This window comes from Marmota monax, unplaced genomic scaffold (assembly GCF_021218885.2).
Source record: "Marmota monax isolate L192 unplaced genomic scaffold, Marmota_monax_Labrador192_F-V1.1 WCK01_AAM20220418_F8-fsc00205, whole genome shotgun sequence".
Taxonomy (NCBI): domain Eukaryota; kingdom Metazoa; phylum Chordata; class Mammalia; order Rodentia; family Sciuridae; genus Marmota; species Marmota monax.
The window spans coordinates 1,876,869-1,999,927 of NW_026692417.1; the positions used below are offsets into that span (position 1 = coordinate 1,876,869).

General features: G+C 47.2%; 7 protein-coding genes and 1 non-coding gene across 14 annotated transcripts; 4 read left to right on the plus strand and 4 right to left on the minus strand.

The window, feature by feature from the left end:
* Nucleotides 1-17,142: 17,142 nt before the first annotated feature.
* C1ql1 (complement C1q like 1) lies at nucleotides 17,143-23,740 on the plus strand. Its single transcript, XM_046442901.2, has 2 exons — nucleotides 17,143-17,826; nucleotides 23,089-23,740. The coding sequence occupies exons 1-2, from the start codon at nucleotides 17,230-17,232 to the stop codon at nucleotides 23,266-23,268; spliced, it is 777 nt and encodes a 258-aa protein (XP_046298857.1). The 5' UTR covers nucleotides 17,143-17,229; the 3' UTR covers nucleotides 23,269-23,740.
* An 8,095-nt stretch (nucleotides 23,741-31,835) lies between these two features.
* Kif18b (kinesin family member 18B) lies at nucleotides 31,836-51,445 on the plus strand. The gene is made up of 16 exons (XM_046442894.2): nucleotides 31,836-31,953; nucleotides 40,515-40,832; nucleotides 41,493-41,650; nucleotides 41,838-41,942; nucleotides 42,145-42,255; nucleotides 42,335-42,532; nucleotides 42,679-42,855; nucleotides 43,525-43,599; nucleotides 43,727-43,827; nucleotides 44,217-44,400; nucleotides 44,682-44,809; nucleotides 47,745-47,950; nucleotides 48,169-48,700; nucleotides 49,647-49,736; nucleotides 50,194-50,279; nucleotides 50,494-51,445. Exons 2-16 carry the CDS (start codon nucleotides 40,523-40,525, stop codon nucleotides 50,598-50,600), a joined length of 2,568 nt encoding a protein of 855 aa, XP_046298850.1. The 5' UTR covers nucleotides 31,836-31,953; nucleotides 40,515-40,522; the 3' UTR covers nucleotides 50,601-51,445.
* Nucleotides 51,446-58,988: 7,543 nt separating this feature from the next.
* Gfap (glial fibrillary acidic protein) lies at nucleotides 58,989-68,625 on the plus strand. 2 transcript variants are annotated; one of them, XM_046442770.2, is made up of 10 exons: nucleotides 58,989-59,656; nucleotides 60,638-60,698; nucleotides 60,884-60,979; nucleotides 62,261-62,422; nucleotides 63,556-63,681; nucleotides 63,855-64,075; nucleotides 64,645-64,688; nucleotides 65,050-65,169; nucleotides 66,349-66,434; nucleotides 67,088-68,625. In XM_046442770.2, the coding sequence occupies exons 1-10, from the start codon at nucleotides 59,202-59,204 to the stop codon at nucleotides 67,127-67,129; spliced, it is 1,413 nt and encodes a 470-aa protein (XP_046298726.1). In that variant the 5' UTR covers nucleotides 58,989-59,201; the 3' UTR covers nucleotides 67,130-68,625. The 2 variants fall into 2 exon arrangements, with proteins under 2 accessions (XP_046298726.1, XP_046298725.1); XM_046442769.2 differs by lacking the exon at nucleotides 65,050-65,169 and having other exon boundaries at nucleotides 59,012-59,656.
* Nucleotides 66,812-71,064, minus strand: Fam187a (family with sequence similarity 187 member A). Its single transcript, XM_046442771.2, has one exon. It carries the CDS (start codon nucleotides 70,609-70,611, stop codon nucleotides 69,367-69,369), a length of 1,245 nt encoding a protein of 414 aa, XP_046298727.1. The 5' UTR covers nucleotides 70,612-71,064; the 3' UTR covers nucleotides 66,812-69,366.
* A 122-nt stretch (nucleotides 71,065-71,186) lies between these two features.
* On the minus strand, nucleotides 71,187-74,888 carry Ccdc103 (coiled-coil domain containing 103). Of its 3 annotated transcripts, none has more exons than XM_046442774.2 (4): nucleotides 74,767-74,888; nucleotides 73,312-73,463; nucleotides 72,789-72,921; nucleotides 71,187-72,105 (listed from the first exon to the last, which is right to left on the minus strand). In XM_046442774.2, the coding sequence occupies exons 2-4, from the start codon at nucleotides 73,452-73,454 to the stop codon at nucleotides 71,653-71,655; spliced, it is 729 nt and encodes a 242-aa protein (XP_046298730.1). In that variant the 5' UTR covers nucleotides 73,455-73,463; nucleotides 74,767-74,888; the 3' UTR covers nucleotides 71,187-71,652. The 3 variants fall into 3 exon arrangements, with proteins under 3 accessions (XP_046298730.1, XP_046298731.1, XP_046298729.1); XM_046442775.2 differs by having other exon boundaries at nucleotides 74,516-74,873; XM_046442773.2 differs by having other exon boundaries at nucleotides 74,009-74,873.
* Nucleotides 74,889-75,034: 146 nt separating this feature from the next.
* On the plus strand, nucleotides 75,035-115,320 carry Eftud2 (elongation factor Tu GTP binding domain containing 2). 2 transcript variants are annotated; one of them, XM_046442767.2, is made up of 28 exons: nucleotides 75,035-75,223; nucleotides 76,572-76,680; nucleotides 84,184-84,349; nucleotides 85,003-85,081; nucleotides 86,803-86,878; nucleotides 87,395-87,460; nucleotides 88,233-88,268; nucleotides 89,889-89,979; nucleotides 91,230-91,312; nucleotides 94,362-94,528; nucleotides 97,376-97,500; nucleotides 101,747-101,810; nucleotides 102,176-102,266; nucleotides 104,338-104,473; nucleotides 106,160-106,287; nucleotides 107,104-107,297; nucleotides 108,397-108,508; nucleotides 109,006-109,146; nucleotides 109,988-110,089; nucleotides 110,920-111,002; nucleotides 111,615-111,701; nucleotides 111,907-112,033; nucleotides 112,237-112,324; nucleotides 113,075-113,193; nucleotides 113,342-113,436; nucleotides 113,864-114,017; nucleotides 114,199-114,306; nucleotides 114,671-115,320. In XM_046442767.2, exons 2-28 carry the CDS (start codon nucleotides 76,576-76,578, stop codon nucleotides 114,764-114,766), a joined length of 2,919 nt encoding a protein of 972 aa, XP_046298723.1. In that variant the 5' UTR covers nucleotides 75,035-75,223; nucleotides 76,572-76,575; the 3' UTR covers nucleotides 114,767-115,320. The 2 variants fall into 2 exon arrangements, with proteins under 2 accessions (XP_046298723.1, XP_046298724.1); XM_046442768.2 differs by having other exon boundaries at nucleotides 75,035-75,208.
* Nucleotides 86,403-86,475, minus strand: Trnav-cac (transfer RNA valine (anticodon CAC)). Its single transcript has one exon. It is a non-coding gene; the product is annotated as a tRNA-Val (tRNA).
* A 431-nt stretch (nucleotides 115,321-115,751) lies between the features above and the next one.
* Nucleotides 115,752-118,461, minus strand: Higd1b (HIG1 hypoxia inducible domain family member 1B). Of its 3 annotated transcripts, none has more exons than XM_046442776.2 (4): nucleotides 118,316-118,461; nucleotides 117,346-117,496; nucleotides 116,504-116,638; nucleotides 115,752-115,891 (listed from the first exon to the last, which is right to left on the minus strand). In XM_046442776.2, the coding sequence occupies exons 2-4, from the start codon at nucleotides 117,443-117,445 to the stop codon at nucleotides 115,827-115,829; spliced, it is 300 nt and encodes a 99-aa protein (XP_046298732.1). In that variant the 5' UTR covers nucleotides 117,446-117,496; nucleotides 118,316-118,461; the 3' UTR covers nucleotides 115,752-115,826. The 3 variants fall into 3 exon arrangements, with proteins under 3 accessions (XP_046298732.1, XP_046298734.1, XP_046298733.1); XM_046442778.2 differs by having other exon boundaries at nucleotides 117,346-117,534; nucleotides 118,316-118,395; XM_046442777.2 differs by lacking the exon at nucleotides 118,316-118,461 and adding an exon at nucleotides 117,577-117,733.
* Nucleotides 118,462-123,059: the final 4,598 nt, after the last annotated feature.

Here is a 123,059-nt window from a genome sequence, read left to right on the forward strand (position 1 = left end):
GCTGGGGAGGCTGAAGCAGGAGAATCTGCGAGTTCAAAGCTATCCTCAGCAACTTATCAAGGTCCTAAGCAATTCAGCAAGACCCTGTCTCTAAATTTAATGTGTATGTGTGTGTGTGTATATAGATATATACAGATATAGATATATATGGGCTGGGGATGTGGCTCAGTGGTTAAGTGCCCCTGGATCCAATCCTCGGCACACACACACAAAAAGCTACGGACAGGTTACTCCACCTGACACAATGCAGAACTGCAGAATGAAGATGGTCAGAGCTGTGAGGGAGCTCAGACACCACCTGGCCCAGCTCTCCCATTTTATGGATTGAGAAACTAAGGCCCAGAGATGAATTTGCTTTTCCCAAAGTCACAGTGAAGGCTGGGAGAAACTGGAGGAACATTCAGGCCCTGACTAATGACCCTAAGCTCTTTCTTCTACATCACCTCCCATCCACCCATCTAGCCATCCATCCATCTGTCCATTCATCTCTCCACTCACCCATCTACCTACCCAATTACTCCAGGGACATGAGCTCTCACTCATCCTGAGCTGGGTGGGCAAGTCAGGTTCCCAGCCTGCAGGAACTCTGATCTGGTAGAAGTGACCCATGTAAATAAGGAAACGAAACATAGGATGGCGAGTCCCACAGAGACACAATTACTTCTTCTCAGCCAATTGGTTAAACATACAATGAACAAGTATCTCCTGTGCGGATCAGGAAGGCTTCAGGAGGAGGTGATATTAATCTGGGACTTAAAGGACAAAGTGGAGAAGCCATTGCCACTGCAGTTTTCCCAGCCAAGCCAGGATAAGAGAGAAGCTGGGGTTCAGAGAGGCTCTGCCCTTCCTCCCCCTCCTCTTCTCTCTGAGTTCTGGGAGGGACGAGGAAGCAGGTGTGAGGGGGTGGTGAGGGCCTTTGGCTCCACCCAGGCTTTTCCCTCCAGAGGTGAGTGGGGAAGGATGGAGCTGGTCCTGGGAACTTGGTGATGATAACGGGGCAGGGCTGGCGGAGGGTGGCCAGGTAGCAGTTGCACTGTGCCTTTCTTCTCGATCCTATCTGCCTCTGGCCTGCTTCTCTCCTCCCCAGCTCAGGTGGGCCAGTCAAAGGAGGGCAGGAGGGGGAGCTGGAGAGCGTTGGGAGGCCGGGCCCAGAGTCCTTTTGCCTGACCTCAGCTTGGCCAAGCACTGAAGCTCACTGTGACCTTCATCGTCCATGCCACTCAGGGGGCCGAGGGAAGCAAGGGGGGACAGGAAGGGGGAAGGGAGACCTGACTCACACTTAGCCCACATCCTTGGCGAGACAGCAAGGAATATTTTTAGGAGCTCATTAAACGGGAAGAAAGAAAGGAAAGGGAAGGAAGGAAGACGGGGATTATGTATTATTTTTCATCCAAGTGACAGCTCTGAGCATCTCCACTGGAACTGTCATGCAAAAGAAATGGCATGTCTAATATTATTATGGAAGGGGTGTGCGTGTGAGTGTGTGTGTGAGCACGTGCCATCCGGGTGCAACTCTGTGGGGTGGGGGCCCACGTGAGCCTGTGTGTGTGACACTGGGCCAGGGTGCTTGAATGTGTAGTGCAGTGACGGTGGCTGCTTGGGGATGAAGGTGGCATGTGCAACTGCATTGGGCACCGGGAGCCAGGGACTGTAACTGTGGGAACAACTCTGCGAGGCTGTGTGTAATGGGGCATGCAGACTGTGTACTACTGTGTAATTGGGTGTGTGTAACTCTGGGTGCGTGAGACATCACTGGAAAGCTACCCCCGGAGCTGGGGGGGGACATAATCACAGGTGAGGGAGCAGCCAGTATGCATGGCTGTGGCTGGGCAAGGGGGACCGTGGGTGCAGAGGTGATTCAGAGGCAGCCCCCAGAAGGCAAGGCACCGGGGAAACAGAGGGTGAAAGGGGCACTGGACCCTCCTGTCCTTGTACTGAAGGGAAAGAGAGCAGTGGCCAGAGGCCCCCTGGCTCACACCCACCCTGTCCCCTTGTCTGTCCCTGCTGACTCAGGCCAGGAGGTCACCGTCTCACCGATGTGAGTGCAAAGTTCTCCTGATGGAGCTGCAGCTACTTGGTAGGCACTTCACAGAAACAATTTTGCTGACTTTCTAGAATACTCTGGCAAGGTGGGTACTGTTATTATTCCCATTTTTGTGAGGGAAGTGGCCCGAGGTACCCCAGACACAGGTAGAGAGCCCCCCTGACACAGAAGCCAATGAGCCAAAGCTGGGATGTGAATGAGTCTCCAGGTGGCTTCTCCGGGTTGGTACAGGTGAGCACAGGGAGGCGAGGGAGGGAGACTCGGGCGTGGGGAGCCTTCCCAGGGCTTCTTTGAGGTTCTGAGAGGGTCTACCTAGATGACAGGTGCCCAGAGTGTGGGGAAGCAGGGATCTGGAGAGAGGAGGGACAGGGGCTGGGCAGCGGGGCAGCAGGGCGGGTGAGCAGCGTCATTCCTGTCAGCGGCTGAGCTGTGGCGCGGGCCCTGCTCGGTAACTAAAGCCAGCCTCGTAAGTGGCTAATTGATTTCTGTTCCCTGATTAAATGTGCAGCACTTTACATGGCAGCAGAAGGAGGTCAGCGCTCCCCGCTTCTCCAGCGCCATGTGCGGAGAGACAAAGAAATTGATTTTCCAATCGATGCTCTGAGCAATGATTAAATGCTCTCTGCACAGCGGGCCTAATGAGTCCCAGAGGGGCGTGCTGGCCCTTTAATTAGAGACTCCCACGGGGGCCCTGGGATGGGCTGTCCTGGAGTGAGGGGTGCAGCCAGGGAGGGGACCATATCCCCAGGGATTGGTGGGCTGAGCCTCTGGTGAAGCACCCTGGCCAGACAGATGCTGTCTAGAGATCGCCGGGCATAGAGACCCCGTGGAGGGGTCCCTGGGCAGCCTCCGTGGAGGGTTCCTCCAGCAGGGAGACCCCATGACGTCTGGGCTGACAGGTCCCCTGGAGGGGGCCCCTGAGCTAAGACCTCCTGGAAAGACCTGGGCTAGAAAGTTTGGAGGCTGAGACCCCACGTAGAATGCACAGACCCATCCAACCAGGCACGAGCCAGGGCCCCCGCCGGTCCTGGGTGCTCAGGACCATGCCACCGCCTGCCTGCCTCTTGTCCCCCAGCACCCAGGTAAACGGCAGTCCTCCCTTTGGTCAGTTCAGCTCCTCCAGTGGCAGCGGCAGAGGCCCAGACAGGAAATGAATCCCCTCTAAGCGGCTGCTGCGTTTTCATTACCCAGCTGCCCCATTGGAGGAGCCGACTAAAGACTTTAGAAATTCAAATGAGGCTCTCGGGGGAGAGCGGGGCTTAAACATTCCCCTGCGCAAGCGGCTTTATTGAAGGAATAAACTATATTTGCAAAGTAAGATATTGAGGCTGTCAGTTTCTCTTAGGGATATAATGAGATCCTGGGAGGGAGGGAGACGGCAGGATGGAGCTCCCAAGGGCGGGAGCCCCAGTCAGGAGCACTGGGGTGAGAGCTGCCCCACGTGGGCCAGTCAGAGCCCTGCCCATTCTGTATCACCATTCACCACCCAGTAAAAGCCAGCCCCTCCCCACATCCACCACCCCACCTCCCCGGTCAGAGCTGAGAAATGAGGGTCTGTATGGAAATAGGCCCCTGGAAACCAGATAGTGAAGCCCCCTGAAGTCCCGCACACACTTACCTGCCAGTCCTCCCCTGATGGATATAGTTCTGCTCAGGAAGCAGAAGTAGAATACAGGAATTGAAACTGGGGTGTGGGGCTATGGCTTTGTCTGGGCTCTGCTAGCTGTTCAACCTTGGGCAAGTTACTGAACCTCTCTGTGCCTCAGCCATCTCCTCTCTAAAATATGAGCACCTACTTGATAAAGTGGTTGTGTTAAATGACCTGTTTTATGAATGACACTCAATAATACATCCTAGCTATTATTAAAAGAGTGGGGGGATGATGGAGAGAAAGGTAGTAACCATTCACTCCCCCTCCCTCCAGGAGGCTCTACTCTGACCATCCAAGAGCTATCATCACCCCTGCTAGCATCATCACATTACCATAACCAATGCCGCCACCTCCATCGCCAGTACCATTACCAGCATCATTGTGACCATCATCATCACTACCCTCAGGACTCAGACTTAGAGTCAGACACATAGCTCTGAGGTAGAGGAGGTTGGAGGGGTGGAACTGGTGGGACGAGTCCCAGAGGGCTTCCTGGGGGAGGAAGCCTGTGGACAATGTGCAGCTGAGACACGATTCTTTCTCTTTTCCCTTCTTTAGTAACCGTTGGCAGGTCAAGGTAAGGTTTTAGTTTTGTTTTTCTTTTGTTTTTTAGCAAGAAACAGGTCCAAGACCAGAAAAGGACCAGGGAGCAAGATGACTAGATCCCCAAGCTTGCCACTTCAGACCTCAGACAGCGAGGAGGGTCCAGGGGTGCCTGCCCCTCCACCTCAGGGCCACTCAGAGCTGCTGTGGCATGGTGTTCAGACCAAGGGAGGCCCGCAGTCCCATCTGGAAGAGGAGGTGTCAAGTTTAATGGGTCAGGCAGCAACTGGGCTGCCTGTCACTCTCATTCTGAGGCTGGAGGGGAGATTGGAGCTGACAGTGCACAGGGTCCGGAGGAAGCAGATACAGAGCCTGCCCCAGGGGCCGGAGGAGGTCTGCGCTGTCAGGGCTGTGAGAGGTAATGTGCTGGTGGTCCCTCCAGTCTTCTCAGTGGGACCCCAAGCCTCTGGTGACAGATGGCTGCTGAGACCTAGAAGTCCAGACAAAATGGCCAGGCCCCGCACTGAACATGAACAGCACGAACTTGGGCAAATCACTACCACTCCCTGTGTCTCCTTTTCCCTCACTCTGCTGTGTGGGTGGCTTCATGACGGCACCAAGGAGGAGCATGGGGTAGGAGACAAAGGACCCAGGGTTTAGACATCGCTCCATCCCTCTAGCAAGTCATCTGACACCTTTACCCTCTGTGTCCTTATCTGCAAAAGGAGACGCTTATTCTCAGGGCACTGTGTGAAAACAAAATGAGTACCGCAGGGCCTGGCACACAGTAGGTCCTCAGGGATTCACTGAAACTGAGCTCTCTTCTAGTTCTCAAAATCTCAGCCTAGCACTCTGAAAGGAGCTCCTGCCACTGTAACCACCTCCATCTCCACCTCTGCCATCACCTCCATCCACACCAGCAACACCACCATTGCTTGGCCACCATCACCACTAACAGCATCATCTCCACTACCACCATCACCTCCATCACTACCACACATACGATATGCTTGCTTTCTTTTTTTTGGTACAAGAGATGGAACCCAGGGGGCGCTTATCTACTGAGCCACATCCCCAGTCCTTTTTTTGTATTTTATTTAGAGATGGGGTCTCGCTAAAAGTTGCTTAGGGCCTAAGTTGCTGAGGCTTACTTTGAATTCATGATCCTCCTGCCTCAGCCTCCTGAGCTGCTGGGATTACCAGTGTGCACCACCATGCCCAGCTACAATATGCTTTTGTAAATATAAGAGACAGACAGTGAGGAACCAGTGGAACACTCTAAAGCATTCAGATGGCCCACCCTCCTTCCCCCAAAAAAAGATGATCCCCTCAGTCAGATAGCCTGGGAGGTTGGCATGAAGCCTAGATTCATGCTTCATGGAGTGCTGGGGTCTCCTGCAATCCCAACACCTCCTAAACTCCCCACCCCCCAGCAAAGAGATATGTAGTGATACCACTGGGGAGTGGCGGAGAAAGGGGGTACTAGCACTAGTGGAGGCACCCTAACTGATACTTTGCATAATTTATCTCCTTTGAGGCTGATGGTACCCTGGTGGTAGGTATTGGTTATGCATTTTACAAGGAAGGAAACTGCAACCTGGAGAGATGGAAGTGATTTGCCTGAGGTCACCTGGCCAGTGAGTGTCCAAGGTGAGATTCAGTTGCACACCCAGGCTCTTTCTCCCATCTTCCCCATTCCTATATGGCCTGACTGTGGGAGGGTCCACCTGAACAGGTGGGGGAAGGATGCCGATCCTAGGATGAGAGAGGGATTCTGGGTCATTTTCCAATATTCAGGTAGAAGAGCAGGATGTCTGGATGCCCAGTCTGGGCACCCTGACATCGCTCCCTAGACCCTGGGGTACCACATTTTGCTGAGCACTTATTCTTCTTTGACCAACTCTAAACACCGGGCAAGCAGTACTTTGTCTAGGGGCCGGGGATATAGCTCAGTGGTAGAGCACTTGCCTAGTATCCACCAGGCCTCGGGTTCCATCCCCAGCACTGCAAAGAAAAGGAATAAACAAGGACCTTACCTGATTTTGTTCACTGGCTCCCAGACGCAGAGCAGCACGGGGCCTGGCACCCAGATGAGTAATGGTGGCTGAGTAAATACATGAATGAACCTGTGAAAGCATGAATCAATCAGGACGTCAAAACCCGGGTGGAAAGCTGCACTGACGATTAAAACCCAGGAAAACAGCAGTCAACGCAACTTTCCCTGCTTTTTATTATTATTCTTTTTTTTTTTGCCTTTCTGATTTTATAGAAATGGTTGTTCTCAGATTGCAGAGCACAAACTGACTGATTGATGCCCCAGAACTAATACCCTGAGACAGACCCGAGGCGGAAAGGACGATTATTTAACACAGCACCCAGGGGCACAGGGTATGGGAACATCATTCTTGTGCAGTGAAAAGCAGATGAAATAAAAAGTTATGCCCAAAACCCATTTGGCTCCTCATGGAGGCCTTCCTCCCCACCCCCTCCTCAAGCTCCTATCTGCTGTCCCAGCTCCTGTGCATGTCTGGTGGGTTCTGGGTGCCTGGGAGCAGAGTCAACCTATGGTGCCTAAGCCCCACTTTGCGTCTAGGTCCCTAGGCAAGGACTGGTTAGCAATGTCTATCTTTTGGGGAGGGGGCCCAGTTGTCTCCCTCAGCTGTGACCCTGCAAGCTAAGGGCAGCTGGCCTATCCCTGGTCTCATCTGGGTCCGTGTGGGTGATGAGATGGGCACTGATGGGTGAGCTGGCAGCCGGGCTGGAGTGGCGCGGCCAGCTGCCCTGGGCACTGTCTTCCCTGCTTGTCACCACTCCCGGCTGCCCAAGCAGCAAAGCAAAGTCACAGTGACAAGATTTGGAGGAGAGAGGCTCCAGCTGGGGGTGGTGCTGGTCTTAAGGCCACTGGAGCAGCAATGTGACAGCTTCTCATCTTGGGGGCCCTCTGTCCTCAGTTCCTGCCCCCTCTGCCTCGACCCTCACCAGTCTCCATTTCTTTGGCCTCCTTTGTCTCTCCCTTGCACTCCAGGCTGACATCAGCTCTGAATGGCCCTTGGTCCACAACTCTTTCCATCTCCTTGTCCTTCTTCTTCATTGCCCCAACCTCAAGGCCTATCCCCTCCTGCTCCTTACACGCACACAGCATCTCAGACAGGAATCGAGATATCCTCCTAGGACCTGTATTAAATAAGACCCATGACAAACGACTGGGATGTGGACTCCCAATGAGTTTGCAAGTGTGAGCTGGTGTATGTGCAAAGGTGCGAATCTATGAGCATGAGTGTGCACATCAGTGAGGGTGTGGAGGCTGTCAGTCCCACACCCTACTTGACCACCCCTTCTTTTCATCCTGGGCTCCCTCAAATCAGGCCAGGGAGTGGGGCAGGCAGGAGTAAGGCTGCTGAGCTCTGGGCAGAGCCCCTGCTCGCTCCTTGGGCCTGTCAGCCACTGATCTGTTCATGTTCCTATAAATATTTACAAATCCCAGCTGCTGAGGAGGCAAGACATCCTCCACCAGCTGGGGCTCCCAGCCTGCAAGCTGGCAGGGAGGGAACTAGCCAGCGAGGACCATGGCAGCAAGAAGGTGGGGCTGCACTGGAGAGGTGGGTGTCTAGGACTCCTGAGTTCATTTCCCAGTTTTGCAAAGCTTAGCCTGGGTGCCCAAGTCTGTCCTCACCAAGAACCTAGAGCCAGAAATATCCCCGAATCCTCTGCCTCAGGAAGCCTGCCCGACCCTACCTGATGAAGAGAGGGTCCACCCTTTACCGTCAACCTTCTGCTTTTTATTCATGTTTCCCAATTAGGGCTACAGGAAAGGGTCTTCCTTCTTTTAAAAAGCAAAGAAAATTCTTCCAGAGTCCCTGGAGGGTACTGTCTATCTGAACTCAAAATCTTTCCCAGGACACCCTGATAAATCCCTCAGGTCTTTCTAGATGGGAGGCTGGCACACATGCAGCTCAGGAGCCCCCCACTTAAGGCCCCGCTTTGCAGCCCCTAAGAGGGAGTAAATCATGTTCAGCTGGAGTCACCTCTACCCCAGCCAGTCCTGTCACTTATGGAGCAGGGCTGGTTGTGAGAACCTGGACAAGGAAGATTTAGAAGGGACCTGTGGGGAGAACTCACAGCTCCAAGGCATTCACATTGTGATAGTGGTGGTCAGACATCCTGGTGAACCAGTCCAAGGGAGATTACAGATTACTGATCTTCTCTACCTTTGCCCAGTACAGTGTCAGGCACACCACAGAACCTCTGGCATTGTGTGGTCTTTGGCCTCAAACCTGGATCTCCAAGTCAAGCTTTCCCAGTGGCACTTGATGGCCAACTCTTGCTCCCAGCGCAGAAGTCATGTAATTGAGGGATGGTACCTCAAGGCCTGAATGTCCTGGGCCTCCTAGTTAAAGCAAGTGCAGCATGTACCCAAGAGCCTTGACACTGAATGAGCAGAGTCTCTTTCCCTCTCTTGGCTATAATTTCAGATTAATTACTGCTGAGCCCTCCTGACCCCCTGTGGAACTCCCCTAGGCTCTGTCCAGGTAATACCTATATCCTGGCCTAGGTTTTTCTAAGCAGCTCAAAACTGGTGGGAGGGAAAAAAATAAAAAGCAGGCAGAAGGGCCCTATGACACTGAGGGGCTCTGGCCACTTATGTGGATACCCAACTGGAAACTAGGCCCAAAAGGGGCATCAAAAGCCGGCAGGCAGGGGCTGCTACTCTGCCTGAATATAGAAGCCAATGCGTGGCTTCCCTTCTTACTCTCTGGCATCTGGGTCAGCTGTTTTTACACCCCCAGAGGGTCCAACTATTCCAACTTTAAAAAGGATCAGTGAGGAGGGGGTCATTGCTCAAATTGGCCACTTTTCTTCTTCTTTTTTTGATAGAGGGATTGAACCCAGGGGTGCTTAACCACTGAGCCACATTCCTGGCCTGTTTATTTATTATTTTGAGACAGGTCTTGCTAAGTTGCATAGGGCCTCACTAAGGTTCTGAGGCTGGCTTTGAACTTGCTGCCTCAGCCTCCTGAGCTGCTGGGATTACAGGTGTGCACCACTGCACCCAGCTCAAATGGGCCACTTTTCTTAGTCCAGAGCCATTATGATGTGGCACAGAACTAGGCAAAGAAGGCAGCTCCAGGGCCTAGAGTTTTCCTTGGCAAAAGTCAACTGGCCCCACCACTGAGAGAACTGTGACCTTCTCAGCTGCCAGGGAAGAGCAGGGGCTGGGGAGAAGCGAGTGAAGAAAGGGACAATCTGGAGCTGCCATGTGCTCTGGAAGAGAGGTCTGGTGATGGCAATGGCATGGGGAGGGTTAAAAATATTCCTAAAATAGCCGAGCCAGAGCCTAAGCCAGCCAGCTAGTGCCTCTCCCTGAGAGCTCGGATCTATAGCGGGAGAAGCCAGGCTGCTCTGCACCCCACTGCCTGCTGCCTGGCATGGCTGTTAATTAAGCCTCCCACCCTCTTCTCTACCAACCCCTCCTGTCCTAGCAGGGGCTGGGGGGCAGTAAGCAGAGGAGCCAAAAGACAAGGAATTATTGCTGGGGCCAAGAGTCCAGTGGCCTGACACTCCCCTGGTCTGGGTACTGGCAGGCCCAGTGCAGGCCTTGTGGAGGAGATGAGGGTGACAGCATAGAGCCAAGTTCTCCCAACACACATAATGAGCCTCTGTAGGGTGGGGGGATCCCAGGAAGCTCATCAGATGCCAGATTCTCCTAGATCCGTGTCACCCTCCACTTGGAGCATCTTGAGGTGATAGTAGTGTAGGTAGGGGTCAGGGGAGCCCCCCAGGAACAAACCACATTTCTGTTACAGGGATAGGACCAGCTACATAATCTGCCGGCTGAAATGAAAATGTGGAGTCTGTTGTTCCAAAATTGGTAAGAGGGCTGGGGTTGTGGCTCAGTGGTAGAGTGCTTGCCTAGCATGTGTGAGGCACTGGGTTCAATTCTCAGCACAACACACAAATAAATGAAAACAAACGTCCATTGACAAATTTTATATATATATATATATATATATATATATATATATATATAGAGAGAGAGAGAGAGAGAGAGAGAGAGAGAGAGAGAGAGAAATTAAAGGCAGTGAGAACAGAGCAGCAGACCAAGATCAAGTTCTTTTAGAAAGCAGGGCCCTTGCTACTGCACAAGTTGCAAGTCCATGAAGCCAACCCTGTTCAGGATTCTGTTTAATGAACATTTACTAAGCTTTCTACGCTTAGCTCTACTATTCCACTGTCTCCACCACTTCAGAGACACCCCACCCCCAGCCAGTGATCCCATCTCCTCAAATCTATGGAGATAAGGTAAGTAAAGAATGTGTCAGAGGGCTGGACCACCCCCAACCCTAGCTGATTCAGGCTTTCCAAGGATACTGCTGTGGCCATAATGCCAGCCCCTACTCTCGGTTGTTGGGCCTCTCTGAGCCCCACACTCCACTATAACCTTCTCAGGGTCTGTGGGGACCACCTGGCACAGAGGCAGGTGATCAGTCTCTTCTCTCCCGGACCTTTGATCTTTCACCAGGTGGGATCCAGACAAGAGCCCCAGGGATTCCCATCCTGGCTCTGCTCAGATTGGCCCTCTGACTTACTGCAAGCTGTTTCCCTTCTCTGGGCTTCTGTTTCCCTGTCAGCGGAGGAGTCTCTAAGACCTCTCCACACCCTAAGGTCTACAGTTTCCTATGGTGGGAGTGAGTGGGAGGTTTTTCCTAGAAGGAACAATGCTTTGGGAGTCTTCCTGAGCCATCCTGGGGAGCAGGAGGCTTTTCCCCCAAAGCTCCCATCCTCAGATCCAGAATCCAGGAAGATGAGCTGCTCCCCACTCACCCCAGGTTCTCCTCTACCCTGTCTTCCTCCATCTTGTCTGAGAGCTGGGGCCAAGGGCTTGGTGGGTCTGGGTGAGTCCAGGCCTGTAGGAGGGGGTGGGGCGCCTGAGGACTGTGCTGGCCAGGCAGGCCTTCTCTGGCTTCTTTGCAGGAGGCTCAGCATAATTGCACTGCCTGTCACTCCTGCGTCCTGCTATCTGTCTCTCCAGCTGACCCTGCGCACTCGCCATTATATTGGTTCCTGTTGGGGCTGCGGAGCCTCATCACTTATACATGCAGCTGGGAGACGCAGGCTGGACTGAGGGAGACAGCCCCTCCCCTTAGGTCTCCCTGGCCTTCAGCTGGGCCCTTTTCAGAGCTGCCTCCCTGGAACTGGATTTGGGATGAGCAGTGGGTGGCTACTCATTAGAGTTTGTGGGGTGATGCCCAGAGCTGGCCAAATTTCTGGAATCTCAGGTATGAGGTCCAGAGTTCCCTAGTGAAAAAGGCATAAGAAAACCTGCCAACATCCTAGAATTTTGACTCCCCACCCCTAACCCCATCCCACTCTCCTCCTCAGAAGATGGGGCAGAGGGAAGGGGCTCCTGAAGGAAGTCCTTCCCAACCTCGGAGAATAGGTCAGTACTGAGTTTTGAGACTCAGCCCATTGAGGTATGTGCTCTGGCTCCTAAACCTAAATCACAATTCAACTTTCACTCTCCGATACTTTATGACCAAAGGTCCCCTCTCCAAATCGGGGCTGAAATTATGGAGGGCCTTCCTGTGAAAGATCTGGATGTGTCTGAATTAAAATGTCATGGTGGAATTTAAAATCTTTTAATGGATGCCACTGGGGAGATGTTTTTCACCTGAGAATCAGACTCTCAGAGCTGTCTGTACAATGGTCCAAACCAGAGAAAGAAATGGAAGCCCTAAAACTTAATGAGTCTTCCCCAAATACACATGGTAGGTTGTTGACCTAACTGGTCTTGAAAGCCAGTTTCTGCCTCCTAGTTCCCAGCTCTGCATCCTGCCCAAGCCATAGTTGTAGAGATCAGAAAACAAAATATACCTTTCATATTCCTGGATTTTGATGCTGAAGTGACCTTCCTTGTCTTTCCCATCAGGTAAATGCCTGCAGGGCTTGGTGGATGGAGGAGGCTCTCCTGAAGTCAAACAGACCTGAGTTCCAATCCTGCCTCCTCCTCTTATCCACTGTGTGATCCCAGGTAAGTTACTTTACCTCACTGAGCCTCAGCATTCTCACCTCCAATGTGGATATGGTACTGCTTATTCTTTAGACTTATTATGGGAATTCAACAGAGTAGCTGCTACATATCGGTGGTGCCCAGAGAACAGCAACAATGTCCATCTATCCTTTATTCCTTTAATGTACATTTTAAGATCCTTCCACAAACTTGGAATTCTCCTGCCCCTCCCATCCCCATCTTCTTCAATCTATCACCAAGTCTGCCAGTTCTGACTCCTGTCTTCCCAAACCAGGCCACTATCAGCTTTCACCTGGCGTACAGCATCTACCTCTTACTTTACTAATCAACACTCTTACTCTATTTTAATCCTTCCTATAGTGGCCAGAGTGATCATTCTAACCTGAAAAATCTGATTGTATCACTCACTCAACATCCTTCAGTAGTTTCTAAATGCCCTTAGGATAAATTATAAACTCCTTGTCACAGCCCTCAAAGGACCTACAAGCTGGGTCCTTAGCACATGCTTTTCCCCCTTCCCTCCCTCCTCAGCCTCTGGCATCATCTGCACCTTGCTGACTTCTTCAGTCGAGGCTTAATCTAAAAATCACCTCATCGGGGCTGGGGATGTGGCTCAAGCGGTAGTGTGCTCGCCTGGCATGCATGGGGCCAAGGTTCGATCCTCAGCACCACATACAAACAAAGATGTTGTGTCCACTGAAAACTAAAGAATTAAAAATTAAAAATAAAAATAAAAATAAAAATCACCTCATCCAGGAAGCTTCTCATGATTCCAGCCTCCAGATGAATTCAAGTGCATTCCATGAACTCCCAAATAAAATGCTTGTCAGGCTTGATAGCAATGGCCTATTTAATTGTCTGGGTTCCAGTAATACACTATAAACTACATGAAGTCAGAAACCTTTTCTTGCTCATCATTATGTCCTGTGACAACAAGAGATGTGTTGAGCACTCAATTAAAAATGGGTTATAGAATGAATGGAGGATGGATGGATGGATGGATAGATGAATGGATGGGCAGACCCATGTAAAATGACTCATCATCTGAAGGTCTGCCTAGATTCCTCTGGATAGGCCGTTCTTCATCTGTGCTTCATAACAACTGGTACAAACCTCCACCCAAGCCTTTAGGTTCCTCAGCCATAAAATGGAGAAAACAATAGTACCTGCCTCTCAGGATTTTTCCTGTTAAATGGCATAAGCCATGTAATAGTTTTAAATTCATGATAATAGACTGTTAAGTTTAAACAAGGTAATCCACATAAAGTGCTTACAATGGAATCTTGCACTTAATAAGTACTCAAAAAAAAAAGTTGGCTACAATAATTACTATAGCATATATAATTTCTTTATACCTGTGTCCCCTGCCAAACAGTAAGATCCTTAGGGACACTAAATAGGTCTGACCTTTTGGACACATCACTACTAGCAACATCCCACAGTGCCTAGTAAATGCAAAAAAATAAAAAAATAAAAAAAATAAAATTAAAAGAATGCAGATTTGATAACTGGTGAATCAAGGCCTAGCACCCCTCTTCACTCACAAACCCAGACACACAGTTTCTTACACATTCACACCCACTCACATTCATTCAAAGAAAGTCAAAATATCAAAAACAGCCATCCAGTTTCCTAAACGCAGCCATGCATAGGTTAAGAGCCTTACTTACCCCTTTCCCTGTACCCTCCCCAAAGCACCCCAGCACCCAGCACCCTATCCCTCCCCTGGAATGAGGGAGCTGTAGGAGGACCTCACACCCCCAGGAGGGAAAGCAAAGCCAGACCTTCAGCCCTAGTCTTGACAGCATCTCAGCTGGCAACAGTGCCACCAGCCCTTCTCTGTGCAGTGGCTCACCCCTTTCCCATCCTAAATATCTGGGTCCCCGGCCTTGTCAGGCTTCCTTCTTCTCCCATCTAGTTCCCTGTTGGAACCTGGAAGTGTAGCCCCATTGTCTTCCCTCTCCTAATGCCAAGCAATCTGCTGAAAAATGGCAGGGAAGAGGAGACCCAAGGACTTAAGTGATTAGAGGGCCTTCTTAACCTTGTGGTAAAATAATTATATTATCTACAGCTTGCTTGCTAGGTGCATAATAAGGGTCAGATACAAAACCCGCCATTTTACATATATCTCACCTAATCCTCACAACCACCTTTTTTCCCAGGGGAGGACACTTAAGACGGTGCAGGTTAAACCGTTTACCTAAAATCACCAGGTTGGAATGGCATGCATGTCTTTAATTCCAGAATCTTCGACAGCCAGGCTTTTAAGAATGGAGGGGAGAGTCTGGGGCAGTCTTCGGGTATTAAGCTGGAGAGACGCCCCTCAAAGCAGCATACGCTCTCCAGTCAGTCAAGTCGGATCTCGGGGGGAAAGGGGCGCTGGGCGCCGGGGATGCAGGGGCCTCTTTCGGGACCCGGGTGGGGGTGGTGGCGGGGCGGGGCCTGGCGAGCCCTGGGGAGGGGCGAGCCGGTGGCCCCGGCTCGCAGGCCAAGATGGCTGTTAATTAAAGTGCTGGCACCAGCTCCTCTCTGCAAAGTTTGAAGCCGTTATTTTCCACTCCAGCGAAGCGGGGAGAATCCGGCTGGGCTGACAGAGACGCCACACCGCGCCAGGGGAGCGGGCGCGCTTTCGGAGCGGGGGGCGGGGCGCCGTGCAGCGGCGAGCGCGCCTCTCGGACGCCTGGGCGAGCGCGGGGGCGGCCGCTCCCGCCCCCTCCTCCGCCCCCGCAGCCAGCCGGTTTCCCCAGCGCATTCGCTAGGGCTGCGGGTGCTGGACCAGGTAGCGGCGTAGCGGAGGAAGGGCTCGTCCTGTGGGGGTGAGGGGTTCTGTACAAATTATACTCCAATGACCGCGCACGTGTCCCTCGGGTCACCAGCCTTGTCGCTCTTCGGGGAGTCACACTGAGGAGACTGCCTCGGGAGACCGGGAGGCTGACAGCTGAAAAAGAGGACCACCCTGCCTAAGCCTGGATGAGCAGGACCTGGCTGCCCTGAGCTTCCTCCCCAAGCAGTTTAGACGATAAACAGTATCTAGAGATTCCAACGCATAGAGATTGGGGAGCCGGGGAGCCCGCTGAGGGTTTGAATCCCGTCTCTGCCACTTATTACTTTTGTGACTTGGGACAAATCTCTTAACTTCGCAGTCTCAGTTCTCCGTGTGCAAAATGAGAGTAATGGTGGGTTTTACCTCTTTGGATCCATGTGAAGATCGAGTGTGATCACATATGTAAAGCATTCTACAAAGGGTCTGACACATGATTCCCTGCTTAAATACTATTTATTAAAAAAAATAATTAGCTCCCTCTTTGGTGATGGGGAGGGTCATTCTCTATACTCTGTGCTTGGAGCCCCCTGCAACCCACCTTGACTCCTCCTGTCCTTCTCCTCCCAGCTCAGGGCCAGGTGTGCACACTCAACCTTGGGCTCGGAACGCCAGAGAATCCTAAGAAACGTGGTAGGTCAAAAGGGAGGGTGTGATCTGGAAAGGGTCTCTCAGGAGAGAAAGAGACTGGAGAGTCATCCTTTAGCAACCGGCCAGAGGCCTCTGAATGGCAGAGCACTCCCTGGTGGACTGGATAAAGGAGGGTGAAGGAGGAGCAGTGGAGCAGCACAAGCTGAGCCTCAAACAATGTGACAAATATTTTGATGGAAGCAGACACATTTCATTTTATGCAACCTAAACACTTTAGTGCACTCGAGGAAGAGGAGAGCTTCATACGACCTGAGGGGAAGAGGAGTTAGGGGACCCCAGAGGGGCTGAGGGTCAGGGACAGAGGAAGAGGGGGGCCACCACCCAGGGACGTACTTGTCCGGGTCGGGTCAACTTGGAGAAATACCATGGGGGTGCTCACCTCAGGATTCCCGTTTTTCCTTGACTAGAAGCAAGGATAAGGGGATTGTCCAGAGAAAACCAAGGAGGCAGACCCCAGGTAAAAGCAGCCTGGCAGGTAGCTCAGTGAGGTCGGGGCAAAGGTTGAAGATCTTGCCCCTCCTGGGAGAGGGCGGGTCCCGTGACAGAGCCAGAAAAATAAAGGAGGAGGCGTTTGCTCTAAGAACCTGGGTTCCGTTGGACACTCTAACAGCATACAACCCCATATCTCCCAGGCCTGGAGGGGAGGCCTGATTGCAGAATGGTCCCCCCTTTTATTCCCTTCCTTACTCTCTTCTTTCCCCTCATAACCCTCTTTCTGGTCCTCCTCTTAATCGTTCTTTGTCCCCTGAAGACCCGGGCGCTACCCCCTCGCTGCCGCCCCCACTGCGGATCACGGTCCCACGCTTTCCCTCTCCCTCGATCCCTCGTGACCAACCCTCGAGGCCTGTCCTCTCCAGATCTTTCTTGGCGCTCTCTAGCTCTCCCTAATGCCCACCCTTGCGTTTGCTCTTTGGTGCCTACCTCCCCTTCCCTGTGGGATCCACTCCTGTTTATCAGACTCTAGCCCCCCTCCCCATTTCTGAGTCTCTGGCTTTCTCAGTCTCAATTCTCTCCTAGAGCCCGCCCCCGTCTCAGAAGCCCCGCCCCTCTCTGCCCCTCCCACCTCAAACCGCCCGCGGCCCAATTAGGCGCAGGCCCCGCCTTCATCCCCACCCCTCGCGCTCTCCGAGCGGCGCAGAGCGGGAGGGGCGGGGCCCAACCGAGGGGGCGGTGGCCGGAGTGCTAGCAAGCGGGAGGAGCTGGGCGCAAGGCGGGAGGCGGCGGCCGCCGGGCTCAGTCAGACCGCGCAGCGGGAGGGAGGCGCGAGGCAGGAGCCGGCTGCTGGGCTCCGCAGCGCAGGCAGCGCAGCGCGGCGCCCGGGGCCTGGCCCCATGCCCGCAGCCCCGCCGGACCGCCCTTGAGCGCGGGCGTCCAGCCCGCGCCCCTCGCCCGCCGGCACCATTGCCCCGACGGCGCGGCCGGGCGGCCCGGCTCTCCCCAGGCTCCGCGCCGGCCGGAAGACGCTGCTGGCGGCCGCCGCGGGCGTGGTGATGCTGCTGGTGCTGGTGGTGCTCATCCCGGTGCTGGTGAGCTCGGGCAGCCCGGACGGCCACTATGAGATGCTGGGCACCTGCCGCATGGTGTGCGACCCCTACCCCGCGCGAGGCCCCGGCGCGGGCGCGCGGCCCGACGGCAGCGACGCCCTGAGTGAGCAGAGCGGCGCTCCCCCGCCCTCCACGCTGGTGCAGGGCCCCCAGGGGAAGCCGGGCCGCACGGGCAAGCCGGGTCCCCCCGGGCCTCCCGGGGACCCTGGTCCTCCGGGTCCGGTGGGGCCGCCCGGGGAGAAAGGTGAGCCAGGCAAGCCGGGCCCTCCAGGGTTGCCGGGCGCAGGGGGCAGCGGCGCCATCAGCACGGCCACCTACACCACAGTGCCACGAGTGGCCTTCTACGCCGGCCTCAAGAATCCTCACGAGGGTTACGAGGTGCTGAAGTTTGACGACGTGGTCACCAACCTAGGCAACAACTACGATGCGGCCAGCGGCAAGTTTACGTGCAACATTCCCGGCACCTACTTTTTCACCTACCATGTCCTCATGCGCGGCGGCGACGGCACCAGTATGTGGGCAGACCTCTGCAAGAACGGTCAGGTGGGCCAGGAAGGGGCTTGGGGCTGGCCTGGGGGCAGGGCATCCAGTGTGCGACCCCTACCCCGGGGCAAATCCGTATCTGATCAGAGTGGACGGGCGCTTCAGGCAGGTGCATGTGGAGACCCCAAAGCGGCCCTCTTAGGCATTACTTGAGGGAATGGTCGGAACCGGGGGCAACCCTGACACCTCGGTTCCTGGATTCCGGTTTTAAGTCAGAAGCTGCTGGGCACCCGCATCATGGAAATGCGGGTGATAAACCCAACTAGTCAGATCACTAGGCTCTCGGACGCGCAGCTTGGCCTTTGGGAAGCCGATTCAGACCGATACCTACTGAGGACTGAGACTCCGGCTGACACCAACGGGAGATAAGGGAAGAGCAAAGACGGGCTCTGGGGCACAGCATAGGGAGAAGCAACCTCCACGCCCGCCAGCGTTTAGGCGCGCAGCTATGCGCACAGGCAGAGAAAGCGGGCTGCCGGAAATGTTCTGGGCACAAAGGCAGAGGGATCTGGCTCTCAGAGCCTTAGCTGCAGTACATTCCCGCCCTCGGGAAGGGACCGTTGGGCTAACCTGACACCCTTTGCAAAATCCTGGATTGCGCGATTCCTTCCCACCTTGCCAGAGGTACCCAACGCAAGAAGACGGCCTCTGGGGAAAGTTTTTCCTCCCGAGGCGGGGCGAGATGGAAACTCCCCTCTTGGTCTCTCAGGTCCAATTCTCTTGGCTCCTAGAATGTGGGAAGGGATCTTCTTGGTTCCCTGCAGTGCCCGGGGAGTCTGGTACCGGGACCATGTGTGCCCAGCTCTCTCCTTGGAGCCACCCAACCTCCGCCCAATCCTGCCCAGGGAGATGACCTTTCCCAGCTCCTAGAACACCACCTCCCTTCCCAGTGCTCCCTGCTCTTGGTGGCTTGAGGCTGGGGGGGGGGCGTGGTTAAGCCAGCATTCTTTAAGAAGAAGGGGACCCTTGGTCTGTACTAAAGCTAAACTAGTAGGAATTAGGAATTTTCTGCAATTGAGACCCAAGATCTTGTTGGAACCGCTCTCAAAGCAGCACTGCTGGCCTTGGGATCTGCAAAGCTTGAGGATCTGGGAAGGGGAGGAAGTCCACCTAAAACCTGTCTGGTGCTTAGAAGGCTGTCCCCTTTTCTCTTTCCCCTGCCTGCCCCTCCTTTCTCTAGTTTCTGCCTCTCCTCTCTCTCTCTCTCTCTCTCTCTCTCTCTCTCTCTCTCTCTGTCTCCTGTCTGTCTCTTTCCTGTGTCTGCCATTCCTCTTTCTGCAGCTTTTTTCCCCTGGGTCTAATCCTCCTCTTGCCTATTGCTTATGTCTCTCCCTCCCATTTGTGTCTATCAGGCTTTCCAGTGTCTCTCCTCTTTGTCCTTGGTTCCTGACCAAATGGGAGGCCCCAGTATCCAGCAAAGGCTCATTCTGCAGACATCCCCATGATTCCCCTTATTAATCACCAATAAGGGATGCAGCAATGTCACCTTCATTGACGGAATTTCTCCCAAAGAAAGTTTGGGCTGTCAGGAAGCTGAAGTTTCAGGAGGCTGGGGGCTTGCCTGGATAGGGAAATAGTCCCTAGGCCACTGCACTACCTAGACCCTGCACCACCTCAGGAGTCATTAATAGAACCCCAGGAAGTGAGAGAAGGCCCAAAAGATAGTGTGGCTTGGAGTAGGACCACTTGCTTCAGTCACTTGGAGGTGGAAACTGTCCCCAAAGCCCCTTCTTTCCCCTCCAGCAGGGGCAGGATATTGGCAGAGCCTCATGATCGGGGCTCACAGTTGGGGAACCACAGGCTACTTACTAGAAAAAAAGAAGGTGACTTTAACTAGGGGTTTCAAACACCTAGTACTTCAATAGCTATCAGACACCCTTCTCTTACAAAACAAGAGAAAACAATGGGACCTACAGCCCCCTCTCCCATGTCCTTCATGACTTTTTCCACTGTGCCCAAGAGGCTCCTTTAATCTCACAGTCTGTTCCACATGTTAGTTTTGAGACTTTACTAGGATCCAGGTTTGGGGCCGGGTATCAGGGGTTTGATCACTTGCACTCTAGGGCCTCATGGCTATGCAGGGGGGCAGTAGTAGTCATAAAATAGCACACCCTAATGATTTCTGTGTTAAAGGTGGGCTGGGAACCCAACTGGTGACTCCTGTTCCCAAATGTGTCCGTTGAGGGGAGTGATTCTGTGATACCTATCCTGTCTCAGACCAACCTGGTAGGGAGAGAGGATAGTGAATCTGGGTTCCCCAGGTAAGGAAACACAACTAGGGAGAAAATAAAAGGTCAAATGCAGGGAGAGGCTGACTCAGAGGTGGATTGGTACATTTAAGTAATCAGAGAAAAGTAATGACAGGGCTACGCAATGGATGACAACAGAAGAAAGGAGCTTGGACCTCCCTCTCTGTCCTCAGGACCAGGGGCTACCCTGAGCTCTATGCTTTTCCTTCCTGGCTTCTTGCCTGAAGAGAAGCTTTCAGAACTTCTTTGGGAAAGCAGAGCCAAATCTGGACTCTGGCCCTTCCCCAGGCAAGATGAGTTGGAGCTAGGAGTGAGGTTGCCACCTTTGTGCCCTTTCCTGGTCCACTGGCCTCTGCTTGACCCGATAGTCATTACAACTTAAGAAACCTGAGGAAAGGACTCTAGGTCAGGAGCAGTGCCCTGCGTGAATGGAGCTGCCTACAGCTGCCTCCCAGCTCCACAGGTCAGACAGGCAGGGAGGACACAAAATTGATAAACTGGGCTAAAATCGGGGGTCTGTATGGAACATGCCAGGCCTGTGGTCAGGGTGATACTCATCCAGGGAAGAGGGCCATGAGCAGGTGAGTATTACAAATGGGCCAGGGCTTGGCTAGCAGAGTCTTCTGAGGTGAAAAGAAGTGGCATATATACACTAAAGGCTGCAGGATAAAGACCAAACTGGAGATCAGCCTCTTATCAGGTGGCAGGAAAGGGCTCCCAACTATCCTCTCTGGTTCTACTATATTTCACAGCACAGGGCACAGTGCCTAGCACAGAAGGAACACAATGTGAAAGGTGCCCCTTATGGCCAGGGTGGCTGCTTGTGGGAGCCACACCTGCACATCCAAGACAGGGACACATTTCCTGGATTACCCTCCTCCCTACCCTGGGTCCCTGGTCAGATCACTGCCTCAGTTTCCTCTCCAGGTAGTCTCCAAGGTAGTCATTCTACAGTGTCCCCTGGTGACAAGGCACAGACTTGCTTTCCTGCTTCCATGGCAATTTCACTTCCCCAGTTCCCCTTGGCCCTGAGGAGGAGCTGGATGCTTTAGCTGTTTTCAGTCTTGGGCAGAGAACCAGGACCCCTGGGTTCCAGTCCAGGATCCCCCACCATCTAAGGATGGAAGGGCATAAATTCTCACTGCCTCCATGGATAATTAGGATAATTACAGCAACAATCATGGTGATGAATAAATAATAAACATAAGCAAAACAGTTCTGATGCCTGTCACATCACCAGGAGATTCCTGATGACAGATGACTGTATTCTAATGGATTTTGCTATTAAGGAGCACACTGTTTTAATGAGTTAAGGCTAAATTAATCTGGGTAATAAAAATAATTGTTATTAGTAGTAATTTATTAGCAAAGATAATGAAATGCATGTGTAATAATAAATACTACCAGGATTAGGGCCCAGGGAACAATACAGAAGTTGGCTGCTTGCTTTCAGCTCTTCCCTAGTAGCTCAAAACCCCATCAAGATTTCATTTTTTCTTTCTTCAGCATCAAAAGGCTTTTTTAAAAGTGGATGTGGTGAGATGGGATCTTCTCATCCATTTTTCCAAACAGAGAAACTGAGCTCCTGGACAGACAGCATCCCCCTTCATTTAATTTTCTCCCACCTTTAGCCAGCCCAGGAATTTTCCCAGCTAAGTGCTCCAAACAGTTCCTTTCCAGATTGGATAAGGGGTTGAGGGCAGAGAAGAAGCTGGAGGGATCTGGGCTTTAAGTGGAGGGTTGCTTGATAGTATGTGGGGCCCTCTTCATCCATTACTGCTGAGTCAGCAGCTCTTATGGCTGACCTACAGTTCTGCCTCCAGCCCAGGAAAGAGGAAAAGACTCTCCCCTAATTTGGATTGTTTCCACCAAGCCATCTGTCCAGGTGGGCAGGAGGGGGAGCTGCCTCTGGAAGGGGCAGGATAGAGAACGGCCCACTTAATGCAGCCTCCCCTACCACAGTCACAATCCAGGAGATGGCTCTTCTCTTCCTGTTCTATACCCAGGGTATCCTGGGAAGGCCCAGATCCTAACACTCCTATTGCCGCAACTGTTGGAGAAGAATGTCTGGAGGTTATTCAGCTGCCACCATATGCCCCCAATATCTTATGCTTATAGTCAGAACTGCCAAAAATGGCAGCAGACTTCAAGCCCAGATGCAGGTACTCTCCTGACCCATTGTCCTATCTGTCCCTCCCCATCCCCCTGCATAATAAGGACCAGCAAGGATATCAGATCAAACTGAGGATTGCAGAGGGATGTAAGGCCCTGGCTTCCTTCTTTCCACTTCCTCTCTAGGGTAAGACAGGAGGAGCTGGAAGTTCTCTTTGGCCAGGGTTATAGTCAAATAGATACAGTGCACCTCCTTGAAGACTGGGGCCTAGGCCCAGTCAAAGCCTTCAGAGGGGAAAGAATTGCCAGCACCTTATTTTACTGCTCCAGTGTGGAAGATTCTGGAATGAGCTTCAGATAAGGAGTCCAAAGACCTGGTTCTGGTTCTGGTTCTGGAATGGTTATTTATTAGCAACCTGTATTGGTCCAGCCACATGACTTATAGGGCCAAGATGCATCCTTTTGTCCATCCATTGATATAAGAGAAGTGGGTGTGATTGAAATGTGAGGTACCATCATTATTAAACCAGAGTGAAAGAAATAATAGGAGAAAGGGAAGTCCCCCTGTTCCTTATGGGTCCAGAACTGCTTTCTCTGCAAGGAAGGATTTCCAGGTTGGAACATCCTAGAAGTACTGAGGTTCTAGGCAGCCCAGATGGTAAGATCTAGATAAGTTAAGGAGGAAGGCACCAAGTTGAGGTCCAGATAAGACCTAATGTAGAATCCAGGGCTCCTCTATTTCCATCTCTCAAAATTGTTATGTATGATTAGAAGGGCGTGGGTGGGGTGACAGGGAGAAGCAGGCCAAACTATAAGGCCCAGTTTTAGGGCCTCCAGATCCTTGCCTTGTGGCTGCCTCACCTCCCTACCCTCTCCTGCCACCCCACCCCCATCCCCACAGGTGAGGGCCAGCGCCATTGCCCAGGATGCAGACCAGAACTATGACTACGCCAGTAACAGCGTGATCCTGCACCTGGACGCGGGTGACGAGGTCTTCATCAAGCTGGATGGAGGCAAAGCGCATGGAGGCAACAGCAACAAATACAGCACTTTCTCCGGCTTCATCATCTACTCTGATTGAGCTCCCAGCATCCCTCTCCATCTTCTGTTCAACCCTTGGGCTTTCCTCCCAGGAGCGGCAGACAAAACCCATTCCCTACCGACCCCTTAGCTGCCTGGCCCAGGCTGCCAACCCTCCCCGGCTGTGATTCCCCCAGCCCACTCTCACCACACCCAGGCCATAGCTAGGCCTTCCCACAGCAGAGCACTCAGTTCTGTCCACAGGAGGCAGATTGACTGGAGGGCCTCAGCCTGCAATGTATATTTGCACAGTAGGACTGTTTACTGCCCACCCTGGCCTTCCAGCCAGTCTCAGCCTGGGAGGAAATTGGCAGAGTTGTTTCCTGTGCTGGAATGAGCTTCCCTCCAGCTCTGGGTTGGCTCTGCCTGGGGGAGGGGCAGGTTTGGGGCTGGATGGTTTCCCAGCACCCCTAAAGCCCTAGCCTGTCTGCACCCAGTCTGACCAAAGCTATAATAAAAACATTTCCACCCCATGAGGGTTTCAGTCTATGCCCTGGGGAGGGCTGCAGGAAAGCACTATGGACCTTGGTCTGGTGGAAGCTTTGGGGAGGATGGACAACCAGAAGCCAGTCAGAGCTGCTGGAGGAGGAGAGGTGTCAAAGGGCCTGATGCCCACCGCAGCCCATGTGGGCCTGGATGGCTGAAATGGGAAGCAGCCCATACATCATCTTCTTCCCTGGTGGATAAGTTCCATTTTGCCTTGTTGATAGTGGCACCAGCATTCCCAAGACACAGGCAGTCTTTAAACTGGGAGACCTAGGTTCTCTTTCCTGTAACACTGTGTATTATCCTGGTCAAGTCACTCCCCTCAGACTCAATTCTGGGTTAGTGACAGCCATGGTTAAGGAATAAGCTTTGCACTAAAGACTGGTTGACCTTGGTCCAAGCAAGTCACTTCTGGGCCTCAGTTTTCTCATCAGTAATATGTAGGTAAGAAGACCTATTCCACTTAATTGAGGATTGAAGAGGTATAACTTATGTGCTTAATAAACAGCTCTTATTATTTATACATCACTTTAACATTTGCAAAATGCTTTTATGTATGTCATTTCACTCAGTTTCCCAAATGGCCAGGAGGTTGGATGGGTAGATTTCCTTCCAGGGAAGTTATAGAGCTTGCTTAATGTGATATAGTTGCTAAGTTCTGTGATTGCACTTGAATCCAAGACTAAGTCTCAGCCTACCACTGCCTCCCTCACCTCTTGTAACTAGGGGATCATGACAGTCACACAATTAGGGCATTCCTAAATAATATAGGTTAATATTTGCAGAGCAACCACTATATGTCAGACTCTATATAAGCACTTTATGTTTTTTCATAGATATGTAGTGGGGGGTAGCAGATTTATGGGAAATGCTCTTATGCTCTTTACCACAATGCTATTTTATTCATTTTAAGAATTTCTATATGCATTTATTTTTTTAATTCTTTTTTAAAAAAAAAACAAAAATATATTTTTTTAGAAGTAGTTGGACACAATACCTCATCCCATTCACTTATTTTTACGTGGTGCTGAGGATCGAACCCAGGGCCTCGCAAGTGCTAGATGAGTGTTCTACCGCTGAGCCACAATCCCAGCCCTCTATATGCATTTATTTTGAGGCATATATTTCTATGTGCATTTATTGCTCTTTGACCCAAATTGGTCTCAAATTCCTGGGCTTAATTGATCCTCCCACATAGCATACCATACTGCATCTGTCTGTTTTATCCATTTTAGATGAGGAAACTGAGGTTCAGAGAGGTTATGTAACTTGCCAAGATCACAGAGCTAGGAGAAGGCAAATGCCAATATTTGAACCACACACTGTCTTACCCAGGATACCAGATTTCATGAAGAGTTGGTATCTCCAAAGCAAAACTGAAGCTAGCATTGCATAACCCCAGCCCTGCCCTTCCATTCCCACCCCAGCCTTGCAGAAACCTGATGCATTTCTAAGCATCTGCCCTGGGAAGCAGCCAGGGGATGTGCCTCTTAGAGAATCCCAAGGCTCTACATTGAGGAAAGGTCCCATCTGGCTTCCCAGTCTGGCTCAGCTGGAGAAACAGGAAGGAGGGGTGGCCTTCCTCCTGGCTAGGCCCCATGTATTGGACCCTTGTCATGGCTGGCAGACTTGAATGACTTACTTTATCCTCTCTTCTCTCCTCTACTTCCCCCTACTGCCAGCTGTGGCCATTTAATAAAATTAGCTTAATGCTTGTCCCTTCCCTGTGGAGTCTGGAGATTGAAATCTGCGGGTCCCCTCAAACCCAATAAAACCCCTGGCAGGTCTGGCTGAAACTAGAGTCTCTGTGGGAAGAGTGATTAGATTAGAAGACTCTCCTCCTACCCCCAGTGCTGCCCACAGCTCCCTGTGATTCTTTATAGCCTCATTGGCCTGGAATTACGCAGCTGTCACACCTGGGAGCCAGCCACCACACCTGGGGGCTCCCCACCCCAGCCACAGAGGCCACAGGGACTGATCCAAGACCTCTGTTATACAATAAAAAGCATGTTAATCATTTCTGTAGTGAGTGCCTGCCTAGCTGGCTGGCTGACTTGCTTTTCTTTCTGGTGACTTGACAATCTTGTCATTTTGAGAGGTAAGACTAAAATCTGCACTTTGCAGATGAGGAAATCATAGTCTGAAGAAAATTTGTGACTTGCCCATGTTCAGGCAGAAAGTTTGTGGCGCAGCTGAGACTGGACTGAAGCCAAGGACTTTATACCTTTCTACAGGGCTCTAGGAGGGTCCTGCAGTGCCAGCTGCCAGCTGCTTGTCACTTGGGCAACATTCCTGCTGCAGAAGAGCCTTCTGGGGGACTGTCTCCCCCATCAAATTGCAACTCCCTAAGGGCAAAGTGTTTTTTCCCTCAGACTTGATATACCTGAGGGCAGGGACTGTCTCCACCATCAGACTGGGAAGCTTTCTGAAGGCAAGACTTGCATCTCCTCCATCAGAGTAGGAGGCCTCAAAGACAAAGACTGTTTTCTCCTCATGTCGTCAGCTCCTCGAGGGTGGGATGTGTGTCTCCCCTGTGGTGGGCAGTGCAGAGGAGTCCACTAATGGCTCCTCTGTTAAATGAGGCCCTTTCTGAGATAAGGAGACAATCTCCACCTTGAAGCCCTCAGGTTCTCTGAAGGAAAGACTGTCTCTTTATCCAACTGGAGATTCTGTGAGAGCAGAAGCTATGTCTCCACCCCAGTCTCAGTCAGGGGCTTTTCTGGCACTGGAATATTCCAGGGGACAGAGCTGAGTGAGTAGTCAGAATGGCAGATTCACAATGGAGGAAGGAAATAAGAAGATTCCCCAGGCTGCTTTCCATTTAGAAAGATGGCTGACTAATTGATGAATAATATCCCTTCCAGGAGGGGTGTGAGGACAGAGGTGTCCCTGGAGCTCACCCACACAAGGAATGGCAGGCCAGCCTGTGCCCAGCCTGCTACCAGCCCTAGGGGCTAGTGCTACCCTGGTTTCTGGGGTTATGGGGACCAGACGGGGCAGTGGGGCCCACCGCTGGGGGCTGCCCTAATTGGATGACTTTGCAGGAAGGCCAGGCAGGTGTGCTCGGCACTCTGCTTCAGCTTCCTACCAACACATCTGCCATGGCAAGGTCTGGGGGTTAATTGGCTCCCGCCTCACTCCTGGTAACCGATATTTCATTTACTGCTCGGAGGGGAGCTGCCCAGAGAATCAATCCTGGACAAGCGTCCAGGAGACAGGGGATCTAGGCAGGCACAAGAGCTGTTTCCAGGAGGAGTTCTGAGCCCCAGAGGAGGAGGCAAGAGGCAAAAACCCGGAGAAGGCAGCCAATTGTTCAAGGCTATTGTGGGCCTCACCAGAGTTCTGCTGACCCTGGCAATAGCTCCAGGACTCCTGAGGACTGGGAGAAAGCCCCACCGGTCCAGTGGCTTTGTTACCCACCTAGATGTGTTGTTTTCCCTGCCCCCATTCCTTCTGCACTTATTTATCTGGGTGCCCCCCTCCCCATAAAGCTGTAACAGGTTAGATGTTGTTAATAAGGTTATTTTCACAAGTGGTGAAGGTATATTTGAAAAGCGGAATTGGAGGTGTGAGTTCCTCACTCCCTTCCAGGTAACAAACCTTACAATCCTACAAATGAAGTGATAATAAAGTGGAAGTGAAAAATCTATACATGTTTGGAACCGAAAGGGAGTGGAAGGGTCCCTGAGTGCTGGCAGCTGGGACTGGAGGAAAGAGACCAAAGAGCTACCCACCTCCCATGCTTTTCATATACTGAGCCCCATTTGCCTCATCTGCCAAAATTGAGAATCAAAGTTATAGGATGGGCAACTCTTATTACACAGCTGGCAAAACTAAGGCCCAGAGAAGAACTCAAGGTTGCTCAGGTTGGCTCAAGGCAGAGCTGGAACTAGAGATAGCAGGATCCAGTCTACCTGCAGGAAGAGGAGACAGAATTGGGTTCAAGTCCTTACCATCAGGACCTCCAAGTCAAGTCCTGTTTCAGGAAAAGATACTTCATTTCTCTGAGCCTCAGTTTCTCCATCTACAAAATGGGGGAGAAAATATAAAATCAAAATACCTATTTGAGGGTTGTCATGAGGGAGTGGATGAGAGCCTGTTTTATAAGTTGTGAAGCAAAATTCAGATGCATTATTATTATTTTAACCCAAGTCTCCTGAGCCCCATGATTTAAAGTTCTTGGTTTGTACTTCAATGCCTGGGATGGAGATGATGATAATGGAAGAAGATAAAGATTCCTGGGTTGTTCTCCTACCCAAAGTGAGTGTGGGTGTGGGGTTCTAGGAGAGGGCTTCATATGGGGTACCCAGGAGGTAGAGCTAAGTATTGGGAATGGAGTGCCCTGGGTCCTCCAATCTCTAGTGTCAATTCTCTCACCTCTTTGCATCATGGGCTCTGATTTGGGGTGAGAGCAGAGGAATACAGCTGAGGCCCTGACTCACCCGTCTGTTCTGTCTCAACTTGCTCTGCTTGTTTCACCAAACATTACTGAATACTTCCTATAGGCAAGGCCCTAGCTTGGTGTCAAGGATCCAGAGATGGATGAGAAGCCACCAAAGAATCAAGATACCCGCAGGGATTGTAAAGATACATCCAAAATATAGTAGCATTCAAGGGCAGGCAATGTTTCACCTACTGGGAACAGAATTACCTCTGAGGGAGCTGGATTAAGTGAGGTTTACATTTTTTACTTGTATAATATTTGGAAAGGTTTTATGACAAGTATGTATTCCTCCAAAATCTACCCACTGCTTGGAGTTGTTGCTGACACTAACCTTTGGGAGAACAGAGTGCTGAGGGGTTTATCTTCTCTTATCCAAGGGCTGGAAGAAAATTGGAGCTGGAGGATCAACATATACATTCATCTCTGTATCAGTAATGTATCACTAGTATATGTATCATGAGCTGCTCTATTTATTTTGCATATATTCATTCATAAATGTAGTGGGGTACAGTGGTGCACAACTGTAGTCCAGCTACTTTGAGGCTGAGGCAGGAGAAAGATTGCAAATCTGATCCTAAATTGCCAGCTTGGATAATTTATTTTCTCAAAATAAAAAATAAAAAGGGCTGGGCGTGTAGTTCAGTGTTAAGTACACATAAATTCAATCCCCAGTACCAAAAAAAAAAAATAAAAAGTATTTTGCATGTATTCATTCATTTAAACTGCACAATAATCTCACAAGGAAGTTAATATCATCAAGTCCAGTTTTGGGGTGAGAAAACTGAGGCACTGGGAGATGAATTAGCTTGCCCAAGATCACATGGCTTACCTTTTCTGAGAACAATTCTCTTAACTGTCCCTATGCTTCCCTCGAGGGGAGAGTCGATTCTTCCTCTCTCCCAGCAGGAGGAGCCTTTCCTCCCCTAAGACATCTGGCACCCTTTCCCTCAATGCTTGCTACCAGGGAAGTCTATGCAGGGGGTGGGGCTCCTGCCTCTTCTCAGCTGGTGACAGGTAAGTTGCAGTGTTCCTCCACAACACCCCAAGGCTTGGGCTCCTTTGCTCCCTTAGTGAGGAGCCCTAGCCTGGACTAAGAAAATTGCTCAGGCCAAGAGTTACAGACTTTCCTCCTGCCCCCGACCACAGGGAGGAATGGGTCTGCAAAAACCTTGACTACAACTGCCTGTAGAACACTTGCTTGTCATTCAAAGTCCAGGTCCACTGCCTGTTCTTCCATGAAGCCTTCCTGGACTCCTTCAGCAGTTAGCTGCCTGCCTACAAGGCTGGACTGAAAGCATCTTCCAAAGAGGACAATGTCTCAGTACATAGCACTGTGCCAGTTGCATAATAACCACACTACCATAATAGCAGCTATTTCTCAGCCTCCTTAAACTTCCACCTTTTCCTCCTGTGATGGGCACTGTATACACTGCCCAGGTCTCCTTTGGGACTGAAGGATCTATTCTACCAGCTGCTGGGAATGCTGCTAGCAGATGGCTCACAGCTACCTTTGGGGATCGCCTCAACTGCCTTGCTCAACGTCTGCCCTCTTCTCAGAGTAGCCTGTCCCCCATGACAGACTGGCATGGAAGTTTAAAGGCCTGGTCCCCTGCATGGTCTCCTACTCCAGACAACTCTGAGTGTCCTCCCAGATTCAGAGCTCTCAGCTCAACCTTCTCCTTTTGTCCCATCCACGTCCTTCCCTTCTCTTCCACGTTGTTATTTTTTTTTTTTAGAGAGAGTGAGAGAGGAGAGGGAGAGAGAGAGAGAGGGGGGGAGAGAGAGAGAGAGAGAGAGAGAGAGAAAGAATTTTAATATTTATTTTTTTTTAGTTATCGGCAGATACAACATCTTTGTTTTGTATGTGGTGCTGAGGATCGAACCCAGGCCGCACGCGTGCCAGGCGAGCACACTACCACTTGAGCCACATCCCCAGCCCCCACGTTGTTAATTTCAACAGCACTCCTCCATATACCTTCCTGTGTACTGATCCTCTTCCAGAGCCTGCTTGGTCTAGCTGGATGTGGTGGCACCTACCTGTAATCCCAGCAACTCTGGAGGCACAGGCAGGAGGATCACAAGTTCAAAGTCAGACTCAGCAACTTAGCAAGACCCTGTCTCAAAATTTAAAAAAATAAAAAAAGGGCTAGGGAGTAGCTCAGTGGTTAAGATCCCCATCCCCTAGGTTCAATCCCTGATACCAAAACAAAGAAAGAAAGACTGCTGGGCAGAGCACTCAAACTGGTACACCTATTACCATTTCATTAAATATCTGCAAGATACTTTGTCTAGATTATATCTAATCTTTGTAACAAAGTAGATTTTACTCCCTATTTTATACTTCAGAATCTGAGGGTTTGAGAGGCTGATCCGCCCATGATTATTCAGCAAGTCCCTTCTCACCGCCCACAGCAGGGTCTGACTCTTCCTCTTGTCTCATTTCACCTCCATTTAATTTTCTGAACCAGAGTAGGACACCGGCAAGATTCAACTTAAAGGACACAAGCAGCACCTGTTCCCTTAGGGTCGGTCTCCTGGGGCCCTAAGCTCTCCACTTCACCCCAAACCTCTTTTAAAATACAAATAAATTTCTGTGAGAGGGGACCCTTAAATGGAAAAACTATTCTTTAACAGTTTTATTTCCCTTGGTAGTAAAAATGTTAAGAGTACCCTGATTTTTTATTTCTTTATAAAGACAACATCTTTGTACACTTTTCTTGTTTTGTCTTCACCAAACTAGCAGAGCTATTCCATTATATAGATGGCAATTGAGATCCAGGAAAGTGAATAAAGAGTTTGGGCCAAGTCAACCAAGAATTAAATAACACTTCTACTAGCCTGATGACCTGCTCACAATCCCAGTGTGGGGACAGACCAGGTTTGCTGAAAGTAAGAGCAACTAACTCCTCTCAGCCTTCACCAGTTTGGTGCTAATCAGTCATAGAAAGCTATCCCCTTAACATATTCTGGGGCTTTGGAGGGTTTCAGAGCCGTACTCTCCTTCATGAATAGGAAGGACAGAATATTCACCCCCCACCCCCCCACCCCCCGCTCTCTTTTTAAACCAGGGATTGAATCCAGGGGCGCTAAACCACCGAGCCGCATCCCCAGCCCTTTTTTAGTTTTATTTTTAGGAAGAGTCTTGCTAAATTGTTGAGGCTGGCTTTGAATTTGAGATCTATCTCAGCCTCCCAGGTCGCTGGGATTGCAGGCACGCGCCACCACGCCCGGCTCAACGCTATCCTAGAAGTTCACTTTGGGAGGGTCCTGGAACGGAAAAGGACGATGGAGAACGACTTGGATAAGAAGATGCCAACTTTGGCCACAGAAAAAGTGGTTTTTTTAAAACCTGTGTAATGTCTAGTTGCTGTAATTGGTAATGAATCAAGCCCCAGGAAAACAAGAGACTGAGCACGTCCCCCTCTGCGTATCCCAACCAGGTGCTGGTTTCTGTCTGCCACTCCGGTTGGTCCAGTCTGGGAGACTGTCTGCAAATCACCAGCCAGCAGGAAGGAAGTGCGCATGCGCATCTCGGATTGTCTTTGTTACTTAGGAAACAGCCAATCAACGGTCTGAGAGTTGACCAATGGGGAAGCGCGGAGGAGTCGACCGGCTAATTTGAACGCGCGGCGCGGGGTGAAGGTTGGACCCGGTAGGGAAGAGTGTGCTGAGCGAGCTCGTGAGTCTGAGCGCTTCGTTTGTAGCGGAGGGATTTCCACGCTAGCGGCAACACCAGCGGCGGGGAGTCCGTCAAAGGTAAGCTTTGTCCACGGTGGAGTAGGCCCTGTGGGATCTTGCGCTGGGTCTCCGACACGTGGACCCAGTTGCTCCGGGACCGGAGCCTGAGCCAGCCCGCTGATGCAGAACGTGAAAGTATAGCGCGATCAGCGAACTCTGCCGTCGCGTCAGCAAGTCCTGGGTGGACCCCTCTGAACCAGGTGGGGAGCTGGGCGCTTCCTTACAACTTGCATACCGGAAATCACTATCCCTCTTGCTCTTCTGTCCAGGACTTAGACTGGGTCCGCACGTCTGCACCTGGCTCTCTGTATGCCGGCTCTGTGAAAGGTCCTCTCGCTCCTGTGTGAGGAAGGATTGGGCCCTCCTGCACACTAGAATGGGAGACCTGGGACCCCCTAAACCATTGTTCTGCTATCTCTACAGAACTGATCGCTGAGTTGTATGTGCCATGGACTGTAACGTAGTTACTGGGGCACTCAATAAATATTAGATTGAATGAAGGAAGGAATGAAAGAACATCTGTAGACAGAAAAACAAGCCTGTTACTGTTCTTAGGATGTTTCTCCTCTTAGCTTTGAACTTTTAGCGAACTGAAGTGATATGAAAAAGAAAAGCCACAGAACTTAGGGCATTTTATTGAAGACATTGGTTCTTTTCTGCATCATGGAGAAATGATATACTGTAGAATTTTAGTAATAATGGCTGTACTTCTTGAGCACTTGCCAGGTTTGAATGAACTTAATCCTTACAGCAAACTTATGGGAGAGATATTAATGTTATTTACATTAACAGGTTTGGAAACTGAGGCACAGAGCAGTTGAGCCTAGCTCAGAGGAGAACACCTACAACATTTTTCAGAATGAGCTTCCCCTCAAGTTAAACTGATTTCTTCAGTCTTCCTATTCTATTTATTTTCCCATGATGAACAACTGCACCCCATGATGAACAACTACATGTATTCAGTTCTTCTTGGCCTGTTTCAGTATTTAATTTCCCCATGGCTCAGAGATTTTAAAGTGTCTCAATTTATTGGTTTTTATGTTATCCAGCCCCAGTTGTATCTTTTTTAAAAAGTGAACAAGTAGCATACTTTTAGACTTTTCTCTACCTGGCCACAAAGCAAATTTAAGCAATTATTAGAGTTTTTGTATAAATCATATTCTCTTTCCACAAGCAATTCAATTATAAATACCAATGAAAAAGAAAATTAAAGCAAATCCTCATTTGGAAATTTGAAAAATACATTTAACTAGTCAAATAGGACATGATGATATAATTAAAAGATACTTTGCGTGGAACAATGAAAAATACTATTTATAAAGCTTGTGGGATGCATTAAAGCAATACTTAGAAGATAATATAGTCATAAATATTTACATTTGGAACATTTAAAAAAAACTAAAGATAAACAGACACAGATAGAACCAAACAACAGAATACATATGTAAAACATAAAAGGAAGAAGACAGCCAGGCACAGTGTTGTGCCCCAGTAATCCCAGTGACTGGAGAGGCTGAGGTAGAAGGATCTGAAGTTTGAGGCCAGCCTGGAAAATGTAATGAGACCCTGTCTTAAAAATAAAAAGGACCAAAGCCAGGTGCAGTAAGTGGTGCCCATCTGTAATCCCAGCAACTTGGGAGGCTGAGACAGAAGGATCTCAAATTCAAGGCCAGCTTCAGTAATTTAGCAAGGCCCTAAGCAACTTAGACCCTGGGTCAAAAATTGGGGAGGGGGGGCTGGGATTGTGACTCAGCTGTAGAGCGCTTGCCTAGCATGGGTGAGGCCTTGGGTTTGATGCTCAGCACCACATAAAAATAAGTAAATAAAATAAAGGCATTGTATCTAATTACACCTAAAAATTAAATAGTAAAAAAAAAGAGGGGAGGGACTATGATTTAGCTCAGTGGTAGAGCACTTGCCTAGCACATGTGAGACACTGGGTTTGAGCCTCAGCACCACATAATAAATAAATAAATAAATAAATAAAGGTATTATGTCCATCTACAACTAAAAAATACATTAAAAAAAAAAAAAAAAAGTCTTGGGATGTACTCAGTGGTAGATCACCCCCTGGATTCAATTCCCAATACATAGACACAAAAGAAGATAAAGAGCAGAAAATAATGAAATAGAATTTTACAATATAAAAGGATTAACTTAGCCAAAAGTTGTATCTCTGAGAAGACTAATAAAAAAAAAACCTTCACAACATTGATGGAAAAACAAAGGAAATAAAAAATAATCTTCTACACAAAAAAAGGGAACATAACTTTAGTTAAGTTACAAAGATTAAAAGAAAGTCTTCAATGGAACACCCTTTTTAAAAATGCTTTTGAAAAATTTCTAGGAAAAAACTTACCAAAACTGGCTCAAGAAGTTATGGAAATTTTTAATAGACCTAACACTACTGAGAAAACTGAATTCATTTTAAATATACCTTCATACACATAAAAAAAAAAAACCACCAAATTCCATCAGGCCATTAGGAAAAATGATTCTATTTTTATATAAACTATCCCTAAAACATTTTCAGAATTTTTTATGATTCTACAGATGAGAAAAAGAAAATTACAAATTAATCTCTTTTATAAATATAGTTGTAGAAAGTCTTAAACAAGCTGGGCACGGTGGCACACTCCTATAATCCCTGCAATAGAAGGGATTACACGTTCAAGGCCAGCTTCGGTGGTTTAGGGAGACCCTCAGCAAATTAGTGAGACCCTGTCTCAAAATAAAAAATAGAAATGACTGGGGGATGTAATTCAGTGGTAAAAATGTCCCTGGGTTAAATCCCCAGTACAAAAAAAAAAAAAACCAAACCCTTAAAATATTAGCAATCAGAAGCCAGCAATGTATTAAAAATAATATGACCATGTTGAACTTATTCAGAAGTGCAAGAATGGTTTAACATTAGAAAATCTATTAACACAGGTATAGTGATATAGCTTAGTGGTAGCTTGTATTCCTAGCATGCTCAAGGTCCTGGGCTTGATATTCCCAGTACCAAAAAAGGAAAAAGGGGCTGGGGATGTGGCTCAAGCGGTAGCGTGCTCGCCTGGCATGCGCCGGCCCAGGTTCGATCCTCAGCACCACATACAAACAAAGATGTTGTGTCTGCCGAAAACTAAATAAAATAAATATTAAAAAAAAAAAAAAAAGGAAAAAGAAAAAGAAAGAAACTCTATTAATACAATTTACAGATTAAAGGAGGAAACATATTGCAATTAGCACAGAAAAAATATTCAATAAAACTTTATACCAATTCATCAGTAAACTAGAAATGGAGATAAATTTCCTTAAACCAACAAAGTATAAAATACTAGGAACATTCCATATAAAATCAGGAAAGAAAAAAGAATGCTCATTCTTATTGCTTTTATTCAATATTGTACTGGAGTTCCTAGTCAGAACCATAGACAAAAAAAAATAAAAATAAAAATAAAAAATAAGATTAGAGCTGGCTCGATGGTGCTCACCTATATCCCAGTGGCTCCTGAGACTAAGGCAGGAGGATCACAAGTTCAAAGCCAGCCTCAGCAATTTAGAGAGACCCTGTCTCAAAATAAAAAAAGAAAAAGGACTGGGAATGTGGCTTAGTGGTTGAGTACCCCTGGGTTCAAACCCTGGCACCATAAAATAAATAAATAAATAGGATTAGAAAGGAATAAACAAAGCTATTGTCAGTTACAGCCTTAGGATAGTCTATTAAAAAAACAAAGCGCTGGGTTCAAACTAGCCTCAGCAACTAAGTGAGCCTTAAGCAATTTAGCAAGGAGACCCTGTCTCGAAATAAAAAAATAAAAAGGGCTGGAGATGTGGCTCAGTGGTTGAGATCTCCTGGGTTCAATCCCAGGTACCAAAAAATAAAATAAAAATAATAAGCAAAACACGGCTCCTTCTTATATCCACCATGCACAGGAAGAACCAGTGGTCCTGGGACACTGTCCTCTGGGTACCAAGGTGAGGAGAGGTGGGAGCTGCCAAAGCCCCATGGCAGGGCAGAACCGCCTAAGGATGGAGTAGTGCCTCTGGTGACAGAAAGAGGTCAGGTTCTGGCCTTGCTTACTACCCTACCTGCTAGATGTGATAAGTTCCTTCCAGTACCTCCAGTTTCCTTGGTAGAATAAGAATGTAACATGGGCTGGGGCTGTAGCTCAGCGGCAGAGCACTTGCCTAGCATGCTTGAGGCATTGGGTTCGGTCCTCAGCACCACATAAAAATAAATAAAATAAAGGTATTTGTCCATCTACAACTACAAAAAAAAAAAAAAGAATCTAACAATTGTATCATACTCACATAATGATATTGTTGTGAAAGTTAAATGAGAGCATTTGTAAAGCACCTAGCATAGAGTACTTAGTGTAGTATCTGATACAGTCTGTAAACCACTCAGTAAATGATAATTATTTTTAGGCTTTCGGATTCAGACTGCTCTTCTCTGGCTCTTATTCATTGATAGAACAAACATTATTCTGCATCTGCTGCATGTTCTCTTGGAGCTTAAGGATATACAAGTATAAAGGGTATAAAGGGTTCTGAAAGAACAATGAAGGGGGGTACAGAAACCCCTATAACAGTAGAATATCTAAGGGCTGGGCTCCTTCCCTGACTTTCCTAACTCCCAGTGTCTGCAGGGGGATCCCCTCAAGTCTTCAATAATTCTCCTTTAGGAGCTTTTAAGGAACTTTTGCTTGTTGGGTCTGTCCCTAAGAGGGTGGAAGAAAAGGCCACCCCCAAAACAACTGAATCTTGGCTTCCCAGCCCTAGCTCAGTAGCACACTAGCCTCTGGGTTTTAATGAGCTGCCCAGGGTTAGAAATAGGACGTGACTGTGGCTGGCTGAGAACCCTGAAGATCTTATTAAAGAATCATCTCCCTTGTACTTTGGGCTGAAATGCTCTTTCCAACCAAGGATCAAAGCAAACTTGACAAACGTTCTCTCATTAATCTCCCCATCCCCCTAGGGTGGGAGCAGATCGGTAGCTTTCTCCCTAGCTCTCAAAGGGGGAAGCTGATGTGACATTGATGCTGGGTGGCTCTTGGAAAGACCTCCCCCTAAGTCAGATACAGAACAGAGACTAGGACCCAGGTGTCTTAGGGGCTCCCATGGTAAGTGTCACCCGCATCCCATACCCTGTGCCCCCAGCACTGTCTCAGGAAGAGGAAAAACATCTCATTAGGCAAACAGACTCGGCCTCGCTGGCCCTCAGGAGGCTGGGAGGAGAGAAACTGTAAAGGTTATGCACACTCCTTTGCCAGTGCCCTTTTTAATTTCCTGCTTGGAATGTTAGGCTGCTCTATGTCTCCTCCTCAGCCAAAACCCTCCCAGTGGGATGTTGGGACTGCCAGGAATGAGCCAGTGTAGACTCGGGCATCCTCTGACTTTATTTCCCACAGTAAAAAAGTGGAGTTTCCTGGGAGTAAGAATTCAAGGGCAAGAAACTCAAGCGCTAAAAATTAGGTTCAATCCACATGTCTACAAGTGTTTACTGAAAACATAATGCTAGTCCCATAAAGGGGATTATGATTATTATACTAACATAAGGGGCTATTACAAAAATGTGATCATCAAAGCATAATATATAATATTATCAGACACTCTGCGGTCAGACTGCCTGGGTTAAAATAGGACTCCATCACTCACTAGCATTGGGACCTTGGGCAAATTGCTTAACCCTCTCTGTCTCAATTTCCTCACTGAAAAATGAGTATAATAATACTATCTTGTGGGATTGCAGTGGAGATAAAAGGAGATGATATGTGTAAGGTGCTTTGAATAGTCCCTGATACAGTGATAACTTAGCTAATATGTTTATTATGACAATCTGATTGCTGGAATAGAAATCAAATTATTCTACATTATTGTTCCTTGATATCTTTCCCTTGTCTGCTATGGGGAAGAAGTTTAGGAATAAGGGGACAAGAATTCCAAATCAGCTCAATTTGGCTCATTCCCCAAGGTAATACCCCACTTTTCTTTGCTGAGTGCACTCAGTAATTGTGACCTATCAGCTATACCTCGCCTTTACTGGGAAAGAGTTCTTTTGTTCATATCCTCCAGTAACAGTCTCCTTCCCCATTTCTTAACTCCTGTTAATATGTCCCTAGAATTGGGCTAAAGTTTTCCAGGAGATCTGTTAAGTTCTACATTCCATAATTCCATCCCTACTCTTGGTAAACTGCCTCAAAGGAGAAATGAAAAGCCAGGGGGTACCAGTGTGTGTGGTGTGACTGCCTGTAATCCTAACAACTCAGAAAGCTAGCAGGAGGATCACAAGTTCAAGGCCAGCCTCAGCAATTTATCAAGGCCCTAAGCAACTTAATGAGACCCTATCTCAAAATAAAAAATAAAAAGGGCTGGGAATGTTACTCAGGGGTTAAACACCTTTTGGTTCAATCCCTGGTGCCCCCCCCCCCAAAAAAAAAAAAAAAAAAAAAGAGAGAGAAAGGCCTGGGGGAGCTATGAGAAGGAAGGGGACTTAAGTGTTTGCCATAATTACCAGGTCAACACTGGGGAATCTGTTGTCACCCCTGGCATAAGAAGATTAAAGGAAAAATACTGAATGATCATTTCAGCAAGCCCCAAAAAGAATTTGATAAAATTCAACACTCATATCTGCACCCCTAATGGGCAGTAGAGGGTGGACAACTAAATAAAGAAAAATAGAACATAAAAATAGAACATAACTGTCATTATTTGCAAACTATATTATCATTTAATTGAAAGGCCTAAGAGAATCAATGGCAATCTATTAGAACTAATAAGGGAGTCCAGCATTGTGACCGGATACCTGATCTGCATACTGATCTGAAGCTTTGCCATATTCTGGTAAAAAGTGAATTTGAAAATGTAATTTTAAAAGGAGCCTATTCACAATATAACAAAGACTGTGTAATAACCAGTAATAAACCTATCAAGAAATATATATTACTCATGTGAGGAAAATTATAAAATTTTTCTGAAAGATTATAAAATTTTAAATAAATAGGAATAGATACCAGGTCCTAGATGGGAAGACTCTATAACATAAAGGATTCTTCTCATATTAATCTACAAATTCAAAATAATCCAAATTAAAATCTTAGCAAGATTTTTCATAGAACTTCAGAACCACCAGTTTGCAGCTACACATGCTTGCAATCCCATCTACTTAGGAGGCCGCAGCAGGAAGATAACAAGTTTGAGGTGAGCCTGGGCAACTTAGTAAGACCCTGCCTCAAAAAGTTCAGTGGCAGAGTAGCCCTAAATTCTATTTCCATAAAAATCTAAATGTAAGAGAAGAAAAAAGCATTAGATTATATGAAAAGTGTTTATTACCTTAGAGAAGGAATGTCTTCTTAAATATGACATAGAAGCCACAAAAGAAAAGACTGGCATATTTGACTATTTAAATATTAAAAGTATCACTTTAGCCCAGGGTAGGGATTTTTTTCCCAGAATATACGGTTGGATTGATATCAGCAATAATATACCACAAGGAGCAAAGACATGTAATGTATTGGTAGATGCCAAAAGGGTATTGAATAAAATTCTAGACTTTCCTAATAATGACTCTATATAAAATAAGAATAAGAGAAATAATTAATATGATAAAGACTCTTTATCCCAAACTCATTTCTAGAGAATGAGGCAATAAGGCCATTTTCTATTAGATCAGAAGCAAAACAGCATGTCTGTTATCATCAGTTATTCAAAATCATTTTTTATAAGTTCTAGAGACTGTAATATATAAGAAATAAAATAGGCATAAATATGGAGAAGAAAAGGTCAAACATTTTTTTTTATTTACTGGCACATAATTGTATACTTGGAGAATAAAAAAAAAAAATCCTAATAAGCAAATTGGAATTAAGAAAGTTTGAGGGTGGCAGATATAAGGTGAATATCTATAAGATCAGTTGTTTCTCCATTTTAGCAATTACCAGCTGGAAATGGGAGAGAGTTTTCCATTCATTAAAGCAAATAAATGTATAAAACACTTAGGAATTATATTTAAAGAATAACAAAATAAATATGTAAATGCAGATGTTTTGTTTTGAGGGGAGAAGGGGATCTGGTTGTGAGCAGAACTGATAAGGTTTTATGTTTAGGGTTTTTGTTTGTTTGTTTGTTTGAGACCAGTCCTTACTAAGTTGCTGAGGCTGGACTTGAACTTTGTGATCCTCTTGCCTTAGTCTCCTGAGTTGGGATTATAAGTGTGCACCATCACTTCTAGCAGTAAAATTTTCTTAAAGACATTAAATACCTGGGAATAGCGAAGAAAATTATGAAAAAGACTTTCAAGGGGCTCATGCCTTACTCAATAAAATCACAGTAAAGTAACATAGTAGGAAGAGTGTGATGTTGGCATGGAGTAGATAAATAGCTCAGTGGAACAAAATAGAAAGTTAATACACCAACGGAAACAGAGTCATTTTTAAATATGGCAAAGGTGTATTTCAAGTGAGAAAGAGATATGTATAAATAATTGACACTGGTGCCAATATGGGAAGGGAGAAGGAGGAGGCCCCTGGATGTTGAAGGGCACCTGGCTAGGTCTGGGTTGGTTTGGTCCTCATCTCCATCATCTCTCTGCTCAGGTGTTGCCATGGTGATGGCTGTGGAGGACAGCATGGTGCAGGTGGTGGTGCGGGTGCGACCCCCCACCCCTCGGGAGTTGGAGAGTCAGCGGTGGCCTGTGGTTCAAGTCCTGGATGAACGGGTGCTGGTGTTTGACCCTGAGGAACCTGATGGGAGCCTCAAATGGGGTGGTATCCATGACGGCCCCAAGAAGAAGGGCAAGGGCCTGACATTTGTCTTTGACCGGGTCTTTGGTGAGAAGGCCACCCAACAGGACGTGTTTCAGCACACCACAAGCAGAATCCTGGACAGCTTCCTCCAGGGCTACAACTGCTCAGGTAAGAACCTGAATCCTGCTTGGTAGCAGCCTTGCTTCCTTCTAAGGGGGGGGGGGGGGGTTCCCCTGTCTCCTGACATAGGTCTGCCTGTCCCTCAGCTGGCATGACCTGTTGAGGGGAGCTCTGGCCTTTTCATCCTGTCTGGAGGGGCCCCATTCATTCACTGTACTGTGTGAGGCACTAAAAATGTATACACCAGAGCCTAGCATACAGTAGGCAGTTAGACAGACGCAGCTCCTGGACTCTTGATGCTGACAGTCTAAAGAGGAGAAGACACTGATCACAAAAACACAGCTGCATTTGTGTTTATGAACCACAGTGAATGCTAGTGAGGGAAACAGTGAGTGGTGGGCCTTCATTGGAGGAAGCTCCCTAGACTGGAGGAGCTGGTGATAACGCCCACCCACAGTGCAGCTCCCTGGAGTCCACAGACTTGTGGGAGCCAGGACAGATGTGTGGAGGACCAAGAGGCTGAGCATGAGTGCTGGGTAGGGTACAAGAGGTAGGAGCAGTGGAACGGCAGACTGGTGGACATGGATGAAAAAGGAAAGGGGCTTGGGAGAAAGGCAGGGCTGAGCTGGGTGGAATATGCTGGTGGCAACCCTGGGGGAGGCGGGCCTGGCCTTGCTGACACCCTTCTCCCCACTCTGTCCTCTGCAGTGTTTGCCTATGGGGCTACTGGGGCTGGGAAGACACACACCATGCTGGGAAAGGAGGGGGACCCTGGCATCATGTACCTGACCACCATGGAACTGTACAAGCGTTTTGAGGCCTTCCAGGAGGAGAAGCAATTCGAGGTGCTCATCAGTTATCTGGAGGTAGGGCTGCTCCCTCTCTCCCACCTCCCAACCCGGGACTCCATCCCTCATTCATCTTCACCCTGCAAAGTGCCTTGTATCTGGTGCCTCAAATACACACCTGTTTCTTGCTTCCCTATACAGCAACTGTGCCCATTCCAGCCTGCACTGAGTAGAGAGTCCTCTCCCTCTTGTCCTTTCTCCTCAGGTGTACAATGAACAGATCCATGACCTCCTGGAGCCCAAGGGACCCCTAATCATCCGCGAGGACCCTGACAAGGGGGTGATGGTGCAAGGACTTTCTTTCCACCAGGTATAGGATTGGGCACAGGTGGGAACAGCAGCCCCACTTGTCCTCCAGGGTTTCCTCATAAGGCAATTTGGGGATATCCTGCATGTTGGGGTAGTGGCAGTAGCAAGAGAGGGGTGACATTGGCTCTGAAGAGCAGCCCTTTCTGTTAGGGGAAAAGCCCTGGTGGGAGACCACAGCCCCCTCCCTGCCATCTCCTCTGCAGCCGACCTCAGCTGAGCAGCTACTGAAGATGCTGACCAGGGGGAACCACAACCGTACCCAGCACCCCACAGATGCCAATGCTACTTCCTCCCGCTCCCATGCCATCTTCCAGGTAAGCAGGGTCATGGACTGAGCATGATACTTGGGCTCCTGGTGCCCACGTCCCCCTCACTCCTGCCCTTCCCCTCCAGATCTTTGTGAAGCAGCAGGACCGAGTCCCAGGACTGACTCAGGCCCTACAGGTGGCCAAGATGAGCCTGATTGACCTGGCTGGCTCAGAGCGAGCATCCAGCACCCATGCCAAGGGGGAGCGCCTGCGGGAGGGTGCCAACATCAACCGTTCTCTGCTGGCCCTCATCAATGTCCTCAATGCCCTGGTGGATGCAAAGGTAAAACAGTGTAGGCCCAGTACCCAGGACAGCAACTGAGGCCTAAACCAGTGGTCCTTGTCTTCAGCCCTGGGCGGGAGGCCACCAGACCCTGACCAGGTTATTCTAATACAGCTGTGTCTCCCCTAATCCACTGACTGCCTCAGGGCCGCAAGTCTCATGTGCCCTACCGAGACAGCAAACTGACCCGCCTGCTGAAGGACTCCATTGGGGGCAACTGCCGCACAGTGATGATTGCTGCCATCAGCCCCTCTAGCCTGTCCTACGAGGACACTTACAACACCCTCAAATATGCTGACCGGGCCAAAGAGATCAGACTCACGGTGTGTACCAGTTAGGGATGGCCAACCTGAGTGTGGAGGGATCTCCTAACCTGGTAGGAGGATGGGACAGGACCAAGACAGCTTCCTCAGATCCCTGTCCAATGTCCCCAAGCAGAGGAAAGAAGTTCCCTGGGCTCTATGATAGGAACAACACTGTCCCTGCCTTTGGGAAGATTCCAGTTGGACCAAGGCAGACAGTCTACTCCGAGGGAGACATGGAGCAGGGGGCCCAGTGGGCCAGTAGCCTGATTCTGACTTGTTTTAAGCAGTAGGATCATAGTTTTAGCAAAATGACATAAACACCCATGTATGTTAACAAAAGGAGAGGTGCTTTGGCCTCCGCCATACTTGCTGGGCCTTCCCTTATGGGCCTCCCCTCCCTGCCTCCTCGGGAGCCCTGGCTCACCTGGAACTGCTGCAGATCAGCCCCCATCTAGCAAGAATGTCTTGTCCAGAGAGTCAAGCATCAGGTTCATAGGCAGGCACTCCTTTGTCCTTTGCTGTGGTCCCAGGCACATTACTGACCTTCTCTGGTCTGTTTTTCTACCTGTAAGAGGGGGCCCTTGGTACTGTAAGTGAGGTTCCTGTGTGATGCCTGGTCACCAGAGGTGGTTGATAACAACTGCTTTGTATGAACAAACCAATCTTTTCCCTGTGTCTCTGACTCAGCTGAAGAGCAACGTGATCAGTCTGGACAGTCACATCAGCCAGTATGTCACCATCTGCCAACAGCTCCAGGCTGAGGTGAGGAGCTTACCTGGGGAACAGACTTGGGGCAAGAAGTGAGAGACAGGAGCTGGGGTGCAGCAGGGCTCTCTGCCCATTCCTCACCTCTTGGGCTCAGCTGAGTTTAAGACTGCTGTCATTGCAGGTGGCCTCCCTAAGGAAGAAGCTTCAAGCGTATGAGGCAGGAGCCCAGGCCCCACAGCAGGGTCTCCCACAGTCCCCCAAGTTGAGCCCTCAACAGCAACAGTGAGTTCTCCTGCCCATATACGTCCCACCCTTCAGCTCAGCTGGGACAGGGAACTGGGCCCCTTCTCTGTCTTTCAGATGTTCCATACCTAGGGTTGGGGATTCCCACCAAGGGCCAGCAACTGATTATCTCCTAGAATGTCTTGTTTTGTCAAATGAGCATATAAGCAAGTGGAATCTACTCATTGAGAGAAAGTGAATTTAGAGTTTGGGTGTTATTGTTTCTTAAAGCAGAAAATCCCTGAAACCTTCTTCTGTCCTTAACCACAGCCCATCTGTCACTCAAGCATTGTTTCTGGGCTCTGCCACCTGGTGCTGCAGAGGTCCCCCTCCCTGCTCACCCTTTCTGCCTCCACATCATATCTTTCAAACTCTTATTTCCCCCTTAGCCTTCCTAGCTCCCCTTTAGTGTCCCGTCCCCGCAGCCAGCCCTGGACCCCAGAACTCCACATGGGATCTGGAGATCTTCAAGAGGGGAGCCTAGGGACAGAGGCCCAGGAACAGAGGGTCATAGAAGAAAGCTCTTCAGACCAGGAGCAGACCCCAGAGGACAAGGACGAAGACCCTACTGAGGTAGGGCTTAGGGGCAGGAGGCCTGGGCCTCCGGGGGGCTTGGGGCTGGTAGAATATTTGAATAAATGTGTCTCTTTAACTCAGCGTCCCTTTAGTCCCAGTTCTCCTCCTGGGTTTCTTACGTCTGTCAGATCCTTGTATGTTTGGAAGTGACTGGGAGAAAGCAAGCTTCTCCCAGGGCATGGCCATTCTTTGGGGAGCTGCCATCCTGCCCCTGCGGGAGGGAAGGGTTTTAGAGTTTTAGGAGGTCATCCTGGCTCCTCTACCCCCTTTTGCTTTAGGTTCCAACCCAGACACTGGAGCAGAACCTCAGACCCCCACTGTCAGAGTCTGTTGGTTTGACCCCGCAGCCTAAGCCGGTGGCCAGCCACCTATCACCACAGAACCTGGATGGGGACCGTTCTAAGCAGTGAGTGTCTTTTGCTTCTACTCTGGCCTCCAGGGTGGGAAGTGAGGGGCTTACCCTCCTGGGGGTGGGACCTGGTTCTAATTAAGAGTCAAGTTTCTTTTCATCGACGTCATCCCTTATCTGCTTTCAACTCCTAGATACGATCACCTAACTATTTACTTAGCATCATCTCTATTTATTCCTCCATGTAACTGGCAGCCCAACAGGCGAGAGAAGTAAAACACCAAATTCCATCAGGACAGCCAGCAAGTGCTGAGCTAGGGCAGGCTGCTAGGGCTAGCACTTGGCCTGGCAATTTGAGGGCAGAGCTGCTGTCAGAGTGAGGAGGGTGCAGCTGGGAGGAGCTGGGTGTCAGGCGGAGGAGGAGTCAACCTTCCTGAGTCAGTTGCTTCTCATGCATCTTCATCAACAGATCGACTGTGGCTTTTTTTTTCTCAGAAATAAATACAAACTTCCAACTTGAGCCAGAGAGGAAGGGTTTGGGGACCTTCCTTCTGTGCTTCACTGAGGGGTGCTGCTGTATTTTTCCCTTGGCCCCAGGTCCATAAATCCCCTGCCGCTTAGTGGTGCTACTGCCAGCCCTGCTCCCCCCTCCCCGGCATGCTTCACACTAGGCAGTGTATTTAAAGCTTCCGGACAGAAGGGCCTGTTTAATTTTATTTCTTGTTGGGGAGTGTCTGTTCCCGACTCAGCAAAAAATGCTGTGGCCTGAATAATCAGCGGCTCATTATCTGTCTCTTGCTGCCAACTCCCTGGGGCCTGGAGAGGCAGGGATGCACGGGTGGGATGTCCCGTTGGCCTCCCAGGGAACAACCACAGGTTCCCACAGATGACTCATGGTCTCTCTGCTTGGTGTCCCCTCTTATGAGGAGAGAGGACCAATGTCCTCATTTCTGCTCTGCCTCTGGTTTTGTGGTTTCCGGCAAGTTCTTTCAATCTTGGCTATGATTTGGGGATCATAATCTTTATTCTCCCTAGTTCTTGGAGAATACTAATGTAATATTAATGAAGTACTAATACAATCCCTAGATTAAGGAGTGGTAGAACATTCTAGATCATTTCCATGTTTGGAAACACTCTGACAAGCAGTTAATCGAAAATCATTTCTATTTGGCTTTCGAATTGAGAATCTTGGGTCATCAGGACATTGAACAGAGCTGAGATTTTCCAGTTCAGTGGTTTCGTAGGATTTTTTTTTTTTCAGCTGCAGAGTCCTCTCTTTACATGGAATCTCACGCTGAGTTCTAATAGATATGACAGACAGCAGAGTTGCTTGCTGTCTAATAGGCATTTGAAACTTAATTTGAAAATTCCTGATTTAGACCAATTCCCCAATTGTTGGCTGGAGAGGGGGTGGGGGCTCAGGCTTCTGTACAGGGCCAGACCTGGGTCATCTGACTTCCAGGCCCATTCATTTCCCTCCAAAACCCACTCTTCTCAGTAGTCTAATAGGCTTCAAAGCTGCTTTACCAAATGAGTGTAAGTTCCCTGAGCACACGTGACCGAGGGCCGTGGGGGTTCAGAGGTGTCTAGACAGGTAGTGTTCCCTGAAGGTAAATCACTTGCTATGAATAATCCTACTGAGGTAATTCTGTTTATTCTTTTATCATAGGTGTGCCTTACAGAAAGAAAATTTGCTTTATGAGAATCTAAATTTACAACATTAATAATCTCAGTACCCTCAGAATTTCCTTTAAATAGTTCCCAGAGCATGTAAAATATGTGTTGATTCACACACACTTTTTCAGGATCCCATACACTAAATAGAGGACACAGACCAAATGCCTTTTTGAGGGTCTTCTCAGAGTCAAGGTCAATTTAACCTATCTTAGTTTGTCTCCTTTTAACCTAATGAGGTAGATGGTATTATTACCATTTTGCATAATATAATAAACTCACAGTGTTTACTATATGTGAGGTATTCTTTAAACATTCTGTAAACAAAATAACTTTTTGTTTTTGGTTCTGGTGATTAAAACCAGGGTACTTTACTGTTGAGCTATATCCCTGGCTCTTTTTTCCTTTTTTTTTTAAATTTTATTTTGAGACAAGAGTCTACTAAGTTGCTTAGGGCCTCTCTAAGTTGTTGAGACTGACTTCAAACTTGGAATCCTCCTGCTTTAGCTTCCTGAATCACTGAGATTATAGGTGTACACCACCATGCTTGGCTAAAATAACTCAATCTCTCCAACAATCCTATGAAGTGGGTGCATTTGTTATCCTTTTCTTAAGTTTATGGACCAGTGCATCCAAGATCACACAGCTGGGAAGGGTTGAGCTGAGAGTTGAGCAGGTATCTGGCAGTCTGACTTGAGCTGGGTTCTTTTTTTTTTTTTTTTTTTTTTGTACCCGGGATTGAACTCAGGGGCACTCAGCCACTGAGCCGCATCCCCAGCCCTATTTTGTATTTTATGTAGAGACAGGGTCTCACTGAGTTACTTAGTGCCTTGCTTTTTGCTGAGGCTGGCTTTGAACTCATGATCCTCCTGCCTCAGCCTCCCAAGCCACTGGGATTACAGAAGTCCACCCAGTTTAAGCTGGGTTCTTAACTGCTACCTTATATCGCCCTCAGGGTAAATGAGCTTATGATCACAATGCTAATAAGTGGCAGGGCTTAGAGGAAACTAAGACCTTCCAAGTCCAAAGTCACTTAGCACGTTTCCCTACTTTCCATGTCACTGTCTTTGTCATGGGGCATGTATAATGGGTGATACTTATTACCCTTGCCTATGGCCATCTTGGCCTTTTGCAAAGATATGACAGAGTTGGAACCCTGGGTGAGAGGCCAGCCAGCTAGTGTGGGGCAAGGCAGGAGAAAACTAGGGGACCAGCTCAGGTATGCTCCTCAACCACAGCGAGTGATGGGGACAATGCCTGGCATAAAGGACCCTGGTCAGGCTGTATCTAAGTAGAGCTCCCTGTCCTTCTATTCCAGGTTGGCCCTGCAGGTGCTGTGCCTGGCCCAGAAGCAGTATTCCCTGCTCCAGGCAGCCAACCTCCTGACCCCTGACATGATTACTGAGTTCGAGACCCTGCGGCAGCTGGTGCAAGAGGAGAAAGCCGAGCCTGGGGACAAGACCTCCAGGACTCCTGGCCTGTCTGGGAGGGCCCCTCTGACCCAGGAGCTGTGTTCAGCCTCAAGTGAGTTTCACCCCTGCTCTGCCTGCCTATGGGTGCCCAGCTGGTTAGGAGGCTGGACCCCAAGGATCGTGTACTTCTGCAAACAAAGAGGCCCCAGGAAACCTGAGGAGTTAAGGGTTCCTTCATGTCTCCAGTGTCTGGCTTCCCAAGTTCTTCACATTCTCTTTCCTCTTGGCTAGTCCCTGGTCTCTCCTCAGCACCCTCCTCTCTCTGCCCAGAATCTCCAGGGTACTGTGGCCCTGTTACCCGAACAATGGCAAGAAGATTGAGTGGCCTCATGCACCCTCTGGGGATCCCATCTGAGCCTGATGGCACCCTAGCCTCAGCATCCCAACAGCCCACAGAGAAGAAGAAGAAGAAGAAGAGAAAGAGCACAAGCCTCACAGAGCCAGACAGTCCCCTAGCCCCAAAGCTGGCGACCAAGCGCCAGCGCCAGTCTTTCCTACCCTGTCTGAGGAGAGGGTCTCTGCCTAAGGCTCAGCCTTCATGTGGGCCCAGCACCCCCAAAGGGGCAAGGGCCTCCTCCCCCTGCCATTCCCCTCGCTTCTGCCCAGCTACAGTCATCAAAAGCCGGGTGCCCCTGGGCCCTTCTGCTATGCAAAACTGCTCCACCCCTCTACCTGCTCGTGACCTGAATACCACTTTTGATCTCTCTGAGGAACCCCCATCAAAACTCAATTTCCATGAATTTGTTGGCTGGGAGAATGTCCCCCAGGAACTGAACGGGCTGGACCAGCCCTTCATTCCCAGGTAAGTCTCCCTCCCAACCTCCCAGCATAGGTCAGGGGTCAGCAAGGGTGCTGCCAACAAGAATGGAAGACATTGGATTTAGGAGACAGGATATTTGCCATCTCTTTCCCTTTGGTCATGGTCAGCTTTGCCACCCAGTCCCAGGAGAGCAGAGTGCACAGAGGACAGGAGGCATGGCTTAATCAGGGGCCGTCCTGTCATATCAGGGCCTTCATGCTCATATCCACCAGCTCTATGCTGGTTTGTGGCTTGCACATGCATAGCTAATAGAACCCCCACTTGGGAAGAGTCAGCAGGGAACCAGGAATTAATGAGCCCAGCCCTGTCTGTTCCTCTGCTTTGCTTGGGCACTATGTCCTGATCTGAGTTTTGTCCCACTGGAATAAAAACTATTTCTGCCACTTTCCCCCCCAGATTTTTCCCCTCCAGCCCAGCATCTGGAATAGAGAAATAAAACTTTCTTCAGTATTTTCCAGTGAGAAGGTCCAGCTGTTACCCTTGCCCTCCACCCACATGGCCAGAGAGAGGAATAACAACCAGCTCAGGACAGTCCAAGGCCAAGAACAAGTGGCAGGCTGACCGGGACCTGTGAGGCAGAGGCCATAGGCTGCCCACCTGCACTCCTGCACCTTCCATAGCCCCTGAACCTGCTCTCAGTAACAAGCTGAGAGCTGGGCAGGTGGAAGGGTGAAATTGTTTGAACTCCAGTTCCCAGAACGCACCAGAAACTGACATCTGGATGTTCTCCCAGAACAGGGCTGTCACTCAGCTGTCAGCCCAGGCCTGGTGAGGCAGGGAGAGAATCCACCTCTTAGCAGGAAGAAACTTCAGGTCATCTTGTCCAACCTCCCCGTCCTCGCAAGCTGGGAGTTAGAGGGAATAAGAGTAGCCACTGTCACTTCTGGTTCCTTCCTTATCTGCTTCTCTCCCTCTGCCTGCTCCCCAGTGAACCTGTGCTCCTGCTCACCATGAAAGGCCCCAAACCAACATCTTCCCTCCCTGGAAACTCAGCCTGCAAGAAGAAGCGCACCATGAGGTAAGGTCTGGAAGCTGTTGAGGTGAGGGCATGGAGAAAGAGCCCTCATTGGGGTGTTAGGCACACCCCACAGACCCCCTTCCTGATGTGTCTCTGGACTCCTTGGAGCAAGCAGCCAAGGTCCTGTGAGCAGAGCCAGCATCTAATTCTCTGATTGGAATTTCTTTGGCCTTTGATTGTTATTATAGGATCATCCCAGAGTGATCATCTAAGGTCCCCTATCCACAGGGAGATATTCAGCATTTATTGGTTAATCCAAATGATTGGACTATCCCCTTCTTTATTCTCCTATGTCCCAAACTCCATAAGCCTCTCCAGCTCCCGCATCTGGCCTTGGAAACTCTTCCTGGTTCTCAGCTCCCCTGCCCTCAAGGCTTAGCGGATAGTGCTGTCTCCCTCCACCTACCCACAGTCAAGGGCATGGCTGTAACCTTCCTTCCTTCCCTTCCTCTCTCAGTTCCTCAGTCTCCCAGGGCCGCAGCCGCATCGCCCGCTTCCCCAGCAGCACCTTGAAGAGGCCAACTGGGCCCCTTGCAATCCCAGGTGACTGAATTGAGGGGAGGGGTGACTGGTCCACAGTGATAGTTGAAAATAGGATGCAGGAGGGGACAGAGTGGGGTTTGGATCCAGGTGAGAGGAGAGCTTAGAATACTTCTTCCAAGCATCTCAGGGACCATGAAGAGGGAGGTGGAAGATGGGACAAGAGGCAGGGGAGCTGTGGGGTAGAATCTCACCTTCTTCCTGTACCCACCTGCAGAGCCATCCTTGAGTCCCCGCTGCCTCAGTGATCAAAGGACCCAGAAGGAACTGATTGGGACTGGAGGTGTGCTGTCAGCTGGAAACTGCATTGCCAAGGTGTCCTGACCTCCAAGCTGTCCAGCTCCTCCAGCCCCTCTAGGCTCAATGCCTTCACTTTGTCCCTGGAGACTCGGACACCAGGAACCCTGACCTTCTTTTCTTACCTTGGAAAAATTTATGCCGACGCACCTTTCCTTTATTTAACACCCGCCCCAACAATTCATTCTGCTACTCGTCCTCTTCATTTTATTTTTGTTTTGTTGAGACAAGAGTCTCACTATGTTGTCCAGGCTGGTCTTGAACTCACAGTCCTGCCTCAGCCCCTGGGCAGCTGGGATTACAGGCATGCGCCACCACGCCCGCCTCCCATCCTCTTTATTAATCTCTATAACACTCAGCTTCTCAGCATGTACATATTCATTTGTGAGTGTTAATGTGTTAATATTTAAAGGTTGCCACCTGTTTCCCCCTCATTTCCAAAGCCCACTATCAGGCCAGGGGCTCTTTTGGGCTCGGTTCACTACCCATGTCTAACACAGAGCTCTGTGCGGGGATAGCTGTTGCCTCGGTGGAGGGATGAGGCCGGTGGGGGTGTTCTAGGGAGTCACATCTTGGCTCTTCATGATGGAGCTAATGATGGTGCCTTGATTTACAGAGGAAGCCAACTTTATTAATCTTTACCCATTATACATAGACACACATGAGTATAAGAAGAAAGGAGAATGAATGCAGCCTTAATGTTACCACCCAGGTATAAATGCTAGTGATTCCAGGGTTTACACCCTCCTGCTTCTTGATTTATGTATATATATGTGTATATATATATATATATTTATGCATATATATGTGTATATATATATATGTATATACACACACACATACCCACATTTACACACATATATGATGTATTTTTTTACTATAATGATTAATAAACCATTTCCATCCTTGGTGTGTGTTTTTCCTCTGTACACCTATGTGGGATGGCAACACTTTCTCTTTCTCACCTTCTCATTCTTCGAAATTTCTGAGTATAGAAAACAACACCCACCCAGCCTCTTGCTGCAGGAGGTCTGGGGCTAGGACTGAGCCCAGCTCCTCACTCCAGTTCCCAATCCTCCTCCCTAATGGGCCTTTATTTCTGGGGGAGCAGGGGTCAAAAAGCAACCTCATCCTGGGGTCTGGTCCATGCTACCACCTCAGGGGTGGGTTGCCTGGAGTCCTGCAGTCAGGGAGAGGTTTTTTTGTTTTTAAAGAGGGAGAGAGAGAGAGAGAATTTTTTTAATATTTTATTTTTTAATTTTCTGTGGACACAACATCTTTGTATGTGGTGCTGAGGATCGAACCTGGGCCGCACGCATGCCAGGCGAGCGCACTTGAGCCACATCCCCAGCCCCAGGGAGAGTTTTTTGTTGTTTTGGTACTAGGAGTTGAATCCACTGAGCCACATCCCCAGCCCTTTTTTATTTTTGAGACAGGGTCCCACTAAGTTGTCCAGGATGGCCTCAGATTTGCAAATCTCCTGCCTCTGCCTCCTGAGTCACTGGGATTTCAGGTACTCTGTGCCACTGTGCCTGACTGGAGAGAATTTTTTTTTAATGGTTCAAGGTCCCACTGATGGAACCCAGTACAAGGGGGCTGGGGGCCTGCCTTCCTTCCCACTCAGTGGATTGTGTGGAACATAGTTATCTCCTCTCCATGAAGACATGGTTGACTGAATGAATTAATAGTGTAAATAAAATTACAGGAATCTGTGTTTAACTTGCTTCTGAAAACAAACATGTTAGGGGTATTTAGCACATTGTGAGTAGTGTGTAAATAACACTGCTAAGTTCAAGGCAGTCCTAGCTGTTCTGGGGGACCAGCCTCCCTGTCTGCTTTGTGTACCCCTCCTGCTCAGTCCCAGTCCCTTTTTGGAGGTGTGGGGAAGAATACTCCTGCAGCTGCTGGGCTTCTTGGAGCTTCACAGCCTTACGAGGTGGATAATGGGAAACGGACCCAAAAAAGGGTTCACCAAACCTGCCCACAGTTAAACAGCATGTGCTTGGGATCCAACCCCGGGGTCTAGTTCTTAACGTTGGGCTGCTTCCCTTTGGAAGTGAAGAGACATCATTTCTTTTCACATGCCTAGGGTTCCCGCCTCTCCAATTAGCCTTAATGAGTTTTTCCCCCTTGTGTACTGTGATTCCCTTGGAATCAGTCAGTTTCACATCTGTAGCCCCTGGCAGCCTGGCATGTTGCCTTGACCTCAGGAGGCCTCACTGAATGTTGGCTGGATTCAAATTGAATAACTTCCCCATTTCCTGGGGCCCTCACATATATTATCTCATTTGATCATCACCGTCACCCTGGAAGGGCAGAGGCAGCAGGCACAGGGCAAGGCGGCTGGTGACTAGGGCCAGGAGGGCAACCTCCAAACAATAGGGTCCTTGCGCGAGGCAGAATTTGCCTGGGTTGGGGGCAGTCCTAGAGTGGGAGAGGTCACACTTGACAAGGATGTCCGGCAGCCAGCCATCCTCTTGGCAAACATTTGTGGCTCTGTGGTGCAAAATATGCTCTCGGGTGACCCATTAAATGCACAAAGACTGTGCTGATGGAGTTAAGCACGTGCAGCTCCTGCCCTCAATCATGGGAGGTCGGGCTGAGAGCGCTCGCTGTGTGGTGTCCCTCATGCCAGAGGCAGCCTGGCTTTGCAGGCAGCGGGCAGGGACTGAGGGGGGCAGCAAGCCCTCAGCTGACCTTAGTGGGCGGTGAGGCTCTGGATTGTTCTCTGGATTGGATTGTTCTTACATAAAGAGAATCGTCCATGAGACATGGCAATCGATGGCTTCCCATTCATTGCAGGCCCAGCTTGGCCTAACACCCCCTCACCTCTGCCTCATTCTAGCCCTCACTCCATTTCCGTGGGTTTAGGAGCCCCTCTCCCCAAGCCCCTCCACTCACCTCCTTTCTCATCCTGAAACTCATGCCTGGCCCTTCCTGGGGTACAAATTTTGCCCAGTTCATAGAACCAGGCTCAGTGCCAAGAGCTGCCAACGCAGAATAAGACATGATCCCGCCATGCAGGGAGTCAGGATGGCACCTGTCCCTGACACTTGAGTGTAAGCCAAATCCTCCAGTGGTGTTGGGACCTGTCAAAGGGAAAGAACAGGGCTTTCTCTTTGAGTCCAGCCTCCACCCAGCTTCAGCTTGGCCCTCACAGGGGACATCACCACCTGGGAAGCCTCCTTGACAGCAGCTAACTCAGGAGTCCTGTCCCAGAGCCCTGCTTGTCAGTCCCCAGATTCCCCCAGGAATGGGCCTCTCCCTCTTGGCTGCATGTAGGGGATCCTGGTTCCCAGCCAGAATCTAGTTTGTAGTTGTCTTCTCCTCCTGCATAGTTCTTCTGTGAAGAGGGGCCCAGGAAGACTTGAGACAAAGGTCATGGGGGGAGAAAGGAACCAGAGTCACCCCAGGGGCTTCTGGCTATGGCTATGCTTTCCAGCACCCCTCCCTCAACTAAGTACTCCCCTCAGCCAGGTGCATCCCTCCTGCCCTGTTCATCTGGTCCATTTGGAGAACTGCTGGTTTGGAAATAAAAGGCTACCCACCCCCCACCCCTCTCCTCCCACCAGGGCCACATCTGGTCCCCCGCCTCTTGCCCTCCCAGAAGGACCTAATCAGGCAGGGACAGGAGGGGAGGGGAGCAGGGAACAGAACAGATCCGAGAAAGCAATTAAAAAGCCTATCTCAGGGTTAGAGGCTGGGAGTGAGGGGCAGGCTGGAGCCAGCCCTGGCTGGGGTGAGGAGAAACAGGGAGAAAGGGCCCCAGCTTATTAACCCTGGGGTCTGTGAAGGTGAGTGAGCTTATGCCTCTAAGAACATGCTGAGAGGGGCCAGTGAAGAGGAGGGGATGGAGTCTGGGGTTCAGCCTTGAACTGTCCTGTAGCCACAGAGGTCATTTCTAAACAGAAAAGCCTGACTGGGCATGGGCTGAGCGGGGGGAGAAGGAATCGTCCCTGCTCTGAGATTGCCCCCTTCAAATGAAGGGGGAGACAAACATTGACTCCAGGAACCATGGGGTTCAGTGGTAGGGAGCTCTGGTCCAAGGTGCCTTAGTCTAGGCAGAGGAAGATTCTACATTCTTAGGCAAACCTGGATTTGAGGGGAAGACATAGGTCCCAGGATCAGGAAGCCCCCATCTGTGGGGGGAGACATGGACCCTGTCCTTGGGAGTCCTCAGGCTGAGGTACAGACAAGACCCACACCCATGAGAAGTGTCAACATATCCAGAGCTTCTGGAACTGGATGGAGTCATGGGCCTCAAGTCTGGGGATGAGGAAAGGCAGATGTCAGGGAGGAGAGAATGCAAGTTAGGAAACAACTCTGCTAACCTCTGCTCCAAGTTTGCAGAGCTGACAGAAGGAACTTGCATGCATTCCCTGGAGAACCTAAAGCCACCAATGACTTTAGGGCAAATTGTGCTGATTCCCTCCCTCTTCACTAGCAGCTGCCCCTCTGCTATCCACACCGCCAGGGTGGTGCCCACATAGTCCCAATGCAGCCAGTAGGACATGGCCACCCCCACTCAGCTCCCACTTCTCCCAGCCAAACCCATCCCAGATGCACTAGCATTAGCATTATTAAACGGAATGATTTGTTAAAGGCACCTGCCCTGTCCAATTTTCACTGATTTTTTGTTTTGTTTTTTGGGTTTTTTTTGGTAACAGAAACTGAACTCAGGGGTACTCCACCTGAGTTCAGTTTCTGTTACCAAAAGAACAGAGCCACATCCCCAGCCCTCTATTGTATTTTATTTAGAGGCAGGGTCTCACTGAGTTGCTTAGTGCCTTGCAGTTGCTGAGGCTGGCTTTGAACTCGCAATTCTCCTGTCTCAGTCTCCCAAACTGCTGGGATTACAGGTGTGCGCCACCGTGCTCGGCTAATTTTCACTGATTTTATCCTCACAATTATCTTGGAGAAATAGGTATGGCAAATCCCCATTTTACAGATGTGGAAATGGAGACTCAGAGAAGGTTCCTCAAGTCATCTGACTTTACAGCTATTGAGGAGCAAAGGCTTTGTGCTGTAGAGGACACAATCATAGCAGTCAGAGGCAAGTATAGAGAATAAAGGGGTTGATCTTTCTTGGTTGATACAAACGTGGGTTTTAGAAAACCCACAGCGGGTTTTAGAAACGTGGGTTTTAGAAAACCAACAGCGACTTTTCCCTTCCTGCGCACTGCTGTGGCCAGAGGTGGGCAGCTGAGCACTGCCATCTAGTGGCACTGGGACTCAGCTCTCTTCCTCTGGTGGGAACTAAGGGGTCAACTAGAGGGACTTTAAGGCTCTTTATCCATCCTACCCAGCTTGTTCATCACATGATGGGCAGGCATTGGGTGAGAGGTGGGGGCACAAGCACAAGCAGAGCCACTAGGAGGCAGTTAAGGGGGAAAATGGTCACTTGAGTAAAAGACTGGCGTATTTGGAAATCATCAGAACCTCATGTTGTGTGGGTTGAGGCCTGAGAGGGGTTGATTGTCTCAGGAGGACTTTGGGCTTTGCCCTGTATGCAGGAGTTCATCTAAAAGATTCTGGTTCAGGGAGAGGAGCACAGAGAGGTCATCTTGTCCCCACATCAGCTTGAGGCAGGGCATAGCTTGGCTGTAGACTCTGTGAAGACACATCTGACACACATCAGGTGTATCTGTGAAGACACACCTGATCCCAGCAGCTCAGGAGCCTGAGGCAGGAGGATCACAAGTTCAACTTAGTAAGGCCCTAAGTAACTCAGCAAGACCCTGTCTTGAAATAAAATATTTAAAAAGGGTTGGGGTTGTGGCTCAGTGGTTAAGCATTTCAGGATTCAGGATTCAATCCCCAATACACGCCCTTCACCAAAAAAACAAACAAACAACAACAACAACAAAAAATATATATATAGAGAGAGATAGATAGATAGATAGATAGATCGATCTCCAGGCATCCATCTACCAGTCGGCTTAGGCTTTGGCCTGAGGCTTTGGATGTTGGGGCCTTCCTGTTGGAGAAGCAGAAGAGGAGGCACCTCAGAGAATGAGCCCTAAGCCAGACTGGGAGGATGGGTGTCCCATTAGAGGCTGGGAGGGCTGAGGGCTGCCTTGCTCCGGTGGCTATGTCTGTCTGGGGCAGATGGGCATGAGGACAGTTTAGGAGAGAGAGAAAGGCAAACGTAACTGTCTAACAACAGGGCTTGGTTAAATGAACACAGATAGTAGAAAACCATGCAACTGTTAAAATGATGATGTAGATAAATATTTATTGATATGGAAAGATGTTCACAACATATTGTTGAGTAAGAAAAGCAAATTACAAAATAATTTGTGCAGCATGAGCCTATTTTGGAAAATTGAGTTTATATGTGTAGAAAAAAGCTGGTATCTATCTCCATGTGGTAAAATTATGGCTAATTAAATTCTTTTGTATTGCTTATCTGTATTTTCCGATTTTTCTACAATAATTGTGTCACAAAAAATAATGGTTATGAAAGTTTGCAAAACAACCATGACTGACTTTTGTCTCTGGTGAGATTCCTGAGAGAGTTTGGGGCTGATTGTGGGAGGGGTCTCAGGATCCTGTGGGAGTTGAGGATGGAACTGGGCTATAACAGGGCACAAGGAGAAGGCCAAGGTTGGGGAGCCTGGGTGACCCCATGTGCTGGTGCTAAAACAAACTCATGTCTGCATGCACAGGAGCAAGTCTCTAAGCTCCAGTGATGAGCAGCTTCTGTTCTTATTGTATCTTTTCCCTCCAGGACCTCTTTGCCCATTTTTCCCTTCAATTTGCCTTAAAGAAGGCAACACCACACACTATTTCCTGTTGGGCAGCTAGGAAGGGTAGGCCACCCCAGAGATGAGGCTGGGGACAAAGTCTCCTGCCTTGTCTTGTTCTTTCTTTACCTTGTCCTTCCCCAGCCACCCAACCCACATCAGGATCGAAGGTCACCAGGACCCCCTCCTCAGGATTTCCCTCATCATGACACTACTCAGGCCAGGGGCAAATGTCATTGGAGCCCAAGGGCTCTCACCTCCCTCTCTGCACTGGGACTCATCGAGGGAAACCTTAGTAGCCAGCTCATCAGATGTCCAATTGAAAAACATGTCCCCCTGGTGTGGAGTTGGGGGTGTTGCTTTTACTGGAGCTTGGGGGCCTGAGCTGGCTTGAGAGTTGGGGCTGGGGCAAGCAGCCAGGCCTTGTCTGCAAGTGGGAGACCTGGCGGTGCTGGGCTGGCTACCCCCAGAGTCTCCTCCTTGTGCCTGCTGAGTGACTCACCTTGGCACAGACACAATAGTCAGGGTGGGCACACAGCCTGCTTCCCGCTGCACCCCAGCCCTCTTCAGATGCTTTCCGAGAAGCCCATTGAACAAGGGGGCTTGCACTGTACCCCAGCCTGACATCCTGGAATCCTCGGATAAAAGTTGTACAGCCCCCTGGGGACTGCCCTTGCTGTATGGCGCCCACGCTGGCGGTGGAGAACAAAGCTCCATTCAGCAAGTGCCCTGGAGTAGAGATCAGAAGCTCAAGCCTGGGCAGAGAGGGCAGAGTACTGGGGGAACAGCACTATCTGGGCACAGAAGGCTTTGGCGCCTGGGTGGGACCAGACTGGACAGAATGGATGGACCTAAAGTCTCAAGGGGCAACAGGACCAAGGACCTATGTTCCCAATTAAACCCAGTGGTTCCTGAATTCCCAAACCCACCCATTCCCAGAGGCCTTTCCCATCTCAGCCTGATGTGTGGGAACTTAAAAGACATAAATCTTCAGGGGGAGAGTGAGGGGTGACCAGGGAAACAGGGTGTAACAGGAACAAAGATTCGAGCCAGCACTGCCAGCTCATTCGTAACTGCTTTGTGGAGCTGTCAGGGACCAGGCTCTGGGAGCCTGTGCAGGGAGGCCAGGCAAGCAGAGGGGAGCCGGCAGGACAAACACAGGGCTAAAGAGAGGCTCAGGGAGAAGGCCTGTCCCTCCTGCCCTATCAGGATCTCCACATCTCTTTCCCATAGCTATGTAGAAACCTTAGTTGCCCCTCTAGACATTCCAGGGAATGGGGAGAAAGCAAAAATTAGGACCTCTGTGCTTAGAGGGCATGACTCTGGATACCTGTTGGAATAGTGCTCAGCAGAAAACTGTAGCATAGGCTGTTCTTTGCAGCATGGCATAGGTTCATTCTTCACCTAATTCCCTGCATTTAGCAGGCACAGGAAGAGGGAATGTGGAGTAAGGGAAGGCCTGGAAGCAGGTCAGAGGTCACCTGGCACAGCTCTTGTGTGCATGTGCGTGCACACATGCATGTATATGTATGGTCCTAAGGATTGAACCCAAGGCCTCCTGCATGCTAGACAGCTCTCTCCGACTGAACTACACCCCCAGCCCAGGCCCAGTCCTTTCTTGACTCCTTCCTAGAGAGAGGGTCTCCTTGCTCATTGATCAGGGCTCCAGCCCCAGCATCCAGCCCTAGGTACCAGGAAGCCCTGCCTCTGGGTATAGTGACCTTGGTGGGGTGAGAGAACTCTCCTGTGGCTGGGCTGCAGCCCAGCCCCACCCCCCTCAGGCTATGCCAGGGGGCGTCGCCAGGGCAGCCCAGGCAAGGCCAGGCTGGTCCACTCTCCCATAAAGCCTTCACATCCCAGGAGTCAGCAGAGGCAAAGCAGGATGGAGCGGCGACGAGTCACTTCTGCTCGTCGGTCCTACACCTCCTCCGAGATGTTGGTTCGGAGCCTGGGTCCCAGCCACCTCCTAGGTCCTGGCTCCCGCTTTACCCTGGCTCGAATGCACCCTCCAATCCCAGCCCGGGTGGACTTCTCCCTGGCTGGGGCACTCAATGCCGGCTTCAAGGAGACCCGGGCCAGTGAGCGGGCAGAGATGATGGAGCTCAATGACCGCTTTGCCAGCTACATCGAGAAGGTTCGCTTCCTGGAACAGCAAAACAAGGCACTGGCTGCTGAGCTGAACCAGCTTCGGGCCAAGGAGCCCACTAAGCTGGCTGATGTCTACCAAGCTGAGCTGCGGGAGCTGCGGCTGCGGCTTGATCAGCTCACTGCCAACAGCGCCCGGCTTGAGGTGGAGAGGGACAATCTGGCACAGGACCTGGGCACCCTGAGGCAGAAGTGAGGAGCGGGGGCAGGGAAAGGGGGCTGGTGAGCAAAGAGGATGGAGCCTCTGAGAGGGCGAGGCTGCAGGGCTGCAGTCTTGGACAAGGGCTCAGCCTCTTTGCTCCCTGGGTTTCCCCACTTCTGGAAAAGTGGGGGCTATCATGCTCCTGGGAGGGACCAGGTAGCAGTCTAAGACCTCAGGAATCTGATTCCCAAAGGACTTCTTCCAGGGAGCCAGACACTCTGGGTACATCCCCACAGGGGAAGGCTATGCCAGGCAGCCAAGGGCCCCACTAGACAGAGGTTTTGCATTTGATTCTCTGGGCATTGAGAATTGTGTGTGTGTGTGTGTGTGTGTGTGTGTGTGTGTGTGTGTGTGTGATGGGAGGGAGTTGTCACCTATTCTGGGTCTGGGTCTATACAAAGGAGGAGTGACAAGAGGAGAAGGTGGGTGTCCACAAAGAGGCTTGGGCTCCAGGCTAAAGGAAGTGGGGGAAAGAGCAGGCAGGTCTGGGTGCAGAACAGAGGTGACTACATATCACTGGCCTCTGATCATATTCAAATCACTTTGACTTGCATGGCTATCAAGCAGAGATCACAGTAAAATTCATCTCAGAAGGTAGTACCTGGTGTCAGAGGAAACCCCAGAGGCATGGTGATTTGCTGAACAGTGGGCATGTACATGCACCCTCCAATGCGGGAGGATGTGTGTCGAGCATGCAGCAGCAAGTGCACACTGGTAGATGCGCCTGTGTGAGCAGAATCAGGTGCACTACCCTGACAAGGCGTCTTAGTGACGAGTTAAGGCAAAAGCCTTTGTCTGCTCATGATCCCAGTCAAGGCTTCTGTCTAGGACCCCTCTCTGACCCTCACTCCTCCTGCTACTGTACTGGTCCTGGGGGGGGGGGTCTCTGTAGTAGCCACCTCCTGGGAGATAGGGGCAAGATCCAAGAATACTACAAGATCCTGGATCCAGGAATTTGTTCCCCATCCCAGGCTCCAGGATGAAACCAACCTGAGGCTGGAGGCTGAAAACAACCTGGCTGCCTATAGACAGGTCAGAAAGGTGGAGGGGAGGGTCAGGGAGGGGGGAAGTATTGATGGCAAACACAGCCCCCAAGCCTAGCCCTTCAGAACAGTGTGCTGCTTCCCAACACCCCAGAAGGAGGGGTAAGACAAGGCTGGGGAATGGAGAGGAGGAGCCTGGAGTCAGAGTGGCCCAATGCCCCATTCCCACTCCAGGAGGCAGATGAAGCCACCCTGGCCCGTCTGGATCTGGAAAGGAAGATTGAGTCATTGGAGGAGGAGATCCGGTTCTTGAGGAAGATCCATGAGGAGGTGAGGCCAGGGAAGAGGGAGGGAAGCCCAACACACAGAGAGATACACACACTGAGAGAGACAGAGACAGAGATACTCTGAGACAGAGGAAGCAGATTGGCAGCAGAAAGAAAATGAGAGAGAGAGACAGAGACAGAAAGTGAAGGCAGAGGGGGCTGGGGATGTGGCTCAAGCAGTAGCGCGCTCGCCTGGCATGCGTGCGGCCCGGGTTCGATCCTCAGCACCACGTACAAAACAAAGATGTTGTGTCCGACGATAACTGAAAAATAAATATTAAAATTCTCTCCCTCTCTCACTCTCTCTTAAAAAAAAAAGAAAGAAAGTGAAGGCAGAGACAGAGAGCATCCCCACCACTTGGTGAAAGGCACAGACATGCCCCCTGAACGGACAAGTGCAAGGCCTTGCTGCCTGGGTTTTTCTTCACATCATCCCTATGAGATAGGAGTTCTTCCAGCTACCTTCTTTTCACAGAGAAAGACACTGAAGTCTATAAAAGTTAAAAAATGTCCTAGCCGGGCATGGTGGCACACGCCCCTGTAATCCCAATGGCTGGAGAGGCTGAGGCAGGAGGATTGCAAGTTCAAAACTAGCCTTAGCAAAAGTGAGGTGCTAAGCAACTCAGTGAGACCCTTTCTCTAAATAAAATACAAAATAGAGCTGGGGACTTGGCTCAGTGGTCAAGTGCCCCCGAGTTCAATCCCCAGCACCAAAAAAAAAAAAAAAAAATGATCTAAGGCTGAGGGAGCTTGGGTAACTTAGTAAGACCCTGTTTCAAAATTTAAAAAAGCTTTTTAAAAGTCCTAAGGTCACATAGTTAATCTCTGATTCCCCACTGCCCTCTGTCTCCACTAAAATGAGAGCCATTCTTTTTCTGTTTTTGTTTTTTGTTTTGCACATGCCAGTTAAATGCTTTACTGCTGAGCTACATCCCCAGCCAAAACAAGAGCCATTCTTTAAAAAGAAAAAAAAAAAACACCCACTAATCTCTGACCTCCAATTCTGGATTCACTATCCCTGGCCCCATGGAACCTGGAAACCCACAGGTGCATGCTCAGCACCTGCCTCCTACCTATCCAGCCCAGGAAGGACAATGACAAACTCTCCCTCCTGCTTCTCTTAGTCTGGGCCATGCCACTTACTCCAACAAGGGCTGTCTCATCTCCCTTTGCCAATGCTCCTGGCCCAGGGGCAGGTAGAAGAGGGTGTGATGCTGTGAGAACCCCAGCTGAAGCCTACACCTGGAGCCCTGACCCCTGGTACCTCTTCTCTCACCCTGGCCAGGAGGTGCGGGAACTCCAGGAACAGCTAGCCCGACAGCAGGTCCACGTGGAGATGGACGTGGCCAAGCCAGACCTCACAGCAGCCCTGAGGGAGATCCGCACGCAGTACGAGGCAGTGGCGTCCAGCAACATGCAGGAGGCAGAGGAGTGGTACCGGTCCAAGGTAGCCTTGCCTGTGGGGCTCCTCAGTCAGCCCTCCTTGCTCCATACAAGAGGACAGGGGAAGGAGAGAGGAGGAAGCTAGAGGAATATCCTCTCAGTGACCAACCTCCCCAGAGAAGTGAGATAACCTGCCCAGGTCACACAGGCACTACTACTTCCAAAAGTACTCATTAATATTATTCCTGCTATTACTACTATTGTGCTACTAACATTGTTGTATGCCAGGCCCTGTGCTTTGAGTTTATTATCTTACCATGAAGCACTATTCTTCAAGAGATGAGAGAACTGAAATCCAGAGAGGTTAACCAACTTGCCCAAAGCCACAAAGCTCCTATGTGGTAAAGCAGGATTTCCAACCCTATCCCATTTCACTTGGGAGCCTGCATTCTTGATGCCTCTGCCAGTCTGCATGCTGGGTTATGGAGCATTTACTGCATGCCAGGTTATTTGCTGGGATACAGAAAGGCATCTGAGCAGGGAGATGTGATAATGGACCTAAATAGGGCTGCATAGAGAAACACCACAGGGCAGTTTATTTGCAGCGTTGGAACTGGGGAAGTCTGGTGGGGGACATTTGAGCTAGAAAGAACAGGTAGGTTACCTATATAAAGAGAAGAGGGACAGCAGAGCCTGTTAGGAGGCCGGGAGGTGAAACACAGAGAGGTAGTACTTGGAGGTGCTGATCCAGGGCGCCAGGGCTGAGGGGTGTGAGCAGCAAAAGCCTGTGACAGTCTGAGTAGGGTCAAGGCATGCTGGAATGCTGAGTGCAAGCTGGGGGAAAGGGCTATTAGCACCCAGGGCTTTGCTGGCCAGGACCTATTATCCAAGGTGGGGACGGGTTTCAGGCCCATAGATAGGGCAGCCAGCACAGAGGTTCAAGATCCTTTGGCACTGGTCATTCATTCGCCGGCTGAACAGGTACTGTGCTAGTGGCTGAGGCACAGCAGTGACTCTGTGCCTCCAATCCAGGGGTCACTGTCACTGGGAATAAACCCTGCCAGGGCCAGTGTCCTGGGGGTGACCTGGGTCATGCCCATCTCCGTGATTTCCCAGCAGTCTCCACCGGCCCACGCGGATCCCCTGAATGTATGTATCGGGGGCCCACCCCTCAGTTAGGGCTCTTTCCCCTTCTAGTTTGCTGACCTCACAGATGCTGCCGCCCGCAACGCCGAGCTGCTCCGCCAGGCCAAGCACGAGGCCAATGACTACCGGCGCCAGCTACAGGCCTTGACCTGCGACCTGGAGTCCTTGCGTGGAACGGTGAGCAGTGGGGGTCACCACCACGTTAGGGATGCTAAAAGAAAAGGGCCTGGGTAGGGACCTGGCAGAGGGCGGGGCTCCGATGTTACTCCGGGCTGGAGGCCGGCCTCGAAGCCTCTCAGAGTCGCGCAGCATGCTGGGGCCCCGAGGGACCGGCCCGCTACATCCCACAGAACGAGTCCCTGGAGAGACAGATGCGCGAGCAGGAGGAGCGCCACGCGCGGGAGGCGGCGAGTTACCAGGAGACCCTGGCCCGTCTGGAGGAAGAGGGACAGAGCCTCAAAGACGAGATGGCCCGCCACCTGCAGGAGTACCAGGACCTGCTTAATGTCAAGCTGGCCCTGGACATCGAGATCGCCACCTATAGGAAGCTACTGGAGGGCGAGGAGAACCGGTGAGCCGAGACCACAGCCCTCGGGAAATTCTCCCTGCTGCCTCCCTCTAGAGTCTGCCTTGCTCCCTTCAGGGCCTGAGAGTGATCCATCCTTGGGTCCAGTTATTCTCCCACCCAGTGCCCAGCACATTGCCTGACCAACACACAGTAGCTATTCAATAGATGTCTGATGAATGGCTCCAACCAATATTGATTAGGTCCCAGGGTGGGGGGTACCTGGGTCACCCTCCAAACTAAGGGTCTCACTCCTCAGCCTCTCAACAAAGACTGGACTTCTGTTCCCCTGACTGATCTCTTCCAATTCTTGGCACTTTCACCATTTTCTCCTCCCTCTCCTCTGCCATACAAGTCTCCATTATCCTTGGTGGAACATGTTCCTTGGCAGATAACATCCAAAACTCTGGCACACTTTTGGAGCTACACAGAGAGCACTGGCTGCTGCAGAAAGCTTGGGAGACTCTCCTGGCATGGCAAATGGCCCTTTGGGTTGTCATGCCAACCCTTGTCCAGAACCTGGCCTGGGATGTCCTAGGGCAGCCTGGTCACCCCATCCCTTTGCTGTCTTTCAGCATCACCATTCCAGTGCAGACCTTCTCCAACCTGCAGATCCGAGGTCAGTAGAGTGGGCCTTGTAGGAAGGGTGTTGGATGCCCACCTCCTCCCCCAAGATCATGGGCTGTTCTGGCCTGGGGCCAGAGACCAGGGGAAAGAGGTCTGGGCTCTCCCTGAGGGTCTTCATGATTCACTGCAGAGCTCCTAGCCAGAACACAGCATCCCTGGGCACTCAACAGGTGGGGCTTGCTGCTGCTCCTGTCCTGCTCTGCCTGTGTCCCTTCCTCCCCTCCCAATACCCCATTCCACAGCAGAACTGGATGAGGTCTCTGCCTCTGCCTGCTCTGCATGCCTTGGGCAAGGTCTGCCCTTTTGAGTGTTTCATATTTTTGTTTTTTTTTTCCAACTGCTTGTCACTACAGGGGGCAAAAGCACCAAAGAAGGGGAAGGTCACAAGGTCACAAGACATCTCAAAAGGCTCACAATACAAGTTATACCAATACAGGCTCACCAGATTGTAAATGGAGCCCCGTCGGCTCTCGGTTAGCTGCCTGCCTCTCAAATGAGTGCTTTTCTCAGCTTGACAGGGAGCAAGCAAGTCTCAGCAAGCCCATTTTCCTGGTCCTCTTGGGCTCGCTCCTCCCAGGAGTCCTAAAGGACCAGAACTGTGTCACTTTCCCAGGAACCTCAGTGCCCAGCACAGGGTAACTGTAGGTTAAACTAGCAGATCTGGCCAGTGTTCAAGGTGGCAAGTCCCTGGGTACTCAGATGAGATGCTCTCAATCAGATGCCAGCCTCTGCCTCACCTCCTCTGTCACTGGGAAGTCCCCTTGGGTCTTGCTGTGCCTGGTGGCCAGGTTCTGTGCTTGATCCATCTGTCCCCAAGGCTCTGTTGCTCTTCTCAGCGCAATGCAGCCCAGAGGATTATTTCCCTCAGGAATGTTACTCTTGTAGTGAATGAAATTTTATGTTCTCTGCTCTTAATTTTAAATAATAGTGTGACATGTTATATTTTTCTCTCTAAGGGGAGACTAAATTACTTTTTTGTTGATATGTGGCCATCAATGATTTGTAGATAAGGAAAGAAAATTCTCTTCTTCTGGGTGAGGATATTTAGGAACACCAGATGTGTTTCCAAGGCTTAATTCAGCATCAGAAAGTTAACCATGCTGACCAGGTAGTGAAAATCTGCTGAGTGCTAGACATTGAGGGATCACATAAGTGACAGACAAGTAAGAAAGGGAAGGGACCTATACGTATCAATCACTAATATGTGCCAGATGCTTTACATACATTATTTTAGTTAATCACCTTCTCACTGCCACCTAGAGACCATCATCCCCATTCTGCAATATGGCTGAGGTCAATTATTTTGTATATATGGCTGGTTAGTGGCTGAGCTAGGGCTCAAGCTCTGGTCCACCAGATTTCAAAGCCCACGTGCTTCTTCTCTGATGCAGTACTGGATTGCCAGAAAGCCAGATAGGGATTTAAATGAAGCCAGGTCAGAGATGGCAGAGCACTGGATCGCAGTGGGATGTGCCCAGCACCATGGGGACTTGGGAGGTCTCTAGCCCTTTTGGAAGAGCAGGGACTCTCCCTGCCTGGATGGATAGGCACTTGTGCTGGTGATTCGTGTGTGTGATGGGGAAGTTGGGTGTAGGAGAGGATGTGTAGTGTCCTGAGGACCCACGGGAGGCCTCTTCTCCCAACACCTGTAGAAACCAGCCTGGACACCAAGTCCGTGTCAGAAGGCCACCTCAAGAGGAACATTGTGGTGAAGACTGTGGAGATGCGTGATGGCGAGGTGAGGAGGGATTCTGGCTGTGTCCAGGGATACTTGGCAAGGCTCTGGAAGAAAGCCTGGGCCAGGCACACAGGAGGTCCTTGGTGACTCCCAAGAGCTCCTGGAGTGCTATGGACTTTGGGGAGGAGCCTGAACATCACTCCTTTCTTCAGTCTCCATGGGCAGTGAAAGGACCTAGGCCACTGGATTGGGTCCCAACTCAGGCTCTCTCCCTTTCTCACCCTCCAGACTCAGGTGCTTCTGGAAACAGGACTGGGAGAGAGAGGAAGGAAAGCTAGTAGCTTTCACTCCCAACTCTGGCTGGGACAGTTGGGAAGAGGGAGTACTTTCAAATTTTATTCAAAGGAATCTGCCAGAAGGACAGGAGAAGGGATTTGGCATGCTGCCCCCTTGGCATTCCCAGTTGGAGTGGCAGCAGCAGTAAGGCTACTCTTATACCATAAGCCCTGTGTGCCAGGCATGGTGCTAAGCACTGTACAAGTTCTCCTTTACTACCCACTCCGACCACTGCACAATGAAAGGCGGTCTTAAGAAAAGAAAGTTCTAGGATGGTTGGGTACTTGCCTTACATAAGTTACATAGCTTAGCATGGGGGACCTGGAGTCAGTGAGCTCCTAAACTGTTGCACTGTGCACCTTCCCTGTCCCCTGCAGGTCATTAAGGAGTCCAAGCAGGAGCACAAGGATGTGATGTGAGGTGGGCCACCAGGTGGCCCCACAGCATGAGGGGCCTGTAGTGGGAGCAGTATAGTTGCTTCTCCTTGGATAGCTCATTTCTCCAGACCTGATTCCTAACTGCTGCTCCCCTCCCTCCTCCATCTCTACACCAGTCTGCTGCCCTAGGCTCAGTCAGCATTCGGCCTGCCAGATGGCACCCACCCAGCACCTAGCAACTTCAACTAACAGGGCACTCACACCAAAGGGGCAGTCTAGAAGTGTGGCCAGCAGCTTGGGTTAAATTTGGGAGCGAAGGAATAAGTTGGATAGGGCAGGGGGCACCTACAAATCACCCTGTTGTTATGGCAACTGTTGCCAAAGCTGGAGGTCTCTGGAGTCTCTGGGAACTGGGCTTTGAGTTTTCTTAGGCTGCTGGAAGAGAAAGTCCTCACAGGCAAGGCAGCCCTGGGCAGAGGCTTGCTCTTCTAGAATGACCCTGACCAATGTAGGAGAAGTCCTGCTACCTAGACTACAGAGAAAGGTCCCAGGGGGCCTCCTGAATGGTAATTCAAATGTCTTAATCCCATTGAGCTGCCATCCAGGGAACCAGTCTATAGGCAGGTAAGAGCTTGGTTCTCAGCTCTCGGGGAATCTACAGTTAAGTGGAGAGGGAAGGAGTGTTAGAAGGGCAATGAGGGGGGCTTCCTGGCCCCTAGGTGTGGATACAGAGAGGTCAAACCCAGGACGACTCCCCCATATGGGGTAGAAGGGACACTGGTAGTAAGGAGGCAGTGGGGATGATGCCAGACATCAGAGTGGGGATTGTGAGTAACAGTTACACTTGGCCTCTGAGTCATGCGAATCCAGAAAATGACTCATCCTTTTGAAGATGCTGAAACAGGGGAGAGAGGGCTGCTTTCCATGGGGGCAGAGTACCACTGTCTCAGTTCTGAAGGCCTCTTATGTGCTGCATAATCTTTGACCACCCAGGCCTCAGAGCCCTGTGACTGCTGCCTCCTGACCACAGTGAGGCCACTACCCTCCACCTAACCTTCTCCACCTGTAATGACTAGCTGCTGCTCCTCCCTACATTAAGGGCCCCTTGTGTCCCCTCTTACCTGCGTATAGAATGTACCCCACCTGTATTTTAGGCAGCACCCTATTTTATAGTTTGGGAAACTGAGGCATGAGCAGAGCAAAGCCTGAAGCAGGGGCACTTGGGCACACTCTTCCACCCCAGAACACCTGTTCTACTCTCCCTGGGCAGGCTGGTGGGCAGGTGGTAGATATTTGTGCCCAGAAATGGGGCTGGAAGGGCCCACTCCATGGTCCTACTCCCCTCTGAGGCCAAGAAGGAAGATGGGGTCCCTCAGGGGATCCCTCCCTCTTCCCAAGACTTGGTGCCCTCTCTTCACTCCTTGCTACCATCTGCTGCTGCTGTTGCTGCTAACCTTCAGGGAAGTGCCACCATCTTTACTCACTGAGGAGAAATAAAGATGCATACCATGGCCTTCCCCAGAGTGTACTCTCATCTCTTCATGGCAGGGATGGGGAAGCCGGGGTCAAGATGTAGCACTGGACAAGACTCAACTTACTCTTTATCTCTTATTGTCTTGGGAGTCCAAGTCCCTATGGCAGTAGCCACATACCAAATCCCATTTCTGACCTGTTCTGCCACAGTAGGCATGGTACCCTGGCCTCTGCTCCCCACTCCATCTTCTCATCCCCAGCCTGAGTGCAGAAAGCCCAGAATTTGATCTCTGCTCCCTTCACCATTCCCCATCCTAGTCTTCATCTTTACTCCCACACCTGCTATTCCTACCTGCCATTCCCAGAATGATGCTGGGGAGAAAGCCAAGGAAGACATATGCTAGCTCCCTTCACTTTTTTCTTCCTTCCTCCTGTGCCACCCACAGCTCAACCAGTGCCCCGTCAGCAATCCTCAAGGGCACCTCAAATGCGATCCAACAGCAACAGGTGATTTGGTGGGTATTAGTTCACTTCCTCCTCTGTCCTAAGTGTGAAGTCAGAAAACATATGCCCCTGCCTACTTCCCTTCTCCTCAGTCCCCAAGCTATCACCTGCTTTAGGTTTCCCCACTTCCCAGATCAGGCCCCATACCTGTTCATGAAATTGGGAAGCAGATTGTAACTAATAGATTTGTCTGCATCTTCTTGCCACATGTCCCAGCCCAGGACGCCTACCCAGAGGCATCTGGTATCATTTAACAAACACATTGAAGCACAACTGGTCTTCAGAGCTTGGGAAGAGAGAGCCTAGGGTGAGAACATGGGACGAAAGCGAAATGAGTAACAGCAGCAACGACAGAGGTGAACGGTGACAAAAATTGCTGTGATGAGAAGATAGCTTATCAGGGTGAGCTCCACAGCAGCACGAGTCTCAGGGTCAGACAGTGAGGCTGGGTAGTGCCCTCGGGATGTCACACTGAGTCGAAACCCAGCAATCTGCACCCCTTGCCGCCAACAATAGTAAATGCCCCGGTCACTTAGCTGAGTGAAGCGAATGTGGAGCTGGTTGCCATGGTCAATGAATACTCTCATGGATCTGTTGACACCTTTTAGGTATTGTGTGCGGTAGAGGTGCTGGTGGTCCTTGTCCCAAGCCACAGCATGCTCTGGCCGGGCCCCAGGACAGGAGATGATGAGTCCATGGCCCAGTCTCTGCTGGTGAAACTGAATGGGCACTTTGGGCACCCAAGGCTTGCTACCCACTTTGGACACGTAGTTGTATATAGCCAGCACGCTCTCCCGGAACCGGTTCTTCTTTTCACAGGGCACCAGGCAGCTCTGAACCAGCAACTCAGGCATGTGGTCCCTGACTGTGGTGCGCAGTCTCCTAGGCACAGCCTGTGAACCACAGGACACCACATCAGACTGTGTCCTCCGGTACCGTGGGGAGAGGTCAGGGCTCTGCAGGTAGCACAGGCCAATGCGCCATTGCTCCCCACGCACCCCACAGCGGTCACAAGGGGTCCACTCCCAGAAGGTGGTGAAGACATGGAGGTTCCCATAGTACTCATCAGCAAAGGGCTTCTGGCCCATGTCCTTGAAGGTCGCCACCATTCCCTCATTGCTCTGGATGTCCACATCGTAGGCATAAAAGTATTCCCCTTTGCGGGTGCCACAGAAGTACAGACCTGAGTCCTCAGGCTGGGCCCGGAAAACCAACAGGCTAAACATGCGGATGCTGAAACGGACTAGCATGTCACTGCCCACACGCACCTGGGCCGCCTCAGTCAGCACACGCCCATCAAAGTCTGTCAGCACTTTGGTGTGGCTGCTACCCACATGCTTTTGATAGTACCAGACTACAGCCGGCACCTCCTCAGGCTTGCAGTGACAGGGAAGCTCAAAGCTCATATCAGCCAAGTAGGCAGCATTGTCAAACATAAGGAAAGCAGGGCAGGGGGTCTTCAGAAAAATGTTCTCCTTCTCCACTATTTCAAAGGCCTGGAGACTGCCCCAGGCACAGAGAAGCACAGTGGTGTGGGCCAGGCTCATATCTACAGGAGGGAGGGACAGAGGGACAGGGAAAAAAAACAAGGCACTGAACACCTATGGGGTTTCTAGAAATCACTGCCAAGAAGAGGCCTCTATATGAGGAAAGAACTAAGCAGCCAGGAAAATAAGCAACAGTCTTCACAGGAAGCAGCCAAATGCAAGGCAATTTATTTCCAACTGATGTACTAGATGTCCTTGGAATGTTCCAGGCCTGATCTCTAGGGAAAATCATTCTAGAACTTGGCCTTCACTCACCTTTCTAGAACACTGGCACTCCCCTGCTCCAAGAATGGGTCAAGGAAAACCAGATGGAGCCATAAGGCCTTTGTCCTTCGCTGATCTAGGCCCTGCCCGACCTGCCCCATATAAAATATCTTCCCTTCCATCAGTCTGGAAGCCTTCCCTCCAATACACCTGGCCATCCAGGACATTGGACCTAAGTTAATGGCTTGGGGCTTCCCCAACCTGCACAAGAACTCAGCCCTTAGAGAAAAATTCTGTACCTGAAATGAAGTAGCATTTGGTCACTGTTAATTAAATGTCCATTCATTGACTTCAAGCTACAAATATTCTGATTAAAGAATTATGAGTTATCAATGTTTATTTAACATGAAAGATGAACAAGTTTGCTTTTTTCTTTTTCTGAGTGGAGGCTGTACCTGGTGTCACCCGTATTTGGTTGGAAACACATCCATCTCTCATGGCCAGTGGGTTAGACTCAAAAAGGATGGGAAGCAAAACTGATTTCAACCTCCTGGACCCTTTTCTGTCCTGTGGATTCACACAGTTCAAAAGATGGATACAGTGACTGGAAAAGTTAGAGAGACTTGATTCAAGTTTTTTCTCTGAAAATTCCAAGCTGAGAAGGGAAGTAGACGTGGGTTTCTCATTATAGTCCTGCAGAAACCCCAAGACAACCACCAAAAAAATGTCTCTGATGATCATTGACGCTCACGTCAGCCGGGGAGGCAGCACTGTCAAACATCAGGAAAGCAGGTCAGGGTGGTCTTCTGAGAGGGACTCTGAGGGCAGCCAGTCCTATCAGTGAATCTGGTACAGCCCTAATAGCTCCTGCAGGAGCCCCTCCTCCTCCTGGAGCCCACCATCTTGCTCCTCCACAGCCTGTTTGTCTGGACAGCCCCCCTCCTGCAAAGATCTGGGGGTAGCCATGGCCTGCAGCTTCTGAAACAACCCTCGGCAACTCTCTTGCTCAGCGTGGCTCAGGAGGCTCAGGTTCAGGGTAAAGCGTCCCGTGCCGGCCAGGCTGCGAAGGACCCCCAGCACTGTCATCCTGTCAGCTGGCCTCACATGATCATCCAGTACCACGAGCAGCTCCCCTAGAAGTCCAAACCCCACATCTGTCTGGAAGAGGTGACCCAGTTTGGGACCTCCAAGCTGCAGCAGGGCCTGGTAGCGCTCTGGTCCACTCTGCAAGTGTCGTCGCCAATCTCGGTAGAATTCTGCTGAGGTCTCAGGCTGGAAGGGGACTTTCTCCTGGGTCACAAAGGAAGCAAAGGGGGGTCCAGAGCTCTTCTGGTTGCTCTGTGACAGTGAGGTTAAGGGGAGCCTGTGGGTTTTCATCTTAACTCTGGGATTGCTCTTTAAGCACTGGGTAGGCTACTGTGCCTGTGGGTCTCATTTTCAAAGGAGGGAACTGGGGATGTGAGAGAGAGGGAGGGCCCAAGGAATCCAGGCCATGATTTGGCCTGGATTCTCACTTATGCTGGGATTTTCCTACTGATGAATGGGACATAGCTCTGGTTTTCAATAGTAGATCAGTATTTGCTCTGAGAAGGGTGAAGGATTTAATGGGAAATCTCAGGAAGAGAGAAAGGAACACAAAGTGAGTGTCAAGGACCTGACAGGCTGGGTCTCTCTCCCCAAACTGCCACAGGATTGTTGTACTATCTATGATCTATCTCAGAAGCTGAGCTATCCAATTCTGATGTAGGAATGAAAGTCAAAAGACTGATGGAAGGAATGCTTTCTGACTCATTCTGCTCAGTTCATCTCAGCACTATCATCTTGTGGTTGCTTTTCTTTCTGTGACTAGAGGCAAAATCCTGTCTCTGTTGTCTTCCATGAGATAAAATGAAGAAGTATGTGTTGTAAGAAGACATGGTTGGAGCTTTAGGACAGAGCATTCTGCTAGTCTAAAGAGGCTGGGCCTTACCTACCTGGGAGATTTCGGTGGCCACATCTTGGGAAGGTTGCCCTTGAGTAGTGTGACAATTCCAGGGCACAGTTCTCTTTCCTCCCATCTTGTCCTTCCGCTCCAGAGGCTTCAGATGTGATGCAAGGACAATACTCCTATAGATAAAGGACAGAGAATGGGTGGTGAACTTAGCTGTGTCTTGGGAGGGAGGCAGCTAGATTTTGCCTGATGTAAGGTTGAACCTGTTGACAGGATAATATTACAATTATGATAGCAGTATAGCTAAAAGTCTTCAAACTCTGCACATGAAGCCAGATACTGTGTTCAGAATCTTATATGCAATAGCTTATTTAATTATAACAAAAGTTATTCTCTTTACAGATGAAAAAATTGAGGCTCAGAGAGATTAAGGAACTTTCAGAAGATTACACTAGTAGTAGAGGTTGAGGCCAGGAGCTCAGAATGATCTGATTCTAGAGTGCTTGCTGTTAACTACTGTAGTCCATCATAGCAGGACGGCCTGAGAAAAACGGCAGTGAGCCAACCTGAACTCCTCATAGGAAGGCACCCTCTGTTCCACTGCCCGTAGCTTGGCAGCATTCTCTCGTTTGTACTTCTCATCAGCAGCGAGCGCATCCTGCAGCTCTTTCTCCAAAGCTTTGAAGTCAATAACATCATTCCTTTCCATGGCCTGTTCCTGGGAAGGAAGGCATAGGGAATGAACATTAATGGAGGGCCAATATCAGGAAAAGGAGGATGCCTCTGGATTATTTTTTAGTATTTATATTTTAGTTGTGGATGGACACAATATCTTTATTTTATTTATTTATTTATTTTTATGTGGTGCTAAGGATTGAAACCAGGGCCTTGCATGTGCTAAATAAGCACTCTACCAATGAGCCACAAACTCAGCCCCACCTCTGGATTCTTTACCAAAACACAAAATGACCCCAAAACATTATGATACTTATCTTAGCAAGCATTACAAAAACCTGGCTTTCTACTTATACAAGTTGAGTTGCACAGGGAGGGCTTATATAAGACTTGTCACTGAAAATACAGAATTCTGACTTTCAATTTGGAGCCCTGTCTTGATTTTGTTCTCTATTCTAAAAATATTTATAGCTCAGTAGTAAAGCACTTTCCTAGCATGTGCAAGGCCCTGGGTTTGATCCCCAGCTCCACAAAAATAATAATTTTGGTGCTTTAGCTGAAGAGGCATTTGGATCTCAGAATTCAGACCATTCATTCTTCCACATAGGATCACTCCATAGCAAGTTGTTCCATTGAGGATATCACACAAAAGCAGGAGTCTTGTTAGCTACCAGAGCCCAGAGATAGCATTGCATCCTTCCTGAAATGTCTTTAATGGGAAAAAATAGTCTTCACCCAAACCAGAAGCAATGAATGAACAGGAAACTGAAGTATCAGAAGAAGGAGCTCAATAATCTCCATCCCCAAATCTCTCTGTCCAACCCAAAGCTGGAGGCACAGATGTCTAAGTACATGAGAAAAGTCTTTAGTTCTGCAGTTGTACTTTTGTAGTCTCAGGGCAGAGTCTAACTGGCCTTTTCTACAAGAGAATCTTCCAGATGGGTTCCAGTCTGGGCTCTGGCATTTACTTGTGAGACCTTCCTGAGCTTCAGATTCCTGGTAAGTTGAGCTAGATTTTGTGATTCACCCAGGAACAGCACTAGAGCAGGAAAGCAGGAGGTCTACAATTAACCCCATGGCCACCCTGACCCCCACCTCGACGTGGAGAAGCTGAATGCTGAGAAGGGAGTTGGGTTGGTCAGCAACTGAATCTAGGTATCCCGTTCCTGTCCAGGTTTTTGTTGCTGTTATTGTTTGTTTTTTATCTTCCTGGTTTAGCCTCCTAAGTAGCTGAGACTATAAGCCCGACACCTTGTGTGGCTTTCTATCCAGTTCTGAGGCCTCTCCTGTCATCGAATGAATAGAACAGCTCTTCCTTTCCCATTACTCAGCCTCCAGTCCCTCACCCTCGCGACCCTGGCGTTGGTCCCCTTGTTTTCTTTGGGGATCCCTGATTTGCTAGGACCGGAAGATAGCTCAGCGCATTCTTCACCCCACAGCGGTGGTTGCCTGGCAACTACGCCAACCGCCTTCCCACGTGACCGGTCCGAAGGCCCCCTTTCAGGGTGGCTCCGAGACGCCTGATCAGATTTCTGCGTCCTCAGACTTCACTTTCTTTGGAGCAGCGCAGGCCTTGATTTGGAGACCCACAAGTCCACTTTACCGGTTCCTGTCTTCGCGGTCAGCAGTCCTTGGAGCAGGTTTGCAGGCAGAGGTCAGTCCTCCGAGAAACGCGATCGTGGCGTCTGCGAGGTCCTTCCTGGCTGCGGGCGCAGACGTTGTCGCGGCGTGGGACGGAAGCGCGGTGTCCAGGGGCCGACTCGGAGCACTTGGCTGAGCTGGCGGGAGGTGAGCTGCCGCGGGGTAAGCGCTCTGGAAGGTTTTTTTTTTTTTTTTTTTTTCGGGTGGAATGGGAAATTAAAGAACGTCATATCTGGAGAGGTGTTGTATACTCTCTGTCTCTTTCTCTTCACAAATGGGTAAATTGAGGCCTGGAGCGGGATCGACACATGCGCACCGGTTCCGGGCTTTCCTTGTTTTCTCAGTGGGTAACGTCCTGTCCCTAGGCAGAAGCTAGGCTCTAACTGTCCAGTCCCCTTTCTTCCTCCTCCATCTATGCCGACTTAATTCCTTCTTTGCCAAGTTCCCACCTTTGAGAGCCTGAAGTCTAGCGGAGAAATGGCAGATTTAGTATACAAGAGATCCGGGTTTGGGGTATCTGTGGGAAAGTCTGTATGTGCAGTGTTGGAGTCATTAATTCACTCAACAGATACTTATTGGGGACAGTTTTGTGCCAGGCACTGTTCAGAGTAAACAAAACAAAGTCCTTGCTTAAATTGTAGTTGGAGAAATGAACAGCAAACAAATTACTATAAATGAGTTACCGGTAAATGTTAACGAGACAGTAGAAGCGAGGTTGGAAAGCATGTATGGAGGACTTCAAAAAGTGACAGAAAAGGTGACGTTTTAATAAAGTAACAAGGTATAAATATCCAAGGGGCAAAAGAGAATGACAAGTGCAATGGTTCTGAAACAGAAATTAACTTGATTTGTTCCATGAACAGCCTTCTAGAAAAGTTTCTGCAGGCACTTAATGGGAGTCTTTTTTTTTTTTTTTTTTTTGTAATCTTCAAAAGTCATGTAAGTCCAGAAAAACTAAGAAATCGTTCTAGATTGAATGAGAAATAAAAACACATCAGCTAAATGCAGACGGTAATCGAGGATGGGATTCTTGGTTGTGCGGGACATTATTGGAACAATTTGTAAAACTTGAATGGAATATGTGTATTAGGTGGTAATTCTGTGCTAGTATACATTTTTCAATTATGGTGGTTGTGTTATGATTATATAGGACAATGTTAGTAGTGTGGTAGAACACTTGCCTCACACTGTGAGGCACTGGGTTCAATCCTCAGTATCACAAAAATAAATAAAGGTATTGTGTCCATCTACAACTAAAAATACATATTTGAAAAAAAAGAAAGAAATGGAGGAGAGAGTATGGAAGTAGGACAATGAGTAGGGCATAGAGGTGGGGAAGGTACTGGGATTTGGAGGGAATTAGTTAGTAGGTTAATCAGTCATTAGTCACATCTGGAAAAGGGGCATGAGAGGTATCTGACCAACCTTAAAAGTAGAAATACAAGTGCTTGCCATGGAGTCTTTGATTATCTTGCCAGAATCTAACTCTTCTCCTCTCTTTGAATTTTAGCATCATGGATACTGACTTGTATGATGAATTTGGAAATTATATTGGGCCAGAACTTGATTCTGATGAAGATGATGATGAATTGGGCAGAGAGACCAAAGATCTTGATGAGGTACAGCGAACATATTGCTTTTTATCATCTCTCTTTTAAAAAGATCAGTAAAGTTCTGAATCCTCTGTATTCCCATAATGCCCTGTGTATATCTCTTAACGTTGCCTTTTTACAGCCTGACTTATACTGCCCCACAAAAACTCAGCTACTAAAGATCCAAAAGGGAATATAAGATAGTTTCACTGATGAGGTGGTTTTTTTTTTTTAAATACCTTTATTTTATTTATTTAGTTTTATGTGGTGTTGAGGATCGAACCTGGGGCCTTATGCGTGCTAGACGAGCGCTCTACTATGAGCCACAACCCCAGCTCGATGAGGTGGTTTATATTCTGAGCTCTGGTTCATCTGAAAGTAGCTTTTCTTCCATTTGCCTGAAGTATCTTTTGACAATCATGTGTAATTCCAGTTTAGAAAAGGTAATCAGCTTTTTTGGGCTGGGGATGTGGCTCAAGCTGTAGTGCGCTCGCCTGGCATGCGTGTGGCCGGGTTCGATCCTCAGCACCACATACAAACAAAGATGTTGTGTCCGCCGAAAACTAAAATAAATAAATTCTCTCTCTCTCTCTCTCTCTCTTTAAAAAAGATTTTAAAAATTTAAAAAAAAGAAAAGGTAATCAGCTTTTCTAAGAACATCTACACTGGGACCTCCCTCACAAGCTCAGGTCTCTCCCCCCCATATTTTTTATTTTTTGTTTTTGGTACTGGAGATTGAACCATGGGACACTCAACCACTGAGCCACATCCCCAGCCTGTTTTTGTATTTTATTTAGAGACAGGGTCTCAGTGAATTGCTTAGGGCCTTGCCAAGTTGCTGAGGCTGGCATTGAACTTACCTAAATCCTCCTACCTCCGCCTCCTGAGCTGCTGGGATTATAAGCATGCACCACCACACACAGCCTCCCCCATATTTTTTAATTGATGCATTATAGTTGTATTTAATGATGGGATTTGTTACATATTCGTACATGCACACAATATAACAATATAATTTACAAGCTTAGGTTTAATATATATATGTGTGTGTGTGTGTGTGTGTGTGTATGTATATATGGTTGTATTTCACTTATTTATTTTTATGTGGTGCTGAGGATCAAACCCAGGGTCTCACATGTGCAAAGTGAGCACTCTACCACTGAGCCACAATCCCAGCCCTACAAGCTTAGGTTTGTAAAAATGCACAAAAACAATAAAAGGGAAAGTATAGACTTCTTTGATTCCCCTTGAGGAAGGCTATGGAAAATGTAGTCCAGATGATCTGAGGCTTGCAAAAGACACCTAAGGAGGCTTTGTGTGTGTGTGTGTGTATGTGTGTGTAGATGTTGTGATATAATATCTTTATTTATATTTTTTTATGTGGTGCTGAGAATCGAACCCATTGCCTCACATGTGCGAGGCGAGCATTCTACCACTGAGCTATGACCCCAGCCCACCTAAGGTGGCTTTTTTGTTTTATAATTATTCAGAACGTAATCTAGAGGTAGAAAGGCCTGTTGTTAACAGTGAATTAGTCTGGATTAGCAGTGCTTAGGGAGCTGTAATAGTCATGGGACAGCAAGAAAATAGAACAGAAATTCTGGCTCCATCTGTCTTTTCAATTGGAAAAAATATTCATCAAACTAGAAAAGGATAGAATAAACTGGAAGAAAAAGAAAAGTTGAAGCCATATAGGTGATGTGACGTAAAAGGAGAACGTTTTGTGTGTGTGTTCAGATCTGTAGGGCCAGGTGATTTATATTTTGGCTGAGGTGTGGGGAAGACCTTGCAGAGATAAGCTCACTGTGGTCATCTTTAAACGTTGGGAGTGACTGAGGTACCAAAAAGTAAATTATACAGCTCATCCCGATTTTTAAAGATGGAGATAACGTGCCACATTTTAGATTAGTAAGTGTGATAGTGTGATATGCATCCATAAAATAAGTAATTCATGAATACATTCTCATTCAATCCCTGCAGATAGAAAAGTCTTCTGTCCTCATTCCATTTTACCCCTTTTCCAAATTAAGCACTGTGGCTCTTGCTGTCCTTGTGAAAAGATTTTGGCTATGTCAGAGTACAGTTAGGGAATGCTGCAGCTGATTGAACAATGGAACCCAAAAAGTATTGCCACCAGAGCTCTTGTGACATGTTTTAGGCATCTGTGCTTGATTTGTCTTTTTCAACCTTATCATTAATGACTTGGGTGAAGATACAAAATGGAAGTTTATAAAACTTATTTGGGACATAAGCTAATATATTTGAATTCAAAGTGATCCCAATAAACCTGAATTCCAGACTAATGCTCAATAAATTCATTTGTTAAATATTTATGAAGCTCTTTACTATGTTCAAGAAATCATGATGCAGAGAGAGCAGAGATACTGCCCCTGCCCACAGGAAACCTTCTACTAACTGGGGGAGATAAAAATACAAAAATATTTATAATACAAAGCAGGGGAAGAGGAGTATGCTGTTTAAGTTATATTAACTTCATGCTGTAGTAATAGTATGTGAGAAATAATTTCTGACTGGGATGACCAAGAAAGATATCTAAAGAAATAACTTTCATACCGGAGCCAAAGAATGGATAGGTGTCTGTAGAGATGGAAAGTGAACAATTAGTGGTAGTCTGGGTTGGGGATGGAATTGGGAGGTAATAACTTAAGAGTATGGAACTCCTTTTTTGGGCTAATTAAAGTGATCTAAAATTGATTGTAGATATGGTTGCACAATTCTGTAAAGACACCAAAACCCATTGAATGATGCACTTAAAATGGATGGATTGTGGGCTGAAGATATGGAGTAGTATAGTGTCTGCCTTGCATGCACAGGGCCCTAGGTTGAATCCCCAGCATAAGAAGAAAAAAAAAAAAAGAGTGAAGGAGTGAATTGCATGTGGAAAGTGGGTCTTATCTCACCAAAGCTATTAATAAAAATATAGAGAAAAAAATGTAGAAATGATGATTGTGATGACTAGTGCATTTTAGGATCCATTCGTTTCTGTGAGTACATTTGGTCTGTGACATCTCCTCAGTTTTTCCTCGTGTGCATCATTCTCTCAGTGATGGACACTCAGGTTACCTGGACCAAGCCTTTCCTCACTACAGATAACACTGCAGTGAACTTTCTTAGTTGTGTCCCTTAATGCATGATGTGAAAATTTTGAGGAGTGTTATATTCCTTTGAACAGAGTTGCTGATTATGGAATTATACAAATTAAATGTGTTTCTAGGGGCTGGGGATGTAGCTCAGTGGTAGAGTGCTTGTCAAGCATTCTTGATGTCCTGAATTCAATCCCCAGTACCACCAAAGGAAAAAAAGAAATGTTTCTACTTAGGTAATATTTTGATACTAAATACTGTCAGATTACTATTCAGAATGGCTGAGCAAGTCTGTACTCTTCCAGCAGAATTAAGGTCTATAGCCTAATCCACATGAGATGCATAGAATTATTTTTAAATTTTTTATTGTGTGTGGGGGCTGGGGTTGTGGCTCAGTGGTAGAGTGCTCGCCTAGCATATGTGGGGCCCTGGGTTCAATCCTCAGCACCACATAAAAATAAATAAGTAAAATAAAGGTATTGTGTCCAACTACAACTAAAAAATAAATGTTAAAAAAAATTTTATTGTGGTATAGAATTGTAAAGAGATACGTAAGATTTTAATAATGTAAATAGGAAAGAAGGGTGTCCATTCTAGAGAGGAGTTCAGTGAGCTCGGGCCCAGGGGTAGGTAGTATATAAAGGCAGGACTACTTCTCCACATCACACATCTCCTGAAGGGCAGCTGTGGATATGAAGCAGAGGACATGAGGCCAGAGGTTGAAGGATTTGAATGGAGAACTGAAAGTGAGAGATGACATGGTTCAAGCAAAATGCTGGACCCTTCTATTATAATTTAGATATTAAGTGTCCCCCTGAAGTTCATGACATGAGCAATGCATGAGAGGTTAGAGGTGAAATGATTGGGTTTTGGAACTCCTAACCTAATCAGTGCATTAATCCCCTGATAGGAATTAACTGGATGGTAACTCTAGGCAGGTAGGGTGTGGCTGGAGGAGGTGAGTTCCTGTAGGGCTTACCTTTGGGGTACGGATTTTGTCCTTGTTGAGCAGAGCTCTCATATCCTGATGCAGTGTTCTCAACTGCTTTCCTCTGTCACCATTCCACCATGATGTTCTACCTTATCTCAGGCCCTGAGGAATGGAATCAGCCCTCTATGGACTGAAACTTCTGAAACCATGAGCCCCCAAATAAACTTTTTCTCCTCCTATTGTTTTTGCCAGGTCTTTTTGATCATAGTAATGAAAAAGCTACTAAAAGACCTTTCTTTACTGAAAGGAGAGTTGGGAGGACTGGAGATTAATCAGGAATTCATCACAACAGTCTCAGCAAGCGCATGAAGTTGTGGAGTTTGGCCATTGTTTGCATGCAAGAAGAGAGAATGAGGGAAACTGGAGTGTCTAGAGGAAAACTGGTTATTAACAGACAAAAGGAAATGATAAAAACATGCTTGTTTATTTTTATTTTAGACTTGTTAAGTTTGAGCTGCTGTCAAGATCTCAGGTAAAAATGATTACAGGCAGTCAGAAATTATTACATAAGATCCTACAGTTAGATTTATAATACATTCAGCAGCATGGAACAGGAGAAAACTGGCTTGACTGCTATTTTGGAGTTATTATCAGTAGGATATATTCTGCTGCCAAAAGAGCTAGGGTAATCTCAGGCTACTTGAGTAGAAGTAGAGTGTGCAGGTGGTAGGAGGTAGCCAGTCAGCTCACCACTGGAGGGTTTTTTGTTCTTTTTAAGAAAGAGGTTGGCATGTAGAATTTGTGTGAAGGAAAACAAGAACCCACCATTATATCTACCTACCTCCCTGGTCTGTACCCATATAGAATGCCTGCCTTTCTTTCTTGTGGATGATTCATTTATGTTTCTCTCTACTAGAAACTAGATCCTGTCCCTTCTCATCACTCAAGACCTTCACTCAGCAATTCTCCCCTGCCTCTCCAGCATCATCAGTTTTCCTTCTCTACTAGATCATTCCTATCAGTATACAGTCATGTTATTTTATCCTAAAATCCTCCCTTGACTCTATAACCCCCTTCAGTTACCTCCCTATTTCTCTGCCTTCCAATACAGCACATTTCAAAAGAATTCTTTTTTTTTTTATTTATCATTTTAGTTGTAGGTGGACACAATACTTTTATTTTATTTAATTTTATATGGTGCTGAGGATGAAATCCAGGGCCTCCCACATGCTAGGCAAGCACTCCACCACTGAGCCACAACTGCAGCCCTCAAAAGAGTTCTTGAGGCTGGGCGGGGTGGCACACGCCTGTAATCCCAATGACTCTGTAGGCTGAGGCAGGAGGATTGCGAGTTCAAAGCCAGCCTCAGCAACAATGAGGCACTTATTAGCAAATCGGTGAGACCCCCTGTCTCTAAATAAAATACAAAATAGGGCTGGGGATGTGGCTCAGTGGTTGAGAGCCCCTGAGTTCAATCCCATACCAAAAAAAAAAAAGAGTTCTTGATACTGGCTGTCTCCAAATTGATTTGTCTTTCCATTTTCTCTCAAGCCCACTTCCTTCCTTTGGCTTCCCTGACTCCTCAGAAACTACTCTTGTTGAGGTTACCAGTGATCTCTATCCTGACAGATTCAAAGGTCAGTTTCTAGTCTTCTTATTTGACAAGCCTGAAGCATCTGATCCAGCCAGCCATTCCCTCCTCCTTAAATACTGTCTTCCATTGGCTTCCAGAGAATCCTCTAGATTTGTTCCTCACTAGCTGTTTCTTATGTCTTTGCTACTTCTTCATGTCCTTGACCTCCACATTTCAGTAGGATATTTCCTGTTCTCTGCATACACTCACTGTCCTGGTGATCTCATCAAGTCTTATCAGGTAGCTTCTGTGCACTGAGAACTCTCAGATTGATATTTCCAAACTGCATCTTTCTCTTGAACCTTTGGTCTATATATCCAACTTCCAACTTGGCTTCTCAACTTAAACTATAAGAGAATCTCAAACTTAGCATATCTAAAACTTAGCTTCTGAGCTTCTGCCCCCAATCTGCTCTTACAGATTTCCTCAGCTTACTAAATACAATGCCATCTCCAGTTGCTCAGGCCTCTTCTCTTTTTTATCACATCTATTTTTATTCATTAGAAAACATTTTTGGGGGGCTGGGGTTGTGGCTCAGCAGTAGAGCGTTTGCCTAGCATGTGCGAGGCCCTGGGTTCAATTCTCAGTGCCACATAAAAATAAATAAATAAAATAAAGGTATTGTGTCCAACTACAACTAAAGGAAAAAAAAAATAGAAAACATTTTTCAGTTTGAGGCCAGCCTAGGTAGCTTAGTGAGACCCTGTCTCAAAATAAATTAAATGGGCTGGGTGGTAGAGGTCAGTGGTAGAGCACCCGAGGGTTCAATCTCTGGTACTAAAAAAATAAACCAGCAAATTTCACAGTTGCTGTGGTCAAAGCCACTACCCCAATCATCTCTCCTAAATTACTGCAGTAATCTCTTAACTAATCGCCTTCTTTATGGTATAAATAAATAAATCTGTAGGGAATGGGGCTGTAGCTCATTTGTAAAGTGCTTGCCTCGAATGTGTGAGGCACTGGATTTGATCCTCAGCACCACATAAATATAAATAAAGATACTGTGTGTTCATCTATAACTCAATAAATATTACCCCCAAAAAAATCTGAGTGAAAATTTTAAAGGTGTGGACTTGTTCTCAATTTCTTTCTCTAGCTCCTCCTGGTTTTTTGTTTTGTTTTGGTTTGCTTTGGTTTGGGTTTTAATATTTTTTTAGTTGTAGATGGACACAATATCTTTGTCTAATTAATTAATTAATTTTAAAATTATTTTGTTGTTGTTGATGGACCTTTATTTTATTTATTTATATGTGGTGCTGAGAATCAAACCTAGTGCCTCACACATGCTAGGCAAGTGTTCTACTACTGAGCCACAACCCCAGTCCTATTTAGTTATTTTTTATGTAGTGCTGAGGATTGAACCCAGTGCCTCATGCATGTGAGGCCAGCGCTCAACCACTGAGCTACAACCCTACCCCTCCTCCTGGTTTTTGCTGGAGAAAGTGGAGTTTTTGGTTTTGTTTGTTTGTTTAAAAAGGTATGCTGTAATGAGCCATTTTTTTTTTCCCTAATCTCAATCCACTTGTGACCATTGGCCCACATTCAGGAAAGGGCAAATTTGAAGCACGAGAGCTGGGCATAACCTTGGCTTATAGTGTTCTCTTTGTGAAAGATCTTGCAGGAGTGGACCCTCCCCACTGGCAAAGAACTTGAAATAAAAAGATGACCAGCATGTGAAGTCAGTACCTTTATTTATGTGATGCAGTCAGTTTTTGTTTTTGTTTCATAGTGTTGTACATCAAATCCAGGGCCTCACACATGCTAGGCAAGAGGTCTACCTCTGAGCTCCATCCCCAACTGTAGTCAGTCATTGAGCAGAAAAGATGTGCCTGTTCAATATATCCTCCTTTCCTCTCTTTCAGATGGATGATGACGAGGATGACGATGATATAGGAGAGCATGATGACGATCACCCTGGGATGGAGGTGGTGTTGCATGAGGATAAGAAGTATTACCCCACCGCAGAGGAGGTGTATGGTCCTGAGGTGGAGACCATCGTTCAGGAAGAGGACACCCAGCCTCTCACAGGTACAGCAGAGGGCGCTGGATGTGAGGGGGACATCCAAACATGAACATTTCATTTTGTAACCTTCAACAGATCTTAAAGTTCAGTGAATGAACTGATCAGTTTTTTTTTTACTACTTTCCGGTACTGTTTCTGGATTAAGATTCAATTAACACTGTTTGAATAGTCATCAAAACTTTTGTCTGATTACTAAGCATAAAAGCTTTATTTTTTTGTCTAATTCCTATTCAGATGCTTAAAGGCCATTATTAAGTTCTCTCTGTGTTCTGATAAGTTCTTCTATCTAAGTAGTCCCAACCCCTTTTACTAATCTTCACAGTGCTTATTTGTCCACTTCTTATAAGTTTTGGAAAGTAATTGCATTTATATCTGTAAGGAGAGATTTTGAACAGATATTAACCTTAATCTGTACCTTTCTCCCCCTCCTCCCACCAAATAGAGTGCAAACTCTTCAGTTCACAATTTGAGATCCTTCACTGTCACGTGCCAAACAGCATTTCCAGAACGTTCTCAACATGAGTGATTCTTAAGAATAAAATAGATGTTCTATATCATACATTCTGAAAGCTCAGTCTGATGAAATAGGGGTCTGTATTTTTGTGATTTATGCCTACTTGCACATCATAACCTTTTTCATTCCCCCCCCCCCCCTTAGAACCCATTATTAAGCCAGTGAAAACCAAGAAGTTCACCCTGATGGAGCAGACATTACCTGTCACGGTGTATGAAATGGAGTAAGTTATAAGATCTTTGAACTTCTCTGTAGAAGCAGTGTGGGTTTGTTTTTTCATGGAGACAGAAAGAAGGTTGTATTTGATTTAAGTAGCTAGTGGATTGTGGCAGCATTTCTTCATAATTTGTCACAGTTTCCCTCAGTTTATTTGGCTACTGGGATATGTAAGCTCAATCTTAACTTTTCTCTTGGCCCTCATCCAAATCTCTGTTTCCCTCTTCCTCCACACCTTTAATTTGTTCTTGGAAGCCAGCCTTTGAAACAGAGAGGGGTATTATAATTATCAGTATTGTGGCCACCAGAGCTAATTTTGACTCAGTAAGACTGCTTAGTATTTTGGGACCAATTGAATGCTTTTTATTTTGAAAGGGAGGGTACAAGACAGTGGAGTGTGTGTAGAAGGGTTTAGCTTTTTGTGTGCACACTGTATTTGGAAACGTTTTGACTGACAAAATGCAATTCTAAGGTCCTCATGTATTGAAGTGCTTGTGACTCACTATTAGGTAATGAAACTATTTTTTATTTGTTTTTAAATAGAATCTCATCCCAAGCACAAAAAACGCGGGGCGGGGGGGGGGTTCTTATACTTCTAAAAAAAAGTAGGGAACCTTCTGAAACAATCAGCTTACCTGCCATCATTCAGACATTTTAAAAACAACCCTTCAGAAGCTTTAAGAACTTGCTTCAGGACTGGGGTTGTGGCTCAGAGGTAGAGCACTTGCCTAGTACTTGTGAGGCACTGGGTTCTATCCTTAGCACCACATATATACATACATACATACATATATACATGAAATTATATGTTTATCAACAACTGAAAATGTTAAAAAAAAACTTGCTTTATATTCCTTTGCATTCTCAGTGGTGATTTTTAAAATCTCTGATCTTTGAGCCACATAAAAAGCTATAGTCAGGGGCTGGGGATGTGGCTCAAGTGGTAGCATGCTCACCTAGCATGTATGAGGCACTGGGTTCGATCCTCAGCACCACATGAAAATAAAATATTGTGTCCACCTAAAACTAAAAAATATTTTTTAAAAAAATGCCATAGTCATCCAAAGGCTACTTGCCATAAGTAATATGGGTGATAAATATGAAAGACAGTGCTGGTTATGACCAGAATGGAAGTCCCCTGGGCTCAACATCAGTAATGACAGGGGTTTTCTTTAATGCTCTGTTAACTGCTCCAACAGCAATTCCAAAAGAAGCTTCCCAAATGATTTTAAGTCCTCCTGGCATCAGTGGGCTATCAGTGTAGCCTAAAGCTTTAGTATTCTTTTTTTAGTTGTAGATGGACACAATATCTTTATTTGTTTATTTTTATGTGATGCTGAGGATCGAACTCAGTGCCTCACGCATGTGAGGCAGGTGCTCTACCACTGAGCTACAGTCACAACCCTAGCCTAAAGCTTTTTAAAGAGACAGTTCTCATGGAGCTGTGTTAGTTCAGGTATTTGGTTTTCTTTTTCCTCTATTTTTTTTTAATCTCATTATTTGACTGTTGAAATCCCCAAGATATTTCATTCCCAGATTGTGTCATCTCATGGATAAATCTGTTTCGTTCACAGAGGCAGAACTATGTAGATGTAGACATTCTGTCTGAGAATTCTCCAGTTGGTTGGAAAGCTGTTTCTGGCCAAAAATACCCGAAACACCTTTGTACTATTCTCCACTTGAAAACTTATGCCAACGCCCCTTTTCTTGTTCTCTTTCTTCTTTCAGTTTCTTGGCAGATCTTATGGATAACTCGGAGCTCATCAGAAATGTGACCCTTTGTGGCCATCTCCACCATGGCAAGGTGGGAGAACTTTCAGCTTAGAACAGGATTTCTTTTTGTATCTGCTCATCTTTTGAGCCCTCGGAGTCACAGAGGTGGAGATTTGAGTTCATAAACCTGGACATCCTGACTTGGGGACCAGGATGGGGGAAGGGGGACAGGGTCAACATGTGCCTCTTATGAAACTGCTATGAAATTCTAGCTTTTCTGAGTAGCAGGTGGAACCTGTTCCTAAGCTACTTGCATGCCTAAGCCTTGTGTCTACATCTGGACAGAAAAAGGGAAATTGAGCCTTACTTTGATTTTTATAAGTTTTCATTTACTGGGGGATGCCTGTCCAGGAAAGATTTCATCTTTCATTTAAAAATAATCCTGTGGCTTCGTGTTAATCATTTGTTGTCCCATAATACTCCTTGTTCCCCTCTTCCTCTCCTTATCCCTAAATTACATGGTGTGTTAGGAGCTCTGGGAGGAGGTCACAGTAGATTTTCATTTTCCTTTGCACTTGGTAGATTATAACTTTCTCTTCCCTTTTAGACATGTTTTGTAGATTGTTTAATAGAGCAGACACACCCGGAAATCAGAAAGCGTTATGACCAGGATGTAAGTAGAACTTCTATTGAGGGTTTAGAATGAATCATTCAAAATACAGAAAGATGTCTCTCCCTCCCCTTCCTCACCCTTCCCACTCTTTATAAATAGTGACACCTACGGAGTACTGCTTTATAATTGTAATCTCTATTAATAGGCTACAAGAAAATGATTTCAATTTTCTCAGGCAAAGAGAATATTAACCTGCAGTATTTTTAGATGATCTGTTCTGCACTTGGGATCCCTCCTCAGTTATGATATATCCTGACTTTTATAGTCTGTTCTTTCCTGTCATAGTATTAATAGGCTGCTCTATAAATATCATACAATTGGACCTTGTTGTTTTCATGGTAAATTTAAATGCCTGTGAATGAGGCCAACTGTGGCAGCAAGTCTCAGTGCAATAAATGTTCAGTCCGCCAGATTGACTGTTTTGACATGTGGGGTTCCTTGAAGGCTGGCATGTGTCTCCCTTTACCACTCTTAAGATAGAAGTGTATTTGATAAAATTTAGCTCTCCAGCCATTCCTGGTCCTCAATGACTCCCTCCCAAAAGGTGGGGGTGGGGTGGGGTGGGGGGAAGGACTCCACACATCAAGGAACATTTTCCAGCTCAGTGGGCACTGGTCTCATTGTCTGGAATGGCTGTGGGGACACCCTACTGTTTTCATCTGTTCTCCTGGGGCAGAAGCCCCAGCTGGGAGGTGCTGAGGAACAGTGATTGATGGTTGGTATGTGGAAGAGGAGTCTGAATTCAGATGGTAATGACCTTCTTTTTTTTCAGTTATGCTATACTGACATCCTCTTCACAGAGCAAGAGGTAAGTGTACCTTGGGAAATCAGATGGTTACCCATATCAGACCCACCAGTAATAGTTTTGTAGAAAATGTAGAGAGGCCTTTATGGCAGCATTTTGGTCCATAGCCCACCTGCCCCTCAGCTCAGACCCACACCTCTTCTCCCTCTGCTCTTCCATGATGAGAACTGGGGAGGCAAATTGGAGGGCAAGATGGGGCCTTCCTGTCCTTGACTGAATTTAATTTGGCCTAATAAAGCAAATACTAAGAGGTGTGTCTGATTTGTGAAGCTCAACATAGTTTTTAAAATGACATCCATATGATGAGTCCATCCATAGGATGATCTCTTCCAAGGAGTAGCTTCTCTCTGAACAGGTTCATGTATCTTTATGCTTCTTTTTATCTTTCCATCTGGATCTTTATCCTTCCCCTCTGACCTCTTCTGTGTTCTTTTTCCTGTATTTCTATTCCTTTTTTCCTAAATGAATACTTGGAAGACTTATATGTTCATAGATATGGCTAACTAAAGGATCCTGGAACAGAGGTAGCATGTGATAAGTAATCAGTGAATGTTAGCCTTTTTTTTTTTTTTTTGTAGTTAGACACAATACCTTTATTTTATTTATTTATGTTTATGTGGTGCTGATGATCGAACCCAGTGCCTCGCATATGTTAGGCAAGCACTCAATCACTGAGTCACAACCCCAGCCTTAATGTTAGCTATTTTTGTTTCTAAATATATTTATAAATTTGTTCGACTGGGCTATTTTTTAAAATATTTATTTCCTATTATAAGTGTTATAAAAACTGTATCTGTGTTTGTTTTAACAACAACAACAACAAAAAAAAAACGAATATGCCCCAGATTATTTCTTTTTTTCCTGCTTTTTGTGGGACTGGGGATTGAACCCCAGAGCATTCTACTCTGAGGTACATTACCAGCCTTCTGTATTTTATTTTGAGACAGGGTCTTGCAAAGTTGCTGAGGCTAGCCTTAAGCTTATGATCTTTCCACCTCAGCCTCCTGAAAAACTGGGATTATAGGTGTGTGCTACTATGTCTTTTTTTTTTTAGTTTTAAAATAGTCTGCTGTTATCTTTGTTCTAGTGTATGAAGAGAAAAGATTCTCTGGGCATGGCAACACACGCCTATAATCCCAGGCAATTCACGAGGCTGAGACAGGAGGATTGCAAGTTCAATGCCAGCCTCAGCCACTTGGCCTGACCCTCAGCAACTTAGTGAGACCCTGTTTCAAAATAAAAAGGAGGGCTGGGATTGTGGCTCAGCGGTAGAGCGCTTGCCTAGCACGGGGTGGGGTCGGGGGGACGACCCTGGTTCGATCCTTAGCACCACATAAAAAAATAAATAAATAAAGGTATTATGTTGTGTCCATCTACACCTACAAATAAATATATTTTAAAAAAATAAAAATAAATAAAAAGGATTGGGGATGTGGCTCAGTGGTAAAGCACCCTGGATTAGATCCCTAGTACCAAAAAATATGTTTCATCTTCAAGGTCAATTTGGTTAGAACCAGAAATAAAAATTATACCCACTATAAAGAGAGACATCATTGTAATTTGCTATACTGCACCCTTCCAGCAAAGCAAGAAGTCCTGACCACTGTCTCTTGTGACTTTCAGAGAGGTGTTGGCATCAAGAGCACTCCTGTGACTGTGGTCCTGCCAGATACCAAAGGAAAATCTTACCTCTTCAATATCATGGACACGCCAGGTGAAATATTCCCTTACTCTGTGTGGTTGAAACTTGTCCTGGTTTGGGCTCTATGCTCCTGCTTCCAGAGCAATGTGAAGTAGCACATTTTTGTTTTTATCTTCCTTTCATACTTTCATTCTTTATTGAGGTAGTTTTCATTTTTCAGAATCTTCTTTGCTTCTTACTAATTAGCAAACACTGTGCTTTATGCTTGTCTTTACTTTCCTCTAGAATACTTTAATTTTAGGGAACCTTATGTATTTATTCACTTCAGCCTATATCAGGCCTCAGGCTTGCCCCTGGAGAAGTAAAGGTTAGTTAGACCTTGTCTCTGGCCTCTGGCATTCTCAGTGTTTTGAAGGAGACCAGTGGACATGGAGATAACTGTGGGAGCAGTGCACCTTGCCTTGCAGCTGACTCTTGTGGAAAGGACTGACTTGTTGCCATCCCTGGTATTGCCAAAAAAGAAGATAGAGAAGAAAGGACTGACTTGGGGCAGAGTATTTTTGGGGCTGGGGATATAGCTTTAAGGCACCTAACATATGCAAGACCCTAAGTTCAATTCTCAGCACTGCAAAAAAGAGGACAAAAATTAGAACTTTACATTTTGGTAGATTTGCTTTCATTACACTATCAGGTACCTAGTGCCCTGATACCCTCAGCTTCTACAGAACACTACCTCTCCCCTCAGCAGCATCTTAACAGGAAACTGACTTCTTGAGCAGCACTCCACATCCCTTTGCCCTTTCTCCCTCCTCCAGATTGTCTTAGGTCCCACAGAACTCTGCTTACAGAGTAAGCTGGTATGTCAGGGTAAGCTCACTATGCCCTCCTAGGTAAAACTGTCTATCTCTTATATATGGGGGCCTCCTGTATAAAATATTAATCCGCCTGGGCATAGTGGCACACACCTACATTATTCCAGCATCTGGTGGTAGGGGGTATTGAGGCAGGAGGATCACGAGTTTGAAACCAGCCTCAGCAACTTACTGAGACCCTGCTCAAAGTAAAAAGGGCTACAGTGTAGTTCAGTGGTACAGTGATCCTGGGTTCAATCCCCAGTACTGCAAAATAAACAAATAAATAAATGATGAATCCAAGGATGTGACTAATGGAAGAAATTTGTACACTGCCCAAGGAGTTGTGAAAAGAAGTGAAAGCAGATGTTTGTGAGTTTATAAGCTTCAAAGTGCTCCTTAGAGCACACAACAAGTTAATTGTGCCTCCTCACTCACCATTTGGTGACTTACTTAATATTTGCTTTTCAGGACATGTGAATTTTTCTGATGAGGTCACAGCTGGCTTGCGCATCTCAGATGGAGTGGTCCTTTTCATCGATGCCGCTGAGGGGGTGAGTCAGGCTCTGCTCTCCTGTTTGCCCCCACACAGTGCCCAGAACATTAGGTGTGCTGGGAGCCAGCAAACATGAAAGTCTGGGATTAAGGCTTAGATTTGCTCTAAAATTAGTGCAGCAAATGAAGTTCAAAATTAATTATCAAGATGGGTCTCTTTGCTCAGTGAAGCTCAAAGTGATAAGACCCATTGTCATTCAAGAAATACAAAGATAATGACAGATATAAATTAAAGGAAGGGAGGAAAGCATATTCATATAAAGGGATTTTTAAAAGTTAATAGGTTTTTCTGAGATTAGAGTTAAAAGGCCAGGGTGTCTTTTATATTTCTAAATTGAAAGATTCGGTACCTTGACTAACCTGCGTTTGTATTGTCAGTGGTGAGATAGCCAGCAGAGGAAGAAGTCTTGACCATTCTTTTTGTGAGTGAGTTTTTAAAGTTGACTTAATTTTGACTGTGAAATAATTTCAAAGTTATTGAGAAGTTGCCTGAGTAGTACAAGGAACTCACCTTTATTTTTATTTGCTCTGGAATTCTCTCTCTGAACACAGATAAACACACATGTATATATATTTTCCCTTTATACCGTTTATTTTATTTATTTATTTTTAATTTTCTAGTGTGTGATGCTGAGGGCCAAACCCAGGATCTCATGCCTCCTAGGCAAGTCCTCTACCACTTGAGCTATACTCCCAGCCCCTTTGAACCATTTAAAAGTACAATATTAGCTGGACACTGTGGCAAAAGCCTGTAATCCCAGCTACTGCAGAGGCTGAGACAGGAGGATTGCAAGTTCAAGTCTGGTCTCAGCAACTTAGGTCCTAAGCAATGTAGTGAGACCCTGTAGCTTAGTGGTAAATAACCCCTGGGTTAAATCTCTGTACCAAAAAAAATAAATAGCGGTAAAATATTTCATGGTTTCTTTTTTGTTTGTTGTTGTATGATTTTTTTGTTTCTTGGTTCTTATTTTTTTGTGGGGCTGGGGATTGAATCTAGGGCCTCATGGATGCTAGGCAAACGTCCTACCACTGAGCTACAACTTCAGAGCTCTTTATTTTATTTTGAAGCACAGTCTTACTAAGTTGCTCAGGCTGGCCTTGAACTTGAGATTTTACTGCCTCAGCCTCCCAAGTAGTTGGCAGAATTTATTTTATAAGGATAAGTACATTCACTTACAGTAACCATTACCAGGAAATTGACATTGATACAACACTATCATAACTGATTTTTTTTTTAAATTTTTTTAATATTTATTTTTTAGTTATCGGCGGACACAACATCTCTGTTTTGTATGTGGTGCTGAGGATCGAACCCGGGCCGCACGCATGCCAGGCGAGCACGCTACCGCTTGAGCCACATCCCCAGCCCATAACTGATATTTTTTGTAGATCTTATTCAATTTCACAAATTGGCCCAGTAATGTCCTTGAATTTTATCCCCTAATACAGAATGGTGCATCTTATTTATGTGTTTAGTTCCTTTTAATTGAAACTGTTCTTTAGCTTTTCTTTGTCTCCTATGACATTGGCATTTTTTTCAAGGGAATAGGGCATTTATTTTGTAGAATTATCTCTCAATTTGGGTTTACTTAATGTTTCCTCATGATTAGTTTCAAGTTACTTTGGGCAAGAGTACTGCATAGTTATGTTCTTATGAGTCCATCACATCAGGAAGTAGATGATGTTACCTTATCCCATAACTGATGATGTTAACTTTGATCACTTGGTTAAAGTAGGTTGGCCAGGTTTCTCTAGTGTAAAGTTACTATTTCCTCCTTTGTAATAAATAATTTATGTGGAGATACTTTGTGTATTCTATTTGTTATCAACCTTTCCCTGATTATTTTATCGTGCATTGATAATTCTTGGCTTTTATTTCTATAATTATTTCAAATGGTGATTTTTTTCTCTTTTATTTCTTCTGTATTTATTGGTTAGAATTGTGTTGTAAGGAAGAACCCTCCCCCAAATTTGCTTATTTATTCAGTGGGTTATAATTCCTTGTTGTTATTAGTATATATACTGATACTGTAGTTGTCCCAGATTTGGCTAGTAAGAGGTCCTTCAAGCTGGCTGTTTCATGCTTATGACCCGTGCATCTATTTTTGAGCACTTCCTTACTCTCTGGCACAAAAAGATGTATGTTCTAGACTCATCTTATACTTTTCCTGAGATCCTGGAATCATCCAGTTCATCAAGGAACTTGGGCTTCTTTTTTGTGTGTGTGATGTTGGGGTTTGAACCCAGGGTCTTTTGCTTGCTAACCAAGCACTCTACCAGTGTGCTACACCCCAAGCCTTTTTTATTTTTTTGAAAAATTGTTCCACTAATTTACCCAAATTGCCCTCTAACTTACAATCCTTCTTTTTTTTTTTTTTTTTTTAATGTTTATTTTTTAGTTCTCGGCGGACACAACATCATTGTTTGTATGTGGTGCTGAGGATCGAACCCGGGCCGCACGCATGCCAGGCGAGCGCGCTACCGCTTGAGCCACATCCCCAGCCCCCTTACAATCCTTCTTGCTAAGCCTCCTAAGCAGCTGGGATTGTAGGCATGTCCCACCAGGCCAGATGAGCTCTGACTTCTTAGAGTAGGAAATAGTATTTAGAAGCAAAGTTCCAGGTGTGCTCGTTGCTCTTGGGATACATCACTTCCTGTCCCTTTCATTGAGCACTGGTAGATAAAATACACCTACATGCGTCTTTAATTATTTCTGTACATGTGTATTGAAACTCATTCATCCTAATACCCACATTCTATTCTAGCACCATAGGTCTTCCTGTCCTTCCTGGTTTCTTCTTTGTGCTGAGAATCCTGGCTCCCAGCATCCTCAGTGTGTTTATTCATATATTTCTCAGATCTACAGAGTGCACTCTTAAAGTTCCTACATCTGCCTTTAGGAAAGTGCATCCTTCCTGGCAATCTTTCCCCTGCCCTTTATTCTTTTGTACTTCTTGTTTTGAAAGTTTGGTACCCTCTCTGACTCTGCTCTAGGCTTTTCTGCCCTCTTTGTTCTTATCAACACTTTCTGGACCCTGTGTTTGTTAGGTGATGTTGAACACTGAGCGGCTCATCAAGCATGCAGTGCAGGAGAGGCTGGCAGTCACCGTGTGTATCAACAAGATTGACCGACTAATCCTGGAGCTGAAGCTGCCTCCAACTGATGCTTACTATAAGCTGCGCCACATTGTGGATGAAGTCAATGGATTAATAAGGTAGTAGATGAAATCAGTGGATTAATAAGGGAGTGGATTTCCTGTCCTTGGAGACTCTGGTTTTTATAAATCTTAATTTTACCCAGAAATACCTCTGGGAGTAACTCATAATTTATTTCTTGGCATGTGTTGATGAGCTAGTTGGGCAGAATTCAAGGCATTTTTCAGGACCCTACAGGGATTGACTCCATAGCCTTGTCTCATTAGCCCTGTGTCTTAACTAGTTGTCCAATTTAAACAGGTAGTATTGGGGTCAGTACCTTGGGCTCTAGAAACAGTCTCATCTTCACGAGATAACTGTGAATTGGACAGATTATTTAAGCTTAATTTTTGCTTCTATATAAAAAAGTAATAATATTTGCCTATCGAAATGTAACAACAAATGAAATAGATATTTGGTATAGTATTCTAAACACAGAGCTTACTTATGCCAACTGAGTGCTGAATAATGTTGGCTGCTATTTTATTAACATAGACTAAGTAAATTAAGGAACTGTTTACTGTATTTCTGTGGATATACTTGCTTCTCAACAAGGTGGATTTAGGGCTCACTTTAATGATTATGAGTGATGGGATAGTATACAGTATCTAAGTGGCATTTTGGTACTTTTTTCTTTCCTTTATTTTGTTTTATTTTGGTCCTAGGGATTGAACCCGGGGACCCTTATTAGTAGTTATAATGGACAGCATGCCTTTATTTTATTTATTTATTTTTTTATGTGGTGCTAGGGATCAGATCCAGTGCCTCACTCATGTTGGACAAGTGCTCTGCCATAGAGCTGCAGCCCCAGCCCCTAGCCCTTTTTGTTCTTTGTTTTGAGACAGATCTCACAAAGGTGATGAGGCTGGCCTTGAACTTGCAATCCTCCTGCTACCTCAACCTCCTGAGTTGCTAGGATTACCAGCATGTGCCACCAAGCCCAGCTCTCAATATATCTTAAAGGCATTCTTATCTGCAGGCTGAAGAATGTACTGTATGACTTCTTACGGCCCCTAAAATAGGCCTGGGAAGAGGCCATCCTATTGAAAGAATGCCTTTCCAGTTGAGGATTGAGGGTTGCCCCTATATATCCAGAGACTGAGTTACCTTTAGGAGACTCCCCAGTTGGTAGCACTAATTCTCAACAGGAATATTTTCTCCCTGTTTCTGGAGAAGCTGAGAAAAAAATAATAAAACCTTTTTTTTTTTTTTTTTTAAGTAGGAGATGAAATTAGCTTAAATCTTGATCTATCAAAATAAAAAGTCAAGAGTTATGCTTTAAACCTATAAATAAGAAAAGTAATAAAATATGTTGCTTAAATACTTACGGATATCAAGGTAAATACTCCAAGAGCAGCAGGCTTTGTTGTTTTGGTTTTTTTTCCCTCCCTTGCTGTACAGAGGATAAAACTCAGGATCTTTTTTTTTTTTTTTTTAATGTTTGTTCTTTTTTTAGAGAGAGAGAGAATTTTTTAATATTTATTTTTTAGTTTTCAGCGGACACAACATCTTTGTTTGTATGTGGTGCTGAGGATCGAACCCGGGCCGCACGCATGCCAGGCTAGTGCGCTACCGCTTGAGCCACATCCCCAGCCCCAAACTCAGGATCTTGAATGCTAGGCAAACGTTCTAACAGTGAGCTGTATTCCAACCCTATGAGCAGTTTTTAAAAAGTCAAAAGCAGTTGCTTCTTGAGAGTATAACTTCAGGGTAGGTGGAAGCAAGTAGGGAATTATTCTAAGCTGATACTTTTATTTCTAAATTAGAAAATTCTGTACCAGTAAGGCTAAAATTGTGGATTTGATTCATGTATACACTGGTTTTCTTATAAATGCAAATGGGCTTGAGGTGGTTATTATGGCTTCTGCATGACTTTTTTTCAGGGGGGTGGGGGGTAGCAGAGATTGAACTTGACCACTGAGCCACACCCTCAGCCCTATTTTGTATTTCATTTAGAGATAGGGTCTCACTGAGTTGCTTAGTGCCTCACTTTTGCTGAATCTGGCTTTGAACTCATTATCCTCCTGCCTCAGCCTCCCAAGCTGCTTGGGATTACAGGTGTGCACCACCATGCCTGGCCTTCTGCATGACTTTTAAGATTGAAAGTTGTACAGGGCATGGTGGTGCACGCTTGAAATTCTGGAGACGTGGGAGGATGAGACAATAGGATTGCAAGTTCAAGGCCAGCCTTAGCAATTTAGTGAGCACTATCTCAAAAAGGGCTGGGGATGTAGCTCAGTGGTAAAGTGTATCCGGGGTTAGATCTACAGTTTAAAAAAATAAATGAATGGGGGAATATAGCTCAGCTATAGAATGCTTACCTGACATACACAATTCCCTGTGTTCAGTCTTCAACACAGCAAAATATAAATAAATAAGTAAAAAATAAAATTTTATCATAAAGTTTTAAAACAAAGCTGAACAAAGAAAAACAAGACAGTAAATTTGGGGAGCAAAGTTGGTCTTTTTCTTTCTTTTCATGAGTGGTACTTGTACGTAAGTCTGTTTGCATTCGTGAAATTGGGAATGCTCTCAAATGTTTCTTCTCTGATCACATTGTATTCATTTCTTGTGTTCCAAGGTCTTTGTCTCTGTCCTCCAGGTTTCCCCTTGTCTGTCCTATGTGGTTAGCTTTTCTAAGATTCTGCAGAATGTTCCTAGCTCGGGAAGTCAGCTTGTTACTGGGAGTTAGGGAATAACTCCATCATGTCACTTTCTTGGACCAGGCTGTTGGCAAACTAAGTCTTATGCAAGCCCCTCCTCAGGGCTGGAGAGTGGCTGTGACACAGAGTTCCTGCCCTTCCCCTTGGCAGTGCATCCGGGCTGCTGCACAGCCTGGCACTGGCTCACCACATTCTCTTTTTCAGCATGTATTCCACCGATGAGAACCTGATCCTTTCCCCGCTCCTGGGCAATGTCTGCTTCTCCAGCTCCCAGTACAGCATCTGCTTCACGTTGGGCTCCTTTGCCAAGATCTATGCTGACACTTTTGGTAAGCTCTGGCTGGCACTGTGTCTCGCCAGCTTCCCCAGAGTCATGTGTGCATTTCCTGCTGAATGGCTCAGACTGGCTTCATGTCACAATACCCTGTTGGAGAGGAAAACAGTTCATCACCTATTATTGTCATATTTGGGGCTCTTTTTGACCTATTGTTTTCTTTAGGTTTAATAGTTTCTAACAAAAGAAAAACAAAAGCAACTGGGAAGTGAGGCAGAGTTTACAAAATAGGAATTACCATGCCTGCAAAGCAATTTCAGACTTCCTTCTTAAAGCTCTGTTAGAGCTTCTGTTTTTCCAGCTGTAACTAAACACATATAAATTTGATAGGTCTAATTGAGAACCCAAATTAGACTGTACAAGCCTCCACTGGCAGACCCAGTTGCATGAGTCTATGGGTGTCCAGAGCATTGACACCAGATCTCTGAGGTCAGCTTCCCTACCTAAGGGGCTCCCCAGCTTTTCCATTTCTGTTGCCTCACCAGTTACCTCCAATTCCAATAGGAACCATGTATTGATAGTCTTATGTGTGTCAGTGAAGTAATTCTTTCATAGGGAGTTGTTACCCTTTTTTCAGGGCTGAAGATACAGGCCCTATGAGAGGTCTCACAACAGAGAGGTAGTGGGGGACCACCATTTCTGTTCTCACAAGTCACACCACCTCATTCTCAGGGTGGATGACTTTGTTCCTTTGAAAAAACAAGCAAAACTTATTTTTTAAGTTTAGCCAGGCCCAGTGATAGATGCCTGTAATTCCAGTGACTTCGGAAGGCTGAGGCAAGAGGATCGTAAGTTCAAAGCCAGCCTCAGCAACTTAACAAAGCCGTAAGCAACTCAGTGAGACTTTGTCTCTAAAAAACTGGGTGGCGGGGGAGTGTTAAGGCAGCTGGGGATGTGGCTCAGTGGTTAAGTGCCCCTAAGTTAATCCCTGTTAACCACCCCCCCCCAAAAAAAAAAAAAAAGTTGGTGTTTTTTGGCTTTGTTTTTTTGTTCTTGTTTTTTTTTTGGTAGTGGTGGCAATGGAGATAGAACCCAGGGCTTCATGGATGCCAGGCATTGCCCTATCAATGAACTAGACCTCCAGCCTATCGTTTTAAAAACACATGTATATTTAATAGGTGTTTATTATAGGAAAGTGGAAAATACAGTAAAATCTGGTCAAGAAATTAAAATATACCCATGACTTCTTTACCCTTGCCACTGTTAACATTTTCTTTTTGGTTCTCTCTTTTCCTGTTTATTATTTTACATGAATGAGATCATATGTATACCTATTTCCTGGGTTTTCACTCATCATTGGATCATTCACCATTAGATGAATATTTGATTTGTTTCCAGACAGTGCTATTTTAAAAAATGGATAGGTGGACAATTAATGAAATTCATTTGGTGGGCTTCCAGTACAAGTTTGTCCTTTGTATCAACTTGTCCATCTCAGTGTCCTTTGTATCAGCATGGAAGCAAAATCAAAGACGCTTTCTCTAATTATAATGTACATATACTTTAGTTTCTCTTTGAAAATGTTCTGAGCTATGGGAAAAAACTGTTACTACTCCTTTGGGCCACTTTTCAGTGTCATCATCATGAAAAGCCGTACATGCACTTCTAGAAGGTCAGCATTGAAGGGAATATCAGAGATATGTAGTCCTTCCTCTTCATTTTTCATATGCAGTACATATTGCACTTTATTTTACATATTCACTTTACACAAGGTCACAGGACTTGGTGGAGTTGGTTCTCTCAAATCATTTGCACCATACTGCCAAATCAATTCTGAGCCCTCTTGCTAGGGATACAGTATAACAGTGCATGATAAATAGTATCTGACTTCTAGGAGTTTCTTCCACTAGTCAAAATCACAGAGTGAGGAATGGCAGTGTAAGGTGATTGCAGGAGCTGAGTGCCAAGTAGCTGGGGTAGGCAGGTAGAGCTCAGGGAATGGCAGGGAACGTCAGCTTCAGTGGCCTAGCAGCACAGTAGGCTGCACAAAGAAAGGCAGGCTTGAGCAAGTAGAGACTAGGGAGCCAGGCATTCCACACTCATAGAATTGGAAGAGGGAGTGTGGAGGCAGGCATTGCCGGTCATGGCCTCTGCAGAAAACAGTGGGCTAAATTGCCAAGGAGAAAGTTCAAATCAAAATTGCTAGTGAGGGGTCTGGGGTTATGGCTCAGTGGTAGAGCACTCGTCTGGCATGTGTGAGGCAGTGGGTTCCATCCTCAGCACCACATGAAACAAATAAATAAAGGTATTATGTCCATCTACAACTTAAAAAAAACTACTAGTGGCTGGTTTCGGACCACATAGAGGAGGATTTGGATTCCAGGTACTTTATCCTGTAGGAAATGAGAAACTATCAGAGATTGGAGTGATATCTGCAAATCTGATGAAAGAGACCAGAAGGAGAATGGAATGCGAGATATTTTGCCAGTGTTCAGATATAGGATTGTGGGTATTCAATTAGCATTACCTGTGAAATTTGAAAAGGAAGAAATGGATTGGAGAAGTGTTCATTCATTCTTTCAGTGATCATTTATGAAACCTCTGTTAAATTTTGGGTACCTTCTTATAGGTATTCAAGAAGTTCAGTACAGCCTAGCACAGTGGCACATGGCTGTACCCCAGCTACTTCAGAGGTTGAAGCAAGAAGATTGCAAGCTCAAGGCCAACAGGCTGCTTAGCTAAATCCTGTCTCAAAATTTAAAAAATGGCTGGGGATGTAGCTCAGCAGTGGAGCACTCCTCGATTCAATCCCCAGTACTAGGAAAAAGAAAAAATACACTCCAAGTCTGGGAGTTCAGTGGTAGAGTATAGTTCAGTGGTAGAGTGCTTGCCTAGCATGCAAGAGGCCCTGGGTTTCATCTCCAGCACTACATAAGAGGAGAAGTAGTTCAGTCCAGTGCTCCAACACAATAAGAGCAACAGTAAGGGGGTCTAAAAGACATTGCAGATCAGAGAAGAATGAACATTTTGGTAACTACTGAAGTGGGACAGAATGGAAGATTTGGTAGTTAACATGGGGAAGAAAAAGATTTGGAACTTATTTGAAATGTTGTGGTGCCCCTCAAAGAGATTGAAAGGTCTGAAGGGGAATGTGACTTTCCTTTGTGCTGCCTCAGGTGAGAAAAAACAGCCTGACATCTGGGAAGAGATATCCAGAAGGTAGTTGTTTTGTCAGTGACCTAATTGAATTTTTTAGGAGGTTTTTATTGTTGTTGCTATTTTTGTGGCGCTAGAGATTGAACCGAGGGTCTCACATGCTAGGCAAGTGCTTTATCACTGAATTCCAACAACACCCCCAGTCCTGTTCATTCATTTATTTGTTTGTTTGTTTGTTTGTTTATTAGAACCAGGGATTAAACCCAAGAGTGCTTAATCACTGAGCCATATTGCAGCCCTTTTTTTTTTTTTTTTTTGAGACAGGGTCTCATTAAGTTACCTAGGCTGCCCTTGAACTTGGAATATTCCTGCCTCATCCTCCCAAGTAATTGGGATTTCAAGCATTTGCCTTTGAACTTGGCTTTTCAGGAGCTCATGACACTTGAATTTCAAGTCAGTTGCTTGGTTCAGTCTGATTAGGTTTAGCAGTTGCAGTCAGCCTAAAACTATTAATTGATAAAAGATGAGACAAAGATTGTTTTTGGTGTTTTCTCTCTGGAGGGCTGAATGATTGCCTATTAGAGTTTTAGGGCTCATTAGAGCCTTATGCAGATGCTTCAGTAATAAGTTGACCCATACTGGAAGCAGAGTAGAGCTTTTAGGTGGATCAAGAAAGATTGAAGGACTGGGGATATGGCTCAGTGGCAGAATGTTTGCCTAGCATGCACATGAGACCCTGAGTTCAACCCCCAGCACTGCATAAAAGAAAGAAGGGAAGAGAAAGGAACCATTAAACTGTGCTTCCTTAGAAAGACCGAGGGTTAGATACAGACAGAAAATGTATATAGGCGGTTGAGCTGTTGTTTCATGCCTTGTCTATAGCTCAGTCCTAGTGCTTGCTGAAAAGGGAGAAAAATACTTGTGTTCTCATTTTGGCTTTAGCGTAGTCTTGTCAACTTTAGGCCAGTCCTGTCCTTCCTGTGCCTGAGTAACTTTGTCTGACTACTTGGCTAGACAGAAGTGTCTGGACCCTGGAAAGGAAATACTAGAATTCCTCAACATGGTTGAGGACCACTTGTAGCACCTGAAACAGATTTCAAACAACCCTGTGCTAGGTAGATTATAATTGTGTGACTTTTCTGTAGGTGACATTAATTACCAGGAATTTGCTAAAAGACTCTGGGGTGACATCTACTTCAACCCTAAGACGTAAGTAGAGTGTGGTTCATGACTCTCTGAAAGGGTGGTGGGGTAATCCATTCTCCTCAGTAAGCAAGGACAAATAAAGAATTTCCAAGATAAAACCTACTTGTTTCTTAGACATGAACTGCTGTCCTTGTTCCCCTGGATTGGTGTCTAATATTGTATGAGAGGTTATTTCTACTGAGGTCCTCAGACATGCAGGAGGGTTGTAATCATGTGTCCTCTCAAAAATATCTCTTTGGAAGCTATGATCACAATGCATTCCTCCCTTTGCTCCTGCTCAGACTCCGAACTTAGGCAGTGCAGCCTTGGGGTCAGTGACACTGCCTCCTCCCTCCTGGGTCACTCAGGACTCTTGTTTCTCTTTTTAGGCGAAAGTTCACAAAAAAGGCCCCAACCAGCAGCTCCCAGAGGAGCTTCGTGGAGTTTATCTTGGAGCCCCTTTATAAGATCCTTGCTCAGGTGAGTGTCAGGCCACCTGCTTCAGGTCTGTTCTTATAAGCACAGATGGAAAAACTGGTGAAGTCATATTCCCCTCTGCCCTAAACCTGTTCACCTGCTCAGTTTTGTTTTACTGAGCATGAGGGAGTGGCTGTCAACATTTTGTTTTTTTGTTTAGTACCAGAGATTGAACTCACATCCCGACCTATTTTTTATTTTTTGTTTTTGCATGCACAAAGCCCTTGTTTAGGCTGGCTTTGAACTTGTGATGCTCCTGCCTCAGCCTCCTGCATTGCTGGGATTATATATCCTCTTTAGAAGAATAATTTTGGTTGTGGGAATTTAATTTACAGGTATAATTGTGACCTCCCGGTTGTTTATATATTAAAGATGTTTATGTTAACAAGCTATGGTGGTGCATGCCTATAATTCCACCTACGCAGGAAGCTGAAGAAGGAGGATGACAAGTTGGAAGTCAGCCTTAGCAACTTAGTGAGACCCTACCTCAAAAAATAAAAAGGGGCCTGGTGCAGTGGCACATGCCTGTAATCCCAGCAGCTCAGGAGGCTGACAGGAGGATTGCAAGTCTGATCTCAGCTAAGCAACTCAGTGAGACCCTGTCTCTAATAAAATACAAAAATGGGCTGGGGATGTGGCTCAGTGGTTGAGTGCCCCTGTGTTTAATCCCTGGTACCTTAAAAAAATAAAATTAAAATTAAAAAAAATATAAAAAGGAAGCCAGGCATGTTGGTGCATGCCTGTAATCCCAGCAGCTCAGGAGGCTGACAGGAGGATTGCAAGTTCAAGTCTGGTCTCAGCCATGTCAAGGTGCTAATAAGCAGTGAGACCCTGTCTGTAAATAAAATGCAATAATAGGGCTGGGGATGTGGCTCAGTATTGAGTGCCCCTGGGTAAAATCCCTGGTAAATTTTTTTTTTAAATAAATAAAAAGGGGGGCTGGGATATAGTTCAGTTGGTAGAGTGATTGCCCTGCTTGAACAAAGCCCTGGGTTCAATCCTCAGCACCACAAATAAATAGATAGATAGATAGATAGATAAATAGATAGAGAGATAAATGAATAAATAAATAGGGCTGGGGATGTAATCCAGTGTTGGGGGAAAGACTTAATATAACATTTTGTTTATATGAATTTGTGCTACCAGAAGTGGAAGTGCAGGACTAAAAGGGTAAAAATGTTACATAGGAATTTTCATACAGACCTTTCTCAGTGATGAAATATGCTTAATAGGCATCTTGCACAAAGGACACACACACTCACACACACACACACACTCTCTCTCTCTCACACACACACACACACACACACGGAATGTGTGTGGCCATTCCAGCTGATAAAAGAGCAAAACATAGCAACAAGGCAAAATAGCCATTAAAATTTATCAGCACTGAAAAACACTTAGTATCTTTTGTCAAGACTGGAATGGATTAATAAAAGAAATTTATAGAATCTGCCTCAGTGGAGACCTTGAGTCTGCTGAGGATAATTTAGTGTGGCATTGTCCTGACAGAATGAACTGCTAGGTGGCCTTTTTTGGTTCCTTCCAGTCCCTTGATCCTCTAAATCTGAACAGTCTCTGGAGTAGGAGGGGTAAGGGATTTCCTGAGTAGAAGTGATGCTGCTTTTCAGACACCTGGGGGCAGCATCAACAGAAATCAAGCTGAGTGCTTGGTTTATTGGCAGATGGGTATTTCACCAAGTTGGCTCTGCCCCACTTTGGGTTGAAGGGTAGGTACGCTAGGCTTCTTCTTCCTCTTTTTTTTTTTTTTTAAGAGAGAATTTTTAATATTTATTTTTCAGTTTTCAGTGGACACGACATCTTTATTTTTTATTTTTATGTGGTGCTGAGGATCGAACCCAGCGCCCCCGCATGCCATGCAAGCGCGTTACCGCTTGAGCCACATCCCAGCCCCCCACTAGGCTTCTTGAAACCAAACTATTGTCCTTGAAGAGCTCTCCCTGTGGAAGAGAACCAGTGCAGCAGCTTTTCAGATTGCCCTTTGCCCTCCCTGTCTGTAGCACCACACCAGGGCTCTTAACTGCAGTTGACTTGGTATCTGGTTCTCCCACAGGTGGTGGGTGATGTGGACACCAGCCTGCCGAGGACCCTCGATGAGCTTGGCATCCACCTGACCAAGGAAGAGCTGAAGCTGAACATCCGCCCCCTGCTCAGACTGGTCTGCAAAAAGTTCTTTGGCGAGTTCACAGGTAATAGAGAGCTCACCTTCTTGTGTCCTGTCACAGGTGTCACCAGAACTCTTTTTTACCCTGTAGTAGTGGTCCAAGTGCTGAGGCTCTTTAAACAAACCATAGTTTGGGATACAGAAGCTTTCTATTTTTTTCTGAGCTGCTTTCCTTAGTGGATGATAGCAAAACTCCTGACTTGGGAACTTAAAGAAATTAGATCTCCCTAACAGGAGGAGCTTCCAAGTGACAGAAATGAGACAAATTCTGGGTTTGGAATATTTGCTAGGGAATAGTCAGGAAAGCAAACACCTAGGGGAGTGAGATAGTAGGGAGATTTTAGGCTAGGATTCAGGAGACTTGGGTTATAAACCCAGGTTTCCCTTTCCTACAAGGTGCTCTCCTGTGCCTTAGTGACATAGGAGGTCCATAATTGCTGCTCATTTTCTCCTATGAGAATATATAGCAGGAAAAGCACTGGGCTGATTGAAAATAGACCTGAGTTTGTTATTTGGTACTGGGGATTGAACCCAGGGCACTCAACCACTGAGCTACATCTCTAGCCCTTTTTTATATTTTAAGACAGTGTCTTGCTAAGTTGCTTAGGGCCTCGGTAAGTTGCTGAGGCTGGCTTTGAACTTGTGATCTTTCTGCCTCAGCCTTCCAAGTAACTGAGATTACAAAAGTGTGCCACCATGCCTGGTTGAGTGTTTTCTCTTATATGGCTTATTGTTTTGTTAGGAAAATAGTAATTTATTGAATAGAAATATGGAGAGTTTCTCAGTTCAGGAATTATTTGAGCAAGAAGAGATAGGGTGCTTTTCTAGGTCAGTACAAGCTCTCAGTAAATGTTTATAGTCAATAAAAGCATGGATCTCTGTGGCTGTGGATTGCTGTAGAAACTTTAAACTGTTTTGTCAGCTGAGTTCCAAGAAATCTATATCACTAAGACCTGCTTCTTAAACTTCTGAATCGGTACAACTCCAAATCTTTCAGCAAAATCCTTCCCTAAAATCATAGTTCCATTCTGTTTGCAACTAAAAGGCTCAGGGGTTACTCCAGTTGAACTGGGCTAATTGGGCTGCACAAAATAATCACACAAGAGACACAAATACCTTTTTCTTTGGGATCGCTGTGATGGCTCCTCTGACCTTAAGGGTCCGCAGGAAGAGAGAGAGCAAGAGCACATGCTGACCCCTTTTATTGAGGAGAAGCTATTCAGATGAGGCAAGGGGTCAGGTTTCAGGAGGCTGAGTCTATCTTCACGATGTCCACTGTCAGCAGGTTGACTGGGTTGACTGACACCTGGGTAGGCCACACTCAAGGGCACAGTAAGAAAAGGAGACACACACAAGGCACTTCCATGGAAGATTCTATTCTAAACAGGGTAAGGGGTTATATTACAAAGGAACAGGTGAGCATAGCTTCACCCATGGGGCTATAGCAAGACACACCCATGCATGAGACACCAACCCTCAAACCCAAGAAGGGTGGGGAAAGCTCTGCCACATTTCTGTGACTGAGCACCTCAGCACCCAGCCGGGGAGTGTGACTCAGTCACGAGTAAGGTTGGTCTCCCATAGTTCCATAGTTTTTAGAACCAAAATCATACTCCTTGCATTTTCCTCAGTGTCATGAGAAGGTCCATAATTGCTGCTCCTTTCCCCCTATGAGAGTATGTAGTCATGGCTTTCTCTTCTCTCTCCACAGGCTTTGTGGACATGTGTGTACAGCACATCCCTTCTCCAAAGGTGGGTGCCAAGCCTAAGATTGAGCACACCTACACAGGTGGTGTAGACTCTGACCTTGGCGAGGCCATGAGCGACTGTGACCCTGATGTAAGTGAACATGGCCCCCAGTTCCCTTCCTGCATAGGCATACTGATTTTTGGTCTTAGGAGTAATGCTCTCTTTCCCATCTTTGCCTCCCACTGAACCCTCCGTGAGCAGAGTCAGGTCTGAATTCACAGCCAGATGTTACCAGTACTAGTGAACACTCTCATGCTTTCTGACTCTCAGGGTCTTGTTCAGTAATGTGAGGATAATATGTGAGCAGTTGTTATGACAGTTAAACAAGATTAAGGAAGTATTACAGTTGTGTTTAGCATGGTGCTAAACACACATGGTGCTATAGTAAAGATTACTGGCAGATAGTAAAGATTCAACAAGTGGTATCTGTCTTGTCAGTCTGGGGTTTAAAAACACCTTTCTAGGGCTAGAGTGTAGCTCCATGCTAGAGCATATGCTTAGCATGGATAGGACCCTGGGTTCAATCCCCAGACACCAAAAAACAGCAACTACCAAAAAAAAAAATCTCCAGCCATTCCTTAGGCAATGTAGTGTCTCGTCATAAGCATATGGTTGGTTGAGAATTGTGAGTTACACGTTCAGAGGAAATTTAGGGCAAGTAATTTTGTCAGTATTGCCAATTTGCCATCCCAAACCTGCTTATCTTCCCGTTACCTTAGCCTGTGTCTCCTGTTAACCCTCCAGAGAGGAAGGGTCAGACCATGGTTTGGAACTTTCTTGGGTGATCACCATATCTTCCTTAGGTCTGCGTTCTCCGGAGTTCATGTAGTTACTGCCAAGAGGTGAAGACAGCGGTACTTACCCACAAGATGTATGTAGTTGAAGCTGCCCTGTCTCTTCCTCCAGGGTCCCCTGATGTGTCACACTACTAAAATGTACAGCACAGATGATGGAGTTCAGTTTCATGCATTCGGCCGGGTACTGAGTGGCACCATCCATGCTGGGCAGCCTGTGAAGGTGCTGGGGGAGAACTATACTCTGGAGGATGAGGAAGATTCCCAGATATGCACCGTGGGCCGCCTTTGGATCTCTGTGGCCAGGTACTGCCAACCATAGCCTCCCGGGGCATGTCTTGGCCTCTATCCTGCGACTTCCCCTAAAAGCTGGGAGGAGTAATCCTCCTTGGAAGTACAGTGGCTGCCTGGCTCTTCACAGTGGCGGGAGGGTAGGAGGACCCTCCCTCAGCATAGCTATCACCTTCCAGTTCTTACTACTCAGGGTGGCTAGGGCCAAAGAGCAGCTACTGTTGGAATAATGCCAAAAGCCTTGCCTCTGTTGTTTTTTGTTATTTTTTCATTTCTGGGATTAAACTCAGGGACAGTCTACCACTAAACGACATTCCTAGCCCTATCTATCTACTTACCTACCTACCTATCCATTTATTTGAGACAGAATCTTACTAAGTTGCCAGGGGTCTCACCAAGTTGCTGAGGCTGACCTTGAACTTGGGATCCACCTGTGTCATCCTCCTGAGTTGCTGGGATTAAAAGCATGCACCACTGCCCAATTTACCTCTGCATTTTGAACTTTTATAGGAAGATTTCCATTTTTATTCATCTTAGTTCTCTTCATTTCTTCTGTGATCCTTTAAGTTATAACCTTTCTGTTTCTACCCAAAAGAAATTGTTTCCCAAACTTTATTGCCTGTGCTTTGACGATCCTCAGTCAAATTTACCTCAACCTCTGGCTGCCTATCAGTTTATGATGTAGGCATCTCAATTGGCAGGGAGAACCAAGGCAGTCCTGTTCCCTAATGTGTCTGCTCTGCCTTAATCAGGGTCCCTTTTCCCTCCTCCAAATCTACCAAATTCTCTAGAAGGCAAAAGAAAATCAAAGAACCAAGAAAGGTGAAGTATCTTTCATCTTTTGATATCCCCTTATGTTGGACACCCCAGGCAGTGACTTTTACCATAAACCTCTGATTGAAATTACATTCTCCTGTTATGTCCTCTTCTGATTCCTTATACTTTTTTTTTTTCAAGGCACTCTTTGAATACATGGAATTGTATGATTATATTGTTTGCCTCTCTCCCCTGCAAGAAGTACCTGGTCTGCGTGTCTCTGCTCCTGGCCCAGTGCATTTTTATGCAGTGAATGCTCATCCTAAGTTCCATGACTGCTTATTGGATGTTGTTCCAGGTACCACATTGAAGTGAACCGTGTTCCTGCAGGCAACTGGGTTCTGATTGAAGGTGTTGATCAACCAATCGTGAAGACAGCGACCATAACGGAACCCCGAGGCAATGAGGAGGTAGCATTTCTGAAGAGGCCAGCTAGAATGGCTTAAGCTAGAGGGTCACGAGGAACCAGGGCACATGTGAACAACAAACAGGAACTCCAAGGGGTCTAACTCAAAGTCGTTGCCACTTCCTGGTTACAGGCCCCAGCATGGACTCAGCCTTTTAGTTCTGACCCTGCTGGATTCTCCCTGTACTTAAACTCAAGATGTTAGGAATATTTTGTTCTTTTCCACTTCTTTTTGTTCTGCCAAAATATGTGGGAATGATTAGCCTTTTGGGTTGTCCCCAAGCAGCACAGAGGCTCCTGTTTGGGGAATATCTGACTCTCAGCAAGTCCTCAGCTCTCTCATATGCCTGCCTGCATCTTTTTACCCCATCACTGTGGTGCTGGGGGTGGGATCTGGTCCTCACACACTCTAGGCACACTGCTTCCCTGCCCAGCCTACACCTGCACCTTCTGTGCCTTCTCAGACCAGATGCCCTGACTCCTCTGCATTTTGAATCTCAGGCTCAGATTTTCCGGCCCTTGAAGTTCAATACCACATCTGTTATTAAGATTGCTGTGGAGCCAGTCAACCCCTCAGAGCTACCCAAGATGCTCGATGGCCTGCGCAAGGTCAACAAGAGTTATCCGTCCCTCACCACCAAGGTATGTGTGGGGCCTGCTGCTTCTGCTGCTGCCAAGCCAAATTTGCCCTGGCTGCCTGCTCTGCACCACCTTCTACTTCACATTCTCAGGTGTTCCTGAACTGTTGCTTTTGGCAAATGATGACAGGAGCAGTCATGCCTATTAATATTACTTGAGGGCAGGATAAAACCTGTGTATGTAGGTTCCCCCAGTGTCTTTACATAGAAAGAATATATTCCTTATGAATACACTTTGAATTGATTCTTCCAGAAAAGTTATTCGTGTCCTTGAACACTTCTAATCCTGTCAATATACCTTTCTGAGTAACTGGCCAAGCTAAAGGGCTAGTTTGTTGTCCGTGGACATAGGGTAGGGTTTCTCCTAAATGGCTAAGATAGGACTGAAGTCAGTGACTTTACACTCAGTAGCACTGTGCTAAGTGCTCCCACCTTCTCAAGGACCAATAGGTAAGGAAGTATGCCTCACTGAGGTGGTTTTGTTGTTGTTCGGTACCAGGGATTGAACTCGGGGTCACTTGGTCACTGAGACACATCCCCAGCCCTATTTTGTATTTTATTTAGAAACAGGGTCTCACTGAGTTGCTTAGAACCTCACTTTTTGCTGAGGCTGGCTTTGAACTCACAGTCCTCCTATTTTAGCCTTCCAAGCCACTGACTGGGATTACAAGCATGTGCCACTGTGCCCGGCCTTACTGAGGTTTTTTGAAGAGGCTGGAACAGTCACTATTTCTGATAGTAGGTTGAGGCATCCCCTGTCCAGTACTGGCCTGGATTCTGTTTGCATATGCAGTTGCTCACACAAGAGAGTCCAGGCTGTAACCACCAGGGCTGTTGTGTTTCAGGTGGAAGAGTCTGGCGAGCATGTGATCCTGGGCACTGGAGAGCTCTACCTGGACTGTGTCATGCATGATCTGCGGAAGATGTACTCAGAGATAGACATCAAGGTAAATTAGTGCACCTTTCTTTGGCCCCTGCCTATCCAGCAGCCAGAATCCTTGCTCCAGGCAGATTTCACTGGATGTCCAAGAGAAGAGGGGTGAACTAGAAGATATCCACTTATAGAAAGCACTTTCTGTTGCTTCTCCTTTGTGAAGGCTTTGGAGAACTTTTTTGTCCCCTCACTGGGTTATTCTCAGTGTCAAGGTTCCCAGGCCAGTTATTTTTTGTCTTTTGTTAGAAAAATTATTTCACAATTGTAGTGATGGAGGGCTTGGAGTGGACGGTTTTGAGGTGAGTGGAGGGTGGCTCTTGCAGATTCATTATCACCACTCCTGATGTGGTCCTTTGAACCATGCATCCCTTGGCCTCCATCTCCCAGTTGAGGCACACTTTCTTCAGTGTCCGGTGCTACTTGGGCAGGTACCCTCAGTACCTCTGTTAGACTCATCTGCTGATGTGCATGAGTAAGCATCAGGGAGCAGGTGTTCACCAGGGTCTCTAGCACTGACTGTTGCACCCCCAGGAATTGTTCAGTGACTGACGGTGGGGGGCCAAGCACATGTTGGAAGCTGTCTTGGAAGACTATAATTAAGGCCCTTGTTTTGATTTCCTACTTACTCTTGGCTCAGGAATAAAATACCTTTACTGTCTTCTCAGGCTTTTTAGTGATGGCATGGACAGTGCTTCAGCCTGCATTGTGCCTGTTACCTGTGCTGGTGAAGGAACAGGGGGTTCTCAAAGAGGGAGAGCCAAGGGTACTTCAGAGTTCCCTTAGGTAGAACTTTGTCCTTCCAACAAAAGTAGACTTTGCCTCAGCAATTTATTTTGTTCCCAGGTGGCTGACCCAGTGGTCACATTTTGTGAGACGGTGGTGGAAACATCCTCCCTCAAATGCTTTGCTGAAACACCCAATAAAAAGTAAGCTGGGAGCATAGTGTCCCTGGACTGGCAGCCTGAAGGACACTGTCCCCCTACACTCACCCCAGTTCCACCCCCAGCCTAGCACTGTGGAAGTAGAGACACCCAAGACAGGGAGAGAAGGTGCTTGTGCTTAAGATACCTGTGTTTACCCCAGCCCCTTGTCCCTTATGCTTTTGGACAAGATGCTGTATGAATCCTTTGTCTTAGATATTACCAAGAGGAATTCCATAGTTGCCACTTCTCCTCTGTCATGTGACAAAATAAAAATTTGCCCCAAAATCTAATTGTTGGTTGTTTTAAATTATTATTATTATTCCCTGGTATCCCAAAAATAAATTGTTATTATTTATTTTTTTGCTAGTGAGGATGGAACCCAGGGCCTTGCATGTGCTGAGCATGTGCTCTACCACTAAACTACATTCCCAGCCGTAGCTCCACTTGTTTAACAAACTAATAGACTGAAATGAAAGAAGACAAGTCCTTTGTTCCACCCTGCCCCTGAGGCATCCTCTGATGTCACTGCCTCAGCTGTCCGCTTTGTTGCCCTTTCCTTAGGAAAGCCCCACTAGTCCTGTGAGCCCTCCTCATTGCCTTTGTCTTTCTCACCAGGAACAAGATCACCATGATTGCTGAGCCTCTTGAGAAGGGCCTCGCCGAAGACATAGAGAATGAGGTGGTTCAGATAACATGGAACAGGTGGGTGCATGGCTCTGCCTCTAGGGCCAATGCCACAGTTTACCTGCCACACATCATTCTGGGAAGGAGTTATGTGTCCCGCCTTTGCTAATGTTCCGAGCACAGCATGGGCTGAATGGGGTGAATCTTCTCCAGAAAGGGAGGGTCCATGGACCTGAAGCCTTCAACAGAGCCGTCTGATACCTCCATTTTCTCCTTTCCCCAGAAAGAAGCTGGGAGAGTTCTTCCAGACCAAGTATGATTGGGATCTGCTGGCTGCCCGGTCTATCTGGGCTTTTGGCCCTGATGCCACAGGCCCCAACATCCTGGTGGATGATACCTTGCCCTCTGAGGTACTGCAGAACTGATGGGAACCACGTGGCACTCTTTATAGCTCCTGAGTAGAGGAAACTGCAGTGTGTCCTCCTTTTCTCCAAAAATATTTTGAGTTCTCTGGTGAAGGAGAGGGTCTTCTCCTAGCTGTACCTCTCTTCTCCCCCTCTCAACTTTTCGGTTGGTAGGAGGACTGCTGAGGAGCCTTCATGTTTCTCTACAGGTGGACAAGGCTCTTCTTGGCTCAGTGAAGGATAGCATCGTTCAAGGTTTCCAGTGGGGAACCAGGGAGGGGCCCCTGTGTGATGAATGTAAGTCCATAGCGCCTCCCCCATCCATGGGACCCAGCCAGAGAAGCAGCTAGGAATGTACATAGGGTCTGTCCCATGTCCTGGGCCAACTTCCTCCCCTTTCCTTATCCCATTGCCACCACTTGGCACTTCCTAGAAATGAAGTCACTTCTAGACCAACATTGCTTCTCACTCCTGAATAGGAGCTGTCTTTGGGTGTATGTGACAAGAGATATAGTGAAGACTGAGATTGGAGTGGTTTATTGACCCAGATTGGACTTCATGGGACTAAATATGAAATTCCTAGAACTTGATTCTGCTTCCAAACAGAAAGGTTTAATATCTGCAGGGTGGGGGAACCCACAAATTTGTAGAAAAGCTCTTAAGGCCTGAATCAAATGTATACTTAACTGCTGACCTCTTTTACCACACACCTTCTTGATCTGATTAGAACACCCATTCTCAGATAGTGTGTATATAAGGAACTGAATCCAGGGGTGCTGTAGCACTGGCTACATCCTCAGCCCTTTTTTAATTTTTATTTTGAGACAGGATCTCTCTAAGTTGCTCAGGTTGGTCTCAAACTTGGTACTCCTGCCTTGTACTCCTGAGTTGCTGGGTGTCACTGTGCCCAGCTCCAGTGTGATTTTTGTACCACATTTTCTGTGGCTGTGATGTATGTAATGTAGCAAGATTCTGTACTGCTCTGCTATAGCCCTGTGACTAGCCCCAGAACTAAACCTCACAGAGTTGTCCTCATCTCCTTTTTAGTGATTCGGAATGTCAAGTTTAAGATCCTGGATGCGGTGGTTGCCCAGGAGCCTCTGCACCGGGGTGGAGGCCAGATTATCCCCACAGCCAGGAGAGTTGTCTATTCTGCCTTCCTCATGGTAAGAGCAGGGCTGTAGGGAACCATCCTGTTTCCCTGGACAGGGCGATAAGTAGAGGACCAGGCTTTGGGCGCCTGGAGACATTTTATCCAGGGTCTCCCTTCTCAGCCCTCCCCAAGCTGAGCCCTTTCTCCCTGCTCTGTTGCAGGCCACTCCTCGTTTGATGGAGCCTTACTACTTTGTAGAGGTCCAGGCCCCTGCAGACTGTGTATCTGCCGTTTATACTGTCCTGGCCAGGCGCAGGTGAGCAACCGCAGTGTGTCAGGGAGAGTGCTAAGATCAAGAGCAGAACAGGAAATGCCTCAGCTGCTGAGGGGGCAGAGTAGAGCTTAGCCTCAAATCTGTCCACTCCAGACCCAGTCAGCTCACTTTCCAGAAGGAAGTAGAGAGGAATGAGGCAATCTCTGGCTTTATCACAAATTACAACTGAAATTTCTTGGACCCCTACTCAGAGAGCTCCTGGGGGAAGTACTGAAGCAAGTCAACCGTGTGAATATCTCTAGGACCCTATCCTGTCTGCTTTTTCTGCTCTCTGTAGAGCATTCTTGGTTATTTTTTCTTTGCTGGGAACTTTGGGCTAGGTTGAATCTGGGAGCAGCAAAAGCCAGATTGCTCCTTGGCTTTTGGCCTCTGTATACGTAAGGATTCAACCTTTGCCTTTCTGTCCCAGGGGGCATGTGACTCAGGATGCACCCATCCCAGGCTCCCCTCTCTACACCATCAAAGCTTTCATTCCAGCCATCGACTCTTTTGGCTTTGAGACTGATCTCCGGACTCATACCCAGGGACAGGCCTTTTCCCTGTCTGTCTTCCACCATTGGCAGGTAAGAAAATGGGGCAAACCAGCCAGCCTGGCTTTCCACCTATACAAGCTGATCCCTATCTAACCTATTTCTCCAACCCCCCAAGTGAGGTGTTTAGTATCCTAGAGAAGAGTCCTGCTTTGGGCTTGAAGCCTCTGGAATCCAAGTCTGCCTAGAACATTAGAAACCCTTTGCCTTTCAGATTGTACCTGGTGATCCTCTGGACAAGAGCATTGTCATCCGCCCCTTGGAGCCACAGCCAGCTCCTCACCTGGCCCGGGAATTCATGATTAAAACCCGTCGTAGGAAGGTACGTGTTCCTCAGGCCCATTGTAGTCCCTCAACCCCCAGGAGCCTCAGCAGAAGTTTGGTTCCTTTCTTCTTCATGGACCCTTTTCCTGAGGGCCTGTAGACTGAGAATAGTTTGCCGCACAGTGTGGAAGGAAGTGATTTGTACATTCCTTAGACAACCAGAACTGGGGCCTTTAGGGAAATGGGAGCTGGGAGAGGAGTGTCTTCTGGGCTGTGACAGTACCCTAAAGGCACAGCTTCTGAATAGTTATCTACATTCCAGCTCCTGCCAGCCTCCACCTCCAGCCCAGGTCTTGGACAGCCCCTAGCTCAGCCAGTCCCCATATGGAGCTCACTCTTGCACTTGCCCCCATTCTCCACAGGGCCTGAGTGAAGATGTGAGCATCAGCAAGTTCTTCGACGATCCTATGTTGCTGGAGCTCGCCAAACAAGATGTTGTGCTCAATTACCCCATGTGAGTGCAGGTGTTCCTGGCAGTTCCTGGACTTGAAGCTGAGACCTGTGTGACTTGGTCTTCGTGTTGTCAAAGAGTGTCTGAGAGTTGCTGTGGCCATGATGAACAACTCTCAAACCTCCAGTCCAGAGTCCCAGTGAAGAAGGGCCATTTGGCCTCCTGATTCTTTCTGTGGCCTCTGCCTGGCTCCATTCCCAAGGAGGAGCTTGGGCCCAGGGAAGGAGAAGAGGATGAGTGTTATTTTGTTTGTTAGTTTGTTTATTTGGAATTTTTTTGTGGTACTGGGAATTAAACTCGGGGGCACTCGACCACTGAGCCATATCCCCGGTCCAATTCTGTATTTTATTTGAGACAGGGTCTCACTGAGTTGTTTACCACCTCGCTAAATTGAACTCGCAATCCTCCAGCTGGGATAACAGGCATGCGCCACCATGCCCGGCCTGGAGGATGAAAGTTTTTAACCCCAAGAGCCACTGTCTTCAGGATTTACATGGAATTTTATTTTTTACAAGTTCAACCTTAGTTGTGTTTTGTAAATGAACAGAAAATTCTGACCTCTGCCTTGGCCTGCTTCTTTCATCCTCCGCACCCCCATCCCGTCTAGTCCTCATGCTTACATTCTGGATATATGTCATCTCCCATGAGGCATCATTGCCTCTGCTCCAGCTGCTGCCTCCTTCCTGCCTGGGTCCCCAGGGAAAGCAGTCTGTGGAGGAACGCCTTTCTCTTACTTCAGTGTTCCCATGAGCCTCAAGGCCCCTTCGTTGCCCCTCCATCCCGTGCCCACTCCATACTGCTTCTGGGCAGACCTGAGGTGGTATGGGAGTTGATGGGATTCTGGGATTTAAGGTCTGCCTACCTTGACCTTAGGAGACCACTGCCCCTTATATGTCTCCCTGTCCCTGGAGTTGGGGACCAAAGCTCCATGATATCCAGCCTTTCTTCTAGGTCCCTTCCTCTGCTCTCTGCTAGTGAAGAAGACACTTGACTTTCCTCAGCACTGGTTTATTAGGCACATACAGAGGCTGAGGAGAGGGTCAGGCCACCCAGCCCCCTCAGGAGCACTACTTCTCCCCAGTGTCCTGTGCCGTCCTCTTGCTGTAATCTCTGTACATCGTGTACACAGCGCCTGTGTGAGGAAGAAGAAGAAATGCCCCTTGCCATCTGAATCCTGTACCCATTCTGTGGCTCCCCCTGGTGTCCCAAAGTTTCCATTCTAGCTGGTCCTTTGAGAGTTCGGCATCCTTGCTTATCAGTCCCAACAGCTGCTCCATGCATCTAACCACACAGCCTGTGGGAACAGCCCATTCAGCAGTTCACAAAGCACTTTAGTGTGTATTCTGTATCTGTCTGAGATACCTCAGCAATCTGTGAAGTGGGCAAGCTGGGGTGACTAGCTGTGTTACACATCAGAAACAGGCTCAGTGAGGGGATTGGCTTGCTGTCACAGCAAGTAGCTTCCTGCCTTTTTTAACAAGAAAGGAAGAGATCCAACATGTTCTGCTGCATGACATTTCTCATTTCTAGGGCAACCTCATGAAGCAGGCTGCACACCATCCCACAGGCCCAGGGCAGGAGACTGAACAGGGAACCCTGACAATGTCTCAGTTCAGAAGCCTCTTCAAGGGTTTGATGTGCGTCCTATGGGAAGTCAAGGGCCTTTTGATTGTGAGAACTCAGACTTTTACCTCAGCCAATTTGCAGTTCTCCTGTGACCTGCCCCCCACCCCAAGCTGCTTACCTAGCATGATTGCACCCACAGCACAGGCCTGTGCTGCCACTCGGGTGTGAATCAGATGTATGGACATCTTGGTGGAACCACGAGCTTTCAGCCGATAAATTCTGTATGCTGCCACCAGCAGGCAGCCTCCCAAGCCTGTGGGCAGAGAATGTGACCAACCCCTGGCCTTGGCCTTCAAGCTCAATTGTCCTCTGATGAGACAGCCTCTAGACAGGCTGGGAGGCTAGATAAATGGCTGCTTTTGTGCAGTTTGAGAGGGGAGCGGGTAGCATTAGGTTGAGCTGATTCCCCTTGATGGTATTTTTAAAGTGGCTGTATCCCTTTCCCATATACAAATAGCCCATCCCCATGACCATGCTACCTTGGTGCTGGGGCCCCGTCTCTAACCACAGCTGGCTCCCACATCCTGGTACAGCTGTTTTTCTGCTCTCCCAGGGACTTAAAGGAATCCCTGAGGGATCCCAAATTATAATTCTGACCCTCCCCATCCTGAGGCTGGTGTTGGTGCCCCAAGTTTCCCTTTGTCCCATGCATTCAGTTCCTGTCCACTTCCACCCATCCAGACTCCCTTGTCTCATTGTGAGGGTTTGTTCCTGGTGCAGTGCATAGGACCACTTAATTTCTCTAACCTCTGCCTCATTCTTTTTTTTTTTTTTGTGTGTGTGTGTGTGGTGGTGGTGGTGGTGGTCCTGGGGATTGAACCCAGGGCCTCATTCTTGCTAACCAAGCACTGTACCACTGAACTAAATCCCCAACCTCTCATTCTCCTTTGGAAAGACCAGAAGTCACTATCTCTTTGAGAGAAGTTCCCCCTTCATGTCCCCATTCTTTTCCCTACTCACCTATGGGTACCAATGGAGAGTCCCTGGTCTTCCTTAGGAACTTCTCAGACACGCTGTCCTCGCCCTCAGGTGGCACCCACCAGCCTTTGTTAGCAGACATGATCCTGGACCCAGTTGTTAACAGCCAGGGGTCTTAGACTTCAGCCCAGACCTAGGAGGTACCCCACAGTAAGAATTCTGGTTCTCAGTCTGGAGTGGAAAGGAGTTGGTTACCCGCTAGCATCCTCTCACCATGCTAAGCACAGTCTCCTCTTGAAAAGATGTCCCTCCTGGGTATCCTGTCTCAGGTGTTTGGGCCACTAGCAGCCACTTCCTCCATGTCCTTCCTAATGTCTGCCTCTTCCTCCCAACATCTGCTTCTTCCCCAACTCATTCTGACTTTACTGTTTTCTCTGCCACCCCCCTTCCCTCCATTTGCATCACTGGGTAAGATCCTTGGGCCAAGAAAAACAACTGGAAAAATCCAGAGAGACTGAGAGGAACAGTCCTTGAATCTTGGGGGCCTCCACTGGTCCTGGTTTTGTGACAGTTACTCCTGAGGGAGCTAAAGAGTAGGATCTGGCCCTAGGGAGCCAGAATCATCCCAGTTACAGTACTGAATACTAAATCACCAGAGGCAGAGGTTCAAACAATGGGACATTGATTTATGTATAATTTAGCATATATTTTGCACATTAATACTAAAACAAATTCCGGTCTCTGAGCTGCTCTTCAAACCACTACCTCCATTTCTAGGGAGAAAACTCCTACTGTTCTAACTTGCCAACCCCTGTAAATATCTGCCCTGCTCACAAACTAGATGTAGTCCTGGTCCTCACAGCGGGATTTCTGCCAGTGGGATGCCTTCTTAAGTCCAAACATAAGACCAATTCTCCCTACTTGAGTCAACTTCTCTTCCTAGTTGCCCCTTCTCTTCTCCTGGAGAAGAAATGACCAGTGGCCCCACAGATCTCTGCATGCTGGTGCTTACCCTAGGAGATGGTAGAAAGTGGAGTGTGAGCCAGGGCTCAGCATCTGCTGTTTTGAACCATCCAAGAGCCGATGTTGGAGCTATCACTTTGGGGTCAGGGAAGCAGTGACTTGAGCTTTATGCAGACTTTGAAGTCGGGAAAGAGATGGGTGGAGAAAGGACAGAGCATGGGTCTTAACCCCCCATCTGCTGAGCTGCAGACACTGGAAAAGCATGTTGGACTGTAGTGACACCCCCTCCTCCACACACAAAAAAAAATCTTAACTAAGCTTCTCCAGAAATTTTCACCATAATTGGTTTTAAGACTATAAGCAGGGCCAGGATTGTGGCTCAATGATAGAGCGCTTGCCTAGCATGTGTGAGACACTGGGTTCAATCCCTGGCACCACATAAAAATAAATAAATAAATAAAGGTATTGTGTCCATCTACAACTAAAAATGATTTTTTAAAGACTGAAGCAAGGGGCTGGGGATGTGGCTCAAGTGGTAGCGCACTCGCCTGTCATGCATGCGGCCCGGGTTCGATCCTCAGCACCACATACAAACAAAGATGTTGTGTCCGCCAAAAACTAAAAAAAAAAAATAAATAAATATTTAAAAAAAAAAAAAAAAAAGACTGAAGCAAGGGGTTGGGTTGTGGCTCAGAGGTAGAGCACTTGCCCAGCATGCGTGAGGCACTGGATTTGATCCTCAGCACCACATAAAATAAAAAATAAAGATACTGTATCCACCAATAACTTAAAAAATAAATATTTTTTAAAAAGACTATAAGCAAAAGAGTCTCTCAAAAAAAAAAAGTTCAATGTAGTTAAACTTCCTATTTTCCTGTTGCTCTACTTTACTCGGCCATTGGCTGGGAAGAAATCAGCACTCCAGGTGCTGAACACCCCTTTACTTGTTTTTCACAAACATGTATCCAGTATAGTAGTTTGTAGAAGTGTGTTTGCAAATGTAAAATGTAATAAAAAGGACAAAACCTTTAAACAAGGCCTCTGGCCTTGAGCTGGGGCTTCACAGAGATGTCTACATTTCTAAGATAAGTTACCAATTGGGCTCCCTGGTAACAGGCTGGCATGGGGAGGAAAGAAAGGGGAGAAGAAGCTCTCCCCTTCTCAGGTGTTGTCCTTGAAGGGTTAACTTGCCCAAATCAAGTAGAAGAAAAATCTGCTTTTATGTGAACTTCTAGAAACTGTGAACTTCTGAGCCCCTCCCCTTATTTGCTGGGTATAAAATTCTGAAACTACCTGCAGGGGTTCAGGGGATTAATTGATTACAGCAAAAGCTGTGCCCTCTGAACCTGGCTGCAGCCAAATAAAACTGTTTCCTGATGTCTTGGGTGTCCTGCCTCCTCTGTTCCTTCAATAGGACCAAATGGAGAGGATCCTTTAACTGATGTGATCTGGTTCTCAGATGGTGGGATGAGACGTGGTGGTGATATGGAGAACTGAAATGAAGATAAAGAAGCAAAGTTGGCCAGAGATCCTAGGTTTTCCACTAAGGTACTGGGATTTGAATCCACAAGTGCTTTATAACTGAGTCATACTCCTGTCCTTTTTATTTTGGGGAATAGGGCCTCACCAAATTGACAAGGCTAGACTCAAACTTGTGATTCTCCTGTCTCAGCCTCCCAAATCACTGGAATTATAACAGGTGTATGCCACCATGCTCAGCTGCTTTCAATACGCTTATAGACTATATGGAATATAAGTAAAATACCTATTTGTGAGAAACTGACTCTCTGGTCTTGGTGTTGGTCCTCTCAGGAATGTTTTGTGGACTAAGGAGATTTGTCTGGGGGATTGAAACAATTGGGACTTCATGTCTCTAAAGCCCTTTGTGCTGCCTGTAGAGTTCTCAGGTTCAGAGATGACAGTGACGGGCATTATTGCTATTGTGTATTAGACACTTATGTTTCAGACTTCTCACAGAGGAAGGAACTGAGTTTCATAGAAACCAAATGATTTATCCAAGGTGCACACCTAATGTTGGTATTATAATCTGAACCCAGGTCTGGCTGCCTCAAATTTTCTTGTCCTAACTGCAATACTAACCAGAGAGGACCAAACTGAAACCCTCTGGATTGATATTGAGGTTTAGGCATGCAAATCAATTGCAATACCCTTCACTGGAGAGGGAAAAGCACTTGCTATGCAAATTGGGAAAGATGAGGATACACCTTGGAGGGTCTCACTCCATCCCAGGCCTTTGTTCTTTCTCTAGATTACTTTTAGCCCTGTGTGTGTCCCAAAGGGGCCTTTTCAGCACTGGAAATTTGTCCAGCAGCTGATGTTCCTCTTCTCTCTAACACTCACTGTTCTATGAAGAGACTCAGGGTTATAGCAACTCCCCAGAGCCTTCACATATCCCCGAGCGTCCATGGGAACTCTCTTCCCTGTCTTTCACACACACACACCCAGCGCTGCCTCTTGAACTTTCAAGATATGGATGGTACATATTCTTGCTCATCTAGGCAGGATGAGGGGGATAAAAATGTCTGCATAAGATGACAGGAATCGGGAGTAACTTCAAGTTCTTTGAAAAACAGGGGCCAACCTATGGAAAGCCAAGTTCTGCTTTTCCCTGTTGACTTTATAATGATGCTTCCACAGCATAATTTCAGCCCAGAGCTGAGAAAATGGTAACAGTTGCTGTGATTCACTGTATTTACTGAACATCTTCTATAGGCCAAGCGGTGTGCTAATTACTTTATGTAGATAACCCCCCATCACGTCCACTCCCTGCAACATGTCCTGGAGATTGAACCCATTCCCATGCCCCCATACTGGCCTTTAATTTGTGATCCTCCTGCCTCAGCCTCCCTAGTTGCTGGGATTATAGGCATGCACCACCATGCCCAGCTTCCGCCCAGCAATTTTTTTTTTAAATTTCAAATATACAAAGTATTTTTATTTCAAAAAAACTTCTGAGAACATACAGTAACTAAAACTTCAAGGAACAAATTTCTGTAGAGTCCTGCTTTAGTAAACAGATAAGATAAAATTATGATAGCATGATTCTTGTTAACATGCCAAGTCTTTAATAATTGTTTCCGTTTCATCATTTCTACATTAGTAATTTGCTTAGTAAACCTCTTTCCCTTCCAAATCAGGGCACGTTAATAGAAATTTTGATGTGGAGGGGTTGAAATTAACGATGTAGACAGAATTGGTGTATAGTCCAAAGTCAGATATGGAATCAATTAGCCCATAACTGTAATGATTTGATCATGCCACTGGACCTCTGAGTCTATGCACTCGCCTGAGAAATGCGGGTAGCATCTGCCATAGGATTACTTCAAGGGTTAAATAGAATGGTTGTTAGAACTCCTCTGTTCACTGTCTGTTCCTCTTCCTCCAGAAGGAACAAGTGACAGGGAATGGGTAGCAGGCTGGAACACAATAGATTGGGAAAAATCTCAAATTTTCCCAAATCTCAAATTCAGCACATCCTTTTTCATCCTGCCCTACCCAACATTGTCGGCACCTTCAAACATGTTCTCTCTGTTGTGTTGAAGGGGCAAGGATGGGGGAGGTAGGGCTGAGTCTCCAAGCTCTGGCCACAATCTAAGGCACAGCTGTGCTATATATAGCCCAAGGGAGCTGAGTGGGCAGATGGGGGAGGGAAGGGACGTGTAGCTTTTGCCTTGAGGGAATGAAAGCCATGAGTGAGGGGATGATGGAGAATGAACTTGACAAGGAACAGAGGATGCTCCCTGTTGGGACTGGAATGGGAAGGAATAGGGCTGAAAGGCTGGGGGAACACAGGGGAGAAATGTGGAGCTATATAGTAGAATCTGGGGATTTGAGAAGAAAGAGGGGGTAACAGGACCAGGCAGGGGATGTGGAAGTTTCCAGACAATGTGGCTAAATTGAAGTAGTCTCTAGGAGGTACTTGGGATGGGGAGGGTATAACACCCTCTCTCCTTTTAAAATCAAGCACTGGGGCTGGGGCTGGAGCTCAGTGGCAGAGCACTTGCCTGGCATGTGTGAAGCCCTGGGTTCGATCTTCAGCACCACATAAAAATAAATAAATAAAATAAAGGCCTGCTGTCCATCTACAACCATATAAAAAAAGGAATTAAAAAAAAAAGCACTGAAGTTCAAGGACCTTGTAACATTTGTTCAAGGACAGCCTCAAGAGCCACAAGCCTGGTGCCACTAAAGTGTCCTGGGTACCCATTAATCTTTCTGTTCACAGATTTTAAGAGGTCATGGATACAACTGGGCTTGGTGGTCCATACTTGTAGTCCCAGCTACTCAGGAGGCTGAGGAATTTGAGACCAGTCTCAGCAACTTAGTGAGACTGTCTCAAAAAAAAAAGAGGGGGCATGGATAATAGTGAATGAAAGACTGAACCTGGCTGTAGTGATGGTGACATAAGAGGATCCTATCTTGTGAGGAATAATTCTGAGATGCAGAAGACCTAGTAATTGAAAGGTCTTCCTGTTGAGGGCTTTTTTTTTGGGGGGGGCGGGGTGGGTACTGAGGATTGAACTCAGGGCCACTCAGTCTCTGAGCCACATCCCCAGCCCTATTTTGTATTTTATTTAGAGACAGGGTCTCACTGAGTTGCTTAGCGCCTCACTTTTGCTGAGGCTGCCTTTGAACTTGTGATCCTCCTGCCTTAGCCTCCCTAGCTGCTGGGATTACAGGCATGCATGCATCCAGAATGTTGAGGGCTTTTGAATTCACAAATTATCCAGCTTTCTCTAAAACAGCCTCTAGGAAGGACTAATATCATGAGA

Bases quoted from the DNA above. Each gene is read 5' to 3' on its own strand.
- Fam187a (XM_046442771.2), bottom strand. From the start codon at position 70,611: ATGAGCCTGGCCCACACCACTGTGCTTCTCTGTGCCTGGGGCAGTCTC.
- Higd1b (XM_046442776.2), bottom strand. From the start codon at position 117,445: ATGTCTGCTAACAAAGGCTGGTGGGTGCCACCTGAGGGCGAGGACAGC. The intron at 116,639-117,345 runs GTGAGTAGGGAA...CTCTGCCCACAG, and splicing joins CTCTCCATTGGTACCCATAG to GCTTGGGAGGCTGCCTGCTG. The intron at 115,892-116,503 runs GTAAGCAGCTTG...TTCCTCACACAG, and splicing joins TGTGGGTGCAATCATGCTAG to GCGCTGTGTACACGATGTAC.
- Kif18b (XM_046442894.2), top strand. From the start codon at position 40,523: ATGGTGATGGCTGTGGAGGACAGCATGGTGCAGGTGGTGGTGCGGGTG. The intron at 41,651-41,837 runs GTAGGGCTGCTC...CTTTCTCCTCAG, and splicing joins TGCTCATCAGTTATCTGGAG to GTGTACAATGAACAGATCCA. The intron at 41,943-42,144 runs GTATAGGATTGG...TCTCCTCTGCAG, and splicing joins AAGGACTTTCTTTCCACCAG to CCGACCTCAGCTGAGCAGCT.
- Eftud2 (XM_046442767.2), top strand. From the start codon at position 76,576: ATGGATACTGACTTGTATGATGAATTTGGAAATTATATTGGGCCAGAA. The intron at 86,879-87,394 runs GTGGGAGAACTT...CTTCCCTTTTAG, and splicing joins GCCATCTCCACCATGGCAAG to ACATGTTTTGTAGATTGTTT. The intron at 110,090-110,919 runs GTAAATTAGTGC...TTTTGTTCCCAG, and splicing joins ACTCAGAGATAGACATCAAG to GTGGCTGACCCAGTGGTCAC.
- C1ql1 (XM_046442901.2), top strand. From the start codon at position 17,230: ATGCTGCTGGTGCTGGTGGTGCTCATCCCGGTGCTGGTGAGCTCGGGC. The intron at 17,827-23,088 runs GTGGGCCAGGAA...CCATCCCCACAG, and splicing joins ACCTCTGCAAGAACGGTCAG to GTGAGGGCCAGCGCCATTGC.
- Ccdc103 (XM_046442773.2), bottom strand. The intron at 72,922-73,311 runs GTTGGCTCACTG...CTTTATCTATAG, and splicing joins CCTTCCTATGAGGAGTTCAG to GAGTATTGTCCTTGCATCAC. The intron at 72,106-72,788 runs GTAGGTAAGGCC...TTTGTGACCCAG, and splicing joins TGGCCACCGAAATCTCCCAG to GAGAAAGTCCCCTTCCAGCC.
- Gfap (XM_046442770.2), top strand. From the start codon at position 59,202: ATGGAGCGGCGACGAGTCACTTCTGCTCGTCGGTCCTACACCTCCTCC. The intron at 60,699-60,883 runs GTCAGAAAGGTG...TTCCCACTCCAG, and splicing joins ACCTGGCTGCCTATAGACAG to GAGGCAGATGAAGCCACCCT. The intron at 66,435-67,087 runs GTGAGGAGGGAT...TGTCCCCTGCAG, and splicing joins TGGAGATGCGTGATGGCGAG to GTCATTAAGGAGTCCAAGCA.